At 36.3% G+C, this 144,179-nt stretch overlaps 7 protein-coding genes across 8 annotated transcripts in view; 1 reads left to right on the top strand and 6 right to left on the bottom strand.

The window, feature by feature from the left end:
• Positions 1-9,687: 9,687 nt before the first annotated feature.
• LOC144442865 (uncharacterized) lies at positions 9,688-19,697 on the bottom strand. The gene is made up of 11 exons (XM_078132265.1): positions 19,524-19,697; positions 18,487-18,596; positions 17,716-17,854; positions 16,429-16,535; positions 15,685-15,741; positions 15,037-15,204; positions 14,445-14,575; positions 14,067-14,146; positions 12,080-12,283; positions 10,962-11,072; positions 9,688-10,158 (listed from the first exon to the last, which is right to left on the bottom strand). Exons 1-11 carry the CDS (start codon positions 19,695-19,697, stop codon positions 9,940-9,942), a joined length of 1,500 nt encoding a protein of 499 aa, XP_077988391.1. The 3' UTR covers positions 9,688-9,939.
• A 38,045-nt stretch (positions 19,698-57,742) lies between these two features.
• Positions 57,743-77,860, bottom strand: LOC144437780 (uncharacterized). Its single transcript, XM_078126804.1, has 6 exons — positions 77,538-77,860; positions 69,577-71,039; positions 68,825-68,929; positions 67,805-68,060; positions 60,724-60,791; positions 57,743-59,382 (listed from the first exon to the last, which is right to left on the bottom strand). Exons 1-6 carry the CDS (start codon positions 77,593-77,595, stop codon positions 59,008-59,010), a joined length of 2,325 nt encoding a protein of 774 aa, XP_077982930.1. The 5' UTR covers positions 77,596-77,860; the 3' UTR covers positions 57,743-59,007.
• Positions 77,861-86,957: 9,097 nt separating this feature from the next.
• LOC144442856 (polynucleotide 5'-hydroxyl-kinase NOL9-like) lies at positions 86,958-98,498 on the bottom strand. The gene is made up of 12 exons (XM_078132253.1): positions 98,298-98,498; positions 96,630-97,130; positions 95,463-95,883; positions 94,768-94,985; positions 92,828-92,925; positions 92,237-92,270; positions 91,113-91,246; positions 90,300-90,525; positions 89,402-89,633; positions 88,802-88,880; positions 87,990-88,120; positions 86,958-87,415 (listed from the first exon to the last, which is right to left on the bottom strand). The coding sequence occupies exons 1-12, from the start codon at positions 98,393-98,395 to the stop codon at positions 87,290-87,292; spliced, it is 2,298 nt and encodes a 765-aa protein (XP_077988379.1). The 5' UTR covers positions 98,396-98,498; the 3' UTR covers positions 86,958-87,289.
• Positions 98,499-98,771: 273 nt separating this feature from the next.
• Positions 98,772-108,131, top strand: LOC144437184 (uncharacterized). 2 transcript variants are annotated; one of them, XM_078126079.1, is made up of 5 exons: positions 98,772-99,477; positions 102,285-102,442; positions 104,403-104,486; positions 105,360-105,436; positions 106,236-108,131. In XM_078126079.1, the coding sequence occupies exons 1-5, from the start codon at positions 98,907-98,909 to the stop codon at positions 106,282-106,284; spliced, it is 939 nt and encodes a 312-aa protein (XP_077982205.1). In that variant the 5' UTR covers positions 98,772-98,906; the 3' UTR covers positions 106,285-108,131. The 2 variants fall into 2 exon arrangements, with proteins under 2 accessions (XP_077982205.1, XP_077982197.1); XM_078126071.1 differs by having other exon boundaries at positions 98,772-99,630.
• Positions 108,132-110,847: 2,716 nt separating this feature from the next.
• Positions 110,848-114,265, bottom strand: LOC144441646 (kelch-like protein 26). The gene is made up of 3 exons (XM_078131111.1): positions 114,183-114,265; positions 112,895-113,761; positions 110,848-112,304 (listed from the first exon to the last, which is right to left on the bottom strand). Exons 2-3 carry the CDS (start codon positions 113,729-113,731, stop codon positions 111,378-111,380), a joined length of 1,764 nt encoding a protein of 587 aa, XP_077987237.1. The 5' UTR covers positions 113,732-113,761; positions 114,183-114,265; the 3' UTR covers positions 110,848-111,377.
• Positions 114,266-115,373: 1,108 nt separating this feature from the next.
• LOC144442848 (putative E3 ubiquitin-protein ligase MID2) lies at positions 115,374-121,648 on the bottom strand. The gene is made up of 6 exons (XM_078132240.1): positions 120,845-121,648; positions 119,632-119,712; positions 118,834-119,067; positions 118,335-118,357; positions 117,667-117,845; positions 115,374-116,266 (listed from the first exon to the last, which is right to left on the bottom strand). The coding sequence occupies exons 1-6, from the start codon at positions 121,646-121,648 to the stop codon at positions 115,374-115,376; spliced, it is 2,214 nt and encodes a 737-aa protein (XP_077988366.1).
• A 20,713-nt stretch (positions 121,649-142,361) lies between these two features.
• The window catches only part of LOC144441135 (histamine H1 receptor-like), a 2,189-nt gene continuing 371 nt past the window's right edge, over positions 142,362-144,179 (bottom strand). Inside the window, exon 1 of the mRNA XM_078130672.1 lies at positions 142,362-144,179. This exon is cut by the window's right edge and continues 371 nt beyond it. Coding sequence (XP_077986798.1) covers positions 142,781-144,179 — 1,399 coding nt within the window. The 3' untranslated portion in view covers positions 142,362-142,780.

The raw sequence follows: 144,179 nt of genomic DNA, 5'->3' as shown, positions 1-144,179 counted from the left end.
GTTTTGTAAGCAACAATCGATGAAGATTAAAAGTAATGGTGACCTGAAGATGATGGTCAAAATAAATAACTTGATCACAATGGTAATGAAGAGAGTAAGAGGACAGAAAAATTTCAATGGAAAAACAGTGATGGCCATCTTGAAGGAGATTGACTAAGAGGTAAGAATATGGATGGTGTACATGGTCAGACTTTCAGGATACGGTTCATCCTATATAGGGAGCCTTCAGTAATTACTGGGGGGGGGGGGTCAGACCTGGGCTATTGTGTAAAATATGACCCTCCCCTGATTCTGTTGTGCTAAAAAGTTCAAAAACATGTATTGGTTTAAATGCTGACAGACTTGGAAAGGGACACTAGTCCCAGAATCAATGGTTTAAGTCCTCTTAATCCCACCACTGCCACCATGTTGAAAGTTTTAAAGGCACTGGTTATTTCCCACTATTACAACCACAGTAAATTTGTGTAAAGGCAATGCATCGATCAGTACCTGTATTTGGATCTCATTGGTCAAGCTGAAGGCCAAAACGTTAACTCATAACCACTAGATAGGCATACTCCCACCATTGTTGGGACCGCTGTCAACATTTCTACAACACTATCCCTAATTATTACCTTAACTACAGTTCCCGTTTTACTCCTGTGAGACACACTTCTCTCCTCACATCACAACTGACAATTCACCATATGGATACCAGCAGCGGTTCAATGTTACTCTGACCCAAAGCCAATAATTTAAGGCAACATTGGGCTGTTCATTACCAAGGAAGATATCATAAAAATGAAACCTCTTTTGAGGTGTTCATACCACTAGGTAACAATGACAATCTTATTGTTAACAATTAAAATAATATTAATTTTTGAGGGATAATCAGATAGTAATCTTCCGTATGTAGATTATTTTTATCTAGATGCCCCTAAATCCCATGGATTATGGGAAGAAACTACTCCAGATTAACTTAACAGTCTGCTGATCCAAACGCCATATTTGTCACACCTAATTTACATATACATACATATCAAGTATTTTGAGATTGTTGTATATTTTGTCTTTGTACAGTATCCCCATGTCATTGCTGTTCAGACAATGAAGAAAAGCCATGCTAAAAGTAATAATGCCAAGAAATAACAACTCTGAGATCACGGAGTGTGGTTGCCAGGAGTGTATACACATCAATGATCACTATGTCCAGTGTGGTTACCAGGAGTGTATGTATACGCACCAATATTATCACTATATCCAGTGTGGTTGCCAGGAGTGTATACACATCAATAATCACTATATCCAGTGTGGTACCAGCTTTCAAACAGTCAAACAGCAGAACTCGTGATGCAGGCACACATTATCGTGACATAGACGTGCGTTGTCATGACGTAGAATGATCAGAGTATAAATTCCATATTTTTTGTTCAACTTGGCATGTGCATGGTATAATATAGTTTAATTTCTCATCTGTGTTGTATTATTTATAAAACTGATACCATAATTGATAAGCCAAGCAAATATTTGTGGTAAGAGCTTTGCTGAAATAAATCATTAAGATAAACTGATACAAATATGTTTATTGGATATATGCTTATTATTGTATAAGATAAGAATTGTGTAGTTTGTAATGTATATCAGCTATTATTTGTATATCAGCTGTGTTTACTTACATATCAGCTGTGTTTACTTATATATCAGCTGTGTTTACTTATATATCAGCTGTATTTACTTATATATCAGCTGTGTTTCTTGTATATCAGCTGTGTTTACGTACATATCAGCTGTGTTTACGTACATATCAGCTATTATTTGTACATCAGCTGTGTTTCCTTGTATATCAGCTATTACTTGTATATCAGCTGTTTCCTTGTATATCAGCTGTGTTTATTATATATCAGCTGTGTTTATTATATATCAGCTGAGTTTACTTATATATCAGCTGTGTTTCCTTATATCAGCTGTTTCCTTGTATATCAGCTGTGTTTACTTATATATCAGCTGTGTTTCCTTATATATCAGCTGTGTTTCCTTATATATCAGCTGTTTCCTTGTATATCAGCTGTGTTTATTATATATCAGCTGTGTTTACTTATATATCAGCTGTGTTTCCTTATATATCAGCTGTGTTTCCTTGTATATCAGCTGTGTTTCCTTGTATATCAGCTGTGTTTCCTTATATATCAGCTGTGTTTCCTTATATATCAGCTGTGTTTCCTTATATATCAGCTGTTTCCTTGTATATCAGCTGTGTTTATTATATATCAGCTGTGTTTACTTATATATCAGCTGTGTTTCCTTATATATCAGCTGTGTTTCCTTATATATCAGCTGTTTCCTTGTATATCAGCTGTGTTTATTATATATCAGCTGTGTTTACTTATATATCAGCTGTGTTTCCTTATATATCAGCTGTGTTTCCTTATATATCAGCTGTGTTTCCTTGTATATCAGCTGTGTTTATTATATATCAGCTGTGTTTACTTGCAGCTGAGATATTATTGCAGTCACTGTGTTATTGTATACTTATGAAAGTTTAGTTTACCGGTAATATCTATACACTTCAAATAATATATGGAATCTGCTGTATATGTTTATTTTCAATATTATTTGTTTACCTTTGTGTTTGTAAACACTAAATCAAAGACTTATTTTAGTGTTCAATGTATGTGGTAGTCCTTTGATACAGCTCAAAGTATAATTGAGTTCAGTTTCAATGAACAAGAGCCACAAATAATGAGATAAGTAACCTCTGTCCAATTAGTGTAAGTAATAAATCATACAGTAACATAGGGTTGTCGGTGGCTGAGTGGTTAGCTTGTACGCCTCTGCAGTCTGAGTTCGATTAAAATTTAACAAGGTCTGTATGTAAGAAGGGTGATGCTCAGTTTGACCCTGCTGAACAACACAGATTTCCCTGGGTATGCTGGTTTCTTCCTGCTTCTTCAACACTCGGGCGCTGCTCTTGTGGCGACATTCAACAAATTTGCAAATGTATTTGGACGAATAAAGATTATTACCGAGGTATTACCGTTATTATTATGAATCTGGTGATGTATGGGTGCAACCTGACCTACAATATAAACAGTGAGCACAAAATTCAAAGGACCTGACTCATGTTTAGTATAGATCTGGTTGTACCCACCCTCTGTGGTTTGTTACTTACACTAATAGAACAGATGTTACTAGTTGGACAATATAGTATAGATCTGGTTGTACCCACCCACTGTGGTTTATTAATTACACTAATAGGACAGATGTTACTAGTTGGACAATATAGTATAGATCTGGTTGTACCCACCCACTGTGGTTTGTTACTTACACTAATAGAACAGATGTTACTAGTTGGACAATATAGTATAGATCTGGTTGTACCCACCCACTGTGGTTTATTAATTACACTAATAGGACAGATGTTACTAGTTGGACAATATAGTATAGATCTGGTTGTACCCACCCACTGTGGTTTGTTACTTACACTAATAGGACAGATGTTACTAGTTGGACAATATAGTATATGTCTGGTTGTACCCACCCACTGTGGTTTGTTACTTACACTAATAGGACAGATGTTACTAGTTGGACAATATAGTATATGTCTGGTTGTACCCACCCACTGTGGTTTGTTACTTACACTAATAGGACAGATGTTACTAGTTGGACAATATAGTATATGTCTGGTTGTACCCACCCACTGTGGTTTGTTACTTACACTAATAGGACAGATGTTACTAGTTGGACAATATAGTATATGTCTGGTTGTACCCACCCACTGTGGTTTGTTACTTACACTAATAGGACAGATGTTACTAGTTGGACAATATAGTATATGTCTGGTTGTACCCACCCACTGTGGTTTGTTACTTACACTAATAGAACAGATGTTACTACTTGGACAATATAGTATCTGGTTGTACCCATCCACTGTGGTTTGTTACTTACACTAATAGAACAGATGTTACTACTTGGACAATATAGTATAGATCTGGTTGTACCCATCCACTGTGGTTTGTTACTTACACTAATAGAACAGATGTTACTACTTGGACAATATAGTATCTGGTTGTACCCATCCACTGTGGTTTGTTAATTACACTAATAGGACAGATGTTACTAGTTGGACAATATAGTATCTGGTTGTACCCATCCACTGTGGTTTATTAATTACACTAATAGGACAGATGTTACTAGTTGGACAATATAGTATAGATCTGGTTGTACCCATCCACTGTGGTTTGTTACTTACACTAATAGAACAGATGTTACTACTTGGACAATATAGTATCTGGTTGTACCCATCCACTGTGGTTTGTTACTTACACTAATAGAACAGATGTTACTACTTGGACAATATAGTATAGATCTGGTTGTACCCACCCACTGTGGTTTATTAATTACACTAATAGGACAGATGTTACTAGTTGGACAATATAGTATAGATCTGGTTGTACCCATCCACTGTGGTTTGTTACTTACACTAATAGAACAGATGTTACTACTTGGACAATATAGTATCTGGTTGTACCCATCCACTGTGGTTTGTTACTTACACTAATAGAACAGATGTTACTACTTGGACAATATAGTATAGATCTGGTTGTACCCACCCACTGTGGTTTATTAATTACACTAATAGAACAGATGTTACTACTTGGACAATATAGTATAGATCTGGTTGTACCCACCCACTGTGGTTTGTTACTTACACTAATAGAACAGATGTTACTAGTTGGACAATATAGTATAGATCTGGTTGTACCCACCCACTGTGGTTTGTTACTTACACTAATAGGACAGATGTTACTAGTTGGACAATATAGTATAGATCTGGTTGTACCCACCCACTGTGGTTTGTTAATTACACTAATAGTACAGATGTTACTACTTGGACAATATAGTATAGATCTGGTTGTACCCACCCACTGTGGTTTGTTAATTACACTAATAGGACAGATTATATCTAAGTTTGTTGACGTTTCTTGATTGAATGTGGCTCTTATCAAATATGTTTGGTCATTGTAGTTACAGGCATGTAGTTGGCTGCAACATAAATGCAACGACAAAACAATATGTGCAACGCTGATGACAAAACATTAATTTCTGAAAACGAGCTTTGTTATATTTATCCTACAGTGTTAGAGTTACTGTTATTTATTTTGTGATAACCATCATTAAAAATATAATTATTTAATGCATCAGATACCTTGAGCAGTACTGTGTACTTTAATTTTAAACCCATGGCACCAACACCAAAGTAAGAAGTATTCCTGGTTTTCATACAGGAAAAGCCCAGTAAACAGGATTTTGTAAACTTACTTTGCCCTATAATTTTTGTGTGCAGTTAACCTCCAAATGTTCACCAATAGCATACCCAACCAGTTACCCATGATTTCACACCAAACCAAAGTAAACATACTTTGCCTTCTGGTTACATACCCAACCAGTTACCCATGATTTCACACCAAACCAAAGTAAACAATACTTTGCCTTCTGGTTACATACCCAACCAGTTACCCATGATTTCACACCAAACAAAAGTAAACATACTTTGCCTTCTGGTTACATACCCAACCAGTTACCCATGATTTCACACCAAACCAAAGTAAACATACTTTGCCTTCTGGTTACATACCCAACCAGTTACCCATGATTTCACACCAAACCAAAGTAAACATACTTTGCCTTCTGGTTACATACCCAACCAGTTACCCATGATTTCACACCAAACCAAAGTAAACAATACTTTGCCTTCTGGTTACATACCCAACCAGTTACCCATAATTTCACACCGAACCAAAGTAAACATACTTTGCCTTCTGGTTACATACCCAACCAGTTACCCATGATTTCACACCAAACCAAAGTAAACATACTTTGCCTTCTGGTTACATACCCAACCAGTTACCCATGATTTCACACCAAACCAAAGTAAACATACTTTGCCTTCTGGTTACATACCCCAACAAATCCAAGTATTAAAACTGTTTCTAAATATCTAAACCGACCAAAACCAAATAAAAAACATTCTGTGTTCTCCACTTGATAATTAACATCAACTATAACATAATTTCATTGCCCCTCATTTCATACCCACTTGACACCCAATCATTCACTGCTTTCATACACAACTCATACATACCATGCCCTTTCATTTCATACCTACCTGAAACCCAATCATGCACTGCTTTCATACACAACTAATACCTACCATGCCCTCTCATTTCATACCTACCTGAAACCCAATCATTCACTGCTTTCATACACAACTCATACATGCCTTGCCCTTTCATTTCATACCTACCTGAAACCCAATCATTCACTGCTTTCATACACAACTCATACCAACCATGCCCTCATTTCATACCTACCTGAAACCCAATCATTCACTGCTTTCATACACAACTCGTACATACCTTGCCCTCTCATTTCATACCTACCTGAAACCCAATCATTCACTGCTTTCATACACAACTCATACATGCCTTGCCCTTTCATTTCATACCTACCTGAAACCCAATCATTCACTGCTTTCATACACAACTCATACCAACCATGCCCTCATTTCATACCTACCTGAAACCCAATCATTCACTGCTTTCATACACAACTCGTACATACCTTGCCCTCTCATTTCATACCTACCTGAAACCCAATCATTCACTGCTTTCATACACAACTCGTACATACCTTGCCCTTTCATACCCACTTGAAACCCAATTATTCACTGCTTTCATACACAAATCATACATACCTTGCCCTCTCATTTCATACCAATCATTCACTGCTTTCATACACAACTCGTACATGCCTTGCCCACTCATTTCATACCCACTTGACACCCACTGCTTTCATACACAACTCATACCTACCATGCCCTCTCATTTCATACCCACCTGAAACCCAATCATTCACTGCTTTCATACACAACTCATACATACCTTGCCCACTCATTTCATACCCACCTGAAACCCAATCATTCACTGCTTTCATACACAACTCGTACATACCTTGCCCACTCATTTCATACCCACCTGAAACCCAATCATTCACTGCTTTCATACACAACTCATACATACCTTGCCCACTCATTTCATACCCACCTGAAACCCAATCATTCACTGCTTTCATACACAACTCATACATACCTTGCCCACTCCTTTCATACCCACCTGAAACCCAATCATTCACTGCTTTCATACACAACTGATACATACCTTGCCCACTCATTTCATACCCACCTGAAACCCAATCATTCACTGCTTTCATACACAACTCGTACATGCCATGCCCTCTCATTTCATACCCAATTGACACCCGAGTAGCGTTTTCTGATTTCATATCCAACCAATACACAAGTAAACATACAATCATTTCAGGAAAAATCAGAAATATGCATTATTATAGTATGTTTCATGTTTTCTTAATCACAAAAACCATAAAAGATGTCTTTCAAAGCATACAAATACAATATAAAGATGAACTGAATTGATTGAAGAAATGAATCTCTTTATCTCAGGATCTATGTGATATTTGAAAAAGAAACTGAAAATCAATATTGCACCAACTATTTCAACTTTCATGCTAAAAAAATAAAATATATTAACCACCAATATATAAATGTATCGTACAACCAATGGATTTTTGTTCATATATCTATAAAATTGCTGCTAAATTATTCAAAGAAAGTTTACACCAACTAAAAAATAAAGTCGACTGGAAGACTTGTATTTAATGAATGTTTTCAATTGTTTTTCCCCCTACATTTCATTCATATACAGAGTTCTATTCCTAACTGTGCTGTGACTGGATGTGTACATGTACCAGATGTTCATAAACAGAACACTGTAATTCAATGATATGATCGGTAACTGTGCTGTGACTGGATGTGTACATGTACCAGATGTTCACAAACAGAACACTGTAATTCAATGACATGATCGGTAACCGTGCTGTGATTGGATGTGTACATGTACCAGATGTTCACAAACAGAACACTGTAATTCAATGACATGGTCAGTAACTGTGCTGTGATTGGATGTGTACGTGTACCAGATGTTCACAAACAGAACACTGTAATTCAATGACATGATCGGTAACTGTGCTGTGATTGGATGTGTACGTGTACCAGATGTTCACAAACAGAACACTGTAATTCAATGACATGATCGGTAACTGTGCTGTGATTGGATGTGTACGTGTACCAGATGTTCACAAACAGAACACTGTATTTCAATGACATGATCGGTAACTGTGCTGTGATTGGATGTGTACGTGTACCAGATGTTCACAAACAGAACACTGTATTTCAATGACATGATCGGTAACTGTGCTGTGATTGGATGTGTACATGTACCAGATGTTCACAAACAGAACACTGTAATTCAATGACATGATCGGTAACTGTGCTGTGATTGGATGTGTACGTGTACCAGATGTTCACAAACACAACACTGTAATTCAATGACATAGTCAGTAACTTCTGAGTAGTTTTCATCATTTGTGTTTCCAAGTAAAACATTACTTACATATTACCATTCACTGTCACTTGTGCTAAAAACCAGCAGCCACTGGCAAAATTTCTACTGTATAATGGCTGTGATACTGTCGTCTAATTTATAAGAAATACCAGATATAAACTGAATACTTTCTGAAAGGGCAAACTTTTATTTTGTTATTCCTTCCTGCCTTGTTGCAATTTTGTGCTACCACACATGACATTGTATATCCATTAGTTACTACATCAATAACATTTTGTGCTACCACACATGACATTGTATATCCATTAGTTACTACATCAATAACATTTTGTGCTACCACACATGACATTGTATATCCATTAGTTACTACATCAATAACATTTTGTGCTACCATACATGACATTGTATATCCATTAGTTACTACATCAATAACATTTTGTGTTGTTTCAAGCAATATGAACCCATCTTGCCAGCCATACAAATTTCAACATAGTCACGACCTAGCCATTAGCATGGACCGTATATACGCAAGTTGAAAACTTGCAAATTTCCTGTTACAACGTTTATTCAATCTAAATACGAACTGTATGTGCTGTACAATACATGATAAGAAATCTGCCTAAAAAATTTAGTCAAAACATGATTTGTTAGCTTGTATGCAATGAAAACTTCCATGTAATCATTACATGATGTCGACATGGCCTTAATATAATCATATGCGTATGCAAGAACGAGGCTCTTCAGTAAGCGATTATGGCATGACTTACCACCAAGTTTCAAAACTACAGATTTTCAATGAACATGAAAGAGTGAAGAGATCGTATGAATTGATCTAGGTGAATTCTCCTGCAAGATTGCCCACAGATGCAGTCTGATTTTTCATGGTATTGAATGACCAACATGCTATGAGATCAATATTCAAATTAGGATAGGTCAAACCGTACAAAAACTAATAACTAATAAAAACACAAATAACTAACTGTAACTAAAAGCTACCAAAAAATATTTTCAGGACAGATGCGCTTTGGTATCACAAAATAATTAATGTATTTACCAAATTATATTGAATTTGAAGCATGCACTCTTAGGATATAGACTAATTACCCAACACCATTAATTGCATAAATAGCTCATTAATATTCATGGTCATTTACCAAAAACTTATCAGTTCTAGCCATAACTCGAAAGAATATGTTCACCAAATTTTGTTTGAATTGAGACAGCCATTTTTGAGAAAATGATGATATAGACATACACACATACACAGATACTTTTCATCCCTACTATGTAACCTTCATGTTATTTTATTCATATAGTATGAGAGTACAGAATCACAGCAGTTTATACGGTGGGAGTTTTACCAGTGGCTACCAGTCATTAAACAAGTGACAGTGTAGGGTAAAATATGAGCAACCTTTTTATTTGGAAACAAAAATGACGAAAAATACTTGCAGTTGCAGACACTTTAATAATCTTTAGTTTATTGTTTATTCTGTATTTCATCATTTTCCTTTAAATTTACTTCACCATTTTCTGACTGTTTGTTTTTATCAACATTGTTTTCATCTGCCTTTGGCTGTTCCTTTTGTTCATCCTCCTCCTCCTTGTCATGTAATGCCTCCAACTCCTTTCTATGCTTGGCTACAGACCTTTCCACATGGCCTATGACACTAAATGGATCAATATTGACATTTGAAACCTGCAAAAAATATGAAAATTACAATGAATTTATTACATGGTGTCTATCTTGGACTGTACATATGATGAAATGTGTAAGTAGGCGTAGAATCCTATTTTATATGCCTGTTACAACTTCTCATCAAAACACAAAAATGATATAATTCTCAGTACCTTGAAATTTAAGGAAACAAAACTCCTATGAAATTTTTAAATTAATTTTCATCTTGTGTCTGTATCAGCATTACATTAAGTTTATTCACATCCTAAATCTCCAGTGTGATTCTTGTACCACTGCATTTCCATATTCATAATTAATACAGATGTCAGAATATCTTAAAACAAAGACAGTACAACATAGTTACTTAGGAATGGTAAATTGGAAATGAATGCAATATTTTCATCTGTCTACTACGGAGTAGTCAGTTCAGAGAGAAACATTAATCCTGATCTGTAGTAGCCAGTTCAGAGAGAAACATTAATCCTGATCTGTAGTAGCCAGTTCAGAGAGAAACATTAATCCTGGTCTGTAGTAGCCAGTTCAGAGAGAAACATTAATCCTGATCTGTAGTAGCCAGTTCAGAGAGAAACATTAATCCTGGTCTGTAGTAGCCAGTTCAGAGAGAAACATTAATCCTGATCTGTAGTAGCCAGTTCAGAGAGAAACATTAATCCTGGTCTGTAGTCTGTAGTAGACGGATCAAAATGTCATATTCGTTTCCAATTTACCGTTCCCAAAGTAACTATATTGTACTGTCCTTTGATTCTTGGAACCATGAACAATATATTGTCCTTCCTAAAACAAGTAGAGATGGAATAACTTACTGCAAATAATTCCATAGCACTGATATCATTGCGTGGACTGTTAGCTTGACCTCTACTAATGATTCTGACGATGGCTGGGATATCATCATAGTCTGGACTAACATACGGCTCCTGTGAATACAGATACAGTCAACTGTTACCATTTAGGGATGATCATACAATGTCTCACAAGCTAAATAAATGAACTTTGTTGGCTCAAGACAAAACCCCTCCCCCTAATGTTCACAAGAGTGACCACCACATTTATAAGGCCACTCTAATCCACTTGTCCTTAGTTATGTACAAACAAATACCCCCTCGGGTGAAAGAGGACCAATTTGTTTTTAGTTGTGTACAAACAAATACTAGGGTGAAAGAGGATTAACTTGTACTTAGTTGTGTACAAACAAATACCCCCTAGAGAGAAAGAGGACCAACTTGTATTTAGTTGTGTACAAACAAATACCCCCTAGGGAGAAAGAGGACCAACTTGTACTTAGTTGTGTACAACAAATACCACCTAGAGAGAAAGAGGACCAACTTGTACTTAGTTGTGTACAAACAAATACCCCCTAGGGAGAAAGAGGACCAACTTGTACTTAGTTGTGTACAAACAAATACCACCTAGGGTGAAAGAGGATTAACTTGTACTTAGTTGTGTACAACAAATACTCACAAGGGAGAAAGAGGACCAACTTGTATTTAGTTGTGTACAAACAAATACCCCCTAGGGAGAAAGATGACCACCTTGTACTTAGTTATGTACAAACAAATACCATCTAGGGAGAAAGATGACCAACTTGTACTTAGTTGTGTACAACAAATACTCACAAGGGAGAAAGAGGAGCAACTTGTACTTAGTTGTGTACAACAAATACTCACTAGTGTGTAAAAAGTATCAACACAATTACCAAACTCTCTTGTAGATGCAAATTCTCATTCTAATTAACTTGTACAGTATGCCAGCTCTGAGAAATTGCTTTTCTTACCAGCTTGAGTAGAACATCACAAAATTCAAAAAAAAAAAAGCTTCACGCTACAATGTCACCCCACCCCCTCCCCATATGATCACTATCATACAATTATTCCATATGTACCAGTATGCCACATTGGCAGCTCTGAAAAGGGAATTTTCTTACCAATTTTGGTAGAAACATTGCAAAACTCCAAGCGAAGAGTTGTAAATCATCCATGAAGGCTTTAATAGTATAATATAACAATCTAAAGAAGTCTGTAGAAGCAGTTTTATCCATGATAATGACTTCATAGTCTTTCTTTGGAGTGAGATAGGCCATGGCTGTAGCATTGCCAAGTGTGGTCGTCAAACCTAAGGCTGTATGTATCTGTGAAAGAATATACAAATTTTATTATGGTATCCAGGGACTGTCAAAACAAGAGAACCAGGAGAGCTGACTGAGAGGGAGTACAAAGAGAACATAAATAGAAAAAGATTTTATGATTTGTCAGGATATGATCGATTAACCAAAAAGTTCTCCCCTTGCTCAATTTAGAGTATGGTGGAAATCAGGATGGTATTCAGTTTCAATTATCAAACATAGTTGATAAGAGCCACATTCAACAAGTAACATCAACAAAACTTAGATGAGTAACATCTATAGTGTAAGTAACAAACCACATTGGGTTGGTACAACCAGACATATACTATATTGTCCAACTAGTAACATCTGTTCTATTAGTGTAAGTAACAAACCACAGTGGGTGGGTACAACCAGACATATACTATATTGTCCAACTAGTAACATCTGTTCTATTAGTGTAAGTAACAAATCACAGTGGGTGGGTACAACCAGATCTATACTATATTGTCCAACTAGTAACATCTGTTCTATTAGTGTAAGTAGCAAACCACAGTGGGTGGGTACAACCAGATCTATACTATATTGTCCAAGTAGTAACATCTGTTCTATTAGTGTAAGTAACAAACCACAGTGGGTGGGTACAACCAGATCTATACTATATTGTCCAACTAGTAACATCTGTTCTATTAGTGTAAGTAACAAACCACAGAGGGTGGGTACAACCAGATCTATACTATATTGTCCAACTAGTAACATCTGTTCTATTAGTGTAAGTAACAAACCACAGTGGGTGGGTACAACCAGATCTATACTATATTGTCCAAGTAGTAACATCTGTTCTATTAGTGTAAGTAACAAACCACAGTGGGTGGGTACAACCAGATCTATACTATATTGTCCAACTAGTAACATCTGTTCTATTAGTGTAAGTAACAAACCACAGAGGGTGGGTACAACCAGATCTATACTATATTGTCCAACTAGTAACATCTGTTCTATTAGTGTAAGTAACAAACCACAGTGGGTGGGTACAACCAGATCTATACTATATTGTCCAACTAGTAACATCTGTTCTATTAGTGTAAGTAACAAACCACAGTGGGTGGGTACAACCAGATCTATACTATATTGTCCAACTAGTAACATCTGTTCTATTAGTGTAAGTAACAAACCACAGAGGGTGGGTACAACCAGATCTATACTATATTGTCCAAGTAGTAACATCTGTTCTATTAGTGTAAGTAACAAACCACAGTGGGTGGGTACAACCAGATCTATACTATATTGTCCAAGTAGTAACATCTGTTCTATTAGTGTAAGTAACAAACCACAGTGGGTGGGTACAACCAGATCTATACTTTACACTTTAGCTGAGTTGATAGAATCTCACATTCAATGTTTACAGTATAGATTTGGTTGTATTTAACCATTGTGGGTAAACCATCTTGGTTTTTTGTTGATATTTTTGGGTTGAATGTGGCTCTTAGCAAACATGTTTGATCACTAAAACTTAATGCAATTATCATTTCCACTGCAGCGAGTTCCATCATGCAATGTCTTGAAAATAAATGAAGTTCAGTGACTTAAACTTACAATATTTTAGTTCTATGACATAACTTACAATATTTTAGTTTCATGACATAACTTACACTATTTTAGTTCAATGACATAACATTATTTTCTATGTGATGAATATTTACTGAAACTCTAAAGTATTGGGTACAGACAACAAAGGGCTAACTTCAATGATTATTGTTGCATGGGACTGAAATGATACGAAAGACTGTGTTATATTCAACTACTGTACCTGTAAAAGATCACTAAAGTAATTACTTCCATGTTCTCTAGAATAGTCTATTCCTGTAAGGCGAATGTGTTCCATAAGCCCTGGAATGAAAGGAGAAGACAAATTTATAGTTATAAATGTGAACAAACAAATAAACACACTCACAAATGCATGCATGCACACCACTTTAGGGTCTTGAATGGTGAATACCATCATTTTCTTATCCTGTTTGCCATGCCTCAATATCAATTGACCAAGTAGTTTCGGAGAAGATTTTGAAGTATTTTTACCGAAGTCTCATTTTAGACCTAATTTGCATATTTATGACACCATCAAATTCTCTTGAACAAAGCTAGATCTGGGCATTTTAAGACACCTTCAGTGCTGGTTGTTACCTACCATAATGTCTGACTGGTCCAACACTGGCCTGTGCATGGGGATGGACCTGACTGGCACTAGCTTTGGGTAAATTATCCCACATCAAATGTGGATATTTGTAATTCTTGTCTGTTTCATATACTTTCATAAACCTGCAATAAATGTTACAAATATAAAGTTGAGATTATAGTAGTATCATTGACAAACAATATTATTTCAGAAACTTGAAATAGTAACAGTAGCTTCAGGATTTTGGTGCCACGTAAATTTTACTTTATCTGTAGCCATAGTAAGTGAGACACCAAGCCAGCAGTATTGTACGCAATGTGGTATGGAAAACACCAATCTTGAACTCAAGTTTGCTAGGTAATTTGCTAATCAAATAATTTTGGTCTCCTATCGCCAAAATAGTTAGACACTTTGTTACTGGTATCAGTTCAAGTTGATAAACTGTAGTCTGATACATGTACGAGTCAACTCAAATGAAATTTGGATCATACATTCTAACTCCCCCCCCCCCCCCAAAAAAAAAAAAAAAAAAATATACCATGAAAACATGAAAAACATGAAACAACTTCAACAAAAAAACAAAAGAAACAACAACAAAACTTACCATTTCATAGCAGTGTTCATCATGTCCAAAAACTGAATTTCATTATAATTCAATGGGGAATGTGATTTTAGAATTATGAGTGCATGGTAGCCATCATATTTGAAAGTATTTGATGCTGTAGCTGAATAGTCTGATTCTATCCTACCAAATGTATCTTCTGCTGTTTTGCTGGAAGTAAGAAAAAAGGGTAAAGAATCAGGTATAAGGAAGTTGAAAGACTAATACCATGGTGTAGAGAAATTATACAGTTATCTATATTAATCACATTACCTTCGTTTTTATAGTTAATAGTTGATCACATCTTTCAAGGCTAAGACTTAAAACTGTAATTTTTTTCAAATAAATAGAATTCATTTAAGTCAAACTGTTTTTAACTCAATAAAAGTTCTTACAAAATAAACTGTTGTCCACAAGGCATTATTACCCATGCATGTACAGAGACTACTGCAAGCTGGATTCATTTTAAGATGGTGTCAACAAATGAACACTTTGTGAGCTGAGTAAATTTGTGTGTGTGTGTGGGGGGGGGGGGGGTATTAACAAAAGTTCCATGCGATACTAAAAATGCTTTTCCCTTGATGAGGCATAATAAACCCAAGTTTAAACGATTCAGTTTAAACGATATTAATAATAATAAACCCTACTTACTATTGATACGCACAGAAATCACAGTCCTTTTCTGACTTCTTTTCCAATTCCTCGACACTAAAACAGTTTGAAATATTTTTCATAAATTTGCATATGAAACAGATTTGAACATGTGGTCTACAGGCAATAAAATACACATCCATCAAGTATAAGACTACCACATTAGAATTCTAAAATTACACTGCAGTGCAATACCAAAAACATTATTACATATGTACCAAGGATTGCCTGCTTCAGTGCATATGCATACTAGTGGTATATACACTGCAGTGCAATACCAAAAACATTATTACATATGTACCAAGGATTGCCTGCATCAGTGCATGTGCATACTAGAGGTATGTACACTGCAGTGCAATACCAAAAACATTATTACATATATGTATGAAAATGAGCACACAATTTGGCTATGTACATGAATGCATAGTATATTGGTATTTTTAAAACATTTAACATATTTAATGATAATTATAACAGATGCATGATCTGAGTGAAAATTTGCACTCTTGCTTACAGTTTTTTTTTGCTGCACTATCACTCATCATTTTTGAAAAGGTATGACCGCAGAGAACATTGCAAGTATATACATGTACAAACAGTCAGAATATGCCACATTTACAACCATACGTCATGGGGTTCTTTCATTTTATATCAAAGAGCAGCAGAGAAAGATTTAGTAATCATGAATATGTAGCAATTTAATGACTATTGTTTATGTGAGAGACAAAGCGAGAACAGACTTACTATTCACGGACATCGTCATCCATAGACATTACACCTGGTCTTTTAGATCTCAGTGGATTGAATATAGAGCTCTCATGGGTATATGTATTGAATATTGATGTTATAAACTGGGCAAGTATATGGACAGAAAAATAAAAGCACAGTAAAAAAAAAAGTAATGCATATTTTGCAGGTTTGTTAGAAGTGGTGTAAAATTTTCATCACAACCAATATTTTTAGAAAGTTCCACCCTAGAATTTTATCACCCAGACGGAGTTTTAACTTGGCTATCTGGTTTGAAAATATCATTCCAACATTTACCAAATGAAACCATATCAATCCAGTGGAGTCAGATAGCCAAGTCTCTGGGCTAAGGATTTGATAAATGATATGTGGATTGAAAAATGCAAACACTGAACTTATTAAATTGTCCCCTGACTTCGTTATAACTGATAAATTGTCATCACCAGTTTGTGACAGTAATTCAGGGTTCTCTCCAAGCCAGTTACACATTAGAAAATTCCACCTTATGATTTCATAAAAACATTAGTAATAAATTTAAATGATAATGTATACATATATTCCCTACAGTAAACAGATCATTGAAAACTCTTATGTATTTTTGTAGCGAAATTTGTGATTCATAGTACATAATTTCTACCCAGTCAAGTCACAGTACTGTTCATGTGTAAATTGAGTCAGAGATACAAGTGACAGCCCTATTCTCTTTTGGTGGCATTTCTATTTTTGTTTTATGAGGGAGACTCGTTTTTCCATTGCACATAATTCATTTCAGTATCATTACCTTGAAAACAACTATTGATAATAAAATACCCTCATATCTAAGGACCAACTTAATGCACTATTTTTATCTGAATATTGAATACTTAGTAAACATAAAATTCATGTTGTATTGCATTCATGTCAACATGCATCTTCATTAGACTGTAAGATATGTCGTGACGTTTCACCCTCACCGGCCTCCTCTCACACCTCTCCTCTCCTTTCATGGTAGGGGTTGGCCAATGTGTGAGGGCACCCGTCATGGCGTACCTTACAGACTAGTGTCTTCATATGAGTAATTAATTGTCAAATTGTCAAATAATTTATTCGGTTTCCTTGACAACAATGCTCCAGATCACTAGATTTAATGATTTTAAAAAACCTGATTTTTATGCAATAACATATAGTTCATACAAAACAAAAATAACGCAGAAAATATGTTCAGATCTGACATATTATTCACTTTCATAAAAATAATTACACAATTAAAAAATTAAAAAGAGAAACTGATGAAAAAATGCTCACCTGTAGTTTGACTTCCTTGAAAAGTTCGTCATCATTATTCAACCATTTTAATACTTTAGTTTGAAATGTATCAGGTATAATGACCTGACCTGATCTACGGTTAATGTCATAGATATTGGTTAACTTTTGGTAAACTTCTCTGAAATTAAATTTAACAAATCAAATAAATTGAAATCTGTCAAGGCTGTAAATACTCAATTTAAAAATAATTTCTCTTCAACAATACATTTCTTCAGTCAAAAATGTAAACATCAAAACTATATTAATCATAAAATTTGATTTAATATTCCATTCTTTTGAAACTTTTTTCTATCCCCCTAAGCAAAATTTTTTCACTAATTCTGCCACCAAAATACAATAACTTGTGTTACTTCCCAAACTACTTAAATGTCTTTTTCTCCATTCTCCCCATTCTCAAATTTCCATGTTTCCTTCCTTTGCCCCTACACCCATGCATGGAATGAGTCTTTTCTGCACTTCCATGATATTTTCCTTCTTTCTACTCTTGCCCCATAGCTATTCCATGATAGCTTCCTCAATTCTACTCTTCTCCCACAGCACTTTCATGATATTTTCTATCTTTCTACCTTTCTCCCAAAGCAATTCCATGATCATTCATTTGGCTTCTTCCCCCATAGCACTTCCATAATAGATTCCTTAATTCTATCCTTCTCCCACAGCACTTCCAATATATTTCATTTCATTTCTGCTACCGTAATACACACTAATTAATATTCTCCTTCGTTATGACAGATAAAGAGACATTCCAACCTGCAATCTTTTTGTAGAACTATACTCCATCTACCAATAATATCTTCTAATTTGCCTATTGATAAATTCTCATCTGGTGTAAGGCCTAGACAGGTCTTCTTGTACCAAAGCTGATAAAACAAGACATATCAAGACAAGTGTTAATGACATGACATGAAACTGGAGTAGGGGGAGGGGAGAAGCCAAGTAGTAGGGGGAGGGGGAGAAGTCAAGTCTACCATGATATCATAGAAGACTTTTTACAATGAGTTCTGTCTGTCAGTGTCTGTCTGTCTGTCTGTCTGTCTGTCTGTCTGTCTGTCTGTCTGTGCATCCGTAATACGTCATTTCTCTGACACAATTTAATTTCATTCAAACCTGGTACAAAACACTTTGTTTCATGACATGTATAATTTTGATAGAATGGTGACCATATTTGTAGTTATAAATCAATATGTACTAAGTAACTCAACAAACTAATACACAGAGATTACATTTGAGTGTCTAAGACTACCACATTATCAGGTGAAAGCTTTCTTTTGGGACCCTTACCTTTGATCTTGACCTATGGGGTCAAATATCAAAATCATGCCATTTGTTGCCCATTCAAGACACTTTGTAGTATTTATTTGTTGCCAATTTCATTTAAGTCATGTAGCTGCGATAATTCTTGTAGCATTTGTTTGATATTGAGCTGTTTTTTCTTGTTTTTGATCTTTTTCTGTTACCTTTGACCTTGAAAAAAAATAAAAAACAGAAAGAAGAGCTCAAAATCAAACAAACGTTACAACTATTGCAGCTAGTAATAGTATGGACCCTGCTAGCTACAATAATTGTAGCATTAGCTGTCATTTTGAGGACTTTTTCTGCTGTTTTTGTGCTTTTTGTCGTTTCGATGTTTAACCTGTGTTTGTTTCAAGTTAAACATCGAAACGACAAAAAGCACAAAAACAGCAGAAAAACCTCTCAAAATTACAGCAAACTCTACAATTATTGCAGCTAGAACCCTGCCTGCATTAATATTTTAAAAATAAATAAATAAATATGAATTTACCTACATGGTTATGATCGACAACACAGGAAAATGTTTCCAGTTGATATAAGGGAATTGGTTTTGGTCTGAGATCGTAAGAATTGATTACGAAAAGTAATTTCATCCATCCGTAGAATGCCACTCCAAAAATACATGCTGCTATTAGGAATAATTTCTTGTTTTGTCTGGAGCCTGCCATTTTGACTTGCTTGTCAATAGCAATGTCTGTTACAACGGAAGTCATAAATTATTTGTAACGAAGGAGATATAACAATTGGATTTTCAGCAATCTTACATTCTAATTTCGTAAGTATAATTACTCCAAGTTTCGATGTTCTTGCAATAATAATAGTAATATGCAGCCGTCACTTCATGTACGGTGTGATGCCTACAGCACCACTTACAAAATAATACAAGTCACAGTGGGCCTCGCACTATGTGTCGATCTTTCTGCCTTTGCACTCGGCTGCTTTTTTACTCCAATCCACAACCTGAACATTTGCAGCAAATGGAATTCTTGATATCTCATCTGTTACGAGCAGCCCAAGTCTTCGAATCCATGCTATGGAGATGTCATCGCCGCGTTTAATTTCATGAAAACACTAGACAGCTGTGTTGGCACGACTAATACGCAACTTCCGCTTCCGTATTGCAGCCGAAAGTCACGTGGTGTCCCAGGGGTTCTTCAACCTCGAACTAATGCCAACTTCTATGAACTCAAAAATGGCATCTTCTTAAAGTTTTCTGTTCTCCTTAAAGTGCGCCTTTTGTTACTGCTTAACAATTTTAAATTGATTCTCATATCTTAGAACAAAAACATCTGACTTTGTGCCAGATTTACTAAACGGTTTGTTTGTTTAGTACGAGTCTTGTGTGAAGCTGGGTGTTTTGAGAAGGTGGGTAACACGTGCTAGGTCGGCAGTGGTAGGGAAGGCACACGTTAGAAACTTGCTGGAACGTTTCAGGCGTAAATTAGTTTGACAGAATAGGTAAGGGAGATCCGTTAGGGTAAGCTGAATGATTATATTTTGTGAACAGACATAAAATGCACACTTTGTCAGTGTGCTCGTTACGATCCATACATTACCGTCATTAGACTAGTTCAAATATGCATGGTCACATGACTGGCGGGATTTTTGCTGCATACATCTTTGGTCAATCATTAATATTTGTTACATTTTGGGATTACCTCGCCATTATCTCCAGCAAATACTGTATTTGTCTTTCAGCGAAAGTCCTGCTTGCAGACGGTGTATGTAGGCGTCGAGAAGGAAGTGACGACTTACTCAGTATGCTAGCGAGCAGGACTACTTCATCATCGTTTCGTCACAAGGTTTAATATTAAGGTAGTCCTGCTTGCATACGTAGTAAGTCGTCCCTCCCTACTCCGAAACGCGTGCGCTGGAAGCAGAACTAGCCACAAGGTAACACTCACATGTAACCCACTTCTTTACCAGTGTTGTCTCTTTCCCCCCCCCCCACCGTGTCGACAAGATGGGTTCAATACCACATATGCCAAAGCTTCTTTTTGTAGTCATATGTTGTCTCTTGCTGATTCAAAGGGCAATAAATATTATTATTATTATTATTATTATTATTATTATTATTATTATACAAAGGGGAACGGGGGGCGCAGGAACGTGCAGCCCACAGGGTGCTCAGGCTCATTTAGTTGTTTACAAATATGAACAAAACAAAATAAATATACAAGTAAACAAACAAACAAACAAGTAAACAAACAAACAAAATAACCTGACAAATGAGTAGATACATACATGAGTAAACGACAACCAAACACTGCCCCCCCCCCCCCCCCCCGTCCTCTCACTGACTATCAGTCTGAAGTAATGCAATTCCCCACCCTGAAGTAGCGATTAGAAGGTCATGCATAGGTCGTCATGAAGATAAGAGACAAATATAAAGAATAGCTTCTGCATCTGGTGATAACAAATGTTGCCATGGTGATACATGTCATTCACATGGTCAAAGACACTCAGGCTAGGATAAGACAGTGCATAATCACTAATAACACCACAACGTAAATAAACACTCACACAGACAGGTGTGCTGATCTTCGTAGACCTATTGTTGTTTTTACTACCAGTGTCACCCTTGTAAAATTAACTACTTGATAATAGCTCAGTAAATTTTTCATAAGAATATTGACGTATTCCTCCCTAATAATCGAAAAGTACAACTTTGATCAGTACAACACTTGGAAACATCCAAATATTCTGCTGATCTGTTTTAAAATGCTGTATAAAATTAATTGTACCAGTTACTGATTGACTTGTCATTCCATGTTTTAGGTAGAAGTAGTCATTGCGATGATACAAGATGGCCTCATCAAGGAAAAAGTTTATGGAAGAAGGAAAACGTCAGTTGAGGATGAAATTAAATGCTATAGAAGAACAAGAAGAACAGATGCACCAGTATCTCTCTGACTTAGTCAGACCAGTAAGTATAATCTGAATATTTATAAATCAATGAAACACATAGTCTAGCTGTTAGACCCTAAGGCAGTCGTGCTAAGGCGTGATCGGTGCCTGAAAGTTTGTATCACCCTCAGTGTCTGTTTTGTCTGTTTACATTAGTAAGCTCATGCGTTCGTATGAATAATGGGTCAATCTGTTGACAAAGACTAAAGTATGCAGTCGAAATGTTCAGGTAACAATTTTCAAATTTGTGTTTGAAACCAAACCTTAACATCCAGTGGATTACCAACATAGATGAATCTTCATTTGAAGAACAAATGTTGACATTAACTGTAAAGATATTTACTTTACAAGAATATTACTTTCTTTCCCAGGCTGTAACAGTTGCACAAAAACTGTTGAGAGAGAGTGACAAGCATCGATTTCACAGACGTTATCAGGACATTAGTTCTACAGTTGGAAAGTGCTTGGATAGACTACTATGGATCAGTGCTATGTTACCCTCTGAGGAGACCGGTAAGTTTATAGATGATATGACAGAGCCCTGTGACTTATAGTGCAAGTGTGGTGTACTCGGGGTATCTGCATGAGTGCTTGCAGTGTTCTATTCAGCAGTACACTTGTGAAAGTGCAGCAGAAAACACTGTAAACAAGAGTGCAAATACCCCTAAGTTCCCACACTGGAACTCACAAGGAATGGGGTTCCGTTATTATTACATAGGTTTATCTGAAACGGCAAATTTCCATACAAATAACATTGTGCGATCACACAATTTTGTGTTCAATGAATGATCACACCTTCATTTGCATATCAAGTACATGCAGGTATGCAGTAGTGTTTTCAGTATTGCACTGCAGTTCAAATATTATTAGTATGCTCGTACAACTGGCACAAGTAAAATACGTAATAATATGCAGTACTTTTGTTGGAAATACTGGTATTGGAAAACAATATTCCTCCAACTGACATATATCTGGGTGAAAAGAAATATGTTTACCAAAAGGTTTGAAGTAAGTTGTTTTTCACAGTGATGAAATTATGATTAGCAAATTATTGTTGTTGATATCAAGTAGTATTCATTGAGACTTCATGAATTGTTTTCAGACACAGAAGGAAATGACTCGAGTCATTCCACTGAGAGTGTATCGGACACAGAACTTAGCAGTGAGATATCCCATGGTAGCAGATCAAGTACAGTATCAAAACATAAAGTTATCAAACTGATTAAAAAAGAGGAAGCCCCAGACAAGGTTAGTGATGTCAGTGAGAAAGGTGAAGAGGTTACCATGAAAGGAAGAAAATGCAGAAAAAGTGAAAAACAAGTACAGGAAGAAAAAAACAATAGCAAAAAAAGTGAGAAGACAGTTAAAACCGATGTTATGTCTCAGCTCAGAAAGAGAGACATTGGAGGATTGTGCCAGATAAAAGAAGAAAAAGAAGGGATAAGTGACAGCGAGATAAATTTTATGGAATCTAAAACAGAGTTATCGGCTAGAAACTTGAAGGAAACAGCTCCCACAATGTCCAGGAATAATATCAGGGCGGATAATGTCAAGAAAGCTGTGAGTGACCCTTGGCTAGAGAGAGGAGAAGAAGTACTTGGGAACCAGGAGGAACAGAGTCAGCAACCCCGTCAGGTTGGTAATGGTAGAGGACGTGGGAAGGCTGTTCGGACTCAATCAAGTACTCATCAAGGAACAAGTGGTAGCCCTGTGAAGAGATCAGTTGGACCATGTCAAAGTAATGACAGCAGAGATACACAGTCTTCAGAAGTACACAGTCCACTTAACTCAGCTGCAGATATGAAGTGTGATGACAAAACAGCAGTAGACAGAGAACAAGTTTATGTGCCAGTTGCAAAAACTGAATCAAGTGTTGGAAAAGCTGAAGCTTATGTGTGTCCAAGTGACCCGGAAGTATGGAGTATGGATTCCAGATTTTGTGATGCAGATACACCAGAAAAAATGAGACCTAGTCCAAAGTTTCATAGACCTCATGAAAGAAGAGAAGATTATCTGATACAGGAAAAGATATCAAAGGAGAAAGTTAAAGATGTCCTGTCATGGCTAGAAGAGAGCAGTAAGGTTACAGAACACAACGGTAAGAATGTGGGTAATGATACACAACACGGAAAGAACAACTGTGAAGGTCAGGTTCTGTATCGACGAGGGACAAACAACTCAAACAATAATCAGAAATCCAGGAAGATGCCAAGAAGTTGGAGGGAACTTGATTTCCGCCCAGAACTGAGGCATCAAACCAGTGCCAGACAACGTTCACAGCCATATGCACCATATATGAGCAGACTGCCAGAACATCCAAAAGAACAGAGCAGACTGCCAAAACATACAAAAGAACCAAGCAGACTGCCAGAACATTCAAGGAGACAGAACAGATTGCCAGAACAGACCAAAGAACAGAGCAAACATTCAAAGGAACCAAAACACATTAGAAAAGAAACTAAAAACAAATCTGATGTGAAGAAAGTGGAAGATGTTGACATTGCATGGTCAAAACAACAGTTATGGAAAGACAGTAGTAAAGGTCAGGTTAGTGAAAGGCTATATACAAGTTGTACAGATGCAAGAGACAAAGTGAAAATCAACCAACGTTTTGAAACTTTGAAAAACAATACAGTTGTCAAACAAGAAGCTAAACCAGTCCCAGTCGGTAGATGTATGTCACATGGAGATACTCAACAAAACAAGAGTGCTGTGTCATCTGATAGAGTGAAAGAAGCCATTGTTATATCGCCTCATTTGGTGAACAGCAATAGACAGAAACAAGAAACTCCAGGAAGAAGGAAGACAGAGACAGTGCCCAATAAAGGTAGTCAGCAGCTTTTTGATGGACAGAAAGCTGTAACTTCTAAGAACAATTCCTGCAGCAACATTCAAAAGATTCAATTTGAAGCTGGGGTATGTAGTAAACAAGACAGAGATTCAGTGACACAACATGGATCACCACGAGATACAGAAAATGCTGCAGTTTCAGAAGTTAAAATAAAGTCTACATCAATAGAATCATCTACCAGAACAGAGGTAGGCCACCACACAAAGAATTCAATGAACCAAAGAGAAAGAGCAGTGACAGCAAAAACAGAACCAAGAAGGGACAGAAGAGTCAACTCTCAGCAGCACCACGTAACACCTAATGATGGTCATGCAAAATTCCAGCCTTTGCCAGATTGTATTTCATCAGAACCCGTTAATTCCAAATCTGCAGAAATGAAAATCCATCCATTAACAGTAATACCACCTTCACCTCCTGGTCCTTACATTTCTGCATTGACATTCAAAGATGGCAGCATTGTTGAAGTGTTTGTTACAGATGTAATTAGTCCAGCAATGTTCTGGGTGCAGCCTGTTCACTCAACTTTAGATGAACTTGTAGAAGAAATGTGGTAAGTCTCATTTTGTCAATTTAATGTGCATTTTAGGCAAATTTCCAGCTGTTAGTAGCAAGAAACCTTTGGAATACAGTTCATTCTTACTGGCACACTCTTGTCCACCACTTCTCTTTATGGGATAGATAGACCTGTTGATTATACACAAGTCACATATTATTGAGTAATACATACATTGCTATATATACTAGTATAAAGAAACATTTTAGAGATATGAATCCAAGACCATAATTTAGTTGTTTCTTTAACAAATTGTTGGACCATGTGGAAAATGAACAATAATAACTAAATGAAAAAAAAGAAAACAATGGCAAACTATATATATATATATGAACAGAGTTCTCCAATACAGGAAATGAAAATTAAGCTGTATTTTATTTACTACTATGATAATCTTTCAGCTATTTCTACTATCGACTTGGAGAAAATGATGAGCTATTGTCAGAACCACCTGTTATTGGTATGATGGTTGCTGCATGCTTCACAAAAGATGATACATGGTATAGAGGAAGAATAATGGCCGTTCATAATGTCAGCAGAACAGCAATATCAGAAGTTAACTCTCCATCTAAATACAGTGCAGGTTTGTTTGAAATGCTTGTTACTTAGAAATAAGTGTATCTCAACACTGTAAATAAGTTTGAAACAACTGTCCATCTGAGCACAATGTTGTCAGTTGGCAATAACTCCATCTAAACACAGTGTTTGTAAGTTTAAGACAACTGTCCATCTGAACACAGTGTTTGTAAGTTTAAGACAACTGTCCATCTCAACACTAAGTTCAAGACAACTGTCCATCTGAACATGGTTATTGTAAGTTTAAGACAACTGTCCACCTGAATATGTTTTGTAAGTTTAGGACAACTCTCCACCTGAATACAGTTTGTAAGTTTAAGACAACTGTCTATCTGAACACATTGTTTGTAAGTTTAGGACAACTGTCCATCTGAACACAGTGTTTGTAAGTTTAAGACAACTGTCCATCTGAACACATTGTTTGTAAGTTTAGGACAACTGTCCATCTGAACACAGTGTTTGTAAGTTTAAGACAACTGTCCATCTGAACACAGTGTTTGTAAGTTTAGGACAACTGTCCATCTGAACACAGTGTTTGCAAATTTAGGACAACTGTCTATCTGAATATGGTTATTGTAAGTTTAAGACAACTGTGCATCTCAACAGTGTTTGTAAGTTTAAGACAACTATCCATCTGAACACAGTGTTTGCCAGTTTAGGACATCTGTCCATTAAACTTTCCCATAGTCACTCAGATTGTGTATCATGCCAAAATCAATCTATCTAACAATCTGTACTAGATGCATGGTAGTTGTCTACTTCTAACATCAGTGTGATTGATATTGATTTTGTCTAAAATTAGCTGTCTATGCATTATATTGTAATTTGTATAACTTTTCAGACAATCTTAACCTTGCAGCCGTCAGTACGCATTAATAATGACAGTTATCTTTTCAGGCAATGTCAGCCCAGCACCATCAATATGTAGTAGTAGTGAAAGTGTGTCAGATGATGCTGAAGTAGATGTCTTGTATGTGGACTATGGTAACAGAGAAAGATTGACAGTTTCCAGGCTTAAAAATCTTCAAGAACAGTTCACCAAGTTGCCTTGTCAAGCTTTATGTTGCTGTTTAGCTCAGGTACAGTTTTATCTTGTACAATACTTTCAACAATTCTTAATGTTTACCAAAGATTGAGGTAATTTCAGTCCATCATGCTGACAGTGGCCTGACCTCATTCCAACAAAGTATAAGCAAATCACAAGTGATTTTGAGTGACAAGTATCATTGTTCAATATTTCAAATGCATGAGGTATATTTTGAATCTAAAAAATGTCACTTGAATAACAGTTCGCCTTTTTGAACAATGCCAATGCTAGTAATGTAGCTTGCCATAATGTTCATGATAGACAGTGAAAAGGAGAAGAAAGTTAGAAAATCTCCAGTAACACAATATGAAGATTGGGTCGTGTGTGTGTGTGTGTGTGTGTGTGTGTGTGTGTGTGTGTGTGTGTGTGTGTGTGTGTGTGTGTGTCTGTATGTATGTTTGTGTCTGTCTATGTTTGTGTCTGTCTGTGTCTGTATGTTTGTGTCTGTGTCTGTGTCTGTGTGTGTTACATATCTTTTCTGTGAACACCATTTGTTGTTTATTACAGGTATCGCCTCCAGAAGGATCAGTAATGTGGAATGCAACAGAGATTTTATATTTTGCTAATCTGGTATATGGTAAAAGATTACAAGGTGTAATTTCAACTGTTCCTGGTAGTCATCTCTTCTCTATTGACCTAACCTTTGTTTTATCAGCTGCACCACCTGCTGAGGATTGTGAACCTGGCCACCTGCCAGTGATGACATTCAATGTTGGACAAGTAATGGTGCAATGTGGCGTGGCAAAGAGAGTTAGTGGTGTTCTCGATACAAGTATCATGAAGTCAGTGAAAGAGGAAGCGGTATCTGACAATATTGTTCATGTCATAGGCAGTGCCCCATTAGAACATGACAAAGAGGAGGTGAGAGGTACACAACAGATTACAACGCCAGACTTTAAAGTCATTCATCTTCCTCAACGTAGACAAGATGAAACTATTGGTATTGACAGTGAATTCAAGGAGGAAATGGTAGTTGTAGAAGATAGTACATTACCTGTCACTGAAGACACACAAGTGATCAAACATAGACTGGAACATTGTACATCATTTAAAGACAAAAGTAGAATATCAGAAGATGCAAATAGAGAAGTTGTGGAACTTGTCAGTGAAGAAGTTATTGAAAGTCAGAGTGAAGAAGCTGTGCCTAGTGTAAGAGAAGAGGCTGTTGAAAGTATAAGTGGGAACTTTGCACTAAGAGAACAGAAAACAGAAACCCGAGATGTTACAATGGAACAATTGAATGGACAGCCATGTGTTGAAGTTGTACAAAGCAGTAATTTGGACTGTCTATCATTGGAAGACAGAACAAATTGTGAATCATTACAAGACAGAACAGCAGGTGAATCATTGGAAGACAAAACAAATGGTGATTCGTTGGCAGACAGAACAACTGGAGAATTGTTGGAAGACAGAACAATAGGTGAATCATTGGAAGACAGAACAACTAGTGAATCATTGGAAGACAGAACAAATGGTGAGTCTACATGTGTTCCCATTTGTGAAGGAAGAGAATTTGTGAAGCATGAACAAGATGGAGCAGTGGACAAGAAATCCACAGCAGCTACAAGCCGTCTTCTCTCAACTAGTAAAATTCAAGTTGTGAGTGTAGGAGATTATGTTAATATGGAAGACGGATGGTCAACTTCTGATACAAATGTATGTCAAGATACAGACCCTACACAAGTGTCTTCTCCAGAGTCCAGTATAGTTCATTCTACTGCTCAACCTACACAGAATATGCAAACAATTGAAGCAGTTTGTGAAGAAACAGCCTCACCAACAGATGTGGAGAGAGTTACCACTGAAGTCCAGAAAGTCAATGATCTTCAATTCTTGTCCTCTGAGTTAAGTTCTGATTCAAGTTTTGACAATGGTGAATACATAGAAAGGCAATTCAATAGTGATGCAATGAACAGTGCAGCATATCACACAGTTGAAAATACACAAATTGAAACGTCAGACAAGCAGGGGGTAAATACAGTAGAATATATTAAAGACAATAATAGTAGTGTTAATTTGATAGAAGATGAAAGTACCGTGGATAACAACAACGATACCACAGCTTTTGTTGAAATGAATGAACAACAAACAAATGAAGACAACCATTCTAAGGACATTCTCAATGTTACAGCAGAAGATGTATTGTCTGTGGATGCCAAAGCTGAACTATCAGATTCAGTTCCAAATATAACAATAGAAGTTGTTAGTCGGAACAATTCTGGCCTGTCTGACTCGCCAGAAACTGACAACAGGTATCCACACCCAGTTGACACCAAGAAGGAGACTGTGACTGATAGGTGTATGATGGAACAATTAAAGAGAATGCCACTAGAAGTTTGCCAAGATGGTTTCCTGAAAGTGGTTATGACGTACATAGTCAATCCGAGTGAGTTTTATGTACACATAGTGAGTACAGAGGCTAAGAAATTAGACTATTTCATTGATGAAATGAATGAAGTCTACAGCACTAGCAAAAACTGCTCTGCTTACACTCCAGGTATTGGTGAAGTTTGCTCTGTACATTTCAAGGATGATGATAAGTTCTATAGAGCAGTTGTGATAGACATTGCTAAACCTAGTGAAACTGATGCAGCAGACAGTAGTGATTTAGAGGTCAAAGTTTTCTATGTTGATTTTGGTAACACTGAACTTGTGTCAGTGGCAGACATCATTCCTTTGGATGTGAACTTTATGGATTTTCCAGCCCAAGCTGTGAGGTGTTGTCTGTCTGAAGTACAGCCTATTAGTCGGCATACAGACAATCCTGAAAATGATATGTCTGATTGCATAGGAGAGGAAGTCGATAGCAGTCTGTGGTCTGAAGAAAGTATTCAAGCATTTGAAGGTCTGACAGGATACACCAGTCTGCTCTTTACCAATGAATGGACTGAAAAGTAAGCTCTCTATTCTTTGTCTATCTTGTCCTTCCTCCTCTTCCTCCTCCCCCTCCTCCCCTCTGTCTATGAGTAGTAATGTGGAGTATACATAGAGCATTGCAAAGCACATGCTATGTTATTTGTACATTGTTGCAAATTCAGTTGAAAATGACCGTCTCATGTTCTTTTTTAAAAAATATTTGTAGATAGTTGTGTATACTGGTGTCTGTTTGTTTGGGTTGATGGTTGAAAACTTTACCATTGTGATAGCAGTAAATAACCATTTCACATTTAGAACTCTAATATCTGTGCTTGATTAGTAAAACTATTTTATATTCCCAATATTTTCCTTTGTTCAGCCAAGAAAAATATGAGTGGCCGAAGGGGGTCTTGTCACCATGAGTTGCTAGATGAGAAGTGACAACCCTTAGGTCATGAGTATTTTCTGGCTGACTATAAAGAAAGATATTTGGGGAATAACATAATTATACCATTGCCAATAATGTAAAAAAAAATATCTGGGAATGTATGTAATGGGAGTTTTGAGCATTTTGACTCATATTTCGAATACAGCAGAACCAATGACGTAGATTGGCATTGTCGTGACATAGAAAGACGAGAGTGTATATTCCATATTTTTTATTGAACCTGGCTCGTGCATGGTAAAATATGGGATAGGTTCTTTCTTTAACAATATTAGTCATCTTGTGTTTACATATCAATTCTGTGAATTGAGTTTAATATTTATGTTTATTGTGGGTTTGTTATTTCTCAGAGATGGTATTGTGTTCTTATCATTCACTAATCTGGAAGGAATATTGATCAATCAAGAACTAGTCAATTTAGGGTTAGCAACCTCAAAGTCCCTGAAAAAAGGTGAGACACTGTTTCCCTCTAACTATGCATGTATATAACAAATGAATCTATGTTTAAATAGGTGGGGGTCGGACATCCTGTGGAAGGCATTCTGTGAACCCACACCTACACTTCATAAAAGTATGTTGGTTGTTGCATAAGAAATATCCCAAATTATCGTAAAATAAAACTATGGTAAAGATCATCTAAAACTATGAAATTCTATCTCCATGTGGTATTTCTATGGTAAAGATCACCTAAAACTATGAAATTCTATCTCCATGTGGTATTTCTATGGTAAAGATCATGTAAAACTATGAAATTCTATCTCCATGTGGTATTTCTATTTTCAGTTGCACATATTCAAAGTTTGGATTTTTTCCTGTTGGTCCGTGGCAGTTTTCTGCTTGTGACTATGTTTGAGGTGATTTCATCAGGTTTTGAAGCCTGTTCTACCACAGTAGAATTAACAGTACTTACCTGGTTGGCTGTTTTACCACAGTAGAATTAACAGTACTTACCTGGTTGGTTGTTTTACCACAGTAGAATTAACAGTACTTGCCTGGTTGGCTGTTTTACCACAGTAGAATTAACAGTACTTACCTGGTTGGCTGTTTTACCACAGTAGAATTAACAGTACTTACCTGGTTGGCTGTTCTACCACAGTAGAATTAACAGTACTTACCTGGTTGGCTGTTTTACCACAGTAGAATTAACAGTACTTACCTGGTTGGCTGTTTTACCACAGTAGAATTAACAGTACTTACCTGGTTGGCTGTTTTACCACAGTAGAATTAACAGTACTTACCTGGTTGGCTGTTTTACCACAGTAGAATTAACAGTACTTACCTGGTTGGCTGTTTTACCACAGTAGAATTAACAGTACTTACCTGGTTGGCTGTTTTACTTGAAAATCTGTACCAGTGCTACAGGGAAATTATTCCAAACAACTTTTTAATATTTTTGACACAGTTTTACAGACAAAGTTTTAATATTGTTTGAAATTCAGTAAAGTGTAACTTGTTGATGATTCTATGATTCCGTTCTTGAAACCAGGAGAACCAATGACAGTGGAAGAGAGTATTCCGGAAGATTTATACAATCAATCCGGAAGTAGTGGTATTCCAGATGACTTTGATTCCAGTCCAGAATTATCAGGTTGGAATCCAATGACCTCACACTATCTATCCGAAAATAATAGTTATGATGTAGATATTGATGATGTAGGAGTTGCAACCATTGGATATAGTAAGTGTAACACTTGTGCTGTATGCTGTAGATGTAGAAATCTATGGAATTATAACATCGTGGGGGGGGGGGGGGGGGGGTGTCCCAATTGTGACTTGAGTTGTGAAAATTAGAAGAAAAAGTGGCAGATTGTTTTATTCAGAAAGTTTGCTGTTTCTGAAATATTGATATCATACATTTCTTATCTGATTTTACAAATTTTGTACGTCTTTAATTATTTATCACAGAGTCCAAAGATGAAGCCAGAGTTTGTAGAGTTTTCAGTCAAGAAGGAAGATGTTACCGTGGTGATACATGTCCCTATGAGCACAGCATGCCAGGTAAACAAGATGGTAGATTTCATTTATCATCATAAAAAATGAAAGTTGAAAAATATGTGATTGGTATGTGAGATATTTGAATAGATATAGATAGCAATACTTACTTACATCCATAGCCATCTAAGAATTGCTCACACAAACACATTCACACTCAAACATACACAAACACTCACACACGCACGCACACACACACACACACACACACACACACACACACACACACGAATTTGCTCATACCTGGAACAGACATGCACACTAGAATGACACATAAAACAGACACATGCACTGGTCACTTTAATATATATGTCATCTTATGACAAAGTAGAAGCTATGTGCAGCTCAAACTGTATGAATTTACTTGTTTCATTCACATAAATGTCATCCAGTGACAGAGTAGAAGCTATGTGCAGTAGACAGTAAATTGTGTGTTTCATTCACAGGAAAGTCATCCAGTGACAAAGTAGAAGCTATGTGGAGTAGAAAGCATGTACCCTTACCAAAGGAAGGTAGTTGGGTTGCTGTGGAAATGACTGCAATACATAATCCGTTACATTTCTGGGTACAGCTACCATTTGGTACAAAATCTCTAGATCAGTTGAAACTAGAATCAGAAGGTGAGATTATGTGATTTAGCTACTGTATCAGAAAGTGAGAATGTGTGATTTAGTTACTCTATGTCTGGCATTATGGTCATATCAGTTGTTGGAGGAAGAGTAGAGAGAATTAGATTCACATATTGATGTGTGTTCTAGACATGTAGCATCATAGTCCTGTGATTGGAAGCAACTCATGTTCTGTATCAGACGTTGCTGCGGTAAAAGGGCAGTCTACGTGTAACTGTAAAGACATCTTGAGTTTTTATCATTTTGCTTGTATTAAATATCATAATTTTTTATGTTAAAGTTTTGAAATGTAACTGTAAACTAATTGTTTGTTTTTCGTTTGGGTACTTGAATGAAAAATGTCTAAAGTACAGACACGTTTGAAAAACAAAGTCATGTGTTTGGCCTTCTGGACAGAAGATACCAATGCACACATGCACATTCCAATGTCTTTCAAGTTTGAGTTCTGAACACGTAGCTAAACAAACTCTATGCATCATTATGTGTGTGTCTGCATGATGCTGCTGCTGTGCATGTATGCATTCTTACATGCATTTAAACTTCTATTGTAATTGAGTTAATTACAGGGCTCGAAATTCGTTTTTTTTCTTGGTAGCCCAGGTGGGCTACCATCATTTAAATTTGGTAGCCCGAGAGCAGTGACTGGTAGCCCATATGTGCATACATTCCTAAATTAATGGTGTTTGTGTATATATGTAACTATATGTATATGATGTATGGAATTCGATGATTGATTGAATAACTTGAGAGGTCACGTTAACACGTTATTTGTGTGTATTTCACGCCATATTTGACATTGGGGACGCAATTTTTTGCATGTATGTGTCTCTGGGGACGTGTCATAAAGAGGGGCCGTATGAGGCTTACTGTTAGCAAACAACGTACGGTTATTATTGCAATGAAGAGAAAACATATACTCTCAGTTCGTACTTGTAACTATTATCTAAATCTCTTGGTGCAGTGAGACCTGTAAAATTTGAATATGATTCAACGTATGGAAAACGTATAAACAGTTTCATAAGCCCCATGGCCATTTCCTGATGTGGAGACTACGTCTTGGGTAGTTTAGAAACTATGTACTGTTATCATTATCTATCCACGTGATTGGTTACTTATTAACAGACGGGTTAGACAGGATTTGTATTAATACATGACGGCCATTACGGCAAAGCCCCTTCCATTCATGGGCGAAGAGATAATCAAACAGAGTCTAAGACCACATCAGCAGACGGTCCATGCTGAAAACTTCACTCAGATAAATTCAAATCATCATGTCACCATTTCATTCTCACTAAAACTTCAACTTTCTTTTGAGCTTTGCTACTACTACTAGATCGAATGCATTACGTGAATTTACCATTCACCACTGCATGCTCTCAGGGGTTGCGTGAGCGTGGTTTACACACGGAATGTTTTAGGCAGCGTTCAAGAATAAATGAATCTGTAGGTGTATACCAAGTTAACAGCTCTCATCAGCATAAAATTTTATCAAACACCATTACAACTGTGTATCTGTCAAGTTGAAAGTTAAAGCTGTCATTCATGTTATGGAATTTAGTTACTGCAGCTGTGCTTTACTGAGAGTACTGTACTCCGACTCCGAGAAGAACAGAAAGAGCCCGGGCCGGACAGCAGATTTCCAGAGAGTGATTACCATGGGAAATTGAAAGTACAGAAAGATAACATTAAATCGCTATACAGAATATTGTTGCATATAAATGTTTTGTTGTGACATTTTGGAAGTACAACCTGTGTATACGATGAACGGAAGAATGACGTGTACAGTGTACATGTATTTCGTGTACATTTGATATACCATGTAGTGTGGATGCAAATTTGGAAAAGACGCACTGATTTTGATGCTAATTTTGGCGAGAACACGTCCAGGGCCCACAGGACTGCGACTTCGGAGGCCCCCGGCCCGGGAAGGTGTCGGAGTCAGGCTGTCACAGTTTCATTCAAAACTTAGTAGCCCAATTGGGCTACCACTCACATAATTTGGTCGCCCAGAGACAAACATTGGTAGTCTGTGGACGCGGGACTACCGCGAATTTCGAGCCCTGAATTAACAGACATATATTACTCAAGTTCAGTTTGTTGATAATTTAACTATAGTCATATCAAAACCAAAAGGTCTATTATTTATAAATCATTCTCAGTGAATATTTTGACACGAGTTTGGAGATCATTTATCTTATCTTTGTCATAATCTCCCTCAGTACCATAAGTGCCCCCCTCTATACTCCTTTTTGTTAGTCCCTCTTTCTTCCCACCCCTTCCCTTCTTTCTGTGCCCTGCAATATAACTTTGTGTATGCCACTGATTTGCTGACAGCTAGTGTATCAGACAGTGGTGTTCTCAGTGAAGATGAAGATGAGACTGGTGCATTTCAAATAGATCTACTTATGGAGAATATCAAGTAAGTACTTTCTGTAAGTTGTTGATTAGAATGATGTATAAATCTTGTATAAATGTCAGTATCACTTTTTTAAAAATATGAACAAAGAACAAATATAGTTGAGATATACAATGTATATATGTGTAGTCATCTCTGAATATTGCCAATACATCATTATGTATGTGTAGTCATCTCTGAATATTGCCAATACATCATTATGTATGTATTACTTTAATTTTGTTGTCTTGAATACAAGACCAATGAGGTGCAAAACTATTTAGAAAGTCAAACCCTTTTTTTTAAACTCATTTATTATATTGTAGATTGTATCATCTGATATTCATATCCTTGTACAGTACTGAATGTTATAGTGTAGAAAGTTGTAGGATGGTTGTTGTAATCTAAAATCAAGTATTATATTTATAGTCATTCATTCATTCATTCATTCATTCCTTCATTCCAGCAAACACTATGTTCACTCTGTGTACAAAGACATGGATACATTGTTACCAGGTATGGGTGAAATTGTATGTGCCCAGTATACAGTTGATAATAGATGGTACAGAGCATTGATAACCAACGTACAGGAAAACAATGATGGCAGTGTAGAAGTAGAGGTGAGAAGAAACAACCCTACTTATAGTCTATTGGTCTCATGGCTAGCTTGTTAACTAGCATTTTATAGAAATACAGACACTATGCAAGTAAAGATGACTCTAAAAATGTGTCTTTTGCAACCCTGTTTGCAATGTATGGCTCACCTAGTAAACATTCAGTTTGGCAGTAGACTGTAGTATATGTGCAAGTAAATGTGATTATAAAGATTTGCCTCACCTAGTAAATTTGTCTCGCCTAGTAAATTTGTCTCGCCTAGTAAACATTCAATTGCCTGTAGATGAGTTTTACTTATACAATACAGACACTATGTATGCAAGTAAAGGTGATGCTAAAAATTTGCCTTATACAACCTCAATGTTCTATAAAAGAGATTCAAACAAAGCATCAACATGGATTTCCAGTTGTGCTGTAGATCATTGCCACTATTTGGCCATAGAGGGCAGTATTGACCAGGTCTTGTAGTAAACATAGTTCAGTAGAATGATTTATATGTACAAAAGAGAGAGATATACCTGTGTAGATTACTCATGGACACTGTAATTTATGTAAATGATTACAAATCATAAACAGTTACCATTGTCCATGTTGCTTGGAAGTATGTTCTCCCAGGAGAATATGATCTCTTGCCACCTTTACATGAAACAACAGATTTTGTCTAGTTGTGCAATAGTACAATTAACACAGCATATGATCTTTTGACATCCAGGTCTTCTATGTGGACTATGGCAATTCAGAATGGTTACCTATATCTGCTATACGTACCATACAACAAGAGTTTCTACTCCTTCCATTCCAAGCTGTAGAGTGTTTCCTATCGGAGTTGGAAATGGCATCAGAAATACAGCGCAAAGAGTGGCCAGCAGAGGCTGTGTGAGTATTCTATGATAGTATAATTACATCAGATATACAGCAAAACAAGATGGCTGAGCAGTTAGCTGGTATGCCTTTTACCTCTACAGTTTCAGTTTGAAGCCACCCAGCATCAACTGGGTTTAACTAAAAAGATTAACCAGGTCAGGATGATGCTCAGTTTGACCTACCAAACAACACAGGTTTTCCCCTGGTATTTTGGTATGCTCCCGCTTCATCAACACTAGGTCACCAGGGTACTACTCCATGGCAACCAACCATTCAACACATTTCTATATTTATTTTGACAAATAACGATTATTTATCTTTATAGTATTATTATCCGAGGACACTATACTGTTATACTAGTTACATCCTGTATATCTGTGTGGGTGAAAGAATATAATAAACTGAAGCCCCATTGTGTGATAGTGAGGTTGATACACTATATTCTGGCAATTACAACTTTACCAAAAAACCACTTCCAAACAGCACTCCTAGTGGCCAGACTATGAAATCTTTTGTCTTTCTGATAACCTCAATATATATATTCTGGCCAAATTAGTTTCCTTTGATTGTAAGCATGACCTAATACAGGAATGAGACAATGAAGTAAGATATCACACTTTAATATGTAACACCATTCAGTAAAATTTAAATATGAAATTATAGTACATTAATAACTTTCTGTATTTTCACGATTTAGGAAATTGTTTGAAGAAGAGACTGTAAATAAGCGACTGATAGCACATGTCAGATCAAGGTGAGTCTGACTTGTATCACTGAATATGTAAATTTATTATCAATATTATAAGGTGTGATGTATTCAGCATTTGATAAACCTGTAATCTCTCAAACATTTTATCATGTCCAAGTTACTTTCTTTTTGTGATAATAATTGATATATGCACCCATTTATATTGTGGAATCGTTTTGAGTGGTACCCAAGCATACCTGAAATATTGTACCATACACAAGCCAAGTTATTGTCTTTGAACATAAAATATGGATTATATACCCTAGTCATTCTATGTCTTGACAATCCATGTCTATGTGTCACCAGTTCATGACTTAAGGAATTTGTCACTACCATTCTAGTGACTGTAGTAACAAAGCCATTTAGTCACTGATATTTTCCCTAAAGAAAAAAATATTGGTGTATTGTGTCTGTTTATGTCTTCAAAAGTGTGGTTTGATTTAAATTCCTTATCTAATACTGTGAACCCGATAAATTGTAGCGCAGTCTTATTGCCATTGAAAGAGAATTGTAACTTTTTTTGAAATTTGTAAATTTTTAACCGATAGAATTACACTGCTGAACTGTCACAAATGAGCAGTTACTGAATAAGTGATATGTACATTCATGTATCAGCACACTTTGTTGATTCACTTCCACATAGCGTGTGCTCTCGCCTGATTTCATGCCAGCCAGGGTTCACCCAATGTCATGCCAGCCAGGGTCACCCGATGTCATGCTAGCCAGGGTTCACCCGATGACATGCTAGCCAGGGTTCACCTGATGACATGCTAGCCAGGGTCACCCGATGTCATGCTAGCCAGGGTTCACCTAATGTCCTGCTAGCCAGGGTTCATCTAATGTCCTACTAGCCAGGGTTCATCTAATGTCCTGCTAGCCAGGGTTCACCTAATGTCCTGCTAGCCAGGGTTCACCTAATGTCCTACTAGCCAGGGTTCACCTAATGTCCTACTAGCCAGGGGTTACCTAATGTCATGCTAGCCAGGGTTCACCTAATGTCATGTTAGCCAGGGGTTACCTAATGTCATGCTAGCCAGGGTTCACCTAATGTCCTGCTAGCCAGGGTTCACCTAATGTCATGCTAGCCAGGGTTACCTAATGTCCTGCTAGCCAGGGTCACCTAATGTCCTGCTAGCTAGGGTTCACCTAATGTCCTGCTAGCTAGGGTTCACCTAATGTCCTGCTAGCTAGGGTTCACCTAATGTCATGCTAGCCAGGGTTCACCTAATGTCATGCTAGCCAGGGTTCACCTAATGTCCTACTAGCCAGGGGTTACCTAATGTCCTGCTAGCGAGGGTTCACCTAAGGTCATGCTAGCCAGGGTTACCTAATGTCATGCTAGCCAATGTCACCTAATGTCCTGCTAGCGAGGGTTCACCTAATGTCATGCTAGCCAGGGTTACCTAATGTCATGCTAGCCAGGGTTACCTAAGGTCATGCTAGCCAGGGTTACCTAATGTCCTGCTAGCTAGGGTCACCTAATGTCCTGCTAGCTAGGGTCACCTAATGTCATGCTAGCCAGGGGTTACGTAATGTCCTGCTAGCCAGGGTTACCTAATGTCCTGCTAGCCAATGTCACCTAAGGTCATGCTAGCCAGGGTTACCTAATGTCCTGCTAGCTAGGGTCACCTAATGTCCTGCTAGCCAGGGGTTACCTAATGTCATGCTAGCCAGGGTCACCTAATGTCATGCTAGCCAGGGTCACCTAATGTCATGCTAGCCAGGGTTCACCTAATGTCCTGCTAGCTAGGGTTCACCTAATGTCATGATAGCCAGGGTCACTGACACTTCTGCACACATCAGCTATTGTTTATAGTTTTGATCAAGTGAATTATTAGAGATACCTGCACCTCAGCTGATCTGTTGGTGATCCTTACTTCTACTCATTTCTTCCAGTTTTTGGAAGTGACTAGTGAATTTCTTCTTTGTTTAAAAAGATTGATATGCTTTGAAGTGAGTGACTAACAAGTCCTGATATTGATATGCTTTGAAGTGAGTGACTAACAAGTCCTGATATTGAAGCTTATTCTCTGCTAAAGATAAAACTGCAAAGAATTTACAGGTTCACAGTAAAGCACAAGTAAGAAAATATTGTAACATCTGAAAACATTTACCCACAGTACATAGTTGCCTTTAAATGTATACCATACTGCAGGACATGCATGTATACCTGGGAATGCCTATGTACACCTTAGATACCCACTTACACCTGGGAATACCTATATATACCTGGAATACCTACTTACACCTGAGAATACCTTCTTACACCTGGGAATTCATATGTACACCTGTGAATTCATATGTACACCTGGGTATTCATACATACACCTGGGAAATACCTACGTACACCGGGTATAAATATTTTCCTCAGAGAATACTTGGTTTGAATAGAATAAGATGAAAGAAACATAGATGTAGTCTGCTATGAATACTTGTATTATCTTACAATAGACTGAAGAAAGAGACGATTCACCTTGATCAGAACAAAAGACAAGACATTATGAAGAAGACAAATCAGATTTCAAGTGACTGTTATGGAATGGAAGGAAAGTCTACATTGAAGCCTAGTTCTATAACAAGACAAAAACAGACTCAACCTGTAAACACAGTTGGAATTAAAGCAGAAACCATAGCAACCAATGAGAAACTGTCTTGTCATAAAGAGAAGTGTGTACTTACTACTAAAAACCGAGACATACAGATTCCGTTGGAACATACTAACAAAACTGAAACTATGCGTACGCATAGACAAACACTGTTCCCACTGAAAGATGATGTCAGGATGTCACCCAGAAAACATCATTACCTACGAAAAGATACAGGCAAAGTACAGAGTACAAACACACAGAAACAGGCTCCACAGGGTAACACTGTCCAAATGTCACTTGGAGAACAACACTATCCACAAAGAGACACAGTCAAGACACAGTTTGCAAACACACAGAAACATTCCCCACAGGGTAATGCCTTCAAAATGTCTCAAAGAGAACAACACTATCCACAAAGAGACACAGTGAAAACACAGTTTGCAAACACACAGAAACAGGGTAACACTATCAGAGAACAACACTATCCACAAAGAGACACAGTGAAAACACAGTTTGCAAACACACAGAAACAGGCTTCACAGGGTAATACTGTCAAAACATCACAAAGAGGACAACACTACACAGAAAAAGACACCACCAGAACACAAGTAGCAACAAGGAAGGACCAGTACCCATGGGAAGATGGCATCACTTTGTCACCTACAGATAAATGGTGCTCACAAAAAGAGATAGTCAAATCAAAGATTGCAAACATAGAGGAACAGATCTCAAGGGGAGGTGCAGTGAAAATGCCAGCCAGAAAGCAATGCTTCATACAAAAAGACTCAGTTAAACCACTATCTGCAAACACTGAGAAATTGATCTCATTCAGGGACACAATTGAAACATCACCCAGAGAACATTTCCCACAAAATGATGCAGTGAAATCATGGGTAGCAACCACAGCAGACCAATACCCATATGATGATGCTGTCAAGAAAGATGTAGTCTGTCGAAAACTGTTGTCAAAGGACATGGCGATGACAAAGTTTGCAATCAAGAAGGAAAGATGCTCACAAAAGGACCCAGTTAAAGGGCAGCTTTCTGCCAGAGAGAATAAGTTTTCAGCGGAAGACATGGTGAACACACAGACTGCAGCCAGAGGCAATCAGTTCACACGGACAAACAGAGTTACAAAACGAACCAAGCAAAAGCAACCTCCTTCTGGAGACACCTTGAAAATAAAGATGTCAACCAGGCAAAACCCACTAGAAAACACTGTCACATCCAGGATGCCAAACAGAAAGAGAAAGATCCCAGTGGCAGATACAGTTAAAAGAACCAATGATATTGAAAAAGGAGATAGAAAAAGATACTATTGTTATGATAAAGTGAAACCCAGGGAGAAGTCTGAAATAGGTGTGCCTAAAAGTAGCCGTGTTAAGATATCAAAAACAAGAGCCAATAGTAGAGGTGGAAAAAATGACCATCATTGGAATGCACATCAGGTCAGGTGTGATGGTAATAAAGAAACAGAGAATACATTTGAAGACAAAGAGAAAGATCATAGCACAATTTTTCACCAGAACAAAAGACAGATTACAAATGGAAGTCTCCATGGTTACCATTGTAAAACTCAACAAAGGTCTAAGTTTTGTTCAAAGTGTGGTTGTATTTGTCCAGAATGGAAAGGTACTTCAACTCAAAAATGTGAATGTAGGGTGGTGCGTAGACAACGATTTCCACATGCTAGGAAAGTAAAAACATGTGGCAGTGAGGACACAGCAAGAAATAGAAAGATGAGTCAACAACACAAGTCACATGTGATGAAAGGGGATGGATATGAAGGAAGTGATTATGATGGTGTAAGAAGATCTGAAAATAATAGTCAACAACAACAACAACAACAACAACAACAACAACAACAACACAAGTCACATGTAATGAAAGGGAATGGATATGAAGGGAGTGATTATGATGGTGTAAGAAGATCTGAAAATAATAGTCAACAACAACAACAACAACACAAGTCACATGTGATGAAAGGGAATGGATATGAAGGAAGTGATAATGATGGTGTAAGAAGATCTGAAAATAATAATCAACAACAACAACAACAACAACAACAACAACAACAACAACACAAGTCACATGTGATGAAAGGGGATGGATATGAAGGAAGTGATTATGATGGTGTAAGAAGATCTGAAAATAATAGTCAACAACAACAACAACAACAACAACAACAACAACAACACAAGTCAAGTGTGATGAAAGGGGATAGAAGTGGGAATGAATATGTGGGTGCAAGGAGAAAAAAAAGTGAGAGACTGCAACATGAGTCACGTGTGATGAAAGGGGATAGATACAATAGGAGTGGTTATGAGAGTGCAAGAAGTGAGAGGCAAGAACGCTGCTCACAAGTAAAGAAAGTGAATAGCTATGATAATAGTAGTGATGCTGGAAGTGTAATATCAGTAGACAATGAAACTGAAAGAAGTCCTAAACTTGATTGTACTTTATCTTGTATTCAACCCAAACCAATCATAGTTGAATGGAGCAAAATCACTCACGGACCAGAGACAATTTGGAGACCTATGAGTACAAGTTGTTGTTTGTTAGACAGGTCATCATCCACAAGTTCGCTTTTACTTGTACAACGACTGCCATCATACTGTACCTTTCCAATGGCCATGACTCTTTTCAATGGTGTGTGTGTGACGTCTATCAGCATGCTGCGTGATGTTGGTCAATGTCTAGGTCAAGCCTTTGTCAAGTTTGCAACAGAAGATGACACTGACAAAGCTATTTATGTGAATGTACATCATTTGGGTAGTGACACACTATACCTTGAAAAGTGGCAACAGAAGGATGTACCAACCTACAAGAATTATGTCCGTGGTGTATGCAGAAGTCATGGTTACATGTATGCTACCTGGGAGTTCTTGCCTATAGTACACCCAGTGTGGCAGAATACTTAAACAGCGCCCTCACACTGTGACATTCTCATTAGTTCACCAAAATCTAAGAACTACATGTACAGTTTTAGTTGTCTTATGACAGGAACCTTTTTACTTGTCAACTAACAAATTCTGATTTTCTAGTCCTAAAATGAAAGACTTTGAGGCTTGTACTTGGTGGTTTTTTTACTATTCTTTCTTTACTTTCACTTTCATTTCAATGACACACCAAATACTTTGATTGGAAAGCAAAGATTTTGTGCAGTGAAATGATAAGTAAAAGGTTGATATCTTGTTTTCTACCACAGCTACCGTAGCAGTCATGTCTTACATATTGATCTGTATTGTACTGATGATGAGAAGGAGCTGGACATAGGTAAACTATTGATAGAGAACGGCTATGCACGTCAAAGATCTAGGGAAGATATCAACCATAAACTACAAGATATTAGTGTGGAAAACTTCAAACCGTTAAACAAGATGGATTTTAGTGGATCTTACATGAAACCAGGCTAAGTCAACAAAAAAATTAGTTTAAAGACAATCTTTCAGGAAAGTTTGTCTCATCATTTTGGATTTTTTTTTTTTTTTTTTTTTTGGGGGGGGGGGGGGGGGGGGGCATTTAGAGATTAAACTTACATTTTTCCTCTTGCAAACCATATAGCAAGTAAATACTTGCCAAGGAAATAGTAAGGTCAAAATGTGCACTTTCATTTTGTCATTTTTGTATCAGTGATGTCAGATGAGCCAGCCTATGAACTAGTTCAGTGTCATGATGAAACATAAAAGAGATTTGTAGAAAAATGGAAATGAAATGATACAAATCAGGAATGTGATTGTGTTACAAATTAAAGGTTGGATTATGATTCAAATCAATGGTTAAGATTATGATGGAAAGCAAGGTACTAATTGTGATTCAAATCAGGGTTCAAGTTGTGAATCAAATCAGGGTTCAGATTGTGAATCAAATCAGGGTTCAGGTTGTGAATCAAATCAGGGTTCAGGTTGTGAATCAAATCAGGGTTCAGGTTGTGATTCAAATCAGGGTTCAGGTTGTGAATCAAATCAGGGTTCAGGTTGTGAATCAAATCAGGGTTCAGATTGTGAATCAAATCAGGGTTCAGGTTGTGAATCAAATCAGGGTTCAGATTGTGATTTAAATCAAGGTTCAGATTGTGATTTAAATCAGGGTTCCAAGTGCTAGTCAAATCAGGGCTCTGATTGGGATTCAAATCAGGGTTCACATTGCGATTTAAATGAGGGGTCAGATTGTGATTCAAATCAGGGCTCAGATTGTGAATCAAATCAGGGTTCAGGTTGTGAATCAAATCAGGGTTCAGGTTGTGAATCAAATCAGGGTTCAGGTTGTGATTCAAATCAGGGTTCAGGTTGTGAATCAAATCAGGGTTCAGGTTGTGAATCAAATCAGGGTTCAGATTGTGAATCAAATCAGGGTTCAGGTTGTGAATCAAATCAGGGTTCAGATTGTGATTTAAATCAGGGTTCCAAGTGCTAGTCAAATCAGGGCTCTGATTGGGATTCAAATCAGGGTTCACATTGCGATTTAAATGAGGGGTCAGATTGTGATTCAAATCAGGGCTCAGATTGCGATTCAAACCAGGGCTCAGATCGTGATCCAAATCAGAGTTCAGTTTGTGAGTCAGATTTTGTTTGATTATGTCACATCTGTTGGTGTAAATTGTGTTAGAAGTCGAGGTGTAGATTATGATACAAATCAGGGGTTAGGTTGTGTCATGAATCAGGGTTTATCTTGTGTATAAGTCGGGCTTTTAAATTGCGTTACAAATTATGGTTTTAAATTGTGTTACAAATTATGGTTTTAAATTGCGTTACAAATTATGGTTTTAAATTGCGTTACAAATTATGGTTTTAAATTGTGTTACAAATTATGGTTTTAAATTGTGTTACAAATTATGGTTTTAAATTGTGTTACAAATTATGGTTTTAAATTGTGTTACAAATTATGGTTTTAAATTGCGTTACAAATTATGGTTTTAAATTGTGTTACAAATTATGGTTTTAAATTGCGTTACAAATTATGGTTTTAAATTGCATTACAAATTATGGTTTTAAATTGCATTACAAATTATGGTTTTAAATTGCGTTACAAATTATGGTTTTAAATTGCGTTACAAATTATGGTTTTAAATTGTGTTACAAATCATGGTTTTAAATTGCGTTACAAATCAGGGTTTGAAATGGTTGTTTTTCTGGATCCTACTATACTTTCACTTTTATCAGTACATTCCTTTTGAAGAGTTGTGATTTTCTGTATGAAACATATAAAGTTATATTGGTTTTTAGATTGTTACTAAAACAATAGGATTGCAGATATTTCCTATTTTTATGACAGTTTTGGTATTTTTAATCTTTTAATTTCTCCATTTGCATGATATTGATAGTGGGTTGCGATAGTTGGTCATCATAGTGAAAGTGGGTCGTCATAGTGATAGTGGGTTGTCATACCGATAGTGGGTTGTCATAGTGATAGTTGGTCGCCATAGCGATAGTTGGTTGTCATAGTGATAGCGGGTCGTCATAGTGATAGTGGGTCATCATAGTGATAGTGAAAGTTGACATTGTGTACTAGAAATCATTAGTACATTTCCAAGGAAAGACTTGGTTGTCAAAATATGTGAAGTATGTTGATGCGTTTATTTTAGTCGTGAGAAAGAAAATTGATACTCATTCAGTACTATTTCTCAGAATTAATGAAAGTATTGTGTTAGGTACGTGTGAACACCTCATCCAGTTATTATATACTAGGTTTGCAAAATGTCATGCAAATACAAAGTACAAGTCAAAATGGAGTTGGCATTTTACAAATTATACATTGTCATTGCCAAGAACACATTCTACAACAGTTTGTGTTTAATATCTTACTTCATCATTGCTAAGAAAAAAGTTTACACAGATTTTGTTTTATTACATGTTATCATTACAAAAGAAAATTTTTTTACACTGAGTAGATTATCTACATTTCATATTTCATTACTACAAATTAATGTAGTTTGTATGTTTAGCAAAGTGGATAATAAGGTTATCATAAAAAGGTTTGTCATAGTTTACCTACCTTGTAAGTCCAAAGTGATAGGTAACCGTATTGATATTTTTGTTTCATATACATTTAGTGTTCCTTTGTAAAGTCATGTATAACTTTGATTGCATGCTATCATTCCTAAACACTACTCAGGTACAATGTACTTGCAAGGATTTGTGAAATGACAAGATGAACAATTTCAAAATTTGTAGTTCAGCCTTGTATAGAAATTATTTCATTTATTGGTCAAGTGTTCAGTCATGATATAATTTGGACATGTATCCCTGGTTTGAGTAGTCAAATAGTTTGAAAATAGCCACTTGTGTGGATATGGCCCATAGACCAATAGTCACTATGGGCTATGGGCTGGGCTATGGTCACTGCTGACTGGATGGGGATAGTCCTGGTGGTCTGAATGTATGGTCTCTTGTCACTACTGTCTGGATAGATGGTCTATAGTCACTACTTTCTTGATGGTCTATGGTCACTGCTGTCTGAATGGGGTATTGTCACTGCTGTCTGGATGGGTGGGCTATTGTCATCCCTGTCTGAGTGGTATCTCTGGATCGTCTACAGCCATCTCTGTTCTGACAAGCTATAGTCAATGCAGTCTGCAGTCACTGGATTTGTCATAAGTTTTGTCCTAACAAATTCCTATCATTCCACCACAGCTAGATCAGAAGTATGCCACAGTTGGCAGAATAGGGTGAGGACAATTGCAAAGAATGTCATGATAATCTATGTACAAAATAAATTGAATGCATTGTTCACTTTGTGTGATGTCATCAATGTTGTCTATGTCATTGTCATGACGACTGCATAGCATCCATCTAGTTGGTACAGTAGTTATCCTTGAAACACCCCATCACCAATTACTAGCAGTATGCCAGGACTATGTAGAGTTATTTCTATCACACAGCAGGTGATGTGAGTTGTACAGATACTGTGTCATGTTAAACAGAAATAACTAAGTTCACTCATCACTTCAGGTCAAGGTAAAATAAATTCAAACCTTTTTTTTGTTAGTAGGCAGGAGAGATCCTCGGTATATACTGGGTTGTGAATGTTATTGTAAATTTAGATGACTTGTTGTAATACAGCAATATAGTATCTGGGTGATCACACAATGGGTTCAACAAGAAACTACGTCTGCCAACAAACTATGCCTGCCTATTACAAACAGTTTTCATTTGAAGTCATGAAATATGTATTACAGAAATCTGAAATATGCTAAAATCATAGTGATAACTAATATTTGTTTTTATAAACCACCTCAAAGTAAAAACATTTACGTTCGTTTTAAAATCCATCACCATAAAAGAAACACTTTGGTTCATTGTACTAGAAACCAAAAAAGAAAACAATTTTTCAAGAGTTGCACACTTCCATAAATAGATAGCATGATTATTCACATCATCCAGATCATATAGTGTTGCAGTAAAATGTATTTGGTTTCATTTTAATATATTATTGTGTTAACATCAGGTCAAAGGTCAAAGTACCATCTTGTGCACAGTTGGTATACATTTGTGATAGAATTATCTGTTCAGAACGTGTATTTGAAGATTGTAGGCAACGATGTCAGTGTGTGTTCCACTGTAATATTAGAGTTGAAGATTGTAGGCAATCATGTCCTTTTGTGTTCCCTGTAATGCTAGACATGAATTGATGTTTCAAATAGATGTAGACAAGATCTGAATTCAGTAGTAATATAATGTGAATGTTAAATGTCATCAACTTTCATGTTTTGTAGTTTTGATTAGAACTGTAGTTGTGCTGAGTGGTGGTAATTCTATAAAGCTAATAATACTAGTTAAATCTTACATTCAGTCTGCTGGCAATACAACAATTTGGACCGTCAAAAGTTGTGATTTTTTGGCTTGTCAAAAATTATCTTTAAACAATTCTTGCAATCCAGTGATTTGTTTCTGTAAGGGTTGGACTTAGAAACAAATCATTGTTGACTTGTTTTCAACAATGGTATGTAACTTACAACATGACATGATTTAGTAGTTCTGTACCTCAAGCACATAAATTATTTACTTAGTATCGTTTAGCTAAATAACTCTGCTTCCTTCAACTCTTATTGTACAAGGTCCAATGACATAAACTTGTCACATGACCACAAGAGGACTTGTATACTACCGGTGTTTCCATCCCCTCATCCCTGTATATTAAGGTCCAATGACATAAACGTGTCACATGACCACAAGAGGACTTGTATACTACCAGTGTTTCTATCCCCTCATCCCTGTGTATTAAGGTCCAATGACATAAACTTGTCACATGACCACAAGAGGACTTGTATACTACCAGTGTTTCCATCCCCTAATCCAAGGAAGGCAAAGTCATGTAGCCAAAATATTCTAAGTAAATTATTTTTGCTCAGAGTTCAGAACTACATGTACTACAAAATATGATTCCAGAGCAAAGAAACAACAATGTTGGTTGTCACATTACAAGATGTTGTTAGTTTTACAAAATATGAAAATAATGTCATTGTACCATTCATATAACTTGAGAAAATGTATTTTTGTGAATCAGCCATGTTCTGTTTAGCCTTAGTTGTTACTTTAACACTGACAGTAGTCATTAATTTGTAGACCACATATACTAAATGTTCAGCTGATCATAACCAGGTGATTTATACTTGTAGTATTACTGCCATTAGAGTTTATTGTTTTCCAGTTTAATATTTGAGGGTTAGTACTACAACACGTATTGTAGACTGCTACTTTCCAAGTTTATATTGTGTTTTCAAAGTACCAGTTTGAAAGTTATTAAACTTTTCTGCCAATTAAACTTGTAGAGTTTCTCTTGTGTTTATGGTTTGTTTGTATCACAACAGCCCCTATGTAATACACCCCTGACAATCAATACTGACAAGACATCAGTGAGACTGTGGGATATGCTTCCAATTTTTTTCTGAAGTTTCCATTTGGAACTATATCACTTCCTTCACAATTGTTTAAAAGTGGAAATCAGCCATTGTGATTACATAAATTCATAAAAGTGCAGACATCCTCTCTTTTGAAATGTTTACACCAGAAGGCAGCTATTCATGCATAACATCCTCTTATATGGTTTTCCTGTTTGTTAAACAGGAAGTCTTTCATACTTATAAGCTCTCCATCAACTGACTAATGTTTGGAGTTAGAAACCTTGGCCCACTCTCTCTCTCCTCAAATCAAAGTATGTTTTTCTTTCATAGCCACAGAAATTTTTGTTCAGATTTGTAAAAAAAAAACATCAACTTCATCCCCAAGACACAATCAGTGCCATGGGTCTGACTTGCATTGATCTACAGGGCAGCTAGATCCAAGTCACAGTAAAGTGTTTGAAATACAGTAGCATGTTTTTCTTTGTATTGATAGTCCCAAAGGTTCACCTGAAACTTAGTCTGGACGCCAACATATTATTGAGTCGTCATCAAACCCAATGGATAATGCACCATGTGAAATGGAAGATGGTGCTTCATTTGCATAGTTCTATTGTTGGTGCTTCATTTGCATAGTTCTATTGTTGGTGCTTCATTTGCATAGTAGTATTGGTAAAACATCATGGACATCACCAACAAAGATAAGAGCATATAAAACAGTTAAATGCATGAGGTAAGGAAATGCCGATATGGACCACCAACTAGTATGCAATACCATCCAATGATGAACGTTTGTGATTGGTCTGCCATATATTTTACAAGGATAATTTCACTACTATACCGAGTCATGGATGTATATACATACAACATACATTTACATGTAGTAAACTACAACTTCTAAATATAAATATCAATTGTGTACAGCAATAGATATTGGATATAGTTTCATCAGATTATAATATATCAGTACCATCATCCAATCACAGGTCACTTTTTGTGTGAACCATCATCCAATCACAGGTCACTTTTTGTGTGAACCATTATCCAATCACAGGTCACTTTTTGTTTGAACCACCATCCAATCACAGGTCACTTTTTGTTTGAATATACTTCACAAAAACAATTGATTTAGGAAGACACTGGAAGATCCAACAAGTGAATCATGAGGACAATGTCTGCCAAATGATGCAACCAGATTGTGAATCCCACATGTATATGTCAACACTGTGTGGGCGTACTTGGATCTCATTAAGTATTGTGTTCTTTCTCACTGTCATTTATACTGTTCCTTTCATAATCTACAGGGTTATCCAAATACTGTCATCAGATGTCCACATGTTGTTTATCAATTGCTGACTGAATGTCTTTGTATTTCAGTATCCTTGTACCACACCCATGGAAAATTTTGCTCTAACTTGTATCTTTCCCTATGTAGCCAGAATTTGTTGAACTTTACAGGTTGGTAGACACAAATTCAAGTGGGAAATTCTAAGACTAGTTCATTGTTCAAATGCCTTACCTACTACAGCATAGACCCTTCCTGCTAGCAGACTTCAACTTTGAAGTCCCCTTCTCAGATTCTTAGATTTATGCTTTTAAATTTTACTTTTATGAAGCAATGCCAGAAAACAGGTATAAATTGTTACTGGGTTTTAAATCTACCCACTGTGTCAGGTGATGTCAATGCTATCATGTGACCTGAATATTAATGAACCAGTGTCATTAGACAGGATCAGACAATCACAAAGAGATATATTTCATGATAGATGTATCTAAGAGGGCCCCATTAATGTGTGAAATTGTTGTCTACAATACAAAACCGTAAACATAAGTCTAAGCATCTGTTTAGGTGACATTAGTCAAAATCTGCTTAGTCTACACAGAAATTGCAAGACTTCTTCATTGCGCACCCGCTCTTTCCATCAACATTCAAGAAATAAAGTCTAGAACTAGTTCAGTGCAAAAATGTACCTCCACCCATCATCAATATTGAAGAAATGCAACAATCTACAACATTTGTTCATTGCAAAAACCCCACCCATCATCAATGTTGAAGAAATGCAAACATCTGTAATACTAGTTCATTGCAAACACCCCACCCATTATCACCAACTTTTAAGAGACAGGCTGTACAACAAATGCCCCACCAACCTTTAAGAAATAGTGACACTGCACAAGTCTGGTTCAGTGCACAATAGCAATATTTATTGAATTGAACAGATAATGCATTGCATTGCTAGAATCTGCACTGTTAAAGTGTAAAATACAATGTATGTAACCAGGGGGGCATCCTTCTCATCCCTTCTCACTTACAGAAAAGGATGAGAAGAGAGCCCACATGGGCTGTTCTTGCAGTCAATCTGCACTGTGTGCCAAACATATAAAATATATCACGTTTACACTGTAAAAGGAAACATCCAATTTTTATCTACACATACCTCAGTGTGTAGTCAGAAAATCAAAACATTTAAATCAATAAAAATAACAAAATTGTCAAGAAATATTCCAAGTGCAATGCTAGCTGTCCCTGTACAATAAACCAAGTCAAAATCTGTCAAAGAAAAAAGAAAGAAAAACTCTTGAAACGTTAATTTGACCATGATGTACCTTCTCCCTTCCAGTATGTGAAAGGAATATATGTAGAATAAGTAAGATAATAAAATTGGTACACATTCTCATGACAAATGGCATAAAACAAAGGAAACTGGATCATAATGTTCGAAATAGCCCTAATGATGCATTATGGGTTTGCTAGAAATCAGGCATTGGGCTGTACCCAATGTTCCTACCTAGCATAACAGTAAACTATCTCCTATTTAGCATAACACTAAAGTATCTGCTACGTAACATAACATAACAGTAAACTATCTGCTACCTAGCATAACAGTAAACTATCTGCTACATAACATAACAGTAATCTATCTGCTACGTAACATAACAGTAAACTATCTGCTACGTAACATAACAGTAAACTATCTGCTACGTAACATAACAGTAAACTATCTGCTACATAACATAACAGTAATCTATCTGCTACATGTACATAGCATAACAGTAAACTATCTCCTACGTAGCAAAATAGTAAACTATCTGCTACGTAACATAACAGTAAACTATCTGCTACGTAACATAACAGTAAACTATCTGCTACATGTACATAGCATAACAGTAAACTATCTGCTAAGTAACATAACAGTAAACTATCTGGTACATAACATAACAGTAAACTATCTGTTACATAACATAACAGTAAACTATCTCCTACGTAGCAAAACAGTAAACTATCTGCTAGGTAACATAACAGTAAACTATCTGCTACATAACATAACAGTAAACTATCTGCTACATAACATAACAGTAAACTATCTCCCTTCATCAGCTTCTGCATCTGGTTACCTAGTAATACTTTAATGGGTATTGATGCATAGGGCAGTATACCCTTGTACCTTTGTTAACTGGGAATCTGGTGTCAGTTCTGTGCCAATAACATTGTCAATTGCAGTCACAAACAACACCATAGTCTACAATCCAGCCATGTGAGGATTTTTGGCTTTCGCCTTTCCCTGCCATTTCACTAGCAGCCATTTACTTTAATGAATGTTCAGTCAGGGAGAAGGTGCAAACTCTGTTATTGGGGTTTTAAGTTCTTCCCACTTTGAGATGACATCTATAGCACACCATGTGATTAGAACCAACTGGAAGGGTTGAGTTATATGATGTAAACATAATTCAATATTGGGGTTGAACATTACTGCAGGAAATTCTCAAGTTAACTTTAGGTTTGAATAAATGGCCACTAACGAAATGATAGGGGAAAGGCAAGAGCAAAAGTCCCTGATTCTAGGCTACAACACAGCAATGCATCATGGGATAACTCATTACATCAGAAATCCTGAGCTATTGATTTCCCAACACACAAAGAAAGTGAAATTCAACTGATAGAAAAGTATGAAAAGGAATCTCATTCAAGAATGTGAGTTGTCAGAAACAAATTATACTTTCTTTTAATAACAAAAATTAAACTTGCAGTAGCATCAAGTATCAAAGACACTATCTCTAAAGTCTGAAAGAGTAGTATTTATATAAAATAGTCTAGCACAGAAAGCTACAAATTACATGCATGTACTGCTATCAGAACACTGGTCAAATCAAGAAAATATCAAACATTGCTAACAAACATTGAAAGTGAGCAGAAAATCAGAAATGACAGGTGTGAAAACCAAACTACATACTTCTTCAATAACAAATGTACTGATGTCTGTCTGAATCTAGTACCTGTCATACAGTAGCAGTAAATAACAAACAACCCAGGAATATAAAATCAGGAGTGAAAGGTAGCCCATTTCAATAAATGTTAAACATAGAACTGCAATCAACAAACTTTGTAGCACTGTTAACCATACATTCATTCATCTTGACATGTATCATCAATTCCACACATACAGCTCACTCTTAAAATTGTTTATAAATAATACATATGAAATATTGCATTTTGACATACACAATCAAAATGCAAGGACTGTATACTTCCTCATTCAAGCCATAACACATCCATTCCTCTAACATTGTACTTTTTCAGTTTTCATTTCCGTTTAATACTGCATTACTTTTTTTGTTTAGAAAATACAGTGACTTCCACAGCTGCCTATCAGTATATCATTTCAGAATATATTTCTGAATTTTGTAGAAACCTCATTGAGAGGCATAACAGTGTAACCACATTTTGTAACTAGTTGCAAGGAACCTGTCCTGCACCTGTTGATCAAATGTGTACAGAATGAAATGTCTCCAGATAACAGATTAAAAGTCAAGATGCGTAGGATTGACACTCCCATACCTCAATGTCAGCAAAACATACATAGCAGCATAAATGTAGAGGTACATTAGTGTTTTAAAAGTATTTTCTCAATCTCTCTCTCCATCAGCTAGCTATAAAAGGACTTGCTACTTGCATGCCTATCAGACAGCATTAGTTTTAAACATGCCTTGCAATACTTGCAGGCTGCATATCTTAAACTATAGCTATGCCTTGCAATACTTGCAGGCTGCATATCTTAAACTATAGCTATGCCTTGCAATACTTGCAGGCTGCATATCTTAAACTATAGCTATGACTTGCAATACTTGCAGGCTGCATATCTTAAACTATAGCTATGCCTTGCAATACTTGCAGGCTGCATATCTTAAACTATAGCTATGCCTTGCAATACTTGCAGGCTGCATATCTTAAACTATAGCTATGACTTGCAATACTTGCAGGCTGCATATCTTAAACTATATATCTATGCCTTGGGGCAGACCAAGGTGAATAAATAATTGCTAGCTCTAAGCTTAGTATAAACATTGTAAAATGTACCCTGGTACCGACAGGCAAAAATGATTTCTAGTTTTAAATGACTCCTCTTTAGAGTAAACAATTCAGAATCAATGGTCAAACTAAAGAAGACTAAAAATCAGACAGCAAGTTAAGAGATTTTCTTTTAGTAAAAATGACAAACTTATTCAACAAAAACTTGTTCTATATAAAAACTGCTTCTGGTAGAATAATTTTGTGACTGCCATCTAGAATTACAGACACCCTACTAAACACCCGACAGGGAAATTAGTTCTGTAGTTAAGATGAAATCTATCAAGACAGGGTAATAAAATTACCAACTAGTAGAATAAAATGACAAAAAGATAGAAAATACTCATAAACTTAAATTGGTTTTTATTCAGATAGTATGGGGGGAATTCATTTAGATAGAGACAGATGTTGTGTAATAGGATACACTATAAAAATCATAGTCTACAGTATCAGGACACTTCAAAAACCTTTTAACAGTTCAGTATCTTCCTTTGAGGCCCAGCCCAATGCTACAAATATGACTTGTCACATCATTTAGTAGCAGCACAGTCATACATGTAATACATTTGATCATATTTCAAGTTGAATCACATACATACATACATACATACTGTTCGTCCATCCAGTGTGCAGATATTGATAAACTGCTTATTTCTACGCCTTAGTACCCCAACTATAGTAAAATAAAGTTTCCATGGTATCAAGGATGCTAAATAAATAGTTGATAGCACATAGTGCTGATGGGCATGTCTAGTATACAGATGATACTTTGGCTAAGCTCATTTTTTGCTTGAAGAAATCATCAGTACAGACAGTACATTACTACTAGGGATTCCCTCATGAGTATATATATAGGAATCTCAATACAAAATGTTGTGGTTTTATACACAGCTCATAAACTCCATCTAGCTATATGTAGATTTTAGTTAAGGGTTGGTACTGCAAATAGACAAGACATACATGTGTCTTGATTGTCTGAAAACAAATGATGTATGTTTAGATTGTTGGCATTCTTCATACATTGCTCATCATATGAATATAATATTTCAAGCTGTGTGCATACTAGATAATATTACTAGTGTCATCTACTTCATATCAATTGACATATTACAGACAATATCAATCTTTGTGAATTATCACTGTTAAATCTCAACTAAACTTTACTGATGATAAGACTTTTAATTTTTATAACTGTTAGTTTTAGGGATGTTAACACTTATGAATCACAAACTCAAGGTGATGATATTTGATGAGAACTACATCTAAAACAATTCCACTAGCCAAGGCAATGATTTCCAGGCACTATATATGTCTAACAATTGTGACAATTTGATAAAAATACGAAGTAATCCAAGAAAATTCAAGCCAGTTTCCTATAATTATTTTTATGATCACAATGCAGAATTAAACTGACTGACATTAAACAGGGGGGTTATACATTCCTACCACTCCAGATGTGTATTTCTTTTTATCCCATAATATTCAGGCATCAAGCCTTCATGGAACGCTATCTGTAATTGATAATATTTAGGCCAAGTCTTTGCACCCGTAGAACAGACTATACGAGTTCACGTTGGTTGGCAATATATATACTAGATCTCTTGTTTATCTATAGCACCAAATTTGACCTGATCTCAAGATTCATCTCTATCTGCCCAGCTTTAATACAAATGTATTGACTCATTCAGGATGGGGTCCACCATCCACCATCCACTATTTTTGAGACTGCTTTATCCTATCTTGTTACTGGGCATACACTTTTTAAAAAATGATGACTATAAAAAATAAATATTTATAGTCTCAAAAATAGTTATCAAAACAAGCCTTTTTACTTATGATTTCTATCACTTGGTGTTGATCCCTCAATAAAAGATGAATATATAGAAGACTTTAATAAAACTACAAAAGTACCTAATACTACAAAAGTACCATTATACCATGCACAAGCCAAGTTATTGTCTGTGAACAGAAAATATGGATTATATAACCTGGTCATTCTATATCAAGGCAACCTATATCTACATCACAGGTATGTTTCTGTGGTATTTGAAATCATAGTCAAAATATCATATTCTTTTACTCAATTTTTCATAAATTATGTTGTAGGAGGTATAATTATACTATTATGCTGTAGGAGGTATAATTATACTATTATGTTGAGGGGGGGGGGTCATATTTTTATGTTGTAGGAGGGGGTAATAATATTTTTATGTTGTAGTTGGGGTAATCATATTATTGCCCAATATTCTACAATCAGCCAGAAAATACTCCTAACCTATGGCTTTGTCACTATTTGTCTAGCAACTCATAGCAACAAGGCCCTTTACATCACTTGTATTCTGCTTGGCTAAATATAGAAATATATTGGGGAATATTAACATCTGCTTCAGAATGACAACAAGAACACCATGTATTGTGATTGCAAACAGTGCTAATGACCTTAATCTAATTCTACCAGAATAAAGTTTATGGAGTGAACAAACGGGTGTAACATATGTGAGAATAAAACTAGACCTTTAGAATCTAACTCTATTGTAGTAAAGTTTTGAAATCCTGGAAGATTGACATGCTTTTTACAAAACTCAACTACTTTACTGTCTTACACTGATTTGAACCAAAATTTAAATACAAATACATTCTTCCAGATTTCTTCCAGAAATATGAAACAAAAGAAAGCATCCTGTAGAATTCCACGAGTCAAACAAAGCTATCTGACCAGTTTTATCAACATCATATATAAACAAAACTGAACTAACTCTTGTAATAAATATCTACCCCATTTTGGGTTGCTGCTAAAATTTAATCTGTCTGTAAGACTGCTTAGAAACTATGTAAAATGGCTACAGTAAAACATTTAACTACTATCAGTAATTTAAATTAGACTTCCAGCATGTAATGTATGAAAAACCTTTAGAGCTTATCATGGAGTAGTCAGATCCTAGCTTGTATGTACATGTACATCTTTAGTACTATTCTTCAGATCCTAGCTTGTATGTACATGTACATCTATGGTACTATTCTTCAGATCCTAGTATGTATGTACATGTACATCTATGGTACTATTCTTCAGATCCTAGTATGTATGTACATGTACATCTATGGTACTATTCTTCAGATCCTAGCATGTATGTACATGTACATCTATGATACTATTCTTCAGATCCTAGTATGTATGTACATGTACATCTATGGTACTATTCTTCAGATCCTAGTATGTATGTACATGTACATCTATGATACTATTCTTCAGATCCTAGTATGTATGTACATGTACATCTATGGTACTATTCTTCAGATCCTAGTATGTATGTACATGTACATCTATGGTACTATTCTTCAGATCCTAGCATGTATGTACATGTACATCTATGGTACTATTCTTCAGATCCTAGTATGTATGTACATGTACATCTTTAGTACTATTCTTCAGATCCTAGTATGTATGTACATGTACATCTATGGTACTATTCTTCAGATCCTAGTATGTATGTACATGTACATCTATGGTACTATTCTTCAGATCCTAGCATGTATGTACATGTACATCTATGATACTATTCTTCAGATCCTAGTATGTACATGTACATCTATGGTACTATTCTTCAGATCCTAGTATGTATGTACATGTACATCTATGGTACTATTCTTCAGATCCTAGGACGTATGTACATGTACATCTATGGTACTATTCTTCAGATCCTAGTATGTATGTACATGTACATCTATGATACTATTCTTCAGATCCTAGCATGTATGTACATGTACATCTATGGTACTATTCTTCAGATCCTAGTATGTATGTACATGTACATCTATGGTACTATTCTTCAGATCCTAGTATGTATGTACATGTACATCTTTAGTACTATTCCTTCAGATCCTAGCATATATGTACATGTACATCTATGGTACTATTCTTCAGATCCTAGTATGTATGTACATGTACATCTATGGTACTATTCTTCAGATCCTAGTACGTATGTACATGTACATCTATGGTACTATTCTCCAAGCTGAAATAGAACTGTTCAAGTAAAATACCTTGCCTTACTTTAATATGCCTACTGGTAATACACTCTGATTGTAACTATCAACAATCTTCAACAGGGATTTGCTTTTGTGAAATAACACAATTTTTTCTCCTCAGAGATTAATTGGTACATCTCATCCTCACTTTCAAAGCAAATCACTCCAGCGTAAATTATCTTGATATATAAATGCAAAATACTTTTAAAACATACAAACATTGGAAAAAACAGACCTTAACTTATATCTACGCTATGTGAACTAAACAGATTTCAACATGTATTGTTGTATGGAAACATTGCATAGATACCAAAACAGTAGTGGGTAATGTGATCCAAGACTCCTTGTCCTCATTTCCCATATGCATATATTTCAATGACTGAAAACATTTGGGACTCACAAATTCTTTCAATTTGTAAAAGTTTGACTCAAATGTACACATCTCTTGGTGCAGTAGAGATAATACACTGCTGTCATGCATCATTATCACAATGTTTTTAATCTCTCAAATCAAACATACTTCATGTTTGACATAGGAGACAGCTGGGTAAAATTAGTTTAATACTAGTATGCAAATTATTTCCAAATTTCTGCATATCTTTGTAAATTGTTCTACTTGAACAAGTAAAAAACAGTAAGAATTCGAATCAACTCAAAAAATTATAAATGTGTATCTTCTACTTCATAGCTTTCTAATTCTTCTCTGGTAAAATTATCATAGGGAACAATTTCTGTGTCATCTACTTTCTGTGGCTGAGCACCATTGACTTTTTCCGTCATGACAGGGTTGTCTACACCAGCAACTTCGGCATCCTTTGCATGGAGGTAGTGCTGTGCTTCATGAGATCGTCGTGTACATAAGATGTACAACAAGCCAACAATGATGACCACTATACATATGCAAGCTATTACTATGAGCACAATGAACAAGGCTTTATTTCTGGAGAAATACGATGATTCTTCATCTGAATTTGCTGCTTTCTCATGATCTTTGGCTGGTAAACCTTCACTGATATCGATCAGTTCTACATCAAGCTGAAAACAAACAAACAAACAAACCAGCAGTTATTTCCTATGAATCTTTATTGCCAGAACTGGAAATGTTTTTATTATAATTTTTGTGTTTAATACAGCAATTCATAGTAGAATTAGATGTATTGTTTAAACCATCCAGACTTGTAAAGTATGGTCTACAACTGCTCACAAAATGCATTGTTTTATTTTGTGAATTTCTTTTTTTCTGTGCTGACGGTTTACTTGAACCTTCTCGCAATGAAAATACAACTTTGGTCCTGGTGAATACACATTTTTATATTATCAAACCATATTCTATTAGTATTGGCAGCTAGGCAACAAAATAAAATTTCCTATCCTGCCTTGGTAATGATTCTGAGCATTACACTAGCAGTAAACCAAATTATTTGTTAAATAACTATTTTAGAAACAAATTGGGAAAATTCTGTCAATTTTAATTACACCGATCGTCATGAGATCGGAATTAATAATATTTCACTCCACGAACTGCTGTTTCAGCCCAGGTTATAGCTGCTAATTACCACGTAGATATAGAAGTGTGATGACTTCTATTGTGAGTGTGTGTACAGGCTATATGATGTTTGGATCATTCTTTAGGACATGTCAGTATGCAATAAGATCTGTCTGCTGTCTGAAATCCTATACTTATGATATCTGAGGTCAACTAACTCCCTCTGTTAACATCTCTAGCAATTCTACACAAAAATGGACCAAAAAAAAAAGATAGGCGTTAACCACATCCAGTTTTTAAACAGTATTTAAGTCGCGGACCCATAGAACCCAAACATGAAATATAGTCTAAATTTCTAGATTTGCAAGAAAGAATTTCATATCTTGAAATTTGAGAGAAGGTCAGCTGTTATAAAGATCAGAAATAGTTTGTCTCCACGGGAAAGCAGAGTTGGGTGCTATGCTTGATATTAAATTAATTCTATACTTAGTTCTTACATGGAATTATTACTTCAGTCCTTATCTGAAGGCATTCAAAAAGATTATCCTCTTCAATATCTGATAATGATCTTGACCTTAGAAGTTTTCCACTGGCATCAAGTTTCAAATGTCAGTTCTGACAATGCCCTAATAATATACTACCATTGGTATTTGAGTGTGAAATGTGAAATGACTTAACCCTGTCACACTTAGCTATCTGTGGTACACTTTTTCAACTTTTGAACCCTCCATAGTTGGGAAAGATCAGAAGTTCACACTAGAACAGAGTTATAAAAGGTTAGAATTAAACCCCCTGCGAAAAGGCTTGAGCTCTTTAGCAATCCTTAACTCCTGCACTTTGGCCTCCAAAGCCATTCTATGTAATAACAGAACTCATATCTCAGTACTTACTTCTTGTTCTAAGTCATCTTCATGTTCTCGTACAATTTTAGCAAGTGTTTCAGAATCTACATAACCACCTGTAAAGATAACAATGAAACAAAGTTGTAAACAACATCAATATCATATGATTTGTACATCAAATTTGTCTGAAGTCAATATTAATTGTCACTGTCATCAAATATAATGAAAAAGTGAACACTTTGGCTTTGCTATAAATTTATATTCATCACTTTCAATCAGCAAAATTCAAAAGAAATAGCCACAATAAAATTCTTAGTTTCAAAAGTTAACATATTTTACATTCCCTGACATAAATACTAGCCTGTGATTTGAGAGAATGTATTCAACAACAATTAACCCATACTAGTCTTCTGTACATATTAAAGAACATAAAATCACACATGACAGAAATTCTCATCTGCACTAATCTCCATGGAAGGAATACAATCCAAACCTATCAAATCATAGATACAACAGAAGTAGTGATGAGGTCATTTCACTAAATTGAAGTCAATAAAAATTCAAATCTCCATGATGTCATTTTTATTTCAAAAATTGGAAAAAAACTGTACTCCTAGTGACTTTTTACTAGTGGTACATAAACCAACTTGAGACACTACTTTCTGTATATAGGGATTATACTCATCTAGTAAAAACATATTCAAGTCCATTTCTACCTTGTGATTTATTCTGATATAACATTGACAGATTTATACAATGTGCATTTTCTCATTGATCAGATGTCAACAGTAATTCTTGGTATGTATCTAAAATATCAATTCATTTCATTGGTTTGTGTAACTGTAATGATCAAGTGTCTACTAGGAATGTTTAGTAGAAAAACATAATTATGTTATTCTTCATTGGGAACACTGCATTAACACACAAAAACATTCAAATCCACCGCATATCTCTAATAACCAAACAGCAGTAACCAAGTCACTTTCATATAATGAGGACCAAAATAATCAGAACCTTACATCTGATATGTATCATAATAGCTTTCCTAATAATGTGGCCAAACTTGAGTCTTGTAACTATATGTACATATGTCTTATTGACTGTAACACAATTTAAATTAGATTCACATAAAAGATTATTCTAGATGTATAATAAGCACAGTAGACGTTATCAAATTCTAGCATTACCATTACAAAGTATAGAAAAGCTATCCAGGCTGGAATTTATCTGGACTCGAAATTAACAGTAGTCCTATGTCCACAGACTACCAATTCTTGTCATAGAGCTACCATAATTTGCAGCTGGTAGCCCAATTAGGCTACAATGTACTATTGAATATGCAATGATTTAAGGACAGAAGATTTATGGACATGAAAGTATTTTAATAACACACATATTTCCAATAGAGGGATTCTGTTTTCAGTTCAGGAATATGGAACAACTGGTCACCATCCAATTTCTGAAATTGGTAGCCAACTGGGACTACCATAGAAAAAAAAGTTAATTTTGAGCCCAGCTGTCTATTTACAATATGAAAGTTCAAATGTAAGTTGGCCATGGCCAAGTTGTAAGTTGGCCATGGCCAAGTTTTCCACATAGTCAAACTGTGACCATAACATTAACCTTGTAACTAAATGCTTTCATTGTGACAGATTAGGTTGTCGTCAATATAAACATTTGAGAGGAGAGAGATACAAGGTCAGTTAAAGTGTCCTCTGATAAAACAACTATGCCAAGCATGATGTCAAGTCATAGCATAGACATACAAATCATTCACTTTCTCTTATAAAACAGTCTAAAGTTGCATTTGATATCCAATTTTTCTCCACAATCCTCATTATTTTCAACTTGTAGAATTCAAAGTATTCTATGTTTTTGTTTTAATTTGTCTGAATAGTTGGCAAAGAATGTAATTTTTGAAATGCTACCTATTTGCAATGCCATGGGAATCCCCCAGGGCATGTTGACTTCCTGTCTAATGTTGCACCATTGTTTAAGACATGGTAATCCTGATTCGCTAACTCCATCAGTTCCCAAGATTTATCAGTTGCAGATACCAGTTTATGTAAAGAGACTGGTTATTTTCATGTACAGCCATTACCTTCATTTTAATTGACTCTATTTCTGCTTCATTACTGTCAAAGTAAACTGTTAAATTAGTTTTGAAGGAATTACCTTGTAATGGGTGTGAATAACAACAAAGTTGAACACATTCCATTACACTGTGTCAATTGTAAATATAAACTGTTCAAAAAATAGTCTTATTTGTACAGAACTATTTTGCTGGCAAACATAACTATCATATTAAACATAACATTAATTTGATCAATGATGTTACATTTACAACTGAATAGAAATATATTGTTACATTTTATGGCAAACCATTCTAAACTTTATAAAATCATTGCACACTAAACTAGTAGCCAGTTTGATGTAACAGCTGTTCAACAGTCTTATCAGAACATAAAGCTGCACCATACTAGTTCTTGTAACAAACAGGATATAAGTATATATCGGTATGTCACTAACATCATTAAATTCTGTTCATTAACTAATTATAAACTAATTATAATTCAGAGAAGAAATAAATCTGCATACTTAATGAGCTCATTACTATAATCTGTTGCTTTAGTGTGATTAATTCAAGTGGTCCAACAATAAACTGAATGTAGGGTTAAAGAAGCAAATAAATTGTCTGAGAAATTAAAAGTCTAACAAATTGCATGAACTAAGAATGACATTTTGTGTGGTTCACTGATCAAATTTTGAGGCCCACCAAACAAATTTAGTCTAGTGTTATCCATCATCAAATTTTAAAATCTAAGAGTTTTGGTTCATGAGTCATTTTGAGCAGACAGAGTTTAGAGATGATTCAATACTACACTGGTATCCAGACTAAAACAAATTAAGTCAACTTCTTGTGATTATTCATGTGGTATGCAAGTATAAACTATTTTTATCACTTCGCACTTCAGTTTAACCTTGTTTCTAATAATTGTACACATGGTAAATCCGTCATCTAGCAGTTTTTACTCTACATTTGTTTGACAGAAATCAGATAGAATAAAAAAGTGGAAAACAAGAAATAGTTGTACTTTGTTTCTTTAAGGGATATGTTTAATATGTTGACAGTATCAAGCACAGAAACAAGACAATTACTTGCCATATGTTGAAAAGAGCTTATAGTTCCTGCCCATGTCACTCGTATTCCCTCCAAGGGTTTTGACACGGAGCAACTTTGAGTAACTGATATGTTGTGAATGTAGAACACCAACATGACCAATTATTTTGGGTTGCTATGGAGGGGAAGATACTGATTAGGAGCCAAAGTAGTATGGATGTATTTCTAAAGTATTAGGAATCAAAGTAGTATGGGTGTATTTCTGGAGTCTCCAATGCCATCTCTAAGCTACACTTAGTACCAATTATGTCTCCCATCTCTAAGTTGAACTTAGTACCAATGTCTCCCATCTCTAAGCTACACTTAGTACCGATGTCTCCCATCTCTAAGTTGAACTTAGTACCAATGTCTCCCATCTCTAAGCTACACTTAGTACCGATGTCTCCCATCTCTAAACTACACTTAGTACCAATGTCTCCCATCTCTAAGTTGAACTTAGTACCGATGTCTCCCATCTCTAAACTACACTTAGTACCAATGTCTCCCATCTCTAAGTTGAACTTAGTACCAATGTCTCCCATCTCTAAACTACACTTAGTACCAATGTCTCCCATCTCTAAGTTGAACTTAGTACCGATGTCTCCCATCTCTAAACTACACTTAGTACCAATGTCTCCCATCTCTAAGTTGAACTTAGTACCGATGTCTCCCATCTCTAAACTACACTTAGTACCAATGTCTCCCATCTCTAAGTTGAACTTAGTACCGATGTCTCCCATCTCTAAACTACACTTAGTACCAATGTCTCCCATCTCTAAGTTGAACTTAGTACCGATGTCTCCCATCTCTAAACTACACTTAGTACCAATGTCTCCCATCTCTAAGTTGAACTTAGTACCAATGTCTCCCATCTCTAAACTACACTTAGTACCAATGTCTCCCATCTCTAAGTTGAACTTAGTACCGATGTCTCCCATCTCTAAGTTGAACTTAGTACCGATGTCTCCCATCTCTAAGTTGAACTTAGTACCAATGTCTCCCATCTCTAAGCTACACTTAGTACCAATGTCTCCCATCTCTAAGCTACACTTAGTACCGATGTCTCCCATCTCTAAGTTGAACTTAGTACCGATGTCTCCCATCTCTAAGTTGAACTTAGTACCGATGTCTCCCATCTCTAAGTTGAACTTAGTACCAATGTCTCCCATCTCTAAACTACACTTAGTACCAATGTCTCCCATCTCTAAGTTGAACTTAGTACCGATGTCTCCCATCTCTAAGTTGAACTTAGTACCGATGTCTCCCATCTCTAAGTTGAACTTAGTACCAATGTCTCCCATCTCTAAACTACACTTAGTACCGATGTCTCCCATCTCTAAGCTACACTTAGTACAAATGTCTCCCATCTCTAAGTTGAACTTAGTACCGATGTCTCCCATCTCTAAGTTGAACCTAGCACCGATGTCTCCCATCTCTAAACTACACTTAGTACCAATGTCTCCAATCTCTAAACTGACTTTGCTTGTTAACCTAGAGATTTATGTGAAACCATGACCACAGCTATCTCCAGTTTGACACAACTTTTATACATTTATCTAGTTTGATGAATTGGAGTACATTGACAGCTATGAATCTGACAGTTCACTTTTAGTATAACCTTACTATAAACATGATAGGTTTTGCTGAGAAACTATACTAAGACAGCTATGAACTGGACAGTTCACTTTTAGTATAACCTTACAATAACTATGGTGAGTTTTGCTGAGAAACTATACTAAGACAGCTATGAACTGGACAGTTCACTTTTAGTATAACCTTACTATAACTATGGTGAGTTTTGCTGAGAAACTATACTAAGACAGCTATGAATTGGACAGTTCACTTTTAGTATAACCTTACCATAACTATGGTGAGTTTTACTGAGAAACTATACTAAGACAGCTATGAACTGGACAGTTCACTTTTAGTATAACCTTACTATAACTATGGTGGGTTTTGCTGAGAAACTATACTAAGACAGCTATGAACTGGACAGTTCACTTTTAGTATAACCTTACCATAACTATGGTGAGTTTTACTGAGAAACTATACTAAGACAGCTATGAATCTGACAGTTCACTTTTAGTATAACCTTACTATAAACATGATAGGTTTGCTGAGAAACTATACTAAGACAGCTATGAATTTGACAGTTCACTTTTAGTATAACCTTACTGCAAACATGATAGGTTTGCTGAGAAACTATACTAAGACAGCTATGAATTTGACAGTTCACTTTTAGTATAACCTTACTACAAACATGATAGGTTTGCTGAGAAACTATACTAAGACAGCTATGAATCTGACAGTTCACTTTTAGTATAACCTTACTATAAACATGATAGGTTTGCTGAGAAACTATACTAAGACAGCTATGAATCTGACAGTTCACTTTTAGTATAACCTTACTATAAACATGATAGGTTTGCTGAGAAACTATACTAAGACAGCTATGAATTTGACAGTTCACTTTTAGTATAACCTTACTACAAACATGATAGGTTTGCTGAGAAACTATACTAAGACAGCTATGAATCTGACAGTTCACTTTTAGTATAACCTTACTATAAACATGATAGGTTTGCTGAGAAACTATACTAAGACAGCTATGAATCTGACAGTTCACTTTTAGTATAACCTTACTATAAACATGATAGGTTTGCTGAGAAACTATACTTAGTCTAGTAGAAGCTAGTAGTAAACTAGTAGTAGGCCAACATATCTATCAACAGATTGAAATGAAAGTTCAGCATGAAGGATTCTAGCTAACCTTGAAATGACACATTTCTGATAATAATAAAGCCGTCATGATATAAGCCATCATAGTTAAACATCACACATACTTTGGGTAATCCCTAAATTCACAATATGTACACTTTCTTAATACCAAACCCATAATGTCTGCATTGCTGATAAAAGGGTGTCCAATATCACGATAAGGGGTGAATTACTTGTACTTTGTCTAGTGTCTAAATTCCACCAATTTCTCATTCATCAAAACGTAATTTCAAGCATCTTAACATGTAATATATTTTCATCTTTTTGTATCTTTAAATAATTTTCAAATGTACACAAATGTTTGTATGACATATCATCTAAAATATTTCAGTGAAGGGCAAAAAAGTCAGCCTTGTGCAGACATAAATGTTACATGTAAACAAATGTGTAAACCAATCCTTAAGGACCACACCCAGTTTGATGGTGACATCGTATCAATAAATCACTACCTAGTCACTCACTGCATACTTTATCTGTATTCTGACACACAAACCATCTCAGAGTGGATTCAAACAGTGTTCTATCATCCATTATCTATCAAAACTATGTTCTATCAATAACTAATATTTCTTTTTAATAATATGATACAATGTTAGCTCCTGGAGCTTTCCAGAGAACAGACACAATATAAATACTCTATATTATTATTCTGTTAATATCTAAACTATAAAATGTCCAGTTTCGAGTACACCAGGCTAGCTATATTTTCACCCAAACTTTTAATTTCAACACTTCTCTGAATTACAAGAAATTTTAGGTAATTTCAAGTATTCAAAGGTATCACCTCACTATCACAGTTACTGGAGTCATAGATCAATAACACTACTGAACTACTGAAATCATCCAATTATACACTCATACTCATAAAATCTAAAATCATTTTAATAACTTGCACCAGATTTGTACGAGATATGCCAGAAATTGAAGCATACTTGAAATATACATTTGCTCATATGATGATGAATTTACCAGTACTTTCAAAATCAAGAAAGTGGATAATTTGATAGCAGGTTTTAATAGATACCTCAAATCTTTTAAGTGCAGACAGGTTAATTGTTTTTTCCAAACTTGTAGCTTTTTGTGTGCAAACAATTACTGTACTTCCCTTGTAGAAAGAGGATTTTTTTAAATATAACAAAAAGTCATAAACTCTGAATTGTTGTGAATACAATGATAGAAATGTTGAATTACCTTCGCCATCATCTGCAATGAAACTTATTTGTAAGTTGCCATTGTCATCAACCATTGGTTTGCCTACAAATGTTACACCTACTGGTGGATCTGATTCATCTCCCGTAGTTTTAGGTGTTGTCACACTAACAGTCATTGGTTTAACCGTTGTAGACACAGAAACTTCTCTACGCCTACGAACACTTTCCTTCTTTAAATATTCTTCAATCCATTTAGTCAATACTTCAGCCAACTTTCTTTGTTTCTTATCATCCCACTGCAGTAAAATAAAGTTAAAACAAATAAATATTCAACAATAACAGAAAATATATTTGTTAACACACAGGTAATTAACAAATATCAGATGTTTCATTTCTAGCAATCAAAACAAGCATCATGTGATAATACAACAAGTATCATGTGATAATACAACAAGTATCATGTGATAATACAACAAGTATCATGTGATAATACAACAAGTATCATGTGATAATACAACAAGTATCATGTGATAATACAACAAGTATCATGTGATAATACAAGTATCATGTGATAATACAACAAACATTGTTCAAAGTTCAAATATATCCACTAGACTAACATAAGAAAATATGATACAACAAAACATTGTTCAAAGTTGTTGAAAATTCAGGCCTTTTTGGCTGCCATACTTTATGTATTACTTTTGTAACTATGCATGAAAACAGTCATAGCGATACAAGACCAATTTGGCTGCCATACTTTATGTATTACTTTTGTAACTATGCATGAAAACAGTCATAGCGATGTAAAGCCATTTTGGCTGCCATACTTTATGTATTACTTGTAACTATGCATGAAAACAGTCATAGCGATGTAAGGCCATTTTGGCTGCCATACTTTATGTATTACTTGTAACTATGCATGAAAACAGTCATAGCGATGTAAAGCCATTTTGGCTGCCATACTTTATGTATTACTTTTGTAACTATGCATGAAAACAGTCATAGCGATGTCTTTCATTAAAATGATCACAAATTAGTTTTGTTATAATATACTTACATCAGAATCTGACTTCAATTGCATAGTTGTTGCACTTTCTAATTGTTCTTTACTCAACTCATCAGCTTTTAATACCTTTGGTGCCTTCTGTGTAGGAGTAATAGTCTGTATTGAAGGTAGAAAACATGTACATCTCATGGTTACTGAATAGTGCCTAGTATTGATAGAACTAAAGGAGAGAATAAATACGCCACTGATGCACACAATATCTAGTGACGCACCAAAATTTCATGTTCCCCTATCTCTTTCTATTTGGTGACTTCCAAGAAAGGCCAGTTTTTCTCAGTTTGACCCACAACAACAAAATTTGACTATCATTAGAGGGCACACTGCAGACACTTGAATGGTATTGCATTATAGTTACAAACTTTCTCAAAGTTAATATTTATTGAGCATTTTGCAATTTGACCTCAAAGATGGATGTCAAGGTCAACGTCTAACAAGAAAGCTTGCCTCAGACAACATGGGATTAGACAATTGAAAGAGTTCTCTGGGTATTAAACTACTTGAGTTAATTGGTGGAAAACAGTTAATTTAATTTTTAGAACAAATATCAGAAATATGACTTCTTTTTGGTCACTGTGTGATGTAATAGGCACACATTAAATAACATGCATATCTACCCTCTGATATCTGACATTTGTCTCAGGTTTGGTTGTAATTAAATCACGATAAAGTCCACAGACATTGTGATTGCCCCATTTTTGTGAGTTACAAAAGTTTTGAATTGATGTTACAGAATATGTACTTACTTGTCTAGGTGATGTTTGAACTCCTTCAGGGCTTTCACTTGTTTTTTCTGCTTGTCTTACAGTCGTTGGTCTTGGGTGTGTTGTTTTTGCTGCCCCAGTTCTAGATTCAGAAACTACAACTGGTGCTGCAGTACTTGCTCTTCGCTGAGTTGTCTGTTCAGCCTCAGTTCTTGATTCAGAAACTACAACTGGTGCTGCAGTGCTTGCTCTTCGCTGAGTTGTCTGTTCAGCTTCAGTTCTTGATTCAGAAACTACAACTGGTGCTGCAGTGCTTGCTCCTCGCCGAGTTGTCTGTTCAGCCTCAGTTCTAGATTCAGAAACTACTACTGGTGCTGCAGTGCTTGCTCTTCGCTGAGTTGTCTGTTCAGCCTCAGTTCTAGATTCAGAAACTACTACTGGTGCTGCAGTGCTTGCTCTTCGCTGAGTTGTCTGTTCAGCCTCAGTTCTAGATTCAGAAACTACTATTGGTGCTGCAGTGCTTGGTCTTCGCTGAGTTGTTTGTTCAGCTTCAGTTCTTGATTCAGAAACTACTACTGGTGCTGCAGTACTTGCTCTTCGCTGAGTTGTTTGTTCAGCCTCAGTTCTAGATTCAGAAACTACTACTGGTGCTGCAGTGCTTGCTCTTCGCTGAGTTGTCAGTTCGGCCTCACTTCTAGATTCAGAAACTACGACTGGTGCTGCAGTGCTTGCTCTTCGCTGAGTTGTCTGTTCAGCCTCAGTTCTTGATTCAGAAACTACAACTGGTGCTGCAGTACTTGCTCTTCGCTGAGTTGTTTGTTCAGCCTCAGTTCTAGATTCAGAAACTACTACTGGTGCTGCAGTACTTGCTCTTCGCTGAGTTGTTTGTTCAGCCTCAGTTCTAGATTCAGAAACTACTACTGGTGCTGCAGTGCTTGCTCCTCGCTGAGTTGTCAGTTCGGCCTCACTTCTAGATTCAGAAACTACGACTGGTGCTGCAGTGCTTGCTCTTCGCTGAGTTGTCTGTTCAGCCTCAGTTCTTGATTCAGAAACTACAACTGGTGCTGCAGTGCTTGCTCTTCGCTGAGTTGTCTGTTCAGCCTCAGTTCTAGATTCAGAAACTACAACTGGTGCTGCAGTACTTGCTCCTCGCTGAGTTGTCTGTTCAGCCTCAGTTCTAGATTCAGAAACTACAACTGGTGCTGCAGTGCTTGCTCTTCGCTGAGTTGTCTGTTCAGCCTCAGTTCTAGATTCAGAAACTACTATTGGTGCTGCAGTGCTTGCTCTTCGCTGAGTTGTCTCTTCAGCCTCACTTTGAGATTCAGAAACTACTACTGGTGCTGCAGTACTCTGGTACTGTTGTGATGTGCCAATGGCTTCAGTTATATATCCAGTACGTACTGACACTCTTTCACTGTCAGTTTCTGATACATCACCTACTGATCCAGTAACACCTACTAGACCTTCTGTAGGTGATATTGACCATGTTGATGTAGATGTTGATGCTGCAAAAGAATATACAAGTGTTATGATGATAAAAGCTCATGTCACAAGTACTGTTCAGGAAACTTAAATAGTCATGGTGATTTTAAATTTCATCATAAGATATGGAAACTTTGCAATTCTGTTAACACTAGACACATGGCAAGCATCAAATCAGAACACTTTCAAGAAAACTGAAAATACATCTTCTCAAACAAGCATTGGGTGCAATCATTTTGGTACCATTAAACAGAAATATGATTTTTAGAGTTTATCATGATAGAAATTCTTTTTGATTGATTAATTGTTTGATCAATTCATTGATTGACATTTGTGATTTACATCATTACACAGATAATCTTTTTTTAGACTACTAAGATTATCTGCAAAAGCACTTTTCAAAGGGCACTTAATTAACATATCACCATGTCATCATTCTCCTGTACTTTACAAGTTAGAAACATTTCAGTCTTGAATTTGCATATCATCTTGGGAAATTTATGCAAACTATGTTTGAACATGTGCAAAACTAACTACATGTATCTAGTTCTTGAGCTACATATTTGATAAATGTTTGTTGGATAAACACACTTTGACATAAGTATTAAATGTCATAAACATAAAGATAATTTAGAGTGGATATATGCAAATTAGACCCAAAATGGTATACTCAATAGTTCTATAACTAATTTGTACTACAATATTGAAGAGATACAATTCAGGAACATAAGCTATCATCACAAGTATAGATAGGATAATGGCTGGTCTTCATGTACAAACACACTACACAATTCAATGATCAACAAATGTTGTATTAAACATTTCAGGAAAAATTTAAGGACATGGGTGCAGCAGACATTTTGACTGTCATATTATTACGCAAGACACTAGAAAGTAAGGTATAAAAAAAACTACCATCTTGAGAATCTGAGAGTAATGATGACATTTAAAGTCACAGAAGCTGTGACTTCCAAAACTTGTAAACTGAAATGTCAATAAATAAACCATACTCATATACACTCCACACTAAATCATTTACAGAGAGGTCACCACAATGTGACTCTTAGATATAATATGAAGGTATCGCCATACAGTATGTCAATTCCATCTACAACTTTTGACTATGGCCCACAATAAACAACTTAAATTTAGATATTAGTTTGTTAGCAACAGCATATCCAATTTGAGTAAAATTTGGAAATAATATATTTGATTAATCAAGACAAATTCTTTTAATTTAAGATTCTTACAAAATTTCAGTCAATACATTCCAGACATAACCATATAAAAATTATAACTTAAAATAGTTTTGGGGTTTGCTATAAATGAAATTATAACAATAACTTAAGTAGAACATTCCTAAATCCAAGTTTTAGGAATTATAAACAGCACTAAATTATTTCATAGAAAAAATGTTAACATCAAATAACAAATTGAATCTTAATCTGAACTTAATGAATCATGTTAATGAAAATGATGGTTTATCATAAGATTATCGTTGTTAATTAAAGACCTATTGTTCTTGTTAAAGTTGTGATAAATCTTGTTTATATGTTAATTGAGCTGGCTAAGTCCCATATATTTATTTAGAAATTACATATGTATATGTTATTAAGATATATTTCACATGGCATGTTGCACTAATTATATCTGCCTGTATCTTAAACTTTCACAATCAAGGTTGATGAATAGAGAATTGAAGTACTGTTTACATGGAACTAGAATGACTGTTCTCTTCATTATTAACCCTATGGTTATAAAATTTGTCTTCAAAGGCTTGATATTTTGGTTTGCTATTCTTCTCAACTTATTTGTGTAAGTTGACGATGTCATGTAGTTTGATTATGGCTTAGCATGCTAGGCGGGTATTAATGACAGTATTCTTGATTACCACTACAAGGCTATCATTGGCACAACAACCCTCCTATACTGCTGAGTTCAGTGTTTGTGTCACAAGCTCTTCCATCTGGTACATCTATTACATGATGCTGGTGAAGAAGTATGACATGTACAGAGGAATACTGCAAGAAATATGATCAGTCCATTCCCCTATTTGCCCCTGTCTGACCTTTATGTCTACAGCAAAACCACAGTAGAAACAACACTTCGTCATACACAACAGGTTTAGTATCATAAACCCTGATGTGCAGAGTCATTAATTTGCCAGTACCTGGATTGGTCCAAGGCATTAACTTAAGTCTGTGTAAAAGTCAAATTGTAAACTTTGGCCAAATGTAAATTAGACTTCTGAATAGCTGAAGTAAACAACAACAAAGAACACTAATTACTCCTCCTATACTCCATCTCAAATATTCACCATTGAAACTTTGTAATAATTAACATATCATAACTAAATACTGCAAGTCATGTAGTACAATATGAATTCATGAATTACATATAAGAATATAAGTATTGACGATACATATAGTTAGGAAGAATTGAAATAAGGCACACTACTATTTCATTTCTATGGGTGGGGAGGGGGTTGCAACAAACAACATACATATTTCCTCAATGAAATTATTCAATACATGGAATAATTTGTTGTTATAGTTCAAACAAGTTCAAACAAATTTTGCAATAATAATACTGTTAATTCCAATATTGTAATTGCTCACTGACAGTTTTCCTACTTTTTCCTCTGTGTGTGTGCTGTTATTTTCTTTCCTCATTTATTTACTGTTACAATTTTTAACTTCTGCACAATGCACCAAGACACACATGTAGGGCATTTTTACAGTAAATAAATAATAATAAATAATTATATATAAGTTGTCTACAACAAGCTAGTTAATTCCACTCAAAATAACATTTTAAGAAGGAATCACTAGAATATTTCTATTCATATTAATTTCCTAATATCTGTATATTTATCAGTAAATGGAAGCTACAATTGCAAGCCAAGCATTTTGAGTACACTGCAATGACAGCTGTTTGCTATAGAATGCCTACAACTTCTCAACTCTTCTATTTTTGGGAATGACCTTCATATTTAACTATTTAGGCCATCATCGTTATCAGACAAATCCTAAGAAGACAAATTATCAGGATACAGTTTCTAAAGACACTCTACATTCAACAGACAACATGAGACACGGATTTATGTTGAAATCAGTAGGTGCAGTTCAAAATGGAGTGATCCAATATGTCATAGTTTGGTATCTATGCCTTGAGGGAAGGGTGTGCCTTGTGGTATACAACTATACATGGTCGACATCATTCTTCAGTCTACAAAAATATGCTCTATTTAATATCTCCTTTTCTTTGGGAATTTTGCAAATCTCATCAAATTCAAAAAATATGTATTTAGTTGGTAATGTAATATGCAAATGCCTTTAGCTATTATGGGATATATTTATTTTTAGATACAGCTCTTCTGAAATATTGTCTTGACTAATTGGAGTTCTAAATTCATTCTACTTTTCTACAGGATCAGCACATTCACAGTGATAAAACAGTAAGTTTAGTGTTTAGTCATACTACAGGATCAGCACATTCACAGTGATAAATCAGTAAGTTTAGTGTGTAGTCATACTACAGGATCAGCACATTCACAGTGATAAATCAGTAAGTTTAGTGTTTAGTCATACTAACACTATTGATGAAATTACTGTGCTGTTTTCAATACATGGATAACTGTAGAAGTAGATCCTGTCCACTAGACCTCAGTGACAACACAGGCAGATTTACATAGCCAGGATAGTCTAAACAAATATAAATTGGCCGACTATTAAAGTTCTAAAACCTTTCTTCCAGTTTATGTAATTCTGAAATATCCATTAATAAAACCAGTTTTTGTAAATCAGGTCCTGTAGACTGTGAGTGTGACTAAAATTTTAAAAACCATTAGCCATGTACTTGAACCCAATCCACAAGGCTACAGAGGTGTAAGCTTGGACTTTCTACCAGAGGTCAATACACAGGGGGATTTGATTAACTTATAACAATCATGCTGTGATACACTGTATAGAATTATACAGTACATGCAGTACAGCTGAATGTTGATGTCAAATGAAACTGGTATACACATGTATTTGACACTTCATGAGCTATACACCATACCAACAATCTCTATGCTTTGAACATAAATACAATGGTGAAGAAAAGTACAAGACCAAGTATGTCCAGCTTAACTACAGGAAATCGTAAATGACAGACTATCTGTCTATAGACTGTCAATGACCAACTTTAACCGTAAAACCAGGACACTCACAGCAGGAAGCTCAAAGACATAAAAATTCATGAAATATACACACCCTTGACCTGTCTTCACAGACTTGCCTCTGTTTACATTTCCCTTTTAAACAAAGAATCCATGAAGACACATTAAGAAACCATGTTAACTATCTGGATAAGCCACATGATGCAGAGGTCATTGGCAAACTAACAAACCCCTATACAACACTATTTTAATACATCTTATGTCAGCTGATAATAAATATCAAATTCCATTTGCTGCATAGTTCTACACAGGTCTATTCTTGACTGCAATCAGTGTCTGCACTCTTCTATCTTAAGTCCTAATACCACATCATCTAAGATTAGTATTGGCCATAACATTTGCATATATCCATATCCAGATTTCTCAGGAGTATCATAGTATATTTACTATATTTACGATACACTATATGTCTAAGATGGAGACATAAACTAGCCCAGTCTTTTGTTGCTATCTTACTACATTCTTCACTCACTTTTGCTCCCCAACAATTTACTGGTATGAAATAACATTGGCTGGGATATTAAGACATTTTATAACAGTTATGGTAGATACACAAGCAATTATGGCCTTCAAATAGATAGATAGCCTAGAGACATCATAAAAAGATAGGACAACAATAAGAATGATTTATACCCCACTTAATATGCTAAATGTTTCATTTACATTTATTTAAATCTACCTATAGCCCACCATTCATTGGCATTCAACTTCTTGACAAGGGTGAGGGGCATGGGTCTCATATATGTAACTTTTTAATAGTTTGTAATTGAAAATGCAAAGCTTTCTGCTTGACCATTCAAATAGAAATTAATACAATGTTTAGATGAATAAACCCTATAGTTTTTATCTAAACATACATCAAAACATTTTTTTCTGAAAATTTCAATAAACTTGTTGAGATCATTGTAATATTGCCATTTATTTGATCATTAAAAAAACATGCACAAAGATAACATATCAAATACTGTTTTATTGAACAGAATTATCTGCAAAATACAAGTTTGATTTGTGAATTACATGTACATCATACAGACAGTAGTCTCTACTGTGTGTCCAACTGCCACACTTCAATAAGTTTACAAGACTTGTAAAAACTACCAATATTCAGACTTTGAGAAATATTACACATTTTTCACACTCAGCATTCAAAATCCAAGTTGATAATGAATAGTGTGCCATGTTAGACCCAGCTTTACTACAACATTGATTTGTTTCGTTATTTTGTCTTGATATGTTCTTTATTTATTTACATTATGTAATTCTTCTAGTGTCCATTTGCTGTATCTTTATACATTTGTACCAAAGTGGCCAAAGTACTGAACAAACCATATATAAATAAACCGTATAGTATAGTATAGTATAGAATTATATATATATGGTGTCCAACTGATACTAGTAACCACACATTTAATTTTGCAAAGTATTGTCTTGATTACTTCTGTACAAATCAAGGATGAATAACATTCTATTTCTTGAATATTAAAAATTTTGGTGCACATGTACGATCACCCTCTTTATTATATTTTTGAAGTTATTCAAGATAGCTGCAAAATTCTTAACCTATTTACGAAGCAGACATACACCACGCCCAAGATGCCCTGCATACAGGCATATGCGTATAGCTTTCAAAACGTATAGACAGACTTTGGAGCAATAGCAAAAGAACATGAAGAACTCGCACTGGGGCCTCAGCTCAGTCCAGGCCTGTGACATGCTAGTCCTGACTCCTGCTTGCAAAAGCAAGTTACAGACGGTGCACGCGTTTCGCTCAAGGAAAATGAGGAAGGGACGACTTACTCCGTATTCAAGCAGGACTAATTTGATGCAAGCTGTTGGTTCGTCAATGCTAACCAACAACGAAGACAAAATTCATACATTTCTCCTTTTTTTTACCTCTGGCATTTTAACATAACCTCAGCATCAACTTCATAATGTGCTCATCTTTCTGTTTCACATTTTATCGTTCAATATTCGTGGGCATAATTCAAACCGCCATGACAACTGTTTCTACAGCTACCAGTGATACGTATTTTCAAGTCTTACAATAATTACCCTATTATCTTGCAATTAGAAAATTCAAAGGTTCATCGACAACTAGACATTGCAGTCTCCTGTCAAAATAAACTACTGGAAACATGAATTACATGTAACTTTGCTTGAAACCTCGACTACTTTCCATATTTTCCAATATGGCTTCCTCAAAATCATCCCCAGTATCAGTTGAAGATTTTTTAAAATCACGGTGCTGCCTTCCATGTATAAAAATACATACGACTTTTTTAACAATAAAATGTCTTACCTACTGCAGCTACCAGTAAAATTCCAATAAAAACTTGAAAAAATTGTTTAGTCTTCATTTTACCAACCGCGGCCTCGAACTACACAAGAACTTGACGATAAGGTGAAAGTTCCCTGTTCAGCACCTCCAGTAATACACGTTTTTCCGTTCTTCCTTTGCTCGTGTAAATTGCACCGTTGTCCAAATGCACACTTGTGGCATAAAATGGAACTAGTTTCCAAAGGTTGAAATCGGACAACGTTATTTGAGCAGAACTACGCTGGAAAGTTAGAACTAGTGTCCTGACCGCACTGCACACTGGAGCTGTTCCAACTTCCACTTCTTGTGTCCACGCCCGAAATGAACTCGGAATCGAAAATGCACTGCCAATCAGCTGTTCTGCGCGTCACCGGGCGAAAGTTTAATTACCGCTTGCTGTGCCGTCAAAAGTTTTCTACACTTCGCAAATTTATCTAAAGCGATGAGTAAAGTTTGTCTCAGAAGTTTCCTCAATACAAAGGCGGCGATCTTTGTTTTACATTAAGAAAGAATATAGAATATTTTCGTTTTTTCTCAAGTCGAGACGGAAAAAGCGTGGCGTGCTAACATCTGTCTGCCAGTGTCACGTCAGCGATATGATTATCGCGCGAAGTACAAAAAAAACCCGGCAACCGGGCAAGAATGTCGTTGTCCCCATGGTAATTATACATTTCATAATACATTCGATAGTGGCAAATTGAAAATAATCAAGTTGGACTATCAAAAGATTTTCAAAAATCCTTTACGACATGAAATGTAAAAAAAAGGTTATGCCGAAGAAAAATGCAGCGATTGCGCGTAACAGATGGTGTTACTATGGCAACCATTTCTGCGTTGAGAAACACTGAAAGTGTTTACCGCCCGCCCCCAGGCACTAGACTTATGTTACATCTCATTGCAGTTTATCTACATGACTCGTTTGAACATATATTTATATTTTAATACTGTAAACTATAATAATAACAGACGATAAAAAGAATGGCAGTGTGTTGTTTTTGATCAAATTACGAAGTTGACATATTTCACGTCTTACATCATGGCTTGAAACTAAAGACAAAATAAACAATATAGCTGACCTGCCATCATTTCAAGAGAAATTGGAGAACGCGCGGATTCTTAAGAAACTCAAACACTTTATTTTGATACGGTAGCGAATTTATAATAGTTTGTATTTTCATATTTTATTTATGTATCAACCTAATAATGGACAGTGTTTTTTTGTTGTTGTGATATATACATTTGATGCTAACATGTTTAGCTCTGTGCAAATCCGATCAGTTTGTTGCCATAACAACAACGTACCCCGTGGTGTTTATTTCTTCATTCTTGACGACGGAATTTTTTTTTTGCGGGGGAGGAGAGGGGTTCCCATGAATTTAGAAAATTTCTCAGAAATGATTATTTCCATGGTATATTACTCGTGTTACTACAAAGACTGAAAGTACACCGTGTCAAAACTAGTGTCATGGAAAGGTCAGCTAATTTTAATGATTACCATATTGAAATGAAAACCCATAGCACACGCCTTGTTTTTCCTGTTTTCTTTGAATCAACTATAAGACAGCATTTCAACAATTTTGCATGTCTATTCTATGATAAATTATAGAAACAGTTATAGCCAAAAGTATTTCACTTTTACAAGCAGTAGGTGTTTTATGTTTTATTTTTTGTGCTTCTGTCTGTCTGTCTACTTTAGTAAGTTATATAAACTAATGATAAACAATTAAATTCCCAGGCAATTAAGAGAGTTAGTATCCCACTGTGTACGTTTGTTGATTTGTCTAATCACTGATTGATTGCACAATACATAAAGTGTTTATTTTATGTAGCTTAGTGTTGGCAGTTTATTAATTTCAATTACTTACAACATTTCAAATTGTTTATCTGGACTTCCTTTTACTAATAATCTTGATTTGTATTTTAATATTCTCAAAATATATTTATTTTCAAAAGCTCTTTAATGTAAAATACAGTTTTTGACTTTCCCCTTTTGGTAATTTGTTGTTTTCAAGATAAGTCTTCACATTTGTGTAATCAACGTCTAGAAGACCTGATCTGGCATGGCTCACAGTATCACAGTCATAGCTTACAGTATATCAGTATAGAACACATGTCTTTTGTCACTAACATGACTCCTGACTTAAAGGTCATGACCCAGTATTCATGACCTTACTATCACACTTAGCATGCTATCAAGGATCAGCTGGAGTGCTCTGGTACAGTCTCAGTGAACTTGATTTCAAGATTTTAAAATAACTATCTTATATTTTTTCTATTGGTTGCTGGAAAAAAACTGAGGTTGCTGGAAAAAAAATATTTTTTTAATGCATAAATATGATTTCATATTTTTCTGAAGCAGTGTAAAAATTAGTATTGTTTATTGAAATACATACATATATGAAAGGTCAGATGGTACCAAGTCACAATGCCCTACCTCTCGATACAGGATTTGAAATTATGATAAAAAGTTTCGGTGAAACTACAGTTGAAAGACTGTGACATCATGCAGGGTGTTGACACAGGAAATTTAGTCTTTGTCAACAACAGTGCCTGCTGTTAACTTGGCCGGTGCTTCTGGAAACAATTTGACACCACTACACTGAACTAGTTTCCTATATGGATGAAAAGCAGACTTCAAATTACTGGGGGTACTTGGCAATGAGCTTTGGTTATATATAGTCATACTAGCATACATACCAGCTGGTACAGAGTAAGAAATCTCACCATTCAAAATTCACATTGTGCAAACTGGTGAATGTGTTCCACATGAAATGAATGAGAGAAGTATTATCATTTTACAAAATGTACAGATTCATTATAAGATAAACTGATAATCAGATAAAAAACAAAACAATGTAGTCTGACACTATGAAGTCTGATAGGAAATCACACGCTGCTCCAGATTCCATTTTATCTCTTAAACAAAGATATTCAGTTACCAATTTAGAGTATAAAGATCAAATCATTACATAGCTTTCATCCCAATCACTCACAAAGTTTTCAGCAGTATCATTTTTAGCTGAAAATTAACACAGAACTACAACACAGAACTAAAAGCTTGGTTTTAGTAATACATTAGCATAATAAAACTTTCTCTGTATGTACATGATTTCTGTTTTTTTCAATTTTCAGAAAAAGAATAAGTATTTTGTAAAAAATGGAGAACAAATTAATCAATCAATCAATCCATCAATACGAGAAGTTAATTAATCAAAGTTAATGAGTGTGTTAATTAATAGATGAAATGTTAATAAATGTATATCCAATTAAAAAATATAACATTTTAAATGATAATGCAGATAACAACTGGTTTTACTTATAGTGTATTAATGATCTCCATCAAGAGATGATTTTTTATTAGGGTTTCAATTCTGCACTTTCATAGCTCTACAAAGTCTGACGCATTACAGAACTACAAAGTCTGACACATTGCAGCCCTTCAAAGTCTGACACATTGCAGCCCTACAAGGTCTGACACATTGCAGCTCTACAAAGTCTGACACATTGCAACTCTACAAAGTCTGACACATTGCAACTCTACAAAGTCTGATGCAATACAGCTCTGCACTGTCTGACACATTGCAGCTACAAGGTCTGACGCATTGCAGCTCTACAAGGTCTGACACATTACAGCTCTACAGTCTGATGCATTACAGCTCTCTACAGTCTGATGCATTACAGCTCTACAAAGTCTGATGCATTACATCTCTACAAGGTCTGACACATTACAGCTCTACAAGGTCTGACGCATTACAGCTCTACAGTCTGACGCATTGCAGCTCTACAAGGTCTGATGCATTACAGTGCTACAAGGTCTGATGCATTACAGCTCTACAGTCTGACGCATTGCAGCTCTACAAGGTCTGATGCATTACAGTGCTACAAGGTCTGATGCATTACAGTGCTACAAGGTCTGACGCATTACAGCTCTACAAAGTCTGATGCATTACAACTCTACAGTCTGATGCATTACAGCTCTACAAGGTCTGACGCATTGCAGCTCTACAAAGTCTGATGCATTACAACTCTACAAGGTCTGATGCATTACAGCTCTACAAAGTCTGATGCATTACAGCTCTACAAAGTCTGATGCATTACAGCTCTACAAAGTCTGATGCATTACAACTCTACAAGGTCTGACGCATTGCAGCTCTACAAGGTCTGACGCATTGCAGCTCTACAAGGTCTGACGCAATACAGCTCTACAAGGTCTGATGAATTGCAGCTCTACAAGGTCTGACGCATTGCAGCTCTACAAGGTCTGACGCAATACAGCTCTACAAGGTCTGATGAATTGCAGCTCTACAAGGTCTGACGCATTGCAGCTATTCCCTGAAAGGAAGTCATAGTGTGAAAACAATGGGATGATGATGGTGATGAGGACTACTACTTTGACTTACAAATGATTGAAGATTCATGTTTCTTTTCACACCCAGATCACCAATAACATCAACAATGATGTCATGCAACTTGGTTGTTGTGAATCATAAAATATCCCATGGTTTTGAGAACATTCATACACCCACTAACCATTCTAGTATGTTATGATTATTTGTAAAATCTTAGAACCAACTGAGTAGAACTGGGAACATATTAACATTAGGAATTCCCCTACTCGTACTTGAATGAGCAGATGGCATGGAATGACCCCCTAGCATCTGAAGGATGTGACACTATCAAACACGACCCCCTAGCATCAGAGGACAGCATACACACTATAAACACTACAAAAATATTTAGATAAGAATATAACAAGTACAAGGTCAGTGAGGCCATCATGCTTTAAATGTCTAAAACAGGAAAGTGACAAGGTTTTATCAGACATTCCCTAGATAAATCAAGTGAAGTCTGTCAGATGACACATTAAACTCATCTTCACATATGTACATGGTGTACAAATTAAGTATATCATCTTAACAAGTGTACATGCATGTCCATGTTGGTGACCAGTATCATGCATACATGCTACACAATCTCACTAACTCAAGTGCTTATTGAAATGTGTGTTACACCACTGTAAGATACGTGATGTTCCTGTGATCTAACAATTCTGATAGATATCATAGTATACAGATATATGAATGTTCTCACAACCAAGTCAAGTCAGACTCTTTTGCTTGTCGCGTCGTATCAGTCTTTAATATTGCAGTTGGAGTGATCACTGGTGGATTTTTACAATTTGTTGTTGTTAGATTCCCATCAAATTTTTATCATTAACATTTGATGTGATAAATATGAAATCTGCAAAAATCCCACAACCTTCAAAAAGTATGAATCACTTGTAGTAGATTTACAGCTCTGCAAGATTATAAGGTCTAACAAACTATAAGAGATCAAACTTTTATTTCAACAATGTCAACTTTTATGTCTCAGATTACATTTTGATATTTTACAATCAGTTATAAAATTTAATCATTTATGAATCATAAAGACACAAATAAATAGTTTGAATTCATGCCAACAATGACATAATTATACATTGTTCTAAGTTTTGGATCTGCATATCATGATGAAAGGCTGTGATTGGTTGGCACCAATATTCAACAGTGATTGGTTGCTGTTCCTGACCAATCACCTTGACTCTTATAGATACTTCACTTTTCTTTTATCATAACAGACAAATACATCATCAATACCATGACAAATGTGCTGTGCTGCAACCTTGATACAAACAACTCATTATATCAACTATAACCTGGGTACAATGACTGATAGGGATACTTCTCTGGTAAAAGTTTATTTTCCCTATTTTATCATTTCCTGTTATTACTTTATCATTATTTTTATGTTCATAGGTACCATGACAACTGGGCAGTGTAAGCTTCTAAAAACTCTATCAAAATTTCTTGTGATGAAATTTGAGAAAGTTTTTGCAGACGATTTTTTGTTAGTATTGGTAACACATCAAGACACAAATGATAATTATTCAAGATGTTATATTTGGGAGAGTCATAATATTATAGGATTCAATTGTGTTCAAATATTGATGATCATGGAATAGAATTGTTGTCCCCTGAAATGATTACTCAATATTGACAAGCATCAAATAAACATTCAAATGAACCATTGTGGTTTATTATGTGTTGAGCATCCATGGCATCTTGCTTGTGAGACGTACCGGAAAATGATTGATTCTTTGAACTTTGTTTAGGACAGTTCATTAGCTCCTAATGATATCAGACTCTCTACAGCTTTATGACACTTCTCATGACATGTGGTTATGTGTCCATCCTGAACAGGATACAAGTAAAAAAAATATATGGAAATGTAAAAAATTGCATCTGGAGAAAATCACTTCCTGACACCACACACAAGTCATGACTTGGTGCATCATTAATGTACTAATCAACACAACATGGCTTTGACAAGTCAGCAAATAAACAGCTGCATGGGAAAGACTAGACAGTGATTCTAAATGTTGGTGTAAACATCACGAACACTTAAGACAGCTGTACATTGTACAAGCTGTACAAGTCCCTAGACAGTCTGATTATGTTCTGAAATGATTTGCAGACTTTGGTAAAAATAAGCTCACATGCCATAGACAACACAAACTTTTCACATTTTCATTTTCTTAACAAAATTTTAATGTAACGTACTTGAACTAAATTCTGCAATTTGATTGGTCTAGCTGACTTGTCACATGATAATTACCTTCCAGATTCCTGTATTGATTTCACACTGGAATGCAAGTTTTTCCAAATTCTTTACATGACATATTTAGGGATAATATCTGAGAAGTGGACAATAATTGGGAGGCTGATAATGTTACAGTATACAGTAGTTTAGTTTTAATGCAATGTCAACACAATGTGTAGGGTAGGAAGGAAATGGGGCACACATATGAAAGACATATGATTCAAATTTAACATTCATGGGTCTGCTTCTATTTTTCTGAGTGGCAAAACTTGAACCACAACTAAAATGCATTGGGTGGATGTCATAAATTTGATAAACCAATTTTATTGACTATTCTGGAAAATAAAGCTATTAAGTTTATTTGCACTCATGTACAGAAACTGCCGAGTTCATGCCACTGTCTGATTCAGTAAATGTCTGTCATTTGATTGCCCTTACACAAGTTACAGTTGAAATACATCAAATAAAGTTGTTACTTATCCATATCTTGCCTTGAGAAGAGTGAAATTGATTCCATAGCTCTGATGCCCAAGTCATCAGTTGTACTCATAAGTCAAATTAACAGTCATATCATCTATTTCTAGAAATTGTACAAATGGTTTGAATTTTCACATGCAACAAAAGTCACGACAACTTCTAACACTAAAATTTACTGCCTGGAACAAATGATTTAATCAGATTTAGTGTCTGAAATGTTCCAAAACTATTTTGATAGCTTTTCAAGCTTCCCTCAAAAACCAACCTGTTCAACCTATTTCTCTATCGCAATACTCTCGTTACCATTGGTGGTTATTAGGACTGTACCAAATAAAGATGATAAGTAGGGGTGATGTGGCTAGTATAATAATACCATGTATATTAGACTGGAAGCATGCATCATACCTGTCTCTGTTTCATGTTTTACAGTGATGCTATTCATTACAAATGCTAACATAGATATAGAGGAAGTTCAATCTTGGAAGGAACAAACAAAATATAATATGATGATCATTTCTCAATATTTTACTTTCAGCCCGGCAAACTCCAGGTGACATAAGGGGCCTGTATTGTTTAGTTATGAGAACAAAACAGCAAGAAACAGCTTCTCAATGTTGACTTGTTTTATATCACAACTGATCTTTGCATGGCAGTGACTTGTCTTTCATTTGTATGTACTATTTCAAGTGTTTCATGGAAATGTGATGTACTACCATATATACCATATCTTTATTGTTGAGTGTTGTTATTTTTGTGTTATACACCAGTTATCACCACAAGGTTTTAATCAGCTGTACAGTAGTAGTCAATGAAAGGCTATGAACTATTAACATGGTCAAGGTTAAGGTGAATGTCATTAACTTTATCAAATATCACCTCTAATTTTATCGGATGAATCTCATCTATCCAAGTTCATGATCAAAATATGTCAGTCAAATTTGGAAGGACACATTAATGGAAACGAGATCAGTGACAAACTTTAATGAATGAAATTCTTTCTCACGTTCATGAGTCATGACTATGTCTGATGTTCAAACTTTATTTTAATGAATTTTTCTCATGTTCATTGTCCACAGCTATGACGTTATTAGCAGAATCGTTCTCTATAGTATGTCACATGATCCATGTCTGTATGATCAAATAACAAATGTTAATGGCTGAATGCTATAATAAGTTCTTGATCCATGGTTGAGGGATCAGATGAAACACTTTAAATAAATTGTCCTTCAGTACATGATCCATGGCTAAATAACTAATTATCTACAATGAATATTTTACAAGTTCAGTACATGATCCATGACTAAATAACTAATTATCTAGAATGAATATTTTATAAGTTCAGTACATGATCCATGGCTAAATAACTAATTATCTACAATGATAATTTATAACTGTACTGTACTGTGGCGATATTTTTATGGGCTCTTAATTTCCTGTTGTTCCTTTTTCATTTCATTTTTAATTTTTAATAGAAATCTACTGTCACAGTAATTACTACCATCTGCTATTTCATTGTCAGCATTTTGTTTGTATTTTTGAAGTATCTATATTCCATTTTCATTTTCTTCTCTAGGTATTAGTTTGCATACTACACATAGCAATCATAGTAATGTATGCACAGGTGGTTGGTAGTAGTCATGGTATATGTTAAAGGTCAGATTGCACACAGAAAAATGATACCTTTATTTATTTAGATACATCTCAGATTTAGCTGTCTGTATGTATCACAGTGTATTGTACACATCTTACATCACTGGCCCACTGTATCTATACTTCTGGGGTGTCTGTAAGTATCACAGTGTATTGTACACATTTAACATCACTGGCCAAGTCTCTATACCTCTGGGGTGTCTGTATGTATCACTTTGTATTGTACATATCTTGTATCACTGGCCCACTGTCTCTATACGTCTGGTCTGTTTATATGTATCACAGTGTATTGTACACATCTTGCATCACTGGCCAAGTCTCTATACCTCTGGGGTACAGGTGTCTGTATGTATCACAGTGCATATCAGGTCAAGTTTCATAACCTTTGGTTATCATGTATTGTATGTGGTAGTTTAGTTTCACTTGTCACATTTTTCTATTTGTTTTTGCCATGATTGCTATAGAAACCAGTTTCAATGATATGTCCATATTACTATACAAATCATAGGAACCACTCCACTAATTCACAGCAGTTGCTAACAGATATAAACATTCAGCAGAGATGAGATTCTTTTACTTTATTTCAATAAAATAGTGTTGTACAACATGTATTCCTTTATCAAATACAAGCAGCAGCATTATATAGTGACTAATATAATCTTAGAAAACATGGAATAGTTGTATACATTGCATTTCAGATGTGGACACTGATGTATAAAAACAAAAGAATCTTTCCCTTTAATTTGTGATGGCGCTTACATATCTTACCCCTATTGATGGCTTGGTAGGGCTGCTTTAGTACTTCTTGGAGAGTAGATATTCTCTTAATTTCACATAATTTCTTGAGGAATACATAATTTATTCCAGTTGATATTTAAATGGGAAGTATCTATTTCAACAAATAACTGTTATTTGACCTCTAATGACCTCTAAGTCGATCTCAATCTCAGAATGTCTTGTTCTGACTCTCAGTCTTTCTTTTTCATTTGAATACTTTTCCGAATTAAATTCTTTCGTATTTTAATAGCACCAGCTCCAGTTACAGCATATGAAAATTCTTTAGTTAGATACGGACTACTGATATCACCAACACCCTGTAAGAAAATATCAATTATGAGAGAAAAGACTATGGCTACTACAAGACAGTGAAGCTTTCCATTGCTACATCATACATGCAAAAAGTCCTTAGTTAGGTTTGGTTTCAAAATTCACTTCAAATGCTCTGGTTGTCTTGCTATTGCAAAAACTGCTTACAGGTAAAAATTAATATTTCATGACAAATCTCACATTCCTCAATAAAAAGTCAATGTCTTACTTCACAAATTTCCATCACTATATTCTATTCAGACAAAGGCTGACTAAAAAGAAAGGAATGCCAGCTATTTTAAGAAAGGGTGTGTATTGGATGAAATCAAAGCCTCAATTCTCTATGCTAAGATTTTATAAACATAAATATTAAAGTACTTTGTACTAGTTGTATGGCTTTGATATCATAGATATGATTTATCGATTCAGTATTTATGTAAGTTATACTTTCATTCACATCAATTGACGGCCAACAGCTACACTGATACATAACAGCCGACAGCTACACTGATACATAACAGCCGACAGCTACACTGATACATATATCAAAATAAGATTTCTACATAGAGCTGAGTAACTTACCTGAAGTAATAAATCACTTGGAATGGGCATAGCACCCCTTAGTAGTGTGTTTACTTTATGAAGTTTACCATGTGGGACTGATGTCAGGATATAGAAGCACTTCTTGGTAGCATCAACACCTCGTATCACACCTAAAACAATCAATACACTTTAAGGTAGAATATATCTTGGCAGACAATTTGCTGCAAAATCAAAGTTATTCAAATCTCTCCAACTTTGCCATGTGAAACCTTACTCCTGGTCTTTTTGAACGTTGAAACAACTTTGGGGAATTCACCATCTTATTTGAAAGTAGTCTTGTAGTAAGATCTGGACCTGTTCTTGCAAGGTTGTTGTACAATGCTGAGGATGTCAGTAACTCTGGTGGAAAACCTTTGACAGTGCCTTTGGTGCTATACAACCTGTGGTCACTTACAACAGTTAGCAGCTAGACTAATTTTAAAGGAAATTAACAATCTTTTATTTTAGTATAGAGTTCAAATAATATTCAGTGGTCTTTTTTTATTCTAAAATTGTTCATTTTAAGATTACTTTGACCTGTACTTCAAAATTTGCATAGTGATCCCTGATGTTATTACCTGATTTTAACTGACAATGGGTCAGAACTTTATTGAACAAAGTAAAAGTAACAGTTCCAAACTTTTATTTTCAAGGCACAAATATGCTAAATTAAAATCAGTAGATCTTCAAACAAGCAAGCACAAGTTTGAATGTACTGCCATGCCATATGATATAGATTGCTGTTAACATATACATTGGTACCTTTCATGGGAAATGTAGCGGTAGTAGCTGTGACATCAAAATCAACTTACCAAGACCAACACATTGACACACAGGTGTTTTGGCTAACAGTATTGGTAGGTCTGTCTTCTCTCTATTGTTAGATAGCATCTACAGACACCAAAATATCATATATTCCAATATTTAGAATATGAAACGATGACAATTTTTGGTGTACAAATACATGTACTTTTAATAATAAACAAAACTTGAGGCATTCTTTGTACATCTCTTGAGAAGCTGCCTCCCACCCCCACCCCCACCCCCACCCCTTATCAGTTTATTAGTGTATGCATATCATGTTCAGATACAATAATGATATGCAATTGGTCTGTATAACTCATCTAAACAGCACTCCCCCATTCACTCACACCACTACACTGCACTCCCCCATCCATTCACACCACAGCACTCCCCCATTCACTCACACCACAGCACTCCCCCATTCATTCACACCACAGCACTCCCCCATTCATTCACACTACCCACCCATCAACACTCCCATTAGTGTCTGATCACAGTGAGAAAGGACTTTCAATGTGGAAACTCAATCAATAAAGCTGGTTTGAATTTCATGAAAGCAAAAAATAAGTGGAGTTTTGATAGTTTCAAGGAAGTGTTCTCTCTATTACCTTTGACCTGTCTGCAATACACAGTGCTACAATGGAGGCATTGAAGGCATACAGAATTTGACTAGCCGGAACATCATCATGGGTAACATTTAATGCCACTGATTTCCATGGCAACACATATGGAGTAAGATGATGTAGGGGCAGCCATCCATCTTGGTTTATGTTAGGTTGTAGTTTACTGAGATATGCTAACAATGCCATATCACGGTGATGTACTGCTTTGAATTTACCTCTATAGTACAAAGATAGAAATATACATCATTTACTCATTTAGGTAGTGTTCTATTCTCAGGTGTATATTTCAATGAAGAAATTCAAGATACAAATGGAGTTGGTTTCATTTACTCTCAAATAACTTTGAAAACATACACAAAATTATTGTGACTTCATTAGCCCTATCAATCTACTATTACTGCTTGTTGATCACCATAGAACATTACTTTGTATTGGATTTTGGTGATATGCTAATTACTTGATTGATCGAATGATTGATTGATTGATTGATTGATTGATTGATTGATTGATTGATTGATTGATTGATTTGAAACTGAAGCATAATGCCAATAACATATGCATATCATTATGAAAATGAGACATTGCATATCATTATAATTGATGTTCAATATTTAATGCTAATGATATATTGAATCTATTGGGTAATTTTTGCAACATATATCTAAAGACTATAAGTACAATGATTGTGGTGTAGATGTTGAGGTTCAATGTCAACACAACATCAATGTTGATGGAACATTGCACTTTTTATGATGACTGCAAAATACATATGTTTGAAGTACTAGTGAATCAGATGAAGGACTTCTCATTATCCTTACTAAAATTACTAGTACTTAAAGGTACAATCTTTGCCAGGTTTTTGGTTTACACACGTACAACTTACCCATAGCCATAGTCTGAGCTGACATTAATTAGCATGAATTCTGGTGTTATGTCCTCTTTATTATACTCTGTATCAGTTTCTACACTAACAGTCCATCCTGGATTGTCATTCAGATACTCTGCACTAAGGATAGGTAGATTTTTAGCTGTAGATCTGGTATGGAACTGTACAATATGAGTTGGTTTGACCAATCTGATGACATCTAGTAGTAAACTCACACCCATTCCTATTTGGATCAGTCAAACAGTATATGTGTAAGATTCTTGTATACAATATACATGTACTGAACACCAAACTATGATCTACCTTACTCAAGTACACAATGTTGGCTTTTTGAGTTCAAATATGGAATCTGGGAAGAAAAATACATGTAGTATATGGTCAACAAGAACCATTACGTTCATGGCTTTCTATTATGTACCCACAACTACATTGCCATGGCATGAAGGAAAGGCCATAATATAGGCTTCGAATATCAGCTTAAAATAAACCATTACAACTAGTGACAGGCAAGCAGTTACAAGCAGAACTTGTTACAAACAGTGACAGGCAAGCATTTACAAGCAGAACTTGTTACAACCAGTGACAGGCAAGCAGTTACAAGCAGAACTTGTTACAACCAGTGACAGGCAAGCATTTACAAGCAGTTTAAGTCGCACACAGACAGACAGACAGACAGACAGACAGACAGACAGACAAACAGACAGACAGACACACAGACAGACAGACAGACACACACACACACACACACCACATCATGCCTATAGCACTACTAAACCATATCAGTTCAACTGTGCTAAAAACAAAACATACCTTTGTTCCATCCCATTGTGTTAACAATCAAAGGTTGATTCTTACTCCTGTCATAGTGTTTATAGATGTACTTCACAGTCTCCACATATCTCTCAGGGTCATCTTTAGGTGAAAGGTCACCAAGAAAACTCATTCTGAAAGTATAAAATCAGTGTAGGTAAAGAAAACCAAGAAAACACATTCTGTAAATATGAAATCAATGTGAACAAAATAAGCCAGACATGCCTACATACATCCTCTGATTAGACATCTGTACTAACATCCCTGCCAAATAATGGTACCTTCTTGCATCCAGTGTTTTTGGGGTTTTATTTTCTGTCTTATTTTTATACTTTTATATTTTTATACCCACTTTGCATACCATGAATCATATTACACTGATTGAGTAATTTGCCACAAAAAGCCCCCAGGGTATTCTCAAATATCAAACCAATCTGCATGTCAGTTTTTTAGTTTTATTTATATCTTTTAATCAAAAATCACATTTCCACTCAATTCATATACTTTCTATGCAATCATCGTTCTTTCAATTAATTTCAAAATTTGACACTCAAAGACTATTCCACCAAAGTCCATATCATTCTATCAAACATTTTGTGTCTGTTAGTTATACATATATACAAAGAAAGACAGACAGACAGACAAACAGACTAGACAGACAGACAGACAGAAACAGACAGACGAGACAGATGATAGACACAGACACAGACTAGAAACAGAGATGACAGACAGATAGACAGACAGACAGACAGACAGACAGACAGACAGACAGACAGACAGAAACATTAGACAGACGGACAGACAGACAGACAGACAGACAAACAGATAGACAGACAAGACAGATGACAGACAGACACAGAGATGACAGATAGACAGACAGACAGACAGACAGACAGTCTAGACAGACAGAAACAGATAGATATATAGACAGACGGACAGACGGACGGACGGACGGACAGAAACAGACATGCACTAGCACACATCAAACACTAGTAGCTTACCATTGTGCTGAAAGAATGCATTCTTAAAAAATGTTTCTTATAACAACCTGACCTATTTTTGTATTACACATTTTTTTCATGATACCATACACATAGCAATTACAGAATAATACAGCAACTTACATTTGTGGTTCAATCAAATGTGTAAAAGGTGGACCTGCAAAGTAAGAGAATATTTCAGCAATCACCTAGTTCCTAATAAAGTTGATCCTGAAGATCATTTTGGTCTTTAAGATAAAAGGTCTATTTTAGATTAGGATGAAAATGTGGGTTTGAAAATCAGTCGGTCATAGCAACAGAAAAATTTGGTCTTGAACAAAAGATATTTCTATCTAATCCTAATGGCTCCACTGATAAGACAGCTGTAATGTAAGAACATGAGATTTAGTTGTTGGTCTTTGAATAATTCTCCATTCTTTATGAATGAAGGAAAATGAAAGCATCTCCTACTTGCTCATTATACTACTTTATTTTATCTAAAATAATTTTAACAAAACTAATGAAATCATGCTCCTAAAAGAATGAACAAATGACATCATTAGAGTGTATGAATCTACCTAATCAGTAAAAATGATAAAATTTCAACACATGGCCAAATTAATCATACAATATTGCCTATCAACACATATACCAACTCAGTAATCAATAAATATTCCAGAATATAACTGATAATCATCTGATCTGAAAGTTGTTTGATGTGATAAATGATCTTACCCAGTAAAGGTTGTGTTACATACGTCAGTGAGATCATACTTGATGGTGTGAACTCTGTTTGACCTATATCACCCTCTAGAAATCCAACACTGTTATGTCTGCAATAAAATATGATAACCTACTATGTAATAAATCATAGCAATTTTAACAATAAACTATCCTGTCACTTCAAAATGTTCCCACAAGGAAACTTTCACCAAAAATACATAAGATATATTTTCATTATGAAATAAACTTTTACTACATCATATTTTCAAAATGTTCCCACCAAGAACATTTTACCAAAAACACATAATACATCATATTTTCATTATGACAGTAATCTTGACTGTTTTCCAACAAATAATTTTATCATAATATACTCTCTGATTTACTAGCATCAGAACAAGTTACTATTATCAAATATATACATGGATCAACCTAGCCTATTCTCACCTAGAATATTTCAGACGAATATGTTTATATGGCTTCGTTTGTTTTTTATTTTGAGAAAAATAGCACAATGGCATTGTAGCACAACTGTATAGTTTTTAAAATTGTTTATCCACCTGCTGATCCATACTAGGTAAAGGTGTTCATTTGCTGAATGACTATCCTATGCCTATCCAACCCTGTTGTTATCTTTGCAATATACACGATCATTTGGCTGTTGCAATGGGCGTGGTCGTGTTGCTAGACATATTTGAATACATTTTTGAATGTGTATTCACTTGTCTCTATTAATCCCTGTTGTAATCGTTGCAACATATGCAATCATTTGACTGTTGCTATGGGCATAGTCTTGTTGCTTGGCATATTTGCATACACTTTTTGAATGTTTGTTCACTTGTCTAAGATTTACTATCTTTGTGAAATACACCATTTTTGGCTGTTGCTATTGGCACAGCCATGGTTGCTATGGTTATTTCCATACATTTTTTGAATGTTTACTCACTTGCCTACCAGATGTTGTTATTTTAGCAAAATATATTTAGTATTATCTTGTTGCTAAGAGCATGGTCATGGCTGCTAGGGCAATTTTGTTGAACAAAATCTGCAGAATACCACTTCTAGAAACATCTCACCAAATTTCAGACTCATTGACCAAGCACTTTTTTAGAGATATAAGTTTTTGACCAAAATTCACATTTTTACACCTAATTTGCATATCACTGATGAGATCCTTATATGTTTAATATTTCTTCATCTATACACCCCAAATGCATCACCATTAAATTTCAGCCCAATCTGCTCAGTAGTTTTGGAATTAAAGATTGTTGACCAAAAAGACACATTTTTAGCGCTAATTTGCATGTTATTGATGGAATCATCATGTCATCAACAAATCTTAATCTACATACCCCTTTGAATGTTCCCTCCAACTTTCTGACCAATCTGACCAGTATTTTTTTAGTTTAAATCTTTTTACCAAATATGACATTTTTTTACCAAAATCTGAGATGCGATCATTTTGCTTTGCACACTTTCCCAACTATACATCAAAAGTAACGTCAACATCAAATACAAAGGCAATCAGTCTGGCAGTTTTTGAGTTTAAGTCATCCATACACACACAGTGACACAGACAGACAGACACTGCTCGATGCCAATAGCACTACTGAACCTCATCAGTTCAGTTGTGCTATTAAAACCTTATTATGCCATCATTAAACTACATTTTGTATGCTAACATCATCAAAAGATGATTCTTGATACCATTGAAGGCATGCATTGACATCATTCTGTACAGTAACCAGACAAGACATGGGTGATGCATGGACTGTACATGTATAGCCATCTGTGGCATTTCATATATTAACAAGACAAGACAAGACAAGACAAGATATTAATAGCAACAGTTTCATTTGATTGTCTCCTGATCTGAGTAAAACAGCTTATAAACTCAGCGTGTGCCACTTTCAAATAACAGACAGATAAGTTCAACATATACATGTACTTACTTGTTGAGGAATGAATTAATAAGACATCTACAATAAGTTGACTTGCCAACATTCTTGCCTCCACACACCAGTATGACAGGTGACTTAGTCTTGGAGTCTATAATACTTTCTGTCATTTCAAGAAGATCTGATGAGAAGTGTATATTTCTATCTCCTTGATCCATTACAAAATGTAAATCAATAGATGATGCTAACTGCAAACCAGGGTTTATGTCATCCTACAACATAGAAGATGTAATGTATGCATTTATTTGATGTAAGTGTAAACTGTACCAAAGCACGTTTCATCAGGTGTGACATGTGTGAACCAACCCCTAACCCCTATCTAGTGTTTCACCCAGTGTGAGCTTTACCCAAAACATGTTTCATTAGATGTGATATGTAACCCCCACCTCAACCCCTATCTAGTGTTTCACCAAGTGTGAGCTATACCCAAACCATTTGTCATTGGATGTGATATGTAACCCCACCCCCACCCCATCCAGAGTTTTACCCAGCGTGAGCTTTACCCAAAACATGCTTCATTAGATGTGATATGTAACCCCCACCTCAACCCCTATCTAGTGTTTCACCCAGTGTGGCTATACCCAAACCATGTTTCACCAGATGTGGTGAAGGCATACTTCCCTAGGTGTCACATCTTTAATGTCTTACCATATATGGGTACATCTGACCATATATGGACTACATCTTACCATATATGGGGTATATCTCCTATCAAATAAACCTTGATAGAAGTAAAAACTTGTCACATAGTCCACAGCTTGACATTCTAGTTTCTTGAACAGTAAAATGACAGTATATCGGCATGACTGATTCTTGACAATATCCATGACTTCATCACAAGCCCTTCTGTCTTTACAGAGTGATCGCAACAACTTGATTGCATCTTCATCCAATGTGTCAGCTCTCCTGTGCATCTTCCTTGCCTTTATAGAAAGTGCTGAAGAACTACTTGGCGAATATACAGGGTACTCTCTACCAGTACGGAGTCTGTGACCCATGACATTGACATAGCCATGGATAACTTGAACTAACACTTTGCCATAGAAGTGAAATTCTGTGGGACAACGTAGCACTGCAAGGCACTGGTCTGGATTTCTGGTATCAAGTAACCTGTGGGATAGGTAACAATGTTGAAGTGTTGTTACAGTCAAACTTTTTCTGATCGATACTTATCTATAATTTCAAATCCTTGCATAAATTTGTTAGTTCATTTCAAGATTTGATCAATAATCTTTCATAATCATAAATGTCACATCTCTTGGCAAATACTAGTAGTTTCAGATTTTTATAAATATTTTTTTGTCAGCAGTTTCAGTTACAGATACTGAATGAGTTTTTATCCATGGCTATTCAATTTATATCCTTGCTCTTATTTTGTCATCAACTATTTGACAAGTCTTCTACACATTATCACATACTTATGACAAACCAATGGATACCTTTAAACCTCAATTGAGAAAAAGTTTGATGAAATGTTGCCAATCACACATATCAAAGATTTCACATCCTTGTTGTTTTAAAGGGGAAGAATGGCAAGGATTATTTCATAGTAGCTGTGTTTCTGTTTTGGGAAATAAACACCTCTTGAAACTATGGCCACACAACACTGTAGCCAGCTGTGAGAACACAAAATCATTCCCAACATTGGTTATTTCCCATAATGCCTCAGTACAGTGTACACCAGACCTCTTCTAAGCCAGATTTACCAATCTTTGACTATTTTGGAGGTTGCATGATGCAGGACTGTTGAGTCCAATAAACATAAAGAAAGTAGATAAAATCAGCCTCATCTTTGATCCCCTCTCAGTTTGATGGTCTGAGGTTATACTAATAATCTTTTATCCAAACATCCATACCTAAGATCTTCCAAACCAGTCTCTGTTTTTTCTGATGGATACCGAGTTGTGTGACCAGAAGACCTTGACCTCTGCATTGGACTCCTGTCCTCATGTCTCCATCTTTCATTAAATGAATCAACTTCTTCTGAGGGGTAAAATTTCTTATGTTCAGTACTGTCTCTCTCAGTTTGGTCCCAGCGACTTTTTTTCCTTTTATGAATGATTTCTTCATTATCATCTACTGTTTGAGTTCTTTTTAATTTCTGGTCAGGTGATGATGGAACACTCTCTCCTTTGTGTCTACTATCTGACCTTTCACCTTTGTGTTGTTGTTGTTGTTGTTGTTGTTGTTGTTGTTGTTGTTGTTGTTGTTGTTTGTGTGCTGTATCATCCTTGGGTTCCCCGGTGTCCTTCCCTCTCGGGAACATTTCAACTGTGACAACTTCAACATTTGGACAACTGACATCACTACCTGGTTTGGTTGTCTTTGAGATAGTACTTGTGTCATCATCACTTCCACTGTAATACAACAAGGGAATAATGCATGTTGTCACTCTTGGCTACTGATCACCTGTATTTGTTTTGCAGATCTCAAAATTACCAAATACTGGAGTTACACAGACTACAAGACCTGTCAACTAGTGCATGTAGTAAATCAATGGTATGGTCTCTCCAAGCTTTATTGAACAGAGCTTCAGGATTGTCTATAAACATGTTTGCCAGGTTAAGACTAAAATAACAAATATGTATGCACTACTGTCTGCACCTGACACAAGGAGACTGTGGGGTCATGCATATATAATATCAATATACAATGATTTTTAATGCATCTTAAACTACATCAAATCCACTGACAATATGAGATGGAAGTAAGACAGGATGATGATGATGATGATGATGATGATGATGATGATGATGATGATGATGATGATGATGATGATGATGATGATGATGATGATGATGATGATAACAGTAGTGGTGGTAGTGATGGTGGTGGTGGCAAAACTTGTACAATAAAACATGCAGGCATCAGACTTTCCTTTCTACAACACTTCTTTTTAAACAGTTGTACACCTTGGTGTTGTGAGACTTAAACATTGTAATAAAGATGATCTTTCGAAAGTCATGTTTCCACAGTTGAGCTATAAATAAATTCTTGGTGGAATGAAAGAATGGATAAATGAACGAATGGATACAACATGTATGTGTATGAATGAATGAATGAATGAATGAATGAATGAATGAATGGATGGATGGATGGATGGATGGATGGATGGATGGATGAATGAATGAATGAATGAATGAACAAATAAATAAATAAATAAATGGATGAATGAATGAATGAATGAATGAATGAATGAATGAATGAATGAATGAATGAATGAATGAATGAATGAATGAATGAATGAATGAATGAATGAATGAATGAATGAATGAATGATTAGCGACAAGCACTGATAGTATATAAGTTATAACATTATTATAATATCAGTCAGTGAAAGACACTGACTGGGGAGCAGATAGAAGGGAGAGTCGACCAGTCAGTCAGTCAGTCAGTCAGTCAGTCAGTCAGTCAGTCAGTCAGTCAGTCAGTCAGTCAGTCAGTCAGCAATCAAACGAGAGACTGAGTAAATGAGTGGTTGAGTTAGTCGACAGGGATCCCACTGTTCAAAATTTAATACTTACTTTGATATTTGTCCTGTTGCTGAACCATCTGTGCCATTTTTAGTTTTCTTGAAGTGTTGACTTGACTTCTTACGTTTCCCTTTCTGTGTTCTCCCCATTATCTATTCATTGGGACCAAGAATCTAACAGTTTACAAGGTCTCTCCCTACTTCGACAACTTATAGATGGTAGTCGAGCCAGTACACAATCGGGAACCACGTTTTGCGATGTCTCACTTCACAGCTGAGTGCCTTGCAACACCTGATCAAGGTATACAGGTGCCAAGATATAGTTCCTGGTTGAACGGTGATATACGCTTGGAAGCGTTATTCTTTATTCGTACACGTCCCTTTTGTATAAATATAGTAGTACACCTCAATGCAAAGTTTTCTTTGATAAATAATGATGGAATATTTAACTTTTCCTGAATTTTGTAAGTAGTTTCCTACGCAGTGAAGTGGCAGACACTGCGCAGGCCTGGAAATAGCAAGATGGCGTCGGAGAAGTAATGGAAATAACATCTATCTTGTTTTCTATCATTTTAAGGCAGAAGTTTCTCTTCTCTAGGCAACATTTTCGCACAGAAAATAGAGGACGTGGTTTAGATTATAATTAGGGCACTGGTGCCGAATGGCGGACGCTATACCGAATGAAACGGGGTCGCACAACGGAGAGAAGGCTGAGGTCGTAACAAACGGAAAGACGTGTTATGAACGTGCTGCAGAGATCGAGAACGTCGACATCGGCCACCAAGACCATGCCCCTGAATCTTTGTGTGGGATTCAAAATGCAACATCTCCAGAGCATGGTGGCAATATTGTCTCATCAGACTCCAATCAAAGAATATTGAACGAGGTAGTTGATGCAGAACTACAGAATGGCAGCGAACAGGTGGACGATTTCTCACAAAATGGTATATCGCAAACAGATACGGAAGTGGGTGTGAACAATGATAATATAGATAACATTCATGATAAAAATGATTCCTTTACAGAAAATGGTGAAAAGTTTGCAAACAATTTATCTGGTCGTGAGCAAAGGGTAGAACCAGCACGAAACGTAGGCTTTAATGGGGGAAATTCAAGCAAAGATTATGAAAGAAAGGAAGAAAATATTCAGTCGAATGCTGATAAACAAGCATCAGTTGACAGTCAACCCATTGTAAGACCAAAGGAGATAGCTAAAGGAAAGAGTGATGGTGGTGAGTGGAGAGATAGAGAAGACCCATATGGGTCAGCTGCAGGGTCACTACCATTGCATGGCACTGTTATACGGGAGGGTGATATGGTCTCCTTTATAGCAGATAACTTAGAAGAGAAAATACGACAGAGTTTTAGCTCACAGAAGTACAGTGGTAAGCCTAGCATGATGTGATACAGTCAAGTAGTAGATTTAGACCTGCTTTCCAAAAACCACACTGTCTGCATTCTGTGTTTACATCTATTCAACTGTTTGTTGACCTTCAAGCTGTGCTAAACTAACAACATTAACAGGCATTATTGAAGAATAGGGGATTTCCTCCATGTAACTACTACATGTAGTATGTTATGTTTACAGCTACATTTGTATGTTCTGTTTACAAGTACATATATGTTGTGTTTGTGTACTTTGCCAGCATAACTTTCACCTAATACACATTACATAAATAATATTTGTGCTCAATAACTATTTAAATACCATACACTTTAAATACCACAGATCAGTAGCCAGTGGAAAACCGTTCTTAAAAACAAATGATTCTGAAAATATTTGATATACCATAAACAATTTACAATGAAAATAATTTACTGTAGAGCTGCACTTAGTGTAAATATCTGTTTGAAAATGTGTGTCATACCCATTTGGCAAGATTTCCTCTTGGCCTCCTTATTTCACCATAAATGTAATCAAATTCTTTAGATACATGTATGTGTAATTTATCAATCTACCCATATAGAAACTCTGTTCTGACAGGAATGATCAATGCTTGATACAAAGACATCACATATATTGCTTTGTTGCTTCTAATGTTGATCATCTCTAAAGTTATAAATCTTGTCAATTCTTGAAGTATAACTGGAATAAAATGTATGTGAATGTTCTAAATTCATTGCTCTTATAGTCATGAAAATTTCCAGAGATATTCTCATGCTTGAATACCTGCAATCGTTTATATATAAAGTTCTTCTCACCATTCTGCATGATTCACAGTGCATAGCCAAGCGTTGTAATGATCAGAATCGCAAGTTTCTCAATAAATTAATATACCAAGATATCCCAGGCTGAAAACTGACAGGCCTTCTCTCATCTATTGGTGTGCATCAATGATTTCACTTCAGTGTTTAGTGCAAGACTGATGGACAAGCCACAATATGTACATAGTATTAGTAGTGTCTGATAGGATGTTGTAAAGACTGAGGTTTATCGCATGAATTCTGGCTTTTCTGTTGAAACTCATTGTGTATAGAATATTTGCTTCTATAATGTTCTGCAGTCATATTAGTAATTAAACATTCAAATAAATTAAATTGCATGTCACTAAATGGTCAAATCCATCACAATCCAAGTAAGAAATAAAGAACAATTCCCTATTCTTCAAGCATGCCACAGCTGACCAGACTTAGTTGACTTTTGTAGTGGTTATATCTTAGATTAAAAACACATTTGGGTGGTGCTGGCTGTATCCTAGTACTTTCCTGCTAGCTGTCTTCTTGCTGAAAGGACTCTCTATCATTCTAACCCAGTATTACTTACTTCATATGGTAGTAACCTTGGCAACCTTTCCTACTGCATTGTAAGAATTATCCATGATTACCACAGTTCAGGCAATGGTTCTACATGTATTATTGGAAGTATAGTACAATACTCTACAGTTCACACAATGGTTTTACATGTAAATATGGTACAGTACTCTATCATTCACCATCAATTTATATGCATAGTTACATGTATGCCGATTGTCCCTGTTTTCATTAATAAGAAGTATTATTTTGAGTGTCAGTCTACTACAAATGTAGGTACTACTTTCAATAATCCATATGTGTAAAAAGAGATAAATGCCATTCCTACAATAATGGGGTTACACTGATGGATTTGTAGTAAGGGTTGTAGGTAAGTAAACTCTACCAAGGTTTCATTTAGTGGCCTTCCCTTCCACAGTGAAAATACACATTTTACCAATATTCTGAAATCTCTAATAGTAACAAAAATATGTAAACGTACACTGTGAAAAGTGGAGAGTTTCCCATTTTTGTCCACAGTTTAACTTGCTATTCTTCTAAAATACATTACTTGTAGAGAGATACTTCGGCATTATTCTTGTCTCAATGGTTGAAGACACTGAACTGTCGGAGAGATGCAGTTGTAGACATTGAGCTGTGAGAATCATAGATTGTTCTGTTTATTGCCTAGGCAGCAGTACACAAATGATCGTTACATGGCTGTTTCTGTCCTCTCAACATACAAATGTATGACTTATTTTGATAATTACATTATCAAAGCACTCTTTTTTGACCAGCACATGAGTTTGCAGTATGCAAATTACATATTAAACTGACAGATTGTCATTGCAGGTGTTTAAAATTGTTGTGTCTTACAACAATATAGTGTGCCCACAATGATAATGCTTATGTACATGTAAGAAACAATCACAGGATATCAAACATGTAACTCTAATCTCATCAAAATAATCAACACAATAGTTCGTAAATCTTCTCATAACTACTATCATTTTCTTCTGAACAATGACTGCTGAAATTGAAAAGAAAACTGAAACGAGATATTAGTCCAGGTGTTCTGATGAGACTCCCTAGAAATGACATATTTATCACCAAATGCACATTAAACATTTTGTCACATCATCCTATGAAGTACATATATAGTTCCCACAATAGCTCAGTGATTTGACAACAAAGTCAAGTCAGATAGTTAAGTCTCTGGGATAGTCGCTATACACATTTTGCACCCATTTATCTCAATACACATGTATTTCACTACATTGAGAATATTCTGTTTACTTTTCAACTGTAGACTTATCAAAAAAGGTGGTTCAACAGAAATCTCCACAAGATGCAAGTGCAATTCCCAAGATAGATCCCACAGCTTTAGATGATTTAGAAAAACAGGCCAGGAAGGTTGCTGATAATTTAGATTTGATGTTAGGTAACTTGAAAGGAACCCTTCACAATGTAAGTTGGCATTTGACTACAGAAATACTGTCTGTGTGTGTGTCTGTCAATCTATTTGTCTGAGGCTGGTTAATTTACGTCTGATGTTCAGTAACTTGTAGGGAACTCTTCACAATGTACGTTTGTTTTGACCACAGAATAAATGTGTCTGTCTGTCTGTGAGTGTCACTGTTTCTGTGTGTACATATTAGTATGAAAAAACAAACATTTCTTAGGTCATTTCTCAATTTCCATACAAAATGAATGAAAACAAAAGAATGATAAATTATATGTAGGAAAAAAGGTCAGAATATTGTCTTTGATTAAATGGGTGATTTATTGACATTTGAACACTTCTAGGTGAAGTGTTGTTACATGTACCTAGCAGCTGTAGTACAGTCAGTTCTATAATGAGATGTAATATTATCTAATGGAACTGTAACTCAGTGCTAGTCAATTCTTTTATAATTTGCTTGAATAAGAGGGTCTTTTCCAGGATGAAATACATGTATGTTTATTCTATTCTAAACATAATACCAAGGTACTACAGTACTGTCTTCTTTCTGTTGTATTTTACACAAGGCTCAATTTTACTTGAACCCATAGAAATTTTCAACATCATTGATTAATTTGTAGTTTGAATTTGTATGATTATCGGTATATGTAAATATCAGTTAATAAGTAATACTGTATGAATGTTTATGTGTGTAATATTACTTATGTTACATGTGTACATCTAAATGAATTAGTTACTACGGTTGCATGTTTCCCTCTGATTATATTATGATTAATGCAACATATGGTATAATTATTTCTTCATGTTATTATACATTGACCATCTCATGATACACTATGAGAGTTTCCTCTTCTTATTTTTAGCACAACTGAACTGATATTAGGTTCAGTAGTGCTATAGGCATGGCAAAGTGTCTGTCTGTCTGTCTGTCTGTGGATGTGTGTGTGTGTGTGTGTGTGTGTATGTGTGTGTGTGTGTGTGTGTGTGTGTGTGTGTGTGTGTGTGTGTGTGTGTGTGTGTGTGTGTGTGTGTGTGTGTGTGTGTAAACAACTTCAAGTAAAAAAACACTTCACCGATTGCCATGATATTTGGTGGATGTATTACCTTGGGTGTCTAGTTGGGAAATTGTTCATATCAAAATGATCTTACCATCGGTGTGTGATTTGGGTTAAAAAAATGTGATTTTTGGTCAAAAAACTTACACTAAAAATATTGTTGAGCAGGTCATTCTGATATTTGATGGGAAAGTTCTTAGGGGTGTTTAGATTAAGACTTGTTCATGATATGATGATCCTGTCAATGATATGCAAATTAGGTATAAAAATGTCTTTTTGGTCAAAAATATATAATTCCAAAACTACTGAGCAGATTGGGCATTAATTTAATTGTCGTGCATCTGGGCATGTATAGATGAAACTGTATTTACAACATGATAATCCTATTAGTGATATGCAAATTGGATCTAAAAATCTCAATTTTGGTGAAAAATTTGTATCATGAAACTGCATGGTGAATGGGATTGAAACTTGGTAGGAATATTTCTGGAGTTGGTATTCTGCAGTTATTGTTGAAAACATTTTGACACAATTGGTCCTAGCAACCAAGACCACACCCTTAGCAACAGTGAAATGATGATGATGCACATTACAAAGATAACAACAGGGATGGGTAAGTAAGTGGATTAATATTCAAAGAATGTATGCAAATATGCCTAGCAACAAGACCATGCCCACAGCAATGGCTAAATGATGGTTTATATTGCAAAGATGAAAACTGGAAAGGGTAGGCAAATTAATATTAAAAGATTCCAGATTCAAAAAAATGTATGCAAATATGCCTAGCAACAAGACCATGCCCATAGCAGCAGCCAACTAAAGTTGTGCGACAGTACCATTGACAGTATTTTTGACATATGTAAAATGGTATTCACGTAAAGTTTTGGTATAATTCATATCTTGCTTTCAGATGTCAGCCATCAGTGTTGGGTATATACAAACTCACAGAGATGCCGTGGATAGGATGGGAGAATCAGTTGACAACAGTGTTAAGGTGGGTCATGTATAGTAAGAATCGGTTGACAACAATGTTAAGGTGGGTAATGTATAGTAAGAATAAGTAGATAACAGTGTTAAGGTGGTTCATGTATAGTAAGAATCAGTTGACAATTGTTAAGGTGGGTAATGTATAGTAAGAATAAGTAGATAACAGTGTTAAGGTGGTTCATGTATAGTAAGAATCAGTTGACAATTGTTAAGGTGGGTAATGTATAGTAAGAATAAGTAGATAACAGTGTTAAGGTGGTTCATGTATAGTAAGAATCAGTTGACAACAATGTTAAGGTGGGTTATGTACAGTAAGAATCAGTTGACAGTATTTTATGTTATAATTCAGCATGGTACCAGTATTTTGTGATGCAAGTATGATGATCAGCACTGGGCAATGATTTATCAATGATTTCAATGCCTATCATGAGCCTCAGAAACTCATGTCTCTGACTTGCTTTAACTTACATATTCTTAGAAACATGTCCAAAATTGTGAAAATTTTTCTGTTAAGTCCTTTCTGATGGAAAGTGACGTACACTCATATTACTATATTGAAATATTTATTTAAAAGTTCCAGTATGTGAGAGGCAGTTGTGACTACAAGTAAAAGTTAGATTTGTTTTGATGAAAGTTAAAACGTACTTCTAAAAGTCCAAAGACTACAATCCAATTGGTTAATTGTTTTCCTAAAATCTGACAAAAAAGTTACATTTATATGTCACATGATGTATAATATGCCTCATAGTTGTGCAAGGTTTGAATGAAGTGATCTACACTGTTTCATCCTTTCCTCCTGTTCGTGGATTGCCTTGCTACTTTCTTATATTTGTGCAAAATTTGAGTGATATCATGAACGCTTTCTTTTCTCTTCCTACAGTCCATGTATTCTCTGATTGCTAAATGTGAAGAACTCAACAAAAACATGCAACCTGTTTATCAGCTTTCAAGACAAATGTATCCTTTGAAGTTGTACTCAAAATCTGATACATGTTTAATTAGTTTTGACAAGAAACGTTTGTGAATCAGGATAATTGGAACACTGGCATTATTACTAGATTGAAATATTACAAGAATCATTGCAAGAGAACTCAGTACTCACTACATACCTCTTTTTGAGAGTCTTTAATTCATTTGTAATTATTTCAATATGTACACTACTAAAAAGTAATATCTGATCAGAACACATGATATTAATCAAAATCTATGCAAACATACCAATTTTTAATAAACGAAGCCTCTCCTAGTCTTTGTATGTGTTAGATTTATTGTATGAAATTTCAATGGGAAACATATTAAACCGTGCCCCCCCCCCATAAACTCTTTAGTTTGTGTAAGAATCATAGGGGAGGCATTTATTATTGCAAATACAAAAAATACTTAGTTCATCATGAATTTCATCCCTTTCAATCATAATTTGGTATCCAAATTCTAACAGTATGATTATAAACTGTAAATGCAGCTTTTCTCCATCCAAACTACCTTGAAGTCATACAGTGGAATATACAGAAGGAGAGATGGTGAATTTTGAAACATACACAACTATTTTATCAAAATGCAATCTGTTTCCACTCTTTGATTGCAGCTCAGAAATAACTGTGCCATCACAATTACTCTTACAGCTCAAACATCAGTCCAGTGTCTACTAATTTCAGAACCAGTTGATGAAAATCAAGTGCAAGGATAAATTTAACAACATTCAGACATGCTAACATTGTACATGTATACTTATATTTCCTTAATTAACTTTACACAGCAAAGAAATCAAGAGAAGATTGGACCTACTAGAAACACAGTTCAAATAAGATTTTTTCTTTCTCCACTATGACCTTTTTTGAACTTTGGTGCCAATGACACAGTCAGTATCTCTCTGTGTTGTTTCCTCATGATGAATTGGTGCAGATACATGTTTTGTGACTTCCATAGCATGCAGTTTCACAATTTATAGCAGCTTTGACAATTCCTACCGGTATTGACCTTCAATTTAAACTGTGCATGCAAGAGGTTGACATTTCACACTTAAAGTTAAATGCACTTATTATGCAGCCAAGCCAGCATTGAATGTAAATTTTTACTTTGAAATAGTTGTTTTAATTTATTATCAGATTAATTAATCATTGCCTTAGGAATGTTATTAGAGATAGTAGATTAAGTCATTGACTTATTTACCCTATCCACCAGATTTCAGATTTTAGAATTAAACTCAGTATGAAGTTGTGATATGTACATAGACTCTAGTTCCACATTTTGAAATGCACGATGAAGAAAAGCTTTAAACTGAAGAGTTAAAAGTTAAAGATTCACAACTTTGTTACAACTTTGATGTATAGTGTTCACTCAAACCAAATGGTAGTAGACTTTTGTGGTGAGATTTATTAATGATCTGATGTATTCAAAGAAGTGTCAAAGTATTTTCTAATGACTTAGAAATGTTGTGCAGTATTTAGATATTACAGTGTATCAAAGTGACCCACAACTCTACCTGACTTCCTAGTTAAAGGGAAATGGTCTGCAACTTGTATTTTTCATCATTTGTGTTTCCAACTAAAAGGTTACTTATATTTTACCATTCACTGTCACTTGTCTAAAATCCAGCAGCCACTGGTAAAACTCCTCAGTACCGTATAAACTGCTGTGATTATACTGTAGTCTAATATGTATAAGTATAAATGACATCATTTTATTTATATAGTATGAGAATACAGTATCCCACATTCACAGCAGTTAATACTTTGGGAGTTTTGTCAGTGGCTACGTAACCTTTTATTTCGAAACAAAAATTATGTAAAATACTTCCAAGTTGCAGACCATATCCCCATATATACAACATTCTGTTGATTTGAATGTTGTCATGTGATAAGGTGACTCCCTAGATAATGTGAATTATGTATTTTGGCACTAATCCAAGTTTTGCTCAAACTGCTGATAAGAAAATTTCCCCTGAATCTGTTGGTGTCAAAGTGGAATGACTTTCCCTTATAAATCGTCTAGAGAGACTAAAAGAACAATCATGGCACAAAAATGAGACTATTCAGGTGTGAAATCAACATGTTACTTTACAGAAATTATTCAGTTATAATACCAAGTACAAAAGTTACTGAACACATATCAGTTGAATCCACATGTTTGTGACCAAAGCTATTTTGTTGGTGAGCCTTTGCATAGACCTGGATGGAGGGTCTATGGCCTTTGATTACCAGTACCGATATGACAGTACATAACTTTCTGAGCCAGAAATATCACATTGACTGCGCACAACTAGCCATCTGTGCCAGGTGTAAGTTTTAACCCAGTGATTGGTAGATCATTGGCTGCTCACAACTTGCCACTTGTGTCAATATTTTTGTCAAACTGTTATGTGCCAAAATACATAAGTTCATAGTAGTGTAGAAAATGATATACTTAGTAGTGTTTTCATGTGAAAATGGTAGTCTGACTCCTTAGGTAGTATATCAAAGTATGTGACCCCCTAGCTTATGTTTCACAGTGATATCTGGTCATTCTCTTCCATTTCTAGAGGTGAGAAATGATCAACAAACATTTACACTCTGAGAAGTCTTTATTTTTCTATGTCACAACAAGTTTTGTGACAATAAATTGAAACAGTGGACTAACTTCAATCACTTTGAAATAATTTATGTCATGTCAAACACTGCTGTTGTGCATGTTAATGGTTTCTAAAAGAAATTAAAGATATTATAAAATCCTGACTGTTTGCACTGTATATTTATCAATGATCTTGTCAGACATAGTTGACTGGCAAAGGCATGATTTTGATTTATACATTTCTGTAATTGGAATGTTTTAGCACAACTGAACTGAGGTTCATATAAATCAAGAATTGAAGTAAAATCGTTCTTACCTTGGTGGGTCTCGAACGGAGTACCTCTAGTTCTGTACCTGTCTATCCAAAGACATGCTCTATTATAACCACTTCACTACAAAGTGACTTGTGCAGAAAGCAGGTCTCCATACTAGAATTTGTGCATTGACTCACAGACAAGAATTTCTTACTTGCTGTGATTGACTTGATGTGCACAGGGGTTAACAACTACGGATGGGTAAAATGGAAATAATGCTCGACTTGGGACTGTCATTTTGTTATAGAATGAGTCCTTGCCAGGTTAATGGATTTCACACTGAACCTTTAGGGAAAACATCAGATTATTTGGCTGAGATGTGCGGGATGTGATTTCTGTTGTGAATTTTGTAATTAACATAATAATGGGTAAGAGGTTGTAGATAACAAGGTTTACTTTCTGGTGAAAAAAACCCTAAAAACTCATCAAATTCGACATATAACTTCATTATAGTACACATCCTCGGACATTTTCAGTTTTTATTAGGACAGTTTTGGTTAACCCATCAGTTATTTTGTCCTCGCCTGCGCATTGGACAAAATAACGGACTAGTTAACCAAAACTGTCCTAATAAAAATGATAAATGTCCTCTGACATGTACTATAAGTATCAGTTAACTGACAAAATGAAATCCACCACCTTGTCCTTGTAATGGTAAGGGGTAAACCATTTGATTTCAAGGGGGGTAGGAGGATTTGGACCCAACAACAAATTTCTTTTCAACCACCACGATAGCCAAAAAATTTCAAGAGCAACTACACAGCAATTTCTTTTTAACTCTATGCTGTAAATTTGACTTGTGTAGGATATTACTGACAAACCTACTCCAGTTTCTATCAATCAATATTTTATATTTCTTTGATGGTTGTATACATACATACATACACACACACACACATTTGCATGCATACATACATACACATACATAAATACATACATACATACATAAATACATACATACATACATACACACACACATACATACATACATACATACATACATACATACACATACATACATACACACATAAATACATACATACATAAATACATACATGAAAAGGAAAACATGTTTGTTTCTAAATTAGTATATGTATTTGAATTGACCGTAGTATACTCTGGATGCCATAGTCATCATCTAGTACAGGGTTTGAATCTCGTTGGAAATTTTGACTTTCAATCATTCATTCACTTTTACATTCATACATACATACATGCATGCACACACTCGCACACACACACACACACACACACACACACACACACATACATACATACATACATACATACATACATACACACACATACATACATACGCATATACGTACGCACGTACATACATAAACACACACATACATACATACATACATACATACATACATACATACATACATACATACATACATACATACATACATACATACATACATACATATATCCTTGAAGTGAAAGAATACACAACCCTTTGTCAGTAATGTTAGAAGGTAAGTTACTTTATTCAGTTTAAAGCTTCCATGAATTAAATACAGGTTAACTTTTCACTCACTCACTCATTCTCTGAAGTTTAAGACCCATGAAAGGTCACCAGAAACTACTGGTTGATTCATTAGTTGCCAGCGACACAACTGAACAGATTGCTAACTACATATTTTTGCAATCTATCTCGCTATAATAAATGTAGTCTACATTCTCTACTAATTACATGTCGAGAAGATTCCTCTCTTTTCTAAAACATGTACAAAGAAGGCCCTCACTTGCACACAAATTGAGAAGTGTGATTAAAAACAATTACCTAATCATGGAAGCATACAGTACTCGGCTTACCAGCTGAGTGAATAGATCTTGGATTTCTGGGTTTGGTTGCCCTTGTTCATAAAAAGTGTGCCAATGGGGGCGCTATTCAAGAAAGGAGTAGTGAAGTTACAGTGAAAGAACACTTACAATCAGCAAGTTACACTATGGCTATTGTTATGAAATACAACAATCTTAGCACCAAATAGTACAGCGATGAAGATTTTACCATGTACTTTAAAATAAATTCAAATTTCAGAGGATACTGCACTGCACCCGTTTTCATCACTTTCATGGATGCATCTAAAGCGTTTGATTATGTTCGTCATGATATTCTTTTCAATAAATTATTAGACAAAGGGGTCAAACCTTATTTAATTAAGATGTTAGCATACATGTACAGGTATCAAGACTTTGTGGTTAGATGGAATGGGTGTTTATCTGAATTTTTTAATTCAAAGAATGGAGTTAAGCAAGGTGGAATTACTTCACCTCTTTTTTTCACTGTGTATTTAGATGACCTCAGTAAGAATCTTTCAACACTTCCCTATGGCTGCCTTCTCGGTGGCTATAAAGTGAACCATTTAATTTATGCTGATGATTTAGTTATTATATCTACTGGAGCCTATGGCCAGCAGATGCTTGCTAATACTTATGGCCACTATGGTGAAATTAATTCTATACTTTTTAATGAGAAAAAAACAGTTTGTATGCTAATTCAACCTAATGTACATAGACTGAGACCAGTTGCAATTTATCTGAATGGTAGATTGCTGAATTATGTCGATGTTTACAAATACCTTGGTCACTTGATCACCTGTGACCTCAAGGATAATGAGGACATCCAGGCTCAGACTCGATTTTTTTTATGTCAGAGGTAATGCTCTAATTCGTGACTTTAAATTTGCGTCCCTCTCTGTTAAATGTCACTTATTTTCTGTCTTTTGTGATATTCCTTATCGTTCTTATTTGTGGAGTATTTTCTCTGTAAATACTTTTAATGCAGCCAGGAGAGCTTACTCCCAGGTTTTCCATAAATTGTCAGGTGTTTAACATTCTTTTATTCAGAGCAATAATGCAATATTTGTAAACTTTTCGATTTTAACCTTTGATGAAATCATTAGGAAAAAATCTCAGGTCAAACTTGTCTGTTTTCCACACATCTTGGTCATAAGTTATTGATATGATGGGTACAGTGTTGGTGGGATAACTTTCACTTTTTTTGGTATGATTTCCAGTAGATGAGATTACACTTCACTGTTTTTACTCTCATTTGAACCTACAAGTCTTTCTAAGTTGATAGAAACACACACGACCGACAACCCACGAATAAACTTAGTGATATTCATCCAGTCATCCAGATCTATGCAATACACTTGGTCATCTGTGGTTCTAATATCAGTCTTGTAGGCAAAGCCATTCAGTACAATGTACACCTCATTGTTTATGACAACAGTTGGAATATTTCCAGGTGGTACTAAACCTTGCGGTATTTCCGTCCAAGTGTCTGATGTATCATCATACATTTCCACTGATCTACTGTTCATCAGGTCACAGCTACGTTCTTCTCCATTTGTTTTGCCACCACAAATGTATAATCTATCATTGACCACCATAGCACAGGCCTGAGTGTGTGCATAGATACTGTGGTTCAACTTCTCCCACTCGTTCTTGACTGGGTCAAATCGTTGGACGATCCTTAATGCTGTGAATTTATCTTTCTGTCCACCAATGGCATACAAGTAGCCCTTGTAGGGTACAACAGCAACATGGAACCTAGGTTGGTCGAGTGGTGCAATGAATTGCCAGTGTCCTGTAGTAAAACTGTACCTCTCCACATTGTTGTGAGATAGGTAGCCAGAATCACTGTATCCTCCCACTGCATACATATAACTATCAAAGATACACAGACTAAATGCAAACCTGCAAGACTTCATGGGTGATAAATTATCCCATGCATTCCTACCAATGTCATAACGACTGAGTGCACTTGTCGGTCCCTGGATATTTCCACCAGCAACATAGATGAAATTACCACAAGCAGCCACAGCTGGTGCGTTGTATCCTGTGATCTGTCTACCAGTGGAATGGTTGACAAAGTTCGGCAATGTAGACCAGGCCATACTGTTTCTGTCAAAGTACTGCATAACAACAGTGTTCAGAGATAATAGAGCCTGGAAAATAACAACAATGTAGTTAAAACTAAACTAACTGTCATTTTTTAAATACAGTTATCATTTCTACCCTATATTAATCCTAGCCACAGGTAGTCTGGATACCAACTGTGGTTTCTAACCACAGTCTGGTCAAAGTCCCTCAATCAGCACAGAAAGTTGTTCATCCAATCAGTGAACCCCAGCTGCTCTAATGACGTAAACAGAGTATAAGTAGCATCCTGAGCTGACAAATACCAGTACACCATATTTGGACATTACATAACTGGCCCAATAAACACTAACTTTATGAGGGACTGTGTTATTGGTTAGAATTGTGTGATTGATTAACAAAGACATGATGTTAATGACTGTGTGGGTGGCTGTGAATGAATTTTAAATTACATCTTGTGCATCTCATGACTTCTAGAGTAACCCATCACACATTGACAGGCTCTCATATTTGGAGAATTTAGTCATTGATCCTAATATGCAAATTAAGTGTACCTCGTAAATAGACATTCAAGTTTGAATGCAAGTCGTATGTAGATTGATTCCCGTTCTGCCTTTTTAAACCCAAAACATGAAGAGAACATTGAAAATGAACTCACCATAGATGAAGCCCTGGGTTTGTTGATTTCACTTGGCACATTCTGTCTATCTGGTAATGCATGGTATACCATAGCTTTATAAAACAAATCCCGACACTCTGGAATAGAGTGAATATCAGCAGCTTCCATCAAATTGGCTAACTTGTACTTGTCAACTAAACCAAGTCGAACTTTTGAGAGTAAATGGGCAGCATATTTCATACGTGTATCTGCATCATGTCGCAGCCATTTCAATACACACTGGAGTATCTGTATTTCTGATGTACCACTGAGATCATCAGACTCAAGAATTGTACAAAGTCTTTCAAAACTCAACAATTCAAATGTGTCCTGATATTCCATTATCTTGACAAAGTTCTTAGCTAGTGTAGTATTCAATGTATCTCCCAAATATGTCAACTGACTATACTTATCAGCATAGGTAGACACTGCCAGGCAATCACCAACTTTCATTTCACACATTCCAAGGCAAGATTTGACGATAAAATGACAACATTTCTCAATGGCTGAGACAATCTGAAGGTGGTCTGCTGCTGTTAGAATATCAAATACGTTCTCCACTGTGAGATATAGTGTAGCTGTATAGGCATATTTTAGTAAGGCATCAAATGAATCTGATGTTAACTGTTCACATTTCAACTCTACTCTCTGCATAGACTGTTCCTGCATCTCACTGGTAAACATTAGTTTGAAGTAGTCACTGGATGCTGCCAGGATAATCTTGTGTGCCTGGAATTCCCTTCCAGCCACCACCACGGTGACGTCACATAGCGTGCCCTCGTTGTACATATCACCGAGACTTCGTAACGGAGGTCTGTGTCCAACATACGTTTCCATGGCAGTGGGTCGTTCAGATTTCTCTCTAGTCTGTTTATTACATATAGAAGAAAAACAACAGCAATACTTAGTGTTACTTCAAATTCATGATTGATGAGACATTGTACATTGTTGTTTTGCTTGTTGCCATCCGTGACCGAGTGTGTTTGTATGATTTTACAACACAGAACAATAATTTTGAAAGTATATTTATTTATTGAATTATTAATTCAGGAAAAAGCAGATTACCATAGAGATGGGTCCATTGATCACTGATATGCTATACTGCACGACATGAAGGGGAGACAAAAGAAAGATGCAGTCTTGCCATGCAAGAACCATTGCATTGTTGTGATCGGTCCTTCCCTGTCAACCGATTATTTCCGATGAAATCCAGTCTGTACGATTGCACACACGATTTAAAGTCGATTTTACGGAAGGTTAATAATTTATGAGTACTGTGATTACTTACATGTTGAAAACTACGCTGTAACAAAAATACAAAACGTTTGTTTCAACAACGCACTTCCTGTTACAGTCTGTCACCTATGGCGGCCGCCATGTTTATGTATATCCCATGATCCTTTGCGGAACGAACAACTTTATGGAAACTTGAAACTTTCCCGATAGGGCCTTGCCCGTTAATGATTCGCCAACTGTTTCAATTGAAATTGCAAGCCTTTCGAATCAGCATGGGTGCTTTCCTTTTAAATTGTTTAATTTCACCGATATTTCGATGGTCTCAGTCAGAATAGTTTTGTATCTCAGCCAACCAACACATATAATAGATTGTTTCTGCAGTGACATTTTGCATTTACACCGAAACATATACACATACGTATCATGGGAAAATGTGCTTTGGTCGAACAAAAACATCACGTACCCTAGTTGAAGTGTGTTCATCTCTTTCAATATCATGCCCGGTGGTTATGTCCACAGGCGCTCGTGAAGTTGCCAGATCACAGAGAACTACTACAGTGCGTGAGTGAGGCCGTCAGGCCGAAAAGCGCATTAAGCAACGGAGTCCGTTGTCGCTATTCTGCCTGACGGCCTCACAACACAACACAACACAACACAACACAACACAACACAACACAACACAACACAACACAACACAACACAACACAACACAACACAACACAACACAACACAACACAACACAACACAACACAACACAACACAACACAACACAACACAGCACAGCACAGCACAGCACAGCACAGCACAGCACAGCACAACACAACACAACACAACACAACACAACACAACACAACACAACACAACACAACACAACACAACACAACACAACACTACTTGAGTACGATCAGTAACGTTTACCATGTTTCTGTTATACATTTACCCACAAATGACGCTATACTTGTTTTATAAAACTTTGATTTAATTATCAATATCCTTGTTGTATTAAAATTGCAATCGATTAGTGTAACAGGTAATACTAATAGTTACCTATAGTGTCATGTCGGCACATTATATCATAGATGACTATATTTATTAATATTGACTATTGCAAAATAAGACACAGGAAATATGCACGTATACTGTAATGTCTCTGAAATTAAAATCCATGGTGAAATGTTAAATGCCCAAATGTATATAATGTCACCAGCTATTAAAAGTCACTAGTTCATAACCGTCTAAATGTCTAAACCCACGTTTCTTGTCCACATTCTTCATTTGGAATGTCATTCGTGTTTTGGATGACGTGTTCTTGGTGATGACGTCGTATAAATTGTGGAAGTGTGATATCTGGTTTAATTTCTACACATAACCCATCGTGACCTATTGTCAATGCTGGATATAAGGATGCAGTGTTTGGAGATATGTCAGTAAACACGTGTAAACATTGCCTGGTGGAACAGCTGTAAATTTCCAATAGATGGTTGTCCAGATCGAGAAATACACCAAACGGTAACCAAAAGATGAAATTTTCTTGGTTGTCGGCTCGTTCATGTTGGGCAGCAAAGTCTTCCGGTATATCAATCCAAGATGCTTGGTTACCATGGCGAAACAACCTGTATGCCGTTCCGGTTACATCCAGAGCCCAGGCCGCTTCATCCTCAGTTAATAACAAGAGTCGCTGACTATTGGTGGAGCTTACACCAATTGTCAACAAGCTGCCCCCGAAGTAAGTTTGTCGGTAAGTTCCTACATCGAAGCGGCAATGCACTTCCCAATAATGTTTGCCATGACTAAAGCCATGATCTGCCAGCACAGTACACGAACGACCACAATATCGACTTGAAAGAGTTGTTGGTTGTAATTCAGGGGCAAAACTCATACTGTATCTTCTAGTCCTTCTAGGGGGGTGCTCAAACATATTGTCGTATGTGCACCGAAGACATCGCAAACATTGGTGGTTAGCAGATCCGTTATAATTTTCGTCCAACCAATCTCCACGACAGTCGTTGTGATATTGTGGTGCTATTCTACGTTGTACGTGATTGGGAGTCAGAAAGATTAGTCCTTCATGTGCTGTTCTTCTGTCTAGAGAAAAAATCGCTGACTCAGCCCGGGAATTGGTCGAATCATGATGACCTGGATTGGTGAAAGATCATAAAATACGTTCATGAAAACCATGCAGAGAAATGCAACTGTATCGTATTTGCTGTACTGTGATATGTCGCCATTATAACTATAGTTTGCTGACCAAGCTCCCGGACTACATAAAAGGAAATGATGTACTATAATTATTACTACTGCAGCTTTCGTTTTCTCAGAACAATCTGGACACCAGGTTACTAGCAATGGGTATTTGAAATAATCTTTGACAGTCCTGGCGACAAAGAGAAACCAGTTTTGGTGGAATAGATAAAGTGCATCACACTTTTAGTTTGTCGCTGTCCATTAGTACCAAGTGTGATATATATACATGTAATGTATTTATTAGTTTTTCAGTTATTTTAAAGAATGCATGTAGTTTACGAACAATGAACAATATACCTTGCAAGATTGAGTCTATCGTTTCGAAGTTTGGTGGCATACCGGCACACCATTTTTTATCTTTTACCACAGTAAGTGCAAATGCATTGTGAATTTAGTCTAAATTGATTCTGACTGGAGGAAGAACAGTCTGACTCAAGTTCCGTAATTTGCAAGCAAAACGATCGAATACATCTATATTCTCGTCAGATGTACTTAGGGAGCCTTCAGAAATTACGAGGGGGAGCCCGGGGGGGGGGGGGGTCAGGCCCGGGTTGTTGCGTAAATATGATCCTCCCTCGACCCCGTCTTGCTTAAAATTGGCCCGCCCCCAATTTCCTTTCTATAAAATATTATACCCTCTCCATGTTAAAATGTTTAACAACCGTGTTTTAAATGCTGCCAGATATGGAAACGGATACTTGCCCGAGAATCAATGGTTTAAATGACTTAATCCCACCGTTGTCACCACGTTGAAAGTTTTAAAGGTATTAGTTATTTCTCAACTACTACCACTGTAGTAAATTTGTGTGAATTTGGCACTCCATTAATCAATACCTACACGTGTTTGACTGAACTGAAAGCCAGAATATTAACTGCCAAAACACTAGATGGGCATACTCCCAATATTGTCAGGACCGAGGTCAACATCTCCACAGCATTATCCCTAATATCTTCCTGTTTTCCTCCTGCAGGACCCACTGTGACTTTTCTCCTCACATCATACCTGGCAATTAAATCACTACGTGGTTGTAAGCAGCGATTTAATTGTCGTAGTCTGATATTACGGTAACTAACTCTAACACTAACCCTAACCCTAAACCTATCCATCACTGATGTGGCATGTGAAATGCGAAAGTCCCCAAAATGACAAATGAATATAATAAGTCAAAGTAAAATGTGACCGATCCTTATCCCTTTCTAAAATATGACCCTCCCGATAATCAATTTGTAAAAGTGACCCAACCCCACCCTACCCCCTTTGAAATTACTGAAGGCTCCATCATTTTGCTTACCGTTAGGTCGTTCTCTCCCTTCCTCTTGTCTTACGGTTTCTGTTCTTGACGCAGCATTGAAGCTACTTGGTGGCAGATTACTGGCGCTCGTCGCTGCAACTGTTGAGGCACCACTCTCCATCCTATCATTAACATATGTACTCTTGATTGCTGAATACAGACGATAAGCATTCTCCATCCTGTCATTAAATGTAAGACATTGATTACTTACAATAAATATTGTCAACACTAGCTTGGTATTTAAATTTCTTTTTCACTTCACGGCAACAATCTGTCAACATATTCCCGTGAACTTCGCAAATGCCCCGGTTGGTGTACAACACCAATTCCAAATTCCGATATAACCATTGTCTATTCAAAAAATAATTTCGCGCCCAAGTTTTCGATTTTGTGGATTTGATTTTCGAATTGTACTTCAGCAATTTTCATCCATCTACAAGTCTTTTATGACGTCAGGGATGTATGATAACATGTCTGTGTATGAATACACCATATTTAAACATTGATCTTTTACGTTTGCGTTCCTCTGTGTATCTGCAAAGTGTGTGTACATGGTGTTTGCACAGCAGAAGACGAAGAACTGTCACTTACACCTTTTCGCTTACATATTATGATGCCACATATGACATAAGTATGATATTGTGATAAGAATGATATTTACATCTCACCTTCTTTTCAGCGTTAAGCCTTTCTGTAAAATAGAAACAGATGATGATCTTTAAGTGGTTCGGAAGGACTAGAGCAAGAAGATGCTGATGATGCTGCTGTTGCTTCTCCAATAAGCGTTTTCAATCGCATATGCAGCTAGTACAAAGTCTTTACATTAGTCTAACATAAGATCTGTACACATTTACGTCTCATTAATCCTTCACATTTGTGTTAACAAATTACGAAATTCAGAGTTTAGCGCATACTCTATTCAGTTTAAAGTCGGACACGCAATAACTCATGCCAATAAGTACTTTCAAATGCTTCAAACGGTATTAAAATCTCCCCACTTTTACTTTTTATAATGAAATTGTATATATACTGAGGGTAGCATCGATCAGCCAAATTATAATATCCATGTATCATCGTGTGTGTGTTGCTGATGTTAATCTGCTGTCGTCTTTGAAAGTAATGTGTGTATGTGACGACTCCTCTCCTTTCGTTCACTTTTATTTTTACCTGAATGAAGGCTTCAAGGTTGATAGGTTTTAATCCCAGGATGATTTCTTCCGCCAATTCTTTCAGCTTCTCAGCTTTCACTTCACATAGATGACCCTGAAGCCGCGTGAATGTGGCATTCTTCTCTGCTATTGTATTGATGTGTTGGGAAAGGGTATCTTCTTTTTCTTGTACTGTCATGCTCAGACGATCACAATCAAGATGCAGTTTCTCACACATTTTGTCGCTGTCATTCTGTGGTAGATGGTTTTCAATATAAATCAAACACATCAAATACAAATGTAGACAAATAAGTTGACATTAAGGATATGACTGGTAAGCTCAATGATATGGCTGATAATTTCAATGATATGGCTGGTACAATGAAGTTTCCCACACATTTGTCTCTGTCATTATGTGGAAGAGCGTTTGCAAATCAGATCAACAAGTACACAAATAAGTTGGTACATCAAGTATCGTTGGATATTACATCAAGTATCGTTGGATATAATACACTATCATTGAAGAGCTGATGTTGATAGTGGTTCTCTAGAGTCTGATTATTATTTGCGTCACTTGCCAAAGCGAGTTAATGTAACCTTTTTCGATCACGTGGTCCCTCGATTTGATTTAAATCCGATGATGTAGAGGTCTAGTATTTGTTCACTAATACCATCTTTTTGTGTTTTGCTCGAACTGTCCTTTGTACTACATGTTCACGTTTTCTTCTTGGTCGTAGGGGGCGGTAACCAAGACCAAAACGTCGGTTTTGATTTTGACTTGCAAACAAACGTTAAATCCCACCTGTAGAATATTTACCAATTTATCCTGGTAAACACCCGCCTTCCTTAAATCAACAGATTTGTGCTTCAAACCACGGACACCATTAGATAATTCTTCCTGTAAAAAGATCATTGAAAATTTTGCATTTTTAGTATTTGTTTGAAATTTATTGCGTTTTCTGTAATATTTATACAATTCCACTCGAAGTTACTAGTAACCGTTTATTTTGTCGTACAGTATGAAATTAATATTTCTGTTATCAGTACATGAAATTCAGCGAAAATTATTGGTGATTTAAAATATAAGAAAAAAATTGCAAATATTTTCTTTAACTGTATTTAATCTAAGTATTTTAAAGAAATATAATACTAGTAATAATTTTGGTTTTTATATAGTCCCTCCCACGGTAAGCATATTTTTGAAAATAAGGACATGTAGGAGGTCATTTAGTGGCATAAAACTTCAAACCATACATATTATTGGAAGCCACAGAGTACTTGAAAATTGTCTTCAATATCCAAATTTTACACTCAATACAACATGATACAACTGTATGGCTATATTACCTTTACTTTAACATATGCAGAGATATTTTGGCTGACACACATATTAGCTAGGCTATTGACTGCCTCATAATTAAATGTATGGTAGGTAAATGAAGTGAACAATTTTGCAAAGTACAAGGTAAACGACTGCTCCTGAGGTATACATGTTTTAAAAAAGTCTCCAGGGAGCGAGAGAGAAAGAGAGAGAGAGAGAGAGAGAGAGAGAGAGAGAGAGAGAGAGAGAGAGAGAGAGAGAGAGAGACAGACAGACAGACAGACAGACAGACAGACAGACAGACAGACAGACAGACAGACAGACAGACAGACACAGGAAGGCATACACGTATACACAAATGCATTCGCATGGCTGTCGCCCAACTCATTACTGAATATAGGTTGTAGAAGTAAATGCGGCGAAGTCGCTAGAAATTTTTTAATTTACTCGGTAAACGTAACGACCACTACTGGGGTTTAATTTGGTTCAAATCATGAGTAAAATATTTCTGCCCCCCCCCCTTTCAGACCATCAGAATGTCCATGCCCCCCCCCCTCCCCTTTGAACCCTAATTTTTTTTCATGGTCCCCAATTTCTCCCAAGGCCCCCTGCCGCAAATTATGATCCCAGCCTAATTATGATGACATAAGTTAGCAGTTATATGTAGGGGTGTGTCACAGTCTTTATACCACTGTAAAATTTGTTTTACCTTGACCACAAGTACAGCGTCTACTACTGATAGTACTGGATGTTCTTCGTGTCGGGTTGCACTGACGGGACATACAAGTCTACAGCACTGAAAACAAAATGCTACCATGTGCTCATTCTCGTGATGACCACATTCAACGTCGAGATTCAGTAAAAGATGTCTGCCACCAACGCCTTTCTTGTCTTTTCTGTCTGTTTTATCTTTCGCTTTCAACTTTTGTGAGCTTGGTAATCCTGTATCGTTTGGTAACTGACTATCGTTATTGGAGCATGTTTCTTTGTCAGCCCCTTGACGTTTTTGGCGTCTATCTTTTCGACAACTTGAGTCTTCTTCATTTCTGTCTGACCGTTCTTGCTGTTGCGTTTGCTGTGATGTTGTGTGTGAAGTACGTAGACATGACCAGCAATAAGCTAATTCACACTGAAGGCAAAACGTGCAGGCAAAGTTTTCCTGGCAGATATGACAAATCTGTCGACGCAAGTTCGAAATGATGGTTCCTTCAGGACCGACGTTCTCGGTTGACGTTTTATTCTTTTTGAAACTTTCAACAATATTGGCAATGTGAAAGTTCTTGGGCAAGCCATTTATTTCCCTCCTGTCTAATTTTACTGTAGATCGACATTCCGGACAACGAAACTGTGTCGTCCTACCAAAAAAGATCGACCGCACACTTTGACCGTTACTGTTGATTATATGCTGAAGACATGAGTGGCAGAAAGTATGAAGGCACGGAAGGAGTACAGGATCCTCATACAGATCTAGACACACTGTACAGGTTAAATGCTCACCTAACGCATCTTCCATTCTTTAACATGGTATCGAAAACACGTGGGTAGGGAAATAAGAGTGATCAACAGTCACCAAAAGACGTGCGTATTTGTCCAACCAGTGGTTCTAGAAATTGACGGTATTTGTACATTCTACCAAATGGAACACATCTATTCTCGTGAGTAACAATGGATAAGTTCGCGGGAAGTTTGAAGCGTTGTTCGGACACGCCACCACTCCACTAGTTCGACAGACACATACACATGCACAGGTACACTGTCAACAGTCGTCTTGACTTTTTTGTCATTTATCTTTAATACTAATGTCACTGAAATTAATAGAATAAACATAACGTGACGTGTGTTGGACGTTCCATGAAGTCAAGACGACTGTTTTAATCATAGATGTATTATTTTATCTAACTACGATAACTATTTTTTGGTGATTATATATCTACATTTTGTATTTATATGTTTTCTTTAAAATGTCAATACACTTCTCAATTTGTGATATTTCTGAGGTAAAAAGTGAGATGCGGCTTAGATATATGCATTACCATCGTCATTCGTTTCAAAAGACGATAGTGTCACTGATCACCGTAGAGGGCGCACTATACAAAAGAGCAAAATACTGCTTGCAACTATTGACTGTAAAAGTGAGATGGTGTTTGTGCGGTGTTATGAATGAAAAATAATGGCCTTAAACTTTTGCCAATTGCTTTACCATACTAGCTTATCGTGTTTTCCAAATTAAATCGAACATGCTTAATTAAGCACACATGGACGAGTACAATGAGGGATAAAATGAATTTTGGTCATCCAGCTCCTCATGGTTATCATTATCTTTCAGCCTAACTGATTAATTGTCTTAGGGCAAATTCCATTGTAACATTTATCAGTTTGCTAATCATGTGGCTACGGAAGGTCACTTTGTTTATTCGTTTGACCGTGAACCTCATGTAATGTATAGTCATAAACGGACTTCAGAAACATCTATGGAATATTACATGTAGTAATAATACGCATGTGCATCATTTACACATTTCCCTGGCCAAGGACATTCTCACAGTCCACTTTACACGTTGATTTATTTTCGATTTACACTTAACTACAGAGTGATCGAACAAACATTAATGGCAACAAAAGCATGCCGCAAACGGCAATGATTATTTGTCGATTTAGCGTAAGAGGTAGGTCAAACGATCAATTATCGTTTTCTTAACGTTATCGTCGTTAAGTGAAAGAAGTGTTGTCATACGTTACATTAACGCTCAATGTGTAGTCATCTCAAGCGTAAAAGGTGAGAGTGATACTAGGTCAGTATCATGGCATTTCTAGGATCAACGATCTGTCATATTAAACGTAGTTATTAAAACACCTTGATTGATAAGGTAATCGTTCACAGTTTAGAAACTGATGTTCATCCTTGGCAGATGAATGAACTGTGACAATGTACTAAGAGTTATCATGTGACAGCGTAACTTTCCTGGCAATATTTATACAAAACTGGCGTTATACTGCGGCGGACCACTGAAAACCCTCATTTTGCAATACATTGGAGCTGCATTTATAACTTTAATGAGTCGAAGAGATTGTACTACAAGTGTACAATGTATTATTCAACTAAGTATCCATGCGTCAAGACTTAGATTGCTAATTGTATCCGTAATATTGCGATATGAAAGAGAAATACCGTGTTCCACTGTCTGTTTTGCAACAATTTAATATAGTCGATAATAGGATAGAGAAATCACCGGAAAGCTGAAATTTTGTTTTGGTTGTACATTAATGTTCTACATCCAATTACGTTCCGTTTGATTTGCACCTTTACCAGATAGAAATTGGAGTGAATTAGCGGCGCCGAGAAAGAGAGAACTATTATAATGACTTTCACCTTTCGTGTCACTATGACATTGAATGACCTTCCCAAAAATAGCTTCTACGATGACTTGGTGACGATAACCGTAGTTCGGTCACACATTAGCTAATACGGATTATTTAGAAAGCCTTTACTTCGACCTAATTAAATTCTGTTGATAAGAAATTGCTTCTAAAACCTTTACACCTTTATATCGAGATTGCACGTATAAAGTTAACGGCTGACAATCTCCCGCATAGAAATAGCATTTTATGTAGCCTTATCAATAAAACAGACCTAGATGTAGAAAGATTGCTGAGTAGAAGAAATCACTTCTCTTCGAATTATCGCTGCATACTAAGGGATGGTATAAAACCACTTCAATTAGGCACGTCGACGTAATTAGGGGTTGGCTATCACGACGTATGGTTGTACATTCTAGTTATAGTGCGTCAAATATTGGCTATCACGACGTATGGTTGTACATTCTAGTTATAGTGCGTCAAATATTGGCTATCACGACGTATTGTTGTACATTCTAGTTATAGTGCGTCAAATATTGGCTATCACGACGTATTGTTGTACATTCTAGTTATAGTGCGTCAAATATTGGCTATCACGACGTATGGTTGTACATTCTAGTTATAGTGCGTCAAATATTGGCTATCACGACGTATGGTTGTACATTCTAGTTATAGTGCGTCAAATATTGGCTATCACGACGTATGGTTGTACATTCTAGTTATACTGTGTCAAATATTGGCTATCACGACGTATGGTTGTACATTCTAGTTATAGTGCGTCAAATATTGGCTATCACGACGTATGGTTGTACATTCTAGTTATAGTGCGTCAAATATTGGCTATCACGACGTATGGTTGTACATTCTAGTTATAGTGCGTCAAATATTGGCTATCACGACGTATGGTTGTACATTCTAGTTATAGTGCGTCAAATATTGGCTATCACGACGTATGGTTGTACATTCTAGTTATACTGCGTCAAATATTGGATATCACGACGTATGGTTGTACATTCTAGTTATACTGTGTCAAATATTGGCAATCACGACGTATGGTTGTACATTCTAGTTATACTGTGAAAGTAGTTTAACATATCCAGTTATCGATCAATGGACTCGCATGACTTTATCGGTACAATGACGTTTTTTTCGACGTAACGATTGCAATAGATTTTATTCTTTAACTTTTAAAAAATGCAATTCTTCCCAGAATAACAGACTGACTGTTTATCTATTAGGGCCATGTACCTGGTCTATCGTTTACGTAGAACAGAACCAAAAAGATGCATGCGATTTGTTTGTGTTTATTTGATTGTTTATTTGTTAATTATTTTATTTGTCTGTTTTGTTATGCAGTTAACTTTTCATAAACTGTTTAAATTCGGATGGTTTTGAAGACTTTCCTACGATTATCATAAAGTTCAAAGATGATTTGATTTCTTTATGAGTGCAAGTGCCACTTTCAAGTGGGTTCATGTAGTTCTACTTATGATCAACAGTTTATTTGCAGAACCACATAACGACCAATGTCAAAACCCGAAAAAATACTGTTATGAAGCCTGACAGTATACGCGTTGACGATCGGTAGTCTGGCAGTATACGCGTTGACGATCGGTAGTCTGGCAGTATACGCGCTGACGATCGGTAGTCTGACAGTATACGCATTGACGATCGGTAGCCTGGCAGTATACGCACTGGCGATCGGTAGCCTAGCAGTATACGCGTTTACGATCGGTAGTCTGGCACTATACGCACTGGCGATCGGTAGTCTGACAGTATACGCACTGACGATCGGTAGCCTAGCAGTATACGCATTGACGATCGGTAGTCTGGCAGTATACGCACTGACGATCGGTAGCCTGGCAGTATACGCACTGACGATCGGTAGCCTGACAGTATACGCACTGACGATCGGTAGTCTGACAGTATACGCATTGACGATCGGTAGTCTGGCAGTATACGCACTGACGATCGGTAGTCTGGCAGTATACGCACTGACGATCGGTAGCCTGACAGTATACGCGTTGACGATCGGTAGCCTGACAGTATACGCACTGACGATCGGTAGTCTGGCAGTATACGCACTGACGATCGGTAGTCTGGCAGTATACGCACTGACGATCGGTAGTCTGGCAGTATACGCACTGACGATCGGTAGTCTGGCAGTATACGCACTGACGATCGGTAGTCTGGCAGTATACGCACTGACGATCGGTAGTCTGGCAGTATACGCACTGACGATCGGTAGTCTGGCAGTATACGCACTGACGATCGGTAGTCTGGCAGTATACGCACTGACGATCGGTAGTCTGGCAGTATACGCACTGACGATCGGTAGCCTGGCAGTATACGCACTGGCGATCGGTAGTCTGGCAGTATACGCACTGACGATCGGTAGTCTGGGAGTATACGCACTGACGATTGGTAGTCTGACAGTATACGCACTGACGATCGGTAGTCTGGCAGTATACGCACTGATGATAGGTAGTCTGGCAGTATACGCACTGATGATAGGTAGTCTGGCAGTATACGCATTGACGATTGGTAGCCTGGCAGTATACGCGTTGACGATCGGTAGTCTGGCAGTATACGCACTGACGATCGGTAGCCTGGCAGTATACGCATTGACGATTGGTAGTCTGACAGTATACGCACTGACGATCGGTAGTCTGACAGTATACGCACTGACGATCGGTAGTCTGGCAGTATACGCACTGATGATAGGTAGTCTGGCAGTATACGCATTGACGATTGGTAGCCTGGCAGTATACGCACTGACGATCGGTAGTCTGGCAGTATACGCACTGATGATAGGTAGTCTGGCAGTATACGCACTGACGATCGGTAGTCTGGCAGTATACGCACTGACGATCGGTAGTCTGGCAGTATACGCACTGACGATCGGTAGTCTGGCAGTATACGCACTGACGATTGGTAGTCTGGCAGTATACGCATTGACGATCGGTAGTCTGGCAGTATACGCACTGACGATCGGTAATCTGGGAGTATACGCACTGACGATCGGTAGTCTGGCAGTATACGCACTGATGATAGGTAGTCTGGCAGTATACGCGTTGACGATCGGTAGCCTGACAGTATACGCACTGACGATCGGTAGTCTGACAGTATACGCACTGACGATCGGTAGTCTGGCAGTATATGCACTGATGATAGGTAGTCTGGCAGTATACGCACTGACGATCGGTAGTCTGACAGTATACGCACTGACGATTGGTAGTCTGACAGTATACGCACTGACGATTGGTAGTCTGACAGTATACGCATTGACGATCGGTAGTCTGACAGTATACGCACTGACGATTGGTAGTCTGACAGTATACGCATTGACGATCGGTAGTCTGACAGTATACGCACTGACGATTGGTAGTCTGACAGTATACGCATTGACGATCTGTAACCTGACCCACTTTATGAAATTACTTCACCAAAATTTAATGTCTTCCCATCGACTTTGAATAAAAATAGCTCGAACTTCGTTACTACAGTTTGAAAACATCCCATGGAGGGGGGAATGAGTGACAGGGTGAATTGAATATGACCAATAGGGAAGGATAAGACGTCTTTGAATGATAGCTTTGAATAAAATATGAGAAGAATTAAATAAAATAAATCGAATCGTCTATAAATCAATGATTGCTGTGCCCTTTATCATTCACATTATCTGTGCACTAATGAACACAACTATCACGACATGTACAAGTCACGTGTTTCGTTCTCTTGTGACGTCAGAACCTCTCAACATGTATACCATGTATTCGGTGTGTTCGAGCCATTACACACGTCAACTAGTTTTGTAAGTAACATGGCGGCATCTTTGATCACTTGTCGTCCACATCAATTCGCTAAGACAGCTCATCTTTTGCTGGAATTATTCATGAGATGATGTAATTTGAAAGAGCGTCATCATTTTCAATATCTTGTTTGTGGTCACCATCTTAAACCCATTTTTGTATGTCAAATTGGAAGATAGTTTGAAGGAATTGATATATTATAGAGAAGGGTGCATCCATTTTATCATTATACGGTATTGGAGGATATTAAGCCGCGGGGCAAGCGATATGCCTCTCACTATAGTTGGATTTTTAAACGGAAATCAAGAGGTCTATAAATTCTATCACTGATCAGACATCTTTATTGAGCAAGCAGATCTCTTTTCTCCTGAGACTAGTCACTGACGTAAAGGACAAAATGAGGGATTTTAAACCTGTAAAAAATCCACTTTGCGACTGCAGGAAAGCTTGTCTTTTAGTGTAGTATCCGATCGTAAACTACGGTCATTTTATGTTCAGAAATCAAAGATCAAAGCAACTGAGTTTATGGAAGTGAATGCGCAGTAGGTGGCGTCACATTGTGCAATTTTCTATGTTCTATAGACCGTGGATAGTCGCTTGTCCGCATTTACGAACCGCGTACGTAGATTTCCTAGAAAGAAGCTTAATTCAAAGGAACGAATTATACTGTATGTCAACGTGAGTCATACAAGACAAGTCGTACACTAAGAATCGTGCACGTTTAGAAAAGGCACTACATTGTAGTCATTAATATTAATATTATTGTTCAAGGTCGATACCTGAACACAAATTCCATTCACTTCTAACTTTTGCGAGTCTGTATTTCATTATTATTTCAAAGTACTTACTATCATCTGGTTAAATCCTCTCTTGTGTGAATAACACCGTCCCTTAGGTCAATCAATTAATGCGTTCAGGTCCTTGGCCATTATGGATAATTACAATTTCTATGCACACTTTACTTATCACGTTCATTGACAGGACGTAAACGTCCATGAATGTAATGTAATTGTGTAATATTCCTAAAGGCGAGTTTACTATGTGGAAAAAACTACTTGATTGACCAATTATTTCTCTCATCTCATTGACTTCAAAATATTACGTCAATAGAATCATCTTACTTTTTATTGCTCGTTGTCATGGGATTAGTAATGATTTTTGATTCAGTTGGTTGATTTTAAAATCATCAAGATTGTTGTTTTGAAATCGTTAAAATGACTGTAGGCTTACTCAAACCAAATGGAGGTACACTTGTAAAGGCCTGGATGTACGTGTCCAAACACTCGAAAGCCTAGTGAATTTACTTTTAACAGGTATGGACGTATGCACTGTTTAAGTATGATAGAGCCCGCGAAAAACACAGGTTCGTTTGCTTGCTTATGGTGAGCAGGAATGAGTCAAGTTTCATCCAAAGACATACACATTGAACATAATTAGTGTCGGTAACTAGTCAAAGTATAAATACCATATGAGCCTGGATCCCATTACTCCTGTTACTGATAGAACAGCTACATCTTATAATGATCGAGTCTGATTGTTACTGTTACATTCTAACTTACACAGATATAAACAAACTGATACAAGCATCACGTGAATCTGTATCAGAGGCACCAACTGTTGTTGTTTGTATACATTGTTGTTTTCACCCAATTTTGTCTTTGCATGAAAACTTATGTTTCTTTCGCGGGTTGTAAGCATAAACACTTGGCGTAGTCGAGGTAGTACCATAGGAAATGTCTTGAAGTCCACCTGGAGTTGTCGAGGAAGTACCACAATAAATGTCTTGAGGTACATCTGGTATAGTCGAGGTAGTACCGTAGGACATGTCTTGAAGCCCACCTGGAGTAGTCAAGGAAGTGCCATAATAAATGTCTTGAGGTACATCTGTTAGTTGTCTGTGATCTGGTATAGTCGAGGTAGTAACATAGGAAATGTCTTAAAAGTCCACCTGGGGTAGTCGAGGAAGTACCACAATAAATGTCTTGAGGTACACTTGGCGTAATCGAGGTAATACCATAGGAAATGTCTTAAAAGTCCACCTGGAGTAGTCGAGGAAGTACCATAGGAAATGTCTTGAGGTACATTTGGTATATATAGTCGAGGTAATACCATAGGAAATGTCTTAAAGTCCACCTGGAGTAGTCGAGGTAATACCATAGGAAATGTCTTAAAGTCCACCTGGAGTAGTCGAGGTAGTACCATAGGAAATGTCTTAAAGTCCACCTGGAGTAGTCGAGGTAATACCATAGGAAATGTCTTAAAGTCCACCTGGAGTAGTCGAGGTAATACCATAGGAAATGTCTTAAAGTCCACCTGGAGTAGTCGAGGTAATACCATAGGAAATGTCTTAAAGTCCACCTGGAGTAGTCGAGGTAGTACCATAGGAAATGTCTTAAAGTTCACCTGCGTAGCTGAGATAGTACCACAGGAAATGTCTTGAAGTCTGCCTGGCGTAGTTGGGGTAGCACATGATTGCATGATGAAATAAGTAATGTCGAAAAGAATGGGTTTGAACTTTTCCAAGCTTATTTAAAGTTCTCTCTAACCATTTCTGATAAAAGTATCATTTTTAACTGTGAAAGACTTAGTAAGACTTTGTACACGAATGGTAGTAATTCCAATAGTTGTGGCATTTTTTATTGATAGCAATTGATAACCATTCCAATGCGATGTCAATGACTGAATTGCAGCTACATTTTTCTTAACATCAGACATTTTGATTTCTACCATTCCGTTAAAACACTACTGTTAAGCAGCTTTGTCTTAAAATCTACTCTAAGCGTGACAAAACGATTACAATTTCCTTAACGTGTGATGGTCATGACATCTTCTAGTGATTCTGTTACATGTTAAGTAGATTTCCCCTCAAAGTTGGTTAAAATGCGGATGTAGTAACAATATCAATTTGTTATTTCAAAGTGCTTATTTAGACATTTTTGGAGGGGGAAATCAAACAGGAGTTTTCAATCATTATCCATGCATCCGACAGTGTATAGTGCTTGGATGTGATGATGTATTTGGTGTGTGTGTGTGGGGGGGGGGGGGGTGATTTTCCATGATCGAACAGGTGGAAAGTGTCGCGAGACCAACCCCTTTAGGCTTTTTTAAATACACATCACCCCAAGCAGGTGCAATGCCGTAAACACACAGATGCCTTAGATATTATTATTTTCGTACACTTTCACTGCGAGAAACCATTGGGATGTATTTTGGGAACACACCTGTCAGAATACGAATCATAGTTGTTCAGATTTTCACGGCTGCAGTTCGAAGTAAAGATTCAAACTACATTGGTTTTCAAATAATTTTACATTCAGCTCACCTTCAGTGATTTGACCCCACTACGTGATTTCCGATTCACTTTGTATTTTGTGTCAGAGCGGATCAATATCTAAAATAACATTTCAGTGACCGGTCCGTGCTGCGTATACTGAAATTGCCGTAACATGCCTGGTAATTACACATTGGAGATCTGATCTAATTGCCGATAGCTACAGCGTAACAGAGCCAGCATTAAGGTTATATAGGCAAATGGATCAACATCACCTTATCAATACAAATCAGTAACATTAAATCTATGATTCACAAATAGAATCGAATTTCGGTTGTTTTCAAGGAACAGATTTGAAAGCGATTTGGAACCTGTCCCCATGGAACTAAATAGTTGAATAAGAGGATAACACGACATTCTTTAACAGTCTACAAGCTCAAAAAAACACAGCCGTGAGGCCATGTCATTAGCAAGAAACACGGGTAGATAAACACACAAAATACATTGAATAAATAACAAAGTGACAATTGCACCAGAAATAGAACAAAAACAGTATCAGACAAGTTATTTGACATGAGGTCATAGGTCATATCCAAAGCACATCGATGAATAAAAAATAAATAACACATGTATGAATAAATTAGATGGAGATAAAAATGACGTCTTTATGAGACTGACAGACGCTTGCAGTTTAAAGACAAGAATCGCTCACATTTGTATATTAGTTCTGTTTTCTCACGAAAGTCAAATGTTTCCCCGAGGTGTGATACTTATAGTGACTATAAATGAAAGTGCATGTCACTAACCACGTGTTCAGTGCACCAAACTGAAGGCATTATCGAACAGTCCAAGTAAAGTCTTTAGGCTAAATTCCCCCCCCAAAATGTCAGGTATTGCCGGTAATTTACGAATTTTTAAAATAGTAATAAGGAACTACAACGAAAAAGCAGGTAAAAAAATGGCAAATCCTTGGACGGAGGTTAATACAGGGTAAAGTTACTCCTGGGTCCTAATCAACTTCTTTGTTCAATGATAGACCTGTGCATATTAAATGAGTGTTAGAAAACTGAATCACCGTAGTGTACCTTTGGGGCGAAGGGAATTAATTCCCACTGAAGAGAAAATAAACACATACCGTATCTTGGTTTATTATGTCACTAGAATATATAGTAGTGTAGTTATTTTATGTCCAAACGGTACATTTCGTAATCTACTTTACTGCTATACCGTGGGTACATCCGGGACACAAAGTTGTATGAGGTGATGGGTTAGATAAAATTGTCTGACTGCCAGGTCTGCTTAGGGAGTGTTCACTTATTACTAAGTGCGGGTAGTGTGTGGATGATCTGGAAAAAAGGGCAAGCGGATTATGTCTTACAAACCCCGAAGGAGAGAGGGTGATATTTGGGGAGTGTCACATGCTATACAATGTAAAAGACAACACTACTCAGGTCTTACAATATTTTTTTCACAGAAGAATTTGCATGTGTTGGTAAAAGTACCCAAGGGAGCTATCAGTAATTACAAGGGGAGGGGCCAGGGGAATTAGGGAGTGGACACTTTCTAGAAATCGGTTCTCGGGAGAGCAATATTTTACAAAAAGGAAAGAGAGGAGGGTTATATTTTACTTTATTTTTTATCCTGGCCCTCCCCAGTGTAATTACTGAACGTTCCCTAACTGGCGAATAACCTGTTTCAATGTATATGTAGTATCTCGAGCTCAGACAACCACAGTGATCTTATTACGTAGTAAGGCAGTTTAATCTTAATCTAAAGTTTATGCTTTGTACAACTTGGAACACACATTATCATTCAATATGAATAAACTTGCCAAAAACGGTGATTAGGTCGAGTTACATACCCTTTTACGGTATTTAAATATGATATCCTTGAAGTCGTCGACACATGGAAGAATAATTCATTATCCTGAAATTCATGTGTATTCTTGTGAGGATGAGACAATTATTAGGATTAGTAGTGCCTGGATGACCATACTGTGGTTTCTAATTCAAACCACTAGGATTAGAGAATGTAGACGGTTATATTATGCATGAGAGACCATGTAATGATTTGCTCACCGTGATTAGGTCGAGTTACATACCCTTTTACGGCTAAGACCCACCCCTATTAAGTATTGAATGTTTCCTTATTGTCTTGGCTTTTTAATATGACAAATATGTCGCTAGCAAAATACTCGTGATTTTCTTAACCAAGTATACTAGTATAGAGATATTATCAGGATGATCTGCTAATGTCAAACGTGCTATGATATATCGCTGACGGACATAGTGTCACCAAATAAACGTCACGACGTACCATTGGTAGTCTACCTCACGAATTCTGTCCACCTATCCGGGTTCTCTAAAGTGGAATGTGTAATTTCCTTTCTTTGCTCCGACATTTAAAGTTATGAAACTCTTCAATGAATAAAATAGCTTTATTATACAGCATAACTAGTTACAATATCCAATGCGCAGCTGCATGACATGGCTATATGCAATACGTAATCAGTACATTACATATTACGAGTACATGTCAAAATGTGTATCAACCAAGAAATTTCCAACTCAAGGTATTGTATAGTATGAAAGGTTAAGTTAACAACTGTGCGTCTTCTTCAAAGCTCTGAGAATTACTGAAGACCCTTTAATACAATATATACTATCTTTGAATTTGCTCAATCAGTTACTATCTGTATGCACACCACTAAGATAGTCTGTAAGTATCGTAATCATTTCTAATAAAGGTAGTAATAGTAGAGTAGATGGCCCCAGGCGAACGTTTCATCTTCAACTCGTTTCAATATATTTGATTGCAGTTGTACACACCGGAAGGGGTCATATAAATATGAATCAAAGGAAAAACATAAATCAGTATGTATCCTTAATACAACATCAAATGTTAGCATAACATAATAGGTTTATGGCCTATGGAATACTTTCACGGGGAGAAGATCTTGGCACGGAAGATATTTACATTAATTAACGAGTTTAACGTGTATAGTTACCATGGTGATGGAAGATACTTCGAAATACATTGACTAGATAGAGAGAGCTATTACTGAATTTGTATTATAAATTGATGGAAATGTATTAACATTCGTATTTCAGAATTTAGGCAAAATGTCTATTATGTTTAGAATAATGGATGGGTAGGGGTGGGGATATGTAGTGGGGAGGTGGGGAGGGGATATGTAGTGGGGAGGTGGGGTGGGGATATGTAGTGGGGAGGTGGGGAGGGGATATGTAGTGGGGAGGTGGGGAGGGGATATGTAGTGGGGAGGTGGGATGGGATGATACTGGACAACACACTAATATGGAATTCCTTACGCCATGTTATCTGTTATCACATACATGTAATAATGTAAGATATACACATGAAAAGAAATCATAGATAATCACCGATACACCAGTTACCTATAGCGCCTGAAAAGGAAAACACGTTTGTTTCTAAATTAGTATATGTATTTGAATTTATGGTAGTACACTCGGGGCGCCATAGTCATAATCCAGTACAGTGTTTGAATCTAGTTGGAAAGTTTAACTTTCATTCATTCATTCATTCATTCATTCATTCATTCATTCATTCATTCATTCATCCATCCATCCATCCATCCATCCATCCATCCATCCATCCATTCATTCATTCATTCATTCATTCATTCATTCATTCATTCACTCATTCACTGACTGACTGACTCACTCATTGACTGGCTGACTCACTCATTCAGTCAGTCAGTCAGTCATCCAGTCATTCATGCACTCACTCACTCACTCACTCACTCACTGACTCACTCACTCACTCACTCACTCACTCACTTACTTACTCACTTTTTCATGCATGCATACATACATACATACATACATACATACATACATACATACATACATACATACATACATACATACATACATACATTCATTCTTTTAAATTATCTACTTATTCGCTCGATCATGTGGCTGAAGTTCATCGACGCGATGACATTTAGAGTAAATCTGTCAGTATAAAAATCCATCTATACTTCCTTCTCTGCAGTGTTACTTTGTTGATGATATTAACTCAATCATCATAAAAGCTCTTGAAGGATATTGGCTACCTAGTAATCATAACATAGGATATTATGCCAAATATTGTAACGTACGTGATTCGTTTCTCAATATCCTTATTATCACAAAAAGTAAACGCAAACTTCATCACCTCATGTATAACGAAGTAGTATACATCATCCATATTTCTTCAGCGTCCTTGACCTTGAAAGGAAGATGTGAAATGTGGAAGTGGTTTGTTTACAGTCCTTGGGAAGTCATCACTGTAAAAGTATACATTTCCGGATGGAGAAGTAGAACATTAATTATTTAATATCTGACTCAATAAACATTAATCAAAAGCAATTTTATCATTTAATATAATATTGTTATGATAGTAAAACTGTTCAACTTACTCAATTACAAAGAGTGGCCAGAAGGAAATGGAAATGGTTCTGTGGTCCTAGGGTTTTAGATCCCGGAGGGCGATAGCTCTCGATACGCTTGCGTTACGACCCTGTGAGTGAAAAACATACCATGTTACAGTGTGTAGAGGGAAACCGTTTTGATTAGGAGTGTCCTTGTACCAGATCAACCGAGTTTATCACTACAAACTCATACAGTTTTCGAAGTCATGATTGTTTCAGATGACTGCGTCAAGTGGGACTAATTATCCCGGTTCGTCTACAACAATATAGCAATTACCGTGCAAGCTTAGATTAGCTTCGATACACAGGTAATGGACTATAGTGCCACTCAACCATCAATGCTGTGCACAGATTTCATTGACTTCAGTGATTTCTTCACGGACAGACTTAATTTACAGGAAGGAGAATAGTGTGTTTTACTTATATTTGTTACTACTCATGTGAACTCGTGTTCATACCTGACAAAAGGAAACTTGAAGTGACTCCATGTTACTGGTAATGCCCGCATAAAAGGGAAACATGACCTGACGCCTGCTTAATACCAGTAAGGGAGCGTTCAGTTTGTATGGCGATGGGTGGGCTGACAAGTTTTTGTTTGTGTCGTGAATGACGCCCATGTGAGCCCTTCTCAAAATAAACTAACTCCCTCAACAAAGGAAATTTTGACAATTGCCCTCCCCAACCTTTGCAGACACAAAACAACCACATTCACTCACTTAGTTCATTGTGTCATTCCAATGCTGCTATATTCTGTTAATTAATATGAGGATAAACAAAAATAACGAGGATTGGAGGGGAGCTGAGGAGATACTATTTTGTTCAAATTATTTTTCGCAGTCATGCCCATCCCGTTCGTGTGCGCTAGAAATTTCACTCCTTTCTTGGAATTTTTGTAGCAACGCCAATACTTCCTTTCTTGGAATGAACTTAAAGAATTTTCGTAGCAGCTCCAGTACTTATATATATTCTATGACCGACCTCGACCTCATGGTGATCTGCTCTGTTAACAGGGCGAAAGTAGTTAGTCATATATATATATTGTAGTTATCACCCGCGAGACATTTGTAGATTTAAAAGGTAAATGCCAACACCTGATGTTTGATTTGGTTCAAAGAGCCCCAAAGCAATTTGTCGAAAATAAAGCAAACCTCCTGATCCGCTTTGTACAAATGATGACTTCCCTCCTTTTCTAATTTGACGGTCCACCCTGACCGTAAAAAACATCTCTCTCCCTAAAAGGGAAACTTGCAGTGACTCCATGTTTATACCTGTAAAGCGGAGAAACTGTATTTACTAATGCAAAGTTAGCATACAACATATTGTGTTCAGAGCAAGTTTAAAACCAATCGTTATTTTCTATAGCTTTGAATGGTTTTGTTTTTTCACAAGAATTGTTATTTTGAATTCCCCACTATGTACCTTAGATATCTGCAGCACAGAATCATGGAATGAGTAAAAATGTATGACTCAATATATTATCTCAAATTTTGAAAGCTATTTCACGAATTTATATAGTTTACACTGTTATGGCAGCATTGCAGGAATTGTGTATGTCAACTCTCAAAAACGATATTTCTATTATAAATTATGTAAGGACACTAACTAGACATAGGTCATTTTGGGAAACCATGGGTATCGTCAAAAATCTACTTATTTGGAGAATTCTCAATAGCGTGACAAGGATTTTTTTAATAGTCTTTCTTTGCCTTGTGAAATGTAAGGAGAGATCAGTTGTCGTACTTCTAACTCGTAGCACAAGAACACAACTTTCCCGAATGACACACTATTTGCAGATATTCTGTTTTTTTGAAGACCCTAGATTTTTTAATTGCGCTTAATAAACATTAAAGACTTGAATTTAAAGTCAAATTTACTGGTAATGATCGAATGCAATGTCGTTTCCCCTGATCCAATGCAAATAACACATAACCCTGTAAAAATAGATGGGTTATCAATTGGTCTATCATAGCCGTCATATTGTAGGGGGACGATGAAAGAAAACAGACTTCCGTAATTTGAAACCCATTAACAACTATGATAATATTTGAATGGTTTTAACAGGTATAACGATGTTATTGTGGATATGCTAGATGTTAACAAACTTGTCTCTCAGTTTTATTTGCGTGTACATCTGTATGTGTACATGTGCCACATGGATATACCCTAACTTTATAAACTCTATCAAGAATGTATATATGCTGTTCAGAACAACAACAACAACAACAACAACAACAACAACAACAAGAGGAATCATGAAAAAAGGAAGGGTGAAAAGTTATCATTTTGCGGACGTTTCTTTTTGAAAAAGTCCAGTAAACATCTCCCAAATCTGGCCCATGCCATGTCCAACTATTTGCCTTCTGTTTAATATTCTGCTATCAAATGTAGGGTTAGGGTGGGGAATGTCATTATAGCAAAACAGCTCTATTACTAGTATTGGTAATGAGAGTGACATTGTATACATGGCGGCATTCCAGTGCAATGTGATAATATTAGGTTATGAATCATACAAACTCGTATCTTGAATTCCTCCTCATTTTGTTGTCAATTAGACGTCAATTGATATCCCTCAAATTAGTTCTAAGCAATCACTTTTCACACTTACAAATTCATATTTCTAATCACAGTAATATGAATCTATTGGCACATAATTACATTTTGTACTGTGATAATTGACCATGATAAAAATCTGCAATACTAATCATAGAGAATTTGACCGATGGTTGTCCTCTTCAAATTACTCGCTAAAATATTTGAAGACGCGTCCCACATTAAATGGTTTTTATTGGCCACATATAACAGTGTATTTATGTTTCATCAAAGCTTCATAAAATAATTGGCTAACACACACACGTATATCACATTATGTGTGACAGCTATTCGACTTGGTCCGTTAAACTTACTCATATATGTTTATATTGACTTAATAAACTTTCCCACATCATTAGTTTATTCCAGGTTGTATTCGTGGCAGACTGGAAGACTACTATATTATAGAATAAAATGCATGAGCTCTACATAAATATGTACATTCCCACCCCGTTTCAATGTTGTATCCCATGGTGATAAGATATTACTTTTCAGAATGTTTCCTTTGTTTCCCCGTTTCTATGTGGCTATGTCTCTACATATACATGTATTTCTGATTGCCCTTCCCCCTGCCTGCCTGTCTGCCTGTCTGTCTGTCTGTCTGTCTGTCTGTCTGTCTGTCTGTCTGTCTGTCGGTCCGATCTGTCTGTCCGTCCGTCCATCCGCGACCGCCCACCCGCTGTCTCACCCTCTCTCTTTTACACTTTCTTCCCTGTTGCAGGCCATCTACCAGATTCCCTCGTAACCCATATAATACTTTTTTGTATTTAAACGATATATGACATTGTTGATTCGAAACATATTGTTATCAGAGACTAATTCGAGGGATATAAATTACTTTTGAGACTGAAACAGTGTCAGTATTATCAAAGCTTAGAGGTCATGGGTCATAGCTACATAATATTTATTTATATATTGTTTGTTTTTGTTTCAACCACAAATTTTCATTTTCGTCTGGTGGAATATAAAGTTTTCAGGATAACGAAATAGAACGTCACTGATACATGGACACAGTGTCAAGACGTCTCTTTATCAAACAGAATACACCATAGACTATGGTGTAAATACTTGGGGTCAGGTGACCTTTCTCTTTCTAATAATTGGATAAACTGTATAAACTATCTGTTGATATGCATCTTGTGGCAGAAAAGACTCTTTTATTAACTTTAATCTTATTAATATAAAATTACATAATTGTACATTCTTTGAAAAGATTCATGGATTGTATGTGTAAAATGAAAGACAAATGATACATTACTCGTTATGGTAATAGTAATAGGAAATGGCGACAGGAGACCACAATTAAATGTGAACGGTTTTCACCTCAAAATATCACTTCATACAAAATTAACATATCAAATGACGTCGACAGTATATGTTGCCATGGAAATCGAGAGCACCACATCTACGTAAAAAAGGTACACTTCGTTATTATTTGATAATTTATTGCATTTGTTGTGGTGTCAAAATTGGGATACACCTATTTGTAAACACGTCAAAATAAAGTCTAAGAAATGTCCTACAGTATACACAAAATGTACACTTATATGAAAATGATTCTGAAATAGCGTGGTATGATAGGCTCTCAGGCGAATAGGAGTTCTTAGCTTGTTTACGTGTATGCTAAAAGTGCCATGCCTGTCTTCTTGTGAACGCAAAGAAAGCAATAAGTTGTTAATCTTTCTTACTAGTATATAACGAGAGAAGAGGCACAATAAACCGTGAAGAGGGCGTTTGAATTTTTTTTAAGGAGGTGCTTTTACAAGTTCCAAATCAACCTTAGTTCCTGTTGCAAGCTGCTTGGTCATCCTCTGGGACCATTGCACATTAACAGGAAGATTGAATAAGCCTTTTTAACTTACTGATATTGCAGTTTTTACAACATACACATTCAACTCATGGGACTGCAATAACTATTTCAGAGTCGATTACCGTCTAGCTACCAATCTTCATCAAGGGTCAATGACACCAAAGCCAGTCTAAATTCTGCACAACTTTTACACCTCCCATTATAGTGTCAATAATTCTATTTTGAAAAAAAGAGAAGGGCCAACACAATAACTTTTCTTGAGCAGAGAAGTTCATTAAGTTCATTAAAAAGAACAATATAATATAGCAACACACATGGAGCTGAAGACGAGGCTACTAATTTATCTATATTTATAACATTTTTTGTTTCCAGACACTGAGCGAAGACTTCCTCATATTGTATTTTAAAAGTGACTTTCACGACTGTAATGACACATGTAGTTTTTTTTGTAAAGGGGGTGGGGGTGGGGGTGGGGGTGGGGTTGGGTTGGGTTACAAACATACATATCTAGTATCTCACCTTTGACATTTGAGCGAAGGATAAACCCTTAGCGCTTTCAAAACATTCCTTGGCATCATGTGACTTAACATCGGTAAGCTTATTTCTCCAATGAATTTGTATTGCACGATCTTAATGAAACGCTAAGTTAGGCAATAAATGCCCAAAGTTTCATTTCCGTTGCCAGGGACATATTACTCTGAGGGTAAAAAAGTAGCTTGAAAATGAACAATATTCTTAAAGGTATACTTCGTCCGAGATCTTATAACAAACATTTCAATTTTCACTTTTAATAAGACAGGGAGTCGACACATCATAAATCACGTGATATGCAAGCAATTTTACTAACTTCTAAGAATATTGGATATTCGTAAGGGGATAAAATTGATAAATTTAGAATTAATAGCCAACTCTAACGCTTTGATAGGTCGTATATATAGGCAATTACATGTACCTACTACAATTCGGATTGGAAGCTAATATATGTGGTGTGTTTTACTTTAAAATGGAAGTCTCCGCACAATGCAAGGGTCTTAGCTGAAAGCCTTCGCAAGCAGTATTGAATATACCGTGATGACATGCAAGCCACTCAGTCACAGTATATTATTTGTTGAGACAAACACGGGACAGTGTTGTCATTTCGAAATTTGAATCAGTCAATCCCTTCAGGAAATCTCATTTCTTCGTTTAAACTATATCAGTCGACCCACCACAAGAAGGTGGAAGGCTGACGTATGTGATGTCTAAATGACGTCACATATTAATAATGGATAGGGAAGAGTAATGCGTGTTGGTGTTTAAGAATTATTCTTTATCGTAAAGACTAAGTAAGAATATCAAAAATACTGACTGTCCAAAGGTCCCGTGTGACAATATAGCTGCCACGTGTTCAACCTCGTCCTAGGACTATATCTTGGCTTATGATCTAAACCTCACGATATAATATTGTATGTATTCTGCATGTTTGCAATTTTATATCCTATATTTCTTCCCATTGACAAATCATTTGGTGTTTATTAATCAAATGATGGCCCTGGAATACTTAGAATTTCAATGGATTTATTACTTGGAGTTTTTATTGCTTCAAGAGTGCACAGAATAAATGCCCTCGCTACTTTGCGGCACTTTTCAAGTATCACGAATAAACTTCCTCCCCCAAGGCATGGCATATTAAGTTGGTATCTAATTTCTCGTCTTTTACACGACCACAACTAAGGTTTGTTTATCTCCTTTTAGAGTATGCGCCAGGCACACCTTGAAAGTGTCAATTAGTATTTGCCTTGGGACGTATACGTATACAACCTCGACGAGGAGCGTGTTATCTATGTAGTCAGGTAATACGACCTTTGCAAAATTCAAAAGTTTCTATTACCATGTATAACAATTATATACACCAGCTGACTCAACTCAACTCTTTGTAGACATCACAATTCACATCTTTCTGACACCTTCATAATTTTAATGGCCGACACCAGTCCTGAGATAATAAAATTGACTCTCATTGTATTGGCGAATTGACATGACACACCTTTCCTGAACAGTGGTGAATGATTTGGGGTACTCCATTCTCACGTAGAATGCAGTGAATCCAGTACAGTAAATGACAGTATGATGTGAGTTCCTATGCCACCCAGTACAGTATGATATGAAGCCCTATGCCACCCAGTGCAGTACGATGTGAGTTCCTATACCACCCAGTGCAGTATGTGAGTCCCTATGCCACCCAGTGCAGTACGATGTGAGTTCCTATACCACTCAGTGCAGTATGTGAGTCCCTATGCCACCCAGTGCAGTATAGTTTTTAACCCCTCCCAAACTAGTGCAGTATGGTTTTTAACCCCTCCCAAACTAGTGCGCATTATGATGTGAATCACTTCCCCACGCAGTGCATTATCGTTTGAACCCCTCCCAATCTAGTGCAGTATGACGTGAAACCATTCCCTACCCGGTGCAGTATGTTGTGAAGCTGAATACCACACAGAGCAGTATGGTGTGAAGTCCTTCCCCACTCAGTGCAATATGACGTGAAACGTTGCACAGAGAGTACAGTATGACGTGGGTCCCTTTCCTACCCAGTGCAATGATGTGAACTAATCCCCACCCTGCAGTGTAATGTGATGTGAAACCCTTGACACCCAGAGCATAATGATTCCTACCGAGTGCAATATGATGTGATACCCTTCACAACCCAGAGAAGTATTATGTGAAGCCCTATACCAGCCATTATAATCATGACATTCCACCATAGTCATTCTCCACCCATGTAGTTAATGATTAAATTAAGCCCGGGATCCTCAAAAGCCAGTGCAGTATGATGTGATGCCTCTAAACTTTCCGTTAACCTAGTGCCATGTGTGGACACGAATCCCGTCTTCAAAGCTGGTGTAGTATGATCTAGGCAGGCCCAGTTCTTCCCCATCCAAATCCTACCTACTCTGTATTGTATGATGTGGGCAGAATCACAGATCACGTGACTATATACCATTATAGTGTGCATGTTTCTGTAACCTTTCCCTTGTCTAATCACGTGGTTATAGCCTAATCATAGTTTAAGTACGATTGTGCTTGCATTCTATCTTAGTGATCCCGACATAGTGGGTTCCCATTTCAAAGCATTAAAGTCACTACGTCATCAGACATACGTTCCTAATGGCAATCTTCGTCAAAGATTTTAGTAAAAAAATCAATCTAATCTCAATATCATTACATAATTAGGTCAATAATGTATATTTTTCTGATTTTTAATGTTTAAACATTTTCCTTGTCCTTTCAGTGACGTCATGCCTCCATCTCGAGCTTAATCGCAAGGGAGTACTTTCCCTACTGTCGAACAACGTCCATAGAATGTAAAATCGTCATTTCTTCGGATTCTTCTTTGGTTGTAAATGTAACATTCTCCTAAAGGCTCTTCTAAAATTCTGGTTGCAAAGTGGATATAGTATAGGATTAAGGGTAGAATTGATATATCCTAGCCAAGTGGCAACATAGTAAATGTCTTCTGGGATGCAATCTTTGCAAAGAGACACGATGAAAAACATGATGAAATAGGGAAGCCAGCAGAGTACGAAACATCCCATAATTACACCTAATTGTTTTGCAGCTTTCCTTTCCCTGTTTAATGACGCTGAAAAGCGTTTCTTACGAGGTGACTTGACCAAGTGTTCAAGTTTGCCTAATTTAAAAGTGTTTTTCTTCGCATTTATCGGCGCAATGCCACTAGTTACATCCTTAGTCTTGTTTTTAGTGGAAGAAGCTATAATTCTAGAATTTGTAAGATTAGGCGACCTAGCTGGATGATGATTCCCGCTCTGGTTTCTTTCTCTATTTACTTTCCCATAATGCAACGGTGGTGGTTTCAGTTCATCCTCTGACCGGCGTCTCCAAATAACGATGGGTTCGGGTTCTTTCTTTTTGTCAGAAAGCAAATTGACTCCCTTGTCGCCAGAAACAGTCGGTCTAGAGATACTGATTCGCCCATTCGGCGAATCTTGATTCGATTCAGGGTAATTATATTTTAACGACTCGTCGTCGGGTTCACAAGTTTCTGATTCTAACAGTTTCTCGTTGTGTGCTATTGAGGAAGATATGTGGTCCTTAGAATTTGATGATGATAAATTACGGCTGCGATCAGTCCGAATAATATGCTTTAATCTCCTGAGTAGTGCAATATTTTTGAAGTTAAGTTTGACGTCATTATCACTACTTCTATTCACGTCTGATTCCGGATCATTGCTGTTATTGAAACTGTCGAATTCGTACTCCGTCCGATAGTCGTGGTCGTTCATGGACGCTTTCCTGAAATCCCTGTTTGTTGCATATACATTCGTATGGTTGTGTCCTGACGACGAAGAAATGTGTCCTTGTCCATAACTACATCTCCCGATGGCAAGGTTGGAGCGTTTCCTAATTTCATGAAAAATCCTACCGTATAAGAACACCATCACTATCAGGGGTATGTAGAAATTAAAGGCTGCAGTAACCACCTTGAAGACCGTATTTGTATAAAACTCGGAATCACAGTGTCCAGTCTGGATGACCCTAACGCCGCCGCGACTGAAGGCGTGCCAGCCAACAATTGGTATCACCCACAATGATGACACTAACCACACCAGAGATATCAAGACCGCTGCTCGTTTACCTGTACGTCTCCGTAAGTATTTCAAAGGCGATGTAATAGACCAATACCGATCCAAACTCAAAATAAACAGATTGAGTATAGACGCCGTGCAACACACATAATCAATCGACATCCAG

Source organism: Glandiceps talaboti, chromosome 1, assembly GCF_964340395.1.
Source record: "Glandiceps talaboti chromosome 1, keGlaTala1.1, whole genome shotgun sequence".
Lineage (NCBI taxonomy): Eukaryota > Metazoa > Hemichordata > Enteropneusta > Spengelidae > Glandiceps > Glandiceps talaboti.
This window is presented reverse-complemented; position numbering and strand designations above follow the sequence as displayed.

Excerpts from the sequence above, each read along its gene's own strand:
- LOC144442865 (XM_078132265.1), bottom strand. The coding sequence starts at position 19,697 with ATGGCAGGCTCCAGACAAAACAAGAAATTATTCCTAATAGCAGCATGT. Across the intron at positions 18,597-19,523 it reads GTGTTGTCGATCATAACCAT|CTTTGGTACAAGAAGACCTG; the intron begins GTAGGTAAATTC and ends TTGTTTTATCAG. Across the intron at positions 15,742-16,428 it reads GATGACGATGTCCGTGAATA|TGTCGAGGAATTGGAAAAGA; the intron begins GTAAGTCTGTTC and ends AAACTGTTTTAG.
- LOC144442856 (XM_078132253.1), bottom strand. The coding sequence starts at position 98,395 with ATGGGGAGAACACAGAAAGGGAAACGTAAGAAGTCAAGTCAACACTTC. Across the intron at positions 92,271-92,827 it reads TGTAACACAACCTTTACTGG|GTCCACCTTTTACACATTTG; the intron begins GTAAGATCATTT and ends CTTACTTTGCAG. Across the intron at positions 87,416-87,989 it reads CAAGTGATTTATTACTTCAG|GGTGTTGGTGATATCAGTAG; the intron begins GTAAGTTACTCA and ends ATTTTCTTACAG.
- LOC144437184 (XM_078126071.1), top strand. The coding sequence starts at position 98,907 with ATGGCGGACGCTATACCGAATGAAACGGGGTCGCACAACGGAGAGAAG. Across the intron at positions 102,443-104,402 it reads TGAAAGGAACCCTTCACAAT|ATGTCAGCCATCAGTGTTGG; the intron begins GTAAGTTGGCAT and ends TCTTGCTTTCAG. Across the intron at positions 104,487-105,359 it reads CAGTTGACAACAGTGTTAAG|TCCATGTATTCTCTGATTGC; the intron begins GTGGGTCATGTA and ends CTCTTCCTACAG.
- LOC144437780 (XM_078126804.1), bottom strand. The coding sequence starts at position 77,595 with ATGAAGACTAAACAATTTTTTCAAGTTTTTATTGGAATTTTACTGGTA. Across the intron at positions 68,061-68,824 it reads AATTGAAGTCAGATTCTGAT|TGGGATGATAAGAAACAAAG; the intron begins GTAAGTATATTA and ends ATTTTACTGCAG. Across the intron at positions 60,792-67,804 it reads CATTGCAGATGATGGCGAAG|GTGGTTATGTAGATTCTGAA; the intron begins GTAATTCAACAT and ends TTATCTTTACAG.
- LOC144441646 (XM_078131111.1), bottom strand. The coding sequence starts at position 113,731 with ATGGAAACGTATGTTGGACACAGACCTCCGTTACGAAGTCTCGGTGAT. Across the intron at positions 112,305-112,894 it reads AACCCAGGGCTTCATCTATG|GCTCTATTATCTCTGAACAC; the intron begins GTGAGTTCATTT and ends GTTATTTTCCAG.
- LOC144442848 (XM_078132240.1), bottom strand. The coding sequence starts at position 121,648 with ATGGAAGATGCGTTAGGTGAGCATTTAACCTGTACAGTGTGTCTAGAT. Across the intron at positions 119,068-119,631 it reads GTGTTTACCAGGATAAATTG|AATGACAGCGACAAAATGTG; the intron begins GTAAATATTCTA and ends CATCTACCACAG. Across the intron at positions 116,267-117,666 it reads AGGGAGAGAACGACCTAACG|GTCATCATGATTCGACCAAT; the intron begins GTAAGCAAAATG and ends TCACCAATCCAG.